Raw genomic sequence first — 144,179 nt, 5'->3', positions numbered from 1 at the left:
GTAGCTCGGACGCCAGCAGTGATCTGCTGTGGTGAGGGCCTTTCGGAAGGTGTGTGTTCCCACCAGCCTGCTCTCACCAGGCCGTTCCAATCAGAAGAAAGACAGTGAGAAAGGGTATGACAACTTGAAGCAGTTCATGGTTTGTTAACAAAAGCAGAGATATTGGGTGTGGTGAGATGTTGAAGAGTTATCAGCAGAAAAAGCATAGTTTTCTGGGAGTTATCATCTTCTTAACTCTCCACCCATGGCCATTGTTACCAATGTTGAGGGGCCAGTGAGTGTGTGTGGGTAATGATGAAGACTTGTGTTCATCAATTTATTGGTGAATCTTCCCTGCTCCTGTGGTTCCAAGACTGTTTTTTGACCCTGGTCATACAAATATAAACAACCATCTCACCCAGGGCCAGTAACATAATTTTCAGGGCCCAGTACAAAATGAAAATATCGAGCTCCTTGTTCAAAAACCAGAGGGAAATAAGGCCATTAAGGGTCACCAAAGCATAAAACTTTTTCTTTCTTCCACAATTTTTTTTTACTAGTCATGATGTTTTTAATTTGATATTTAATGTCATTTTAAGTAAAGAAAAATTTAAAATTTAATTATTAGTATGAATTTTACTATTCTTTATGTTGTGTAGTGTTAGTTGTAAATGAAAATAAGTGCATTTGACTCATACGTGGAATCATTGAAATTACACAGTTCATATTTCCTAGCTCTTACTTGCGTATATATTTTGTCCTTACCAGAGCAGCGGGAACACTGCACAAAACTAACTCAACTGTTTTAATTTTACTTCTTGATAACGTGCATGTTCCATCAATACTCTTGACCTTCAGCTTACTGATGAGTAAGGAAGGGCTGAAAGGAAAAGGAACTATGGGTTGTCCTGTCTTTCCCTTTCTTCTGTGTCATCATTTTCAGCGTAAGTGGTTGGTTAACACAGGGAAGAAATGAGTAAGAAGGATATGATAGGGTTCCTCACTTGTCCACATTCCTTAGAAAGCCATTGCTTTCTTTCTATGTGAAGCAAGCTCTGGTTCGAATGGAAGGCATGGCCTGTCGGGCTGTCAGCACCCCTGATTACTCAATTACATATGTAACACACTTAACCTTGCACCACTTTCAGTCTCCTGGAACTTCCACGCACTGTGGTTCCACCAGAATTCTGCATTTGTGGGACATGGCAAATGCTATATGTGAACAGGCCATCAAGGAACAACTGCATGAGTCCATCTGTTCCAGTCTGGTGTCCCCTTGCTTCTGCGCCTGTCCCTCTTCCTGGAGCATGTTGTTGGTTCTCATCTCTGGCTCCCTCCTCAACCTCTGCCTCACAGGACCCATCAGCTGGGTCAGCCTTCCCCTCACCTCAGACACACCACCTCCCAGGCAGGGCAGGAGAGCTCAAGCACCAGTGCTCAGCATTCAGTCAGAATACACACACACTGCCCACATGTACAGCGCACCCTACAAACACCCCATACACATTGCACTCTACACACACATCTCACTCTCCACACACACCGCATCCTACATACACACACACCCTGCACCCCCCACACCATGTACACATACACATATACCACAACACTGCACCCTACACACACATCACACACACACACACACAGCTCACACACCTCATATCCTACACACACACATCTCACTCTCCACACACACCTCATCCTAAACATACATATGCACATGCATCTCATGCCACACTCTCCACACATACATCCCCCCCCACACACACCACAACCTCCACACACACACACACACACCACGTGCCATTTGATTGTCCTCCCATTCTTACCACTTTACTGAAACTGCACTTTTAAAATCATATTATAAATCCAACAATTGTTTACATCTTATTCCTTGATCACCTTGACACAATTGCTACTGTTGGCTAGTCTTTTGCTCCTCAAAACCCTCTCCTTTGGCTTCCATTATACTGAACAATCCTTGTTCTCCCACGTCTGTAGGAGCATTTCTGAATGAATCTTAACTCCTCTGCTCCTGGCCATGGGTTTCTCTCAAGACTCAGGCCTTAACCATCAATTCCCTTCCCACCTTCTTAATTCACATCCTTCTCAGCCCTTGGCTGACAGCCCCCAGATCTGTGTCTTCCAGCTCAACTGCCTTCCAAAATCAGTCTATTAGCATCAAGCCGAAGCACTGTGCCTCTCTGGGTCTAGTTTCCTAACTGTGAAATGAAAGTTTGAACTGAATGGTCTCATGCTAGACCCCAAAATTAAACTCTTCCTTCTGATTGTCCTAATTCATTGGAACCTCAAGCTGAAAACACCAATATTCACCCAGTTCATTTTCATAGCTCTTGCTGTCCAGGAAAATTAAGTTGAGGCAGGCTTCTTTTACATTAGGATCTGGGCCCACAGTCTTCTATCTTGGGTCCTTGGCAAATTTTTTACTGTTTCTCCTCTTCAGAACAAGGAACACCTGACAATGAAAGGAAACCTCAGGTCACAACACACATTCTAGTAGGCAAATTACAGGTTTGTAGGTTAACCAATTTGTCTTGACTACAGCTTAAACAATGAGTCTATGTTTATATATTTGTTTGTTACCATTCTCATACATTTGTTCCCCAAGGATTAGCTGATTTACTCAGCCCCAGTCTTCAAAAGACTTAATTCTTCCCTGATGAGCACCACACTTCAGCCCAATAAGTCCTGTCTGCAGCCACCTGTCCCTCAGCCTGGGAATTCTCTGGCTTCCCCGCCCCCGCATCCAATTTCCCCAAGAATCTGTTTTCCAGAACTGTTCTGTGGTGCACTACATTTTCCTAAACCTGAATTAATCACCCGCTTTTTATCCGTCAGAACCTACAACAACCCAAACAGCTTTCCTGGTTTGTGGAGTTGTCAACAGGCTGACAAACCATCCAGATCATAAAACCAACAAGTAGGAATCTCAGCTTTTTATTTAATTACCACAAAATATTTTTTAATCTAGAGGAAAGGCAGGGGGAATGTGTTTGACATTTAGTTCTAAATTGGGGAGGGTAGTTTTTTGTTTTTGTTTTTTTTTCAAAATTATAGTCGGGTTCAAATTATGAATCATCAAGGTTTAATTAATTATCTCAATCCCTCTCTTTTACCTTCTGTATCCAGTTGGAAACACAGGCCTACCTGGTGACCCTCACTTCAAACTGTCTCTCATATATACCTCTTCTTTTCCATTCTCAGAGCATCCCACTGGGTCGCTGTCACAGTCCCCTGACTGGTCTCCTGTCTCTGTCCCTCCTCTGACTCATGGTGCAGACCCCTGCCAGACAATTTTCCTCAGACATTGCTTGCCTGGGGTCCCATCCCCATTCCAGCATCCTCACTGGTTGACTCCCCAGTTGTCCAGAATCTGAGTCTAGTCTCTGTCACTGGCCATAGTAGGGACAGAGTGAAGTGGCGGGGAAAGCATGAGTTTGGCATTTCTCAAGCTCCCACCTGCCAGTTATGTGACTTTGGAATACTTCAACTCCTGGAGTCTGTTTTCTAAATGAGAATCATGATATATAACCCCTAGGTCTAGGGGAGTCATTACACGGGATAATATACAGAATGTGTATATACATTAGTGCACAGTGCTTCTAAAGCGTTTAGTTGGAGTTCCACCAGTGTAAGTTCTTCCTGTTGTCTGCCTCTCCATGCTCTCATACTGATACTGGACGGTGATTTGCCTTGTATGGCTCTTAAAATCTTTCATATAGATGCACCTCATCTCTGCAGCCAGGATGGACTTTTGAAAGTTGGAACCATGATTCATAGTTCTTTGAAGTCTCTGTTAAAGTACACACCAGAAGTCCAACAAATAATCATGCAATCAAAACAAAGGCTGCAGTTGTGGTATCATTGCGTTGAGGCATGAGGGTGTGTCTGGGGAGCTTCCCTCTTTGGAAAATGTTTTTTTGAGGCTGGTGTTAGAATGAGTTTCCACTTCCTAAGTACTTTCTGACCAGCCTTGGGTGGCAGAAGCATGGGATGGGGCTGTGAGGAGGGAATGTGAGCCAAGGATGAAACACTAGTTACTTACTGCATCTCTGTTGTCTTTCTCTTGATTTCAGGGCCCTTGTCTGATTGGGAGATCCCAAACTGAGCCACATCTCTTTTTTGCTCCCTCCTCTCAGTTCCTCACCAACACCCAGGAAGCACTTTGGCCATGCATTGTTTGGGAAGAAGAGTCTATGCTCTACAACATGATATATGTTTAACAGGAACCCTGGAGTAATAGTAACCCTCCCATTCATAACCTACATACGTGCCTATCTTTCAGAAGGTGGTGTGGAATGGTAGAAGCATACTGACTACTAGTCAGGGCAACAGTTCTAATTCCCACTTTCACTGCATGGCTGGCTTCAAGTTTGATCCCACTTAGCTATTGTGTCAGGCCACTGTTGAAGAGATAAGATCCAATCAGTAAAAAACAGCATCCATGCCACAAGGTTCAAAAGAGGCAACTTATAGAGGAGTCAATATCACCGGTTGTAGAAGATCTGAAAGAGCAAATAGGAGGGTGAAGCAACTCCAAGACTAGCAACTCCAGGAAGCTGCTCCTAACTCTAGAGCTGGAGATAGAGGGAAGGGTGGTGTTTCTTTAGCCCTGGGCAATGCCACACAAGGGGAGCTGGAACCAAGGCAAAGATGGCCCAGTGTGGGCTGGGGCCACAGAAGAGACGCTCTTAAGATGCTGCTCCCTGGCTTCCCCAGTTCTCTTCATCTCCATTCTTCTTCCACTGCCTCTCATTCACCTAGAAGCCAGGGGAAAAGGGAGCCTGAGAAATGTCATTTTCAGGGATGATCCCTGGGATACAGAGCAAAGCAGGGGAAGGGCATTGAAAGATAAATACCAATGACTTGCACATCTGTACAAATCATTGGTGCTTGCTCACGTCCCACCCTATTATTTCCAGCAGACCCTACAAGCCACCCCAATAAGTAATCTAACTTTAAAGAATGCTTTCTGCTCAAGTTTATCGTTAAAACAAGTCTGCTAACTCCTTTTTCCAATCAAAGCGTCACCCTTAAGTTCCTCCATAGAAATTCTTGAGCTGGTGCCATCGCTGCCATCTCCAGCCTCACTCTACGGTCTATAAAGTAAGGAGGGCGGTGATGCCTCGGGATTGTGATTTGACCTCCTCCCCAGACTTCTGCTGGCTCAGCTGTCACAGCCTGGCTCTGACAAAGCCTCAGAACTCAATTGCCATGTGAAGCTGGACTTGGCCAGTCAATCATTTTTCTTGCAACTCTTGAAGGTCACAGAAGTTGGAGGTTTTCAATTATGAGCAGGATGGGTGTGAGGATACGCGGGAGCTGCCAGGAAATGACAAGTGGTTGGCACAGCCTTTCCAGGCTGGGGCACGTCCCAGTTGCAGTGATAAATGCACTCAGCCTCTTTGGTTGGCACCAACGTGTCAGCCCTTGATAAAGAGCTCACCAAACATTTTGCTAATATGAACAACGATAAACAGGATAGGATTTCAACTCCATTTAAAACACACGCCTGGGAGTAATCTGAACAGACAAGGTGAGAAGGGAGGCCCTGAAGGACTTGCATCGCCCATGTGTCCTTCCTGCTGTCTCATTTGAGTTTTCCCTCCTGTTCACTCAATTTCCCTAAAGTAATCAGTCCTATTTGTCTCAGGTAGAAGGGATTCCATAGGGAATGAATGACAGGGAGAAGACTGATGAATTTATTGTCCTCAAACCCAGAACAGACGCAAGGGAGTGATTCAACTGGAAACAGACTGTGGTAGTTTTGAAAGCCATTTGGAGAAGTTTGGGCAAGTTTCTGAGAAGAGAGGAGCCATTGGGTGCTTTTAAAGAGGGGAGTCACATAATAATAGTAGTAGTATATTAAGAAGAGAAACCTAGCGGCACTGTGTTACTGGGTAGACTGGAGGTGCTGGAGGTAGAGAGGGCAGAGGCAGAAGGACCCTCAGGAAGGCACTTTGGAAATCCATCCAGGTGGTGAGGAAGCACGGGATAGGGACGGGGTGGGGAGAAAATGTCTGATGGGAGGACTTGGTTGTTTTAGATTGATCATAAGCTCTTGGGAGATGCTCACACAAGGCACTAGACTAGAGTAAGAAGACTGTACTAAAGCAAGACTTGCTAGTCTCAAAAGGGACAGCTGATGTGATTAGCTTCTTAATGAAGGGATAATAGAGATATTAACCTGGTCCAGGACGCAGCAAGAGAGTAGGAAGTATTCCCATGCTCTGTAGTTCCCATGTTGATAACTTCAAGTTCTAAACGATCTCTAAAGATCATTTTCACCCCCAGTCTCTTCCGCTTTGCCATTCACCTCAAGATTTGAGCCAAACCAATACTTGGGACAGGCATTTTTGTTTATGGGGAGAGATACTGGACAGAGTGAGATACTCTACTTGCTCCTCGCAGGATTAAGAAGAGGATTCTCTTTGGAGCAGTCCACCTAACTGGCCAAGTGATTGAAGGGAGTAGGAAAGCCAGTTGCCTGAGAAGCCGCAAAGTAGAATGGACACCCATGAGGGTGACTTGCCCTCACGGCGTTTCTCTGAGGGGAGAGGGAGGTGCTGTGCAGGTGCTAACAGCCATGAGGGCGATGGCCACCAGGGCAACCAACTGCATCCTCCCTTTCCCCAGCTGAAATGTTGTGAGTCACTGGTCACATCTCTGAGTAATCTGAGATTTTAAGAATAAGAGAGAGAGAATTGTAATCTTATGGGAGAAGAAAAAATCAAACAGATTAAAACCCTAATCCCTCCAGAGGGAACAGCACGTAAAGGGATCAAACAGCACTTGAGACTCAAGGCTGCTGCGGCTCTTGGGCAGGGGAAAGGATCCACTCAAAACATTGGGTTTCATATTTCTATTTAGGGTGGTTTTCCATGTTATCACAGAGTGGATCACAGTGTGGATTTAGAGTGTACAGAAACAGGAGACCTTGCCAGGATTTTGTGGAAGAAAGGAGAACAGTGCTGATCTATTGGTACAGATGAGTGCTGCCCACACTAAGCAATCTGCAGACACCCCTGCCTGATCTGGCCTCTCTGTTTTTCTAGAATATCCTTCCCCTTCATTCTTTTTTCTCATGGGCCAATTCCCATTCATCATTCAGTATCCCTCTCTGGAGTCAGAATGCCTAATTTCAGACCCAAGCTCCATTTGTTTACATGTCTTGACTCCCAAGCCAGACTTCAAGCCCCTTAAAAGGAGAGAACTACATCATGTTCTTTAAATCCCTGTACCCAGCACAGGGCCTGACACCTAGGACTTTCTCAGGGAACACCTGATAAATGTGTAACTAGGAAGCTAACAGCGTTAATTCTGCAAATGAGCTGTACTGATCCTACCACATACTGACTGTGTGACCTTGGGCAACTTTCTTAACTTCTTCGTGCCTCAATTTCTTCATCTTGAAAAAGGGGATAATAACAACATGTCACATGGTTGATGTGAGGATGAAAGAAGTTCACATATATGTAATGTCTACAACATTACACATTGGCACAGAGATAGTACTCAATAAAAGTTAGCTATTATTATTATCAGCACTATCACTGGCACCTCAGATGAATTATTAGCCATCTTTTTTTAAAGAGCTACACATTAAACATAATGGGTTGGTTAATAATTCCTCTTCAGTGCTACGAATTGTGAGGAATGTGTGATTAAATGAATTAATGATAACACAAACAAATTATAATTCAGGATTTCCTGCACTAATTTGGCCTAGACATAAGATGAACCCTAGAGAGCCAAATTGGCTCATTTATCTCTGCTCTAAGAAGGCCCCATAGTGAAGGGGAATCATTCACCAAGAAGTGCCATCAACAAGAGAATTTGTTTTTAAACAACAATGATTGGGCTATTTTTCAACCTCAGCTTCAGGTGATACATTTTTATTTTGTCTCAGTCTGAAGAAAAGAAAGATTTTAGTAAAAAAAATCATGCAGGAAGTGGCAGAAAACAAACATTATAGGATATATGGAAAGTCAGTGCCCACTGGAACAGAGGGGTAAAGCACCAGACCTAGTTTATGGCCAAGTCACCACAACTAACAGTCTTTTGTTCTGGGAGTTTAGAGCCAAGGTTTCAAGGAAACCTCACTTACTCCAGAATAAGATAACCTGACCTATGCCAAGCTTCCAACTATGCACATGTATAAAAAGCATCTCAAGGTCAGGGAGTGGAATTTTAACTTCTCTGTGTCTTCTGTTGAAATAATAATAATAACTACCATTTATAGAGTGTTTAGGACATGCCAAACATTATGCTAAGCACTGAACATTGATTGCTTCATTTTCTCCTCACAAAAAAACATATAAGGAAGATTCCAAGCTCTGTTTTACAGATGAGCCAACAGATGCACAGTGACTTACCCTTGGACACACTGCCAATGAGGCTCTGAACTCAGAGAGTATACCCTATACAATAGTAGGCATGCTTACATCTTATATTTGATACCTTCTATAAAACATACTATATAAGCAACAGCATTTGCAAATTGCTCTGCTGGCTGGCTGGGTGAGTGGGTGGATGGATGGATGGATGGATGGGTGGACAAGGCTTCCATAGAAGAAAATCTGGAATTTATCCCTAGAATCTTTCCTCACTTGGATCTGGACTCCATGAAAAGCCACCTATAGTGAGACAAGTCTCTGCCTTTTCCAAGTCTTATTTTAGATGACTAAAACAGTACTTCAGCTTACAGAATCCTTGGGCCTGCCCTGGAATCTACCCCTGGGTTCACTAGCACAGGGATGGGGCACCCAGAAAGCCAGGTAAAAGCTGCTCGCCTGTCATCCAGAGTTTTTACAGTAACACCAGCTTTAGACTGTGTAAATCCATCTAGCAGTCATGGAGTCCTTCAAATTACAGGCTTCTGAGTCTCTTTTCTCATTGTTAATGCAGCTGTCATGTTTAAGAAAGCCACAGAACCTTTAGCTAGCTCTGAGAAGCTATGTTTTTCCTTTGCTTGCTGGGAACAAAAACAATGACTTTCAAATTCTTTCAAGCTAATCTTTAAAGACAGAATCATAGAGAGTCTGAGGGGACCAGATAGAAAGTGGGTCATTAGGACCCAGAAGCCTTGGCTGGAGCTGGCTGCACTGACAGATAACCTAATGAGCAAAAGCCATAGGATTCCTGATGAAAAATGAGGACTCACTCCAGTTCCCCTGCCTCCTGCATCATCAGCTGCTGCCAATGGCCCTGTGTGAGGGATGTCCCGCTCCCTTCCCCCTACTCATGGTGAATAAGCATTTGGTCCATCCACCGTATTGGAGAGGGGTGGGCAAGCCCCCATCTTGCACTGGAAATTCACCAGCTGAAGAATCACAGCTTTGTATCAGCCACATCTTCCAGCACTGGGCAGATCTGTTGCTGATTAGATTCCAGCAGCTGGGCACAATCTCTTTCCTCAACACTGAAAATGATTTTGGGGGAGTGTGGGGGGAATAAACAATGGAATTTGCCATGTTAATATTCTCTGCAGCCTGCCAGGCGTGGGATGCATACTAAGCACTGTGGAAAGCTCATCCACCCACAGTCAGGAGGTAAACTTGGGCTTCAAAGGGTGAGAGTGAGCTGGTCTAAAAGAGAAAGCCCCTCAGCTGACAGTCACTGAATCTCCTCCTTCCACTCTGGTTTCTGAAGCTGGCCTGAGAGGAGGAACATGTCTTTCCAGCTGGGGTCGGGTAGTGACTGAGCCCCAAACCTCAGACTGGGGCATAAGGCAATAGACCAGTGCCACAGAGGAAGGAGGCCGTTTTGGGCTTATTGAACAGTTTAGTAGTATTAACATTGGCTGTTTATTAAATACCTACTGTGCATCAGGGACTGTATTAAATCCTTCACAAATATTGTTTAATTTTAAATTTACACTGATTACAAAATAAATCCACGTTCATTATCTTAAAAGTAATATACATGAGAACAACATGAAAAAATAAATCCTCTGTAATCCCATCTCCCAAAGATAATCACCATTAACATTTTGGCATGTATATTATACAATACTCCCATGAAGTACAGATATTCTTGCTCATTTTGTGGCTGGGGAAATTCAGGCCTACAGAGGTCAAGCATCTAGATAAAAACCACTGAACTAGTAGAATCAGAATTTGAACTCTGGTTCTTTCATTTGATGACTGTTTATTGAGAAGGTAATAGATATTAGCATTGTTCTGAGAAATGGGATGGCAGGTCCTAAAGGAATAAGACAGATGAGGTTTTTGTCGCCATGAACCTTCAGTCTAGTGAGAAAGCCGATCAATACATAGGTAAGTGATCTCTGAAAGTGACAAGAGCCATGTAGAAAATAAAAATAAGTAAATGATCTCCAAAAATGAAAAGAACTATGTAGAAAATAAAAATAAGGCACTTGCATGTTAAGTGACTGTCACTGGGGAAGGTAGTAACTTGGAATGGGTCAGAGAAGGGTTATTTGAGGAAATAACATTTTCATTTCTTAAACACTTAAGTGGTGTTTACTGTATGCTGATCACTATTTTTTTAAACAACTGTTAATGTATTGAAACCTCAAAAAACCCTATGATGTAGGGATTGTTACCATTCTTATTACAGATGAGGAAACCGGGACTGAGTAACTTTTCTAAGAAGTGGTGAGGTGGTGAAACCCAAGATTTAGATCCAAGGCAGTTTGGCTCCCAAAGACGTGCTTGTGGCCATTACTCTCCACTGCCTCTGTTTGGGCTGAGATCTGAATGACAAGGTGCCATCCATGTAAAGATCGGCAGAGAATGCTCAAACAGAAGGGACAGCAGGGGCCAAACCTCAAGTTTGCTCAGCATGCCTGAGGATCAGAAGGAATGCCATTGGCTCTTCGAGCCAGCTTGCAGAGGGCCTTTGGATTTTATCTTAAGTGTAGTAGGAAGAAATTGGAGGTTTTCATCAGAAAAGTAACTCAATCAAATTTGCATTTTAAAGTGATCCCTTTGCCTATTGAATAGAGAATAGATTTAGGGGCACAAGTCAGAAAGGATCCATGGACCAGATAGGGGTTCAGATTGATAATGAAGGTGATTTGTGCTAGGACAGTAGCCAAGGAGATGGAAAGAAATGGAAAATAAAATTGATCTAAAGTTACACTTGTTCCATTTAAAGCTCACTACCTTAGAGAAAAGCATTTTGGTAAAAATTCTTTGCTAAGCAAGGCAAGATCACCTTGTGGGGTTGGGTGGGAGGCATAAAATGGATAGGGCTGGTCTTTTACAAGTCATGAGCTAGAATCAGTGAGAGAGTTTATCACAAAGGCACAGAAAGTAATAACATCAAATACTGAGTGAATAGCTAAGGTTTCCCTACCTCTCTTCTAAGCTCTTTGCATATACTAACTCCCGGAGTCCTCAAACAGTCCTATGAGTAAGGGGTTTTCATTAATCTCACTTTACAGACAGGTTGAGTAGTCAAGGCCATAAAGCTGTTAAGGGGCAGAGCTAAGCCTTCCACCCAGGCAGGCTGGCTCAAAACCATGGCTGTTAGCCACTATGCTGACCTGCTTTTGAGAGATGTCTACCAATCCAACCAACAGTCTAGACAGAAACCGGGTGGCTGGTAAACACATACCCAGCAATGGCAGCAAGGGCCTTTTATTGTTTTCTAACAAGAGTAATTTTTGTTTTAAAAAGAACAATAGGGTACAAACTGTCCTTTCAGAGCTGCATTTCACACACACACACAAAATCCCATTTGTGAAGCCACAGCTCACCTCATCAGTTCTACACCCGTTTCAACAATAAGCAGGGGATACCAGCTACATATCAAGGCTTCAAGGTTGTGTACCATGCCTAGGTACTTTGGATAGTTGGTCAACTTAAAATTTTTTAAAAACCTCCAGAAAACTCAATCTATGATTGCAGATGATGAAAATTATAACCCAACACATCACTTTGAGCTAAAGAATTACCTCCTCAAAGGTAGCATATTAATTGCATTCTGATGGAGAAGACATTTCTATCAGCAGATAAGAATTGAAAGTGAAAGTAAGAATTTAGTGAATAATAAGAAATATCTACAAGAAACACATTTTGGAGCAAGTATGCTTAACAACAGGCATCTTCTTATTTACATACTTGCTTTAGTTGCCAATGAAAGTTTTCATATCAGTGAGCTACTAGATTTCATGTTCATAACATAACATATATTTAATGTGTATATATTATGCCAGCCTATACTAGGGAAATGATATAGAGAAGATACAAGGAGATTTAAGATTTAATTCTTTCCCCCCAGAAGTCTATACTCTAACCATAAAAACAAACCATATACATTTACCTGTACAATTCGAGGGACTTTAATTCATGCTATAAATGTTAAAGAAAGGCCAAGGAGGGACTTATCATGCCTGCTGGGCTGATCAGGCAAAGCTTCTCAGAAAAAATGGCATTCTCATTGGGCCTTGAAGGATGCATGGGAATTTGATAAGGAGAGAGGAAGAGACTTTCTGGCTTCAAAAACACTAGGAATGTTCGTGGAATGGTGGCAGAACAGCCCAACTAGAGCAAGAAAATGGGTATTATGGGCTGAACTATGTGCCCCAAAATTCATAAGTTGAAGCCCTAACCCCAAAAACTTCAACATGTGCATTTGGAGACAGGGACTTTAAAGTGATGTTTAAGTTAAAATGAGGCCATTACAGTGGACCCTAATCTAATCTAACTGGTGTTCTTATAAAGAAGAGGACACAGAGACACCAGGGATGTGTGCACACAGAGGAAAGACCATGTGAAGATTTAGTGAGAAGGCAGTCATATTCAAGCCACAGAGAGAGGCCTCAGCTTTGCTGACACCTTGATCTTCAAATTCTAACCTCCATAAACTTCTGTGTTTAAGCTACCCACTCTATGGTGCTTTGTTATGGCAATCATAGCAGACTAATACATGGGTATAAGAAGGCAGAGGGAGGGGCTGGGCGCGGTGGCTCACGCCTGTAATCCCAGCACTTTGGGAGGTTGAGGTGGGCGGATCACGAGGTCAGCAGATCGAGACCATCCTGGCTAACACGGTGAAACCCCGTCTCTACTAAAAATATAAAAAAATTAGCTGGGCGTGGTGGCGGGTGCCCGCAGTCCCAGCTACTCAGGAGGCTGAGGCAGGAGAATGGCGTGAACCCAGGAGGCGGAGCTTGCAGTGAGCCGAGAGCATGCCACTGCACTCCAGCCTGGACGACAGAGGGAGACCCCGTCTCAGAAAAAAAACAAAACAAAACAAAACAAAACAAAACGGCAGAGGGAGAAAAAACTGGATTTGGAGTTTGGTGATTTGGGCAAGGTTGAGGGCCACCATCTCACCTTGCTCTTCACCCCAACTACATCGATGTCCTACCTAGGTGTGCTGCCGGTCACAAGATGGCACGTCAGAAGATGTGAGTGAATCAATATGATAATAAACTGGCAGGTATTCAACTGACTGCCCAGACTCTAGCATGTGGGAGTAGCTCTGTAAATGTTGATTGAAGTAATGAATAAATGCATGAAGTAGACTCCAGTCAAAAATGCAGATGGAAAGTGATATTTGACAAAGGCAGCCAGGGAACACGTTAACTCCTTGTTTCTCTAGATTCACTCTTTTATCCATTTACTCTTTTTTAGTTTTTTTTAATGTCCCTTATTCTTACTTAATTTTAGTAAATGTATTTGTCTTCCCCTACTAGAATTAAAGCTTGATTAGAATGGGCCTGGGCTTTCTTTTTTTTTTTTTTTTTCCACTCAGTGCCTATAACAATGACATAGAGGACCTTCAGTAAATATTTGTTGATTGAATTAGTAAAGGCATCATTTTCCTTTCATATTGAGTGTTTAAAGCTTTATGAACTTGGATTGAATTAACTCAGCACTCAGATTTCAGTAATATAAGAATATATGTTTTATAACTTATAATGAGTTTTTAAACGTATCATCTCATTTGCTTCTCACAACAATTTTGTAAGGTTCAAAAGGTTTAAGTGTTCTTAAGCTCACATGGGTACAACTGGGACTCAAACTCAGTTTTCTAAGAACTTATCTAATGCTCATTTCACTAAACTATGTTGTTTCCTTAATGGCTTTATTGAGTTATTATTTAATAATTCTATTGTGAATCAATAAAAGAAATAACAAAGATTATCTCTGTATTACCTGCTGAATTGCTGTTGAGGACATTATATACTAATAATCAGAGTTCCTTATATTAGGAATCAATAGGAATTTAGTGCTAGGAACAAGTCTAGGTCTCCTGAAAATTGATGTTTCCTCTTACCAGACAAAACCTGATAAATTATGGAATTTCATTTTTTGTCTTGCCTGTTAGGAAGCACAGAAGTTGAATTAGTGCCTACTTGCAGTAATAATCTAATTTATTGTCCAATTACAATCTTCCCCTCCTACACATGATTTCTGATCATCGTTTTCATTTTAACCAATTATGTATATGGATACACAGTTTTTATTATTATCTGTAGCAAACCATTCTCAGAAGTAGCTAGAGTAGAAAAGATAGAAAATAGGCAGTAATTAGCACTAGTCAAATGCTTATCATAGGCCAGGGGCCATATTTGTACCTTATATATATATATTACTTTATTTCATCATCAAAAAACCAAAATTGCATGTTACCAGAGAAACCAAATGCTACAATACAGCATGATGAAATTAATGTTCTGAATTATGAAAGCACATGACATGTGCCTTCTCCCTACTTCCTCAGCTATCACCCCGGTAGGAGCCTCCTTCACCTCTCACCTCCATTATTTCAATACTCTCCTAATTAGACTTCCTGCTTCCACCCTTGCCCTTTTAGTCTATTCCCCAGAGAGCAGCTAGACTTAGCTAGACAAGAGCCAGATTGTGTCACCCCTCTACTCAAAATTCTCCAATGACTTCTTATCTCACTCTGGGTAAAAGCCAAAGTCCTTCCAAAAAGCCACAAGGCCCTGCAAGATATGGCCCCTGCTGTGTCTTTGGCCTAATCTCCTGAGGCTCTCTCCCTCCTTCACTCTGCTCCTTGGCCACACTGATCTCTTGCTGTTCCCTGAATATTCCATTCACCTGTTTACCTCATGGTCTTTGCATTTGCTGTTCCCCAAAGCTGGAATATTCTTGCTTTAGATATGGCATGCTCTCTCATCACCTTCAAGGGTCAAATGTCACCTTCTCAGTGAGGGCTTCTTTGCTCTCCTTGCCAGCTCCTCCCTCAACACTCCCTGTTCTCCTTCTTAGTTTATTTCACCTGAGCACATTTAACTAACATACTATTTATTTATGTAGAGTTTATTTATATTGACTGTGTCTTACCCCACAATAAAGACTGCAAAGGCAGGCATTTTCTGTCCATCTTGTTCTTTGCTATGTCCCAATCAACTGGAAAAGTGTTTTGGGCCAGGTGTGGTGGCTTACACCTGTAATCCCAGCACTTTGTGAGGCCAAGGCAGGCAGATCACCTGAGGTCAGCAGTTTGAGGCCACCCTGGCCAACATGGTGAAACCCCATCTTTACTATAAGCACAAAAATTAGCCAGGTGTGGTGGCACATGCCTGTAATCCCAGCTATTTGGGAGGCTGAGGCATGAGAATCACTTAAACCTGGAAGGCAGAGGTTGCAGTGACCTGAGATCGTGCCACTGCACTCCAGCCTGGGCAACGGAGCAAGATTCTGTCTCCAAAAAAAATAAAATAAAACAGAAAAGTGTTTGGCATGAAAATATTTATTGGGCATAAAGTAGGTGCCCAATAAATATTTTCTGAATTAATGAGGCAATGTGGGGGGAGGAGAAAAACATACCACATTTTGCAAATATACAAATGTTCAAAATGCCTTTGTATATTTGCAGATACACAAAATGTTCAAAACAAACATATTTACTGTATTATTAAACTGGTCTTCCAAATGCCTTCCTTCTACCACATATGAAAACTATCAGGTAAATTAACTTGTGACTGGCTGCATAGAAAGTAATTATCTATGCAATTTTGGTATATGGATTTTTCAGATGTACAGGGCATCTTTGGCTAGGTGAGCTGAAGCCCCAACCATGCTACTATGGATAGTTCATTTCTTCCCAACACCCCATTCGCAACTCTTTTCCATTTATCAATATCCATGGGAACTTTTGTTTTATAACTAGAGAAGGTGAAATAATTGGGTTTGGAGGGATGGGAGCTAGAAGCAGAGAAGAGAAAAGGAGGCAGGGATCATTTCTATGTGTTCATTACTGCATCTCAGCTTCTGGAAAAGTACCAGGCACATACTAGGCAATCAACAAAGATTTGTTGGTTGAATTGTTCATATGGTCCTTTGGTCTGAATTTTTATGGTTGGAAAGATGAAGACCAGAGGTCAGAACCTTTTTTTAGGAGACTTTTGAGACACTGAGTAACACATTCTCCTCACCTTTGCCTAGAGGCCTGGCAGCTTTGGAAGCTTTGGGAGGTAGCACCCCTGGAGGGACACTGGCATGCCAGATGTGAGCAGTTCCAGCAGTGGTTCCTCTTCAAGGGGCTCTTGGGCACAAGAAATGGGAAGTCGAAGGCTCCTCACACTGGCTGTAGCTGAATGACTGGACTGGGGACACACATGAGACACCCATTTGGGACCTCCCAGAAATAAATAACAAGGATTTTGAGGATACGGGGTGTGTGACTCTATCAGCTGGTGATGTAGGTTTGAGTTTCATGTGACATCATAATTTAGATTTGGAAGGAGCTTTAGAATCATCTCAACTAACTAGATGTTTCATCCAGAAGTTTCTTTTGTCTTCATGGAAGAACAAACACATTAAGTACGATATCATTTATCCTTCCCTTTCTCTCACATGTGTGTCTTTGAGTTTATTGAGATTATTGTAAATCCATCTCACCCTCCACCCCTCAGCTATCTGTGTTGAGAACTGCTACCTGTCAAACTTTCTTGCTCTTGCTGGAGATAAGAGCATTTGTTCCTCTCCACTTCGTGTGTGCCTCACTGTTGAGACTCCTGCCAAGTTATCTTCTTGCAGTTTTAATTGCTAGTCTTAGTATGGGGCGGCTCTCCTTCTCCTTTAGAAGAAAAAAAGCATTCATTTAATTTCTAACCCAATTAAACCATGAGCTCATGAGCTCATGCTCTGTGGGCCACAGTGATGGGCTCTGGAGACATGAGCAGAATAGAAATTGCCAACATTAACATGACTGCCTTCCCAGGAACACATTCCCCATCCAGGAATGACTAACACAGGGTGAGATTATGTTTGTGCTCCAGTAGCTTTCTTCAATTAATTAATCAGCAGGTACACATTCAAAAACAAGCTTCTGAAAGTGTTGAGGACTTGCTGGCATTCTTGGGAATGCCAGGGCAATAACCCAGGAGTTTGAGAGGAGCTTAGTACTAACAGCCTAATGATTCTTAGGCTGACCCCTCCCAGCTCCCTGCCTTTAGAAGGAATTTTATTCCCCTTCTAAGAGAGTTACATGGATAATCAACTGGGCCTGGGAGTTGGATCAAAGTAGAAAATTCCTGTGTGATCTGCTCCTGGTAGAAATGGAAGAAGAACTCTTCCTAAGCCTGCCCCGGGTTTGGGGGAAAAAATGGCCAGTGGCTACAGGGGCAGCTATGAGTTGCAGAGGAACACTGGGCCAGGAGCCAAGAGATGGGGGCTATTTAAGTGCTTGTCACCTCTCAATTCTATGCTCTTCAGTTTCCTTTTCTATAAGACAAGATGGCTATGCCAGAGGATCTCAGAGGTCCTAGTGGTCTTGCTTCTCTCTGAATGTGGGCATCAAACAATGGCACTTAGACATTTGCTGGGTGCTTGGTCTTTCTCTTTCTCTAATCTGCCTCCCACCACCATTTTCTGCCAACATGGAACATTAATATTATGAATACATTTCTTTGAGTATGGCAGTTTATTGAGGCTTCTTGAGTCCAAGAGAAGGGATTAGGGATAGAGAAACAGATATGCCATATGGTGCAAGCGGGAAGAGAGAAGGGTGATGTGGGGGGAGTGAGGCAAGAGAACCAGAGACATCTAGACTTGGTGGAATGGGCAAAATTATATGACTGGAGGAAAATTTATCTCCCAAGCTGATCAAAGCTGGATTCTCTAACTACACTCCACATTCCCTGTAAGGAAAGGAACCAAAAGAAAAAACAATAACCCAACTGATATGGTTTGGCTCTGTGTCCCCACCCAAATCTCACCTTGAATTGCACTCCCATAATTCCCATGTGTTGAGGAAGAGACCCTCTGGGAGATAATTGAATCACAAGGGTGGTTTCCCCATAATGTTTTTGTGGTAATGGATAAGTCTTATGAGATCTGATGGTTTTATGAGGGGTTTCCACTTTTGGGGCTTCCTCATTCTCTCTTTGCCTGCTGCCATCCACATAAGATGGGACTTGCTCCTCCTTGCCTTCCACTATGATTGTGAGGCCTCCCCACCCCTGTGGAACTGTGGGTCCAATTAAACCTCTTTCTTTTGTAAATTGCCCAGTTTTGGGTATGTCTTTTTGTTGTTGTTGTTGTTGTTGTTTTGGGTATGTCTTTATCAGCAGCATGAAAACGGACTGACGCAGTAAATTGGTACCCGTAGAGTGGGGCATTGCTGAAAAGATACCCAAAAATTTGGAAGGAACTTTGGAACTGGGTAACAGGCGGAGGTTGGAACAGTTTGGAGGGCTCAGAAGAAGACAGAAAAATGTGGAAAAGTTCGGAACTTCCTAGAGACTTGTTGAATGGTTTGACAAAAATGCTGATAGCGATATGGACAATAAGGTCCAGGCTGAGGTGGTCTCAGATGGAGATAAGGAACTTGTTGGGAACTGGAGCAAAGGTGACTCTTGTTATGTTTTAGCAAAGAGACTGGTGGCATTTTTCCCCTGTCCTAGAGATTTGTGGAACTTTGAACTTGAGAGAGATGATTTAGGATATCTGGCGAAAGAAATTTCTAAGCAGCAACGCACTCAAGAGGTGACTTGAGTGATGTTAAAAGCATTCAGTTTTAAAACGGAGACAGAGCATAAAAGTTTGAAAAATTTGGACCCTGACCATGTGATAGAAAAGAAAATCCCATTTTTTGAGGAGATATTCAAGCTGGCTGTAGAAATTTGCATAACTAACAAGGAGCCAAATGTTAATCCTCAAGACAATGGGGAAAATGTCTCCAGGGCATGTCAGAGGTCTTCACAGCAGCCCCTCCTATCACAGGCCTAGGAGGAAAAAGTGGTTTTGTGGGCCGGGCCCAGGGTCCCCACCTGTGTGCAGCCTAGGGACTTGGTGCTCTGTGTCCAAGCAGCTCCAGCTATGGTGGAAAGGGGCTAACATAGAGTTCAGGCCATGGCTTCAGATGGTGCAAACCCCAAGCCTTGGCAGCTTCCACGTGGTGTTGGGCCTGTGGGTGCACAGAAATCAAGAATTTAGGTTAGGGAACCTCCGCCTAGATTTCAGAAGATGTAAGGAAACACCTGGATGCCCAGGCAGAAGTTTGCTGCAGGGGTGGGCCTCTCATACAGAACCTCTGCTAGGACAGTGTGGAAGGGAAATGTGGGGTCAGAGCCCCCACACAGAGTCCCTACTGGGGCACCACCTAGTGGAGCTGTGAGAAGAGGGCCACCGTCCTCCAGACTCCAGAATGGTAGATCCACAGACAGCTTGCACTGTGCACCTGGAAAAGCCGCAGACACTCAATGCCAGCCTGTGAAAGCAGCTGGGAGTGGGGCTATACCCTGCAAAACCACAGGAGCAGAGCTGCCCAAGACCATGGGAACCGACCTCTTGCATCAGTGTGACCTGTATGTGAGACATGGAGTTAAAGGAGATCATTTTGGAGCTTTAAGATTTGACTGCCCCAATGGATTGCAGAGTTGCATGGGCCCTGCAGCCCCTTTATTTTGGCCAATTTCTCCCATCTGGAATGGTTGTATTTACCCAATGTCTGTACCCCAATTGTATCTAGGAAATAACTAGCTTGCTTTTGATTTTATAGGCTCATAGGTGGAAGGGTCTTGCCTTGTCTCAGACGAGACTTTGGACTGTGGAATTTTGAGTTAATTCTGAAATAAGTTAAAACTTTGGGGACTGTTGGGAAAGCATGACTGGTTTTGAAATGTGAAAAAATGAGATTTGGCAGGGGCTAGGGGCAGAATAATATGGTTTGGCTCTGTGTCCCCACCCAAATCTCATCTTGAGTTGCACTCCCATAATTCCCATGCCTTGTAGAAGGGACCCGGTGGGAGATAATTGAATCATGAGGGTGGTTCCCTCATAATGTTCTCATGGTAGTGAATAAGTCTCACAAGAGTTGATGGTTTTATCAGGTGTTTCCACTTTTACAGCTTTCTCATTCTCTCTTTGCCTGCTGCCATTCATGTAAGACAGGACGTGCTCCTCCTTGCCTTCCACCATGATTGTGAGGCTTCCCCAGCCACGTAGAACTGTAAGTCCAATTAAACCTCTTTCTTTTGTAAATTGCCCAGACTCAGGTATGTCTTTATCAGCAGGGTGGAAACAGACTAATACATCAACCTTCAATAGGAAGGTGAAAATAGCATGGGATGCCAAAATATCCCTGGCCACAAGAATCAGGGCCCAGAAGATGGGCCATTGGCTAAAGAAAGAGATTGACCCCTGAAAGAACTCTCTAGTGGTGCAAACCTGTGACCAGATCCTTGTGTAATGTGAAGGCTTGTTTGTGACTTTCCACAACTGATTGCAGGGATCTCTTTAATCTCAATCTCTCTCATACTCTGTCTCTCTCCCCCACCCCTACCTCCCCCTATGCATTCCCACACAGCACCAATGAGATGTGTCCTTGAACCAATAACTACATGTACAGTTTTACAGTGGGTAATATGAGATGTGCTGATGGAGAAGGAAAAATGTGAGAGTGTATTGTTTAATAGTAAAATCTCCCCACATTTTACAATTGGCTGTTAAGAATAATAACCAAGGCAATAGTAGAACATATTGCAGAAATTCAATATGTATTTGAATAATGAAGAGGGTATTTTCATTCACTAATTAATTCAATTAATGAGAGAACTTAAAACTCATCTATTTTCATAGGCCCTGTCCTATGGTGGGACAGGTTCCCTGTTCTCTGATAGCATAGCTTACTATTTTTTTTCTGGGACATCTCTACAAATTCATTCCTTTTTGAATAAATCAAATAAGTGCCTCTCTAACATTTAGACCTTCATATGAAGGCCTCCTTATTTAGGCCTCCTTATGAAGGCCTTCCACCTAGGCCTTCGTAAGGAGGAGAAAGGCTTGGAAAAGTACTGTCTGAAGGCTATTTTACTCTGTATTGCCACCAGCCAGCCTAAAATGCTGAGAAACAAATGTTCTCAATCATTTGTATAGTTTGGTAGGCTTATTTTCTCACAGCTGTGTGAGATAAAAACAAGTCACTGATTTTTTCCTGAGTAAACCAAATTCTAATTGGAGAGTCTATATCAGAAAAGAATCTACTTAAATGCACATATTCTTGTTTAGTACTCTTTGACATGCACGAATGAAAGACAATATTCTGTTATTTTGTCTTGCTCTCTCTCCTAGTAACCATGACAGAAAGCTATCAGGGTGTGTGTGAACAACACCCATATAAAATTATGACAATGTATTGCTGAGCAAGGTTCTTTGAGTAAGTCAAGAAATGCAAAAATCAAAGTTCTCATAAGTACATTAACTTTTTGCATAAACATTTCCCACTCTAAACCTTATCATTGCAGGTTCCTGTATCTCATTTCCTGGATATCTAGGGATGATTCTCTGGGCTGAGAACAGGGTATCTTGAAGCACTACAGAAACGGTAGTTGTGCTCTCCTGAAAATACAGAATTTAGAAGGTTAGAAGGAAATAGATCACGTCAAAGCAGCCCCTCTCTGTAGATTACACACATCAGGTCAGAGGGATTGGACATACGTATCCCAAATAGAAGGAGGCAATGGGTGCCCACTCCCAGACCATTCCAGTAATGCATCTAGGTGTCTCAAGCTCTTCTATAGAGAGAACATACTTGGAGCACCAAGCAATAATAAACATCAAAATATCCTTAGCAAGGCAGTAAAATGTGGGAAATTTTATTTCCAGAATTATAATATTCTGTAAGTTCCTTGGGGATAAGGGAATGAGTCTCTCAAGACTGCTAACTGCCTTCTAAGTGATGGGTCCATTTAACTGCAGGCATTTTGCTTTGCAAGAACAACGGGCCCATTTGGGACAGGGCTAAATTTGTTTGGGACAATTGACAGTGTGTGCTATCTGCCACCAGCTGTTTTCTTTCTTTGCCGTTTTCCATGGAGCATCCATCCTCTCCTCTAAATAAATGATGAGCAAATATTTAATAAATACAGGTTTGAAGAACAGCCAGATTATTAGTCTGCAGCCTGGCTGACCCTGGCAGGCCACTAAGTGAAAAATCTTTTTGGTTTACTCTCCTCTATCTCACACTACCACACCTTTCTCTACAGTAGATTCCTGTGGTTCCAGATTTCATAACTGTTCACAGACATCCCCTCCTCTCAATTTGGTAATCTTTGTCCAGATAACCTATGAAAAAAAAAATTATAAAATCCTATAAGAAGACATAGCATGGCCCAAATCTTTGGTTCCAAGACCCCTGGCTCCCAAAATACTCTGGGTTGATGCCTAAACACCACATTCCATCTCAACAGGAAAATTAGACAGCAGAGTTCACAGCAGAGAATTAAATGCTGGAAATCAGAAGACTCAATTTCTAGTTCTAGTTAAGCCACTAAGTGGCTAAGTGACCCTAGTCATCAGGTCAGAGATAGTGCTCACCAAAAACTCATGTGTTCCTCTAACTTCCCCAGCCCCCCTGCAGTTGGGTTGGGATACAGTGACTAGAGTTTGCTGATGAAATGTGAACAGAAGTCATCTGTGTCACCTTCAGAACAAGGCAGTGAGGAGCCAGTGTGCCTCCTCAGTCTGTCTCTTGCCCTCCTCTGTGACCTTGGAGGCCTCATGTTCCAGATGGCATAGCTACAAGATGGAGAAAGACCACTGAGTCGCATCTAATTGTGACATGAAAAATACCGTTTTATTGTGTTAAGTCATTGATATATTGTGGTTTCTCTGGTGCAGCCAGCATTAAGTCACTAATACAGTCACTTAGCCTTTCTGTGACCCAGCTTTTTTATCCAGTCCCAATATACTGAACCACATTGAAAGAAGATGAAATGAAACCCCAGAGATAAAATTGCTTCAAAATAATAAGTTATTATTACATAAATGACCTCATGATCTCTTGGGTGCAAGAGCCACTCAATTCAAATGGCTTCTATTAAATGTGAAATATGCTTACCATTGTGAAAGAGTCTCTAATGCCATGGTGATGGAGGCTTTAAGGGGGTCTTCTCTCTTTGTGAACCCACATTTTCTGCAGAGTCTGGCTATGTGGGACACAACAGATATTGCTAAGTAACCAAATGGGGCTACCAGAGGTAAAAACTGGGTCTCCGCAGAGCACACCATCTTTCTGTGACTGGTCACCAAAAAGCTGACCAACAGATTCGGAGCAGTCCTGATGGAGAGTTTCCTTGTCAACCAATGGATGGTGACATTTTCAAATTGCCCTAAAGAAGCTGCTTGAAAATATATAACCATGAGATTTGGGGTTAGAAGAGTTTTTAGAGGCCATTAAATTGAGTTAAAATATAAAGTAAGTTGTTTTTTTTTTTACCGACAGATATAGTTAATTTTATGGATGTATATTTGGCAATTAAAAATTGTATATATTGAAGGTGTGTAGTTTGATAATTTTATATGTATATAAGCTAATTAACATGCTGTCTCCTCAGATAATTACCATTTTCTTTTTGGGGGAAATGAGGTGCAAGAACACTTGAGATCTATCCTCCTAGCAAATTTCAAGTATACAATAAAGTATTGTTAACTATAGTCCCTTTGTTGTATGTTAGATCTGAACTTATTCATCCTGCATAACCGAAACTTTTGACCAACATCTCCCCATTTCCTCTTCCCTCAGTCCCTGTGAGTTTGTCTTTCTGTGTCTGGCCTGTTTCATTTTGAATAATGTCCTCCAGGGTCATCCATGTTTTCACAAATGGCAGAATTTTCTTCTTTTGGGGCTAAATAATATTCCATTGTATATATAATACACCACATTTTCTTTAACTTTTCATCCACTGATGGGCATTTAGGTTGTTTACATATCTTGACTATTATGAACAATTCTGAAATGAACATGGGAAAACAGGTATCTCTTTGAAATCCTGATTTCATTTCTTTGGATATACACCCAAAAGTAGGATTGCTGGATCATAACATATTATTGTTTTAACTTTTTGTGGAACCTCCATACTGTTTTTGCATAATGACTGTAACCATTTACAATCCCACCAACTATGTACATGGGTTCCCTTTTCTCAGCATTCTTGCCAACACTGTTATCTCTTCTGTTAACAGCCATTCCAGCAGGTGAGAGGAGTGGTTTTGATATGCATTTTCCTGATGACTAGTGATGCTGAGCATCTTTTCATATATCTGTTGAGCATCTGTATGTCTTGTTTGGAGAAATGTTGATTCAGGTCTTTTGCCCATTTTTCCATCAGGTTTTTGGGGAGTTTTGCTACTGAGTTGCACAAACTCCTCATGTATTTTGAATATTAACCCCTTCTCTAATCTATGGTTTGTAAATATTTTCTCCTACTCTTTTTCACCCTGTTGATTGTTTCCTTTGCTTTGCTGAAGACTCTTAGTTCAGTGCAAATCCCATTTGTCCATTTTTGCTTTTGTTGTCTGTGATTTTAGTGTCAAATCCAAAAAATCATTGCCCAGACCAATATAAAGATTTTTCCCAGTGAAATTTCTTCTAGTAGTCTTATATTTAAGTCTTTAATCCATTTTGAGTTGACTTTTGTATAAGGTGTGAGTTTAAGGTTCCATGTTGTTCTTCTGGGTATGAATATCCAGTTTTCCTAACATCATTTATTAAAGAGACTATTTTCCCCCATTTTATGTTCTTGGCACTATTGTTGAAGATCAGTTGGCCATGAATGCATGGTTTTATTTCAGGCTCTATAGTCTGTTCCATTGGTCTATATGTCTGCTTTTATGCCAGTACTGTACTGTTTTGATTACTGTAGCTTGGTAATATATTTTGAAATCAGAAAATGTGAGGCCTCCAGCTTTGTTCTTGCTCAAGTTTGCTTTGGCTATTTGGGGTCTTTTGTGGTTTCATATGAATTATAAGATTGTTTTTCTATTTTTGTAAAAAATTATACAGAAAGTTTAACTCTTCCAATGATGGACTCATTTTCCTAATAGAAATTCCATTCCATTAGTGCAGCTATTTTATAAATCCCTTCTTTTATTTTACTTAAATAATTATCCTGCATCTTCAATCTACTGTTCAGGTGTTTGATGTTTAGAGCAATACAAATAAGTCTATTTTCTTTGCAACATGACAATTTTTCAGATACTTGAGAATAATTTTAACTCCCTCTTTAGGCTTCTATTCTGCATGTTAAATCTGTTCAATTTATTTTACAAGTTTGCACATTACATTTTATTTTATTTTATTCCCTGAAATTATTTGTGCTGAATCTCTTTCCAAAGTTTTAAAGTGACAAACAAAAGGATAAAGCAGATATACCAATTCAAGGGCTAATGCAGTTGCTGAATTTGAATTTCAAATATGAAACTGAGTTTCCTGGCAGCAAAGACAATAAGGAAAATAGAATGAGCTTACATAGCTCTGAGTACCAGGAAGAGGAAGCACCACAAAAATTATTTCTACTCTCTTTGTCATCCTTGACATCTTTCTCTAAAAGCCTTTAGCTTATCAGTGTCTTTCCTAAACTGCCATAAACAGAAATGAACACAATCCTTCAGATATCATTTGCCCAGAACAAGCTTCTGAAAGTAAATTAAAAGCTATTTCCTCTTTTTTTTTTTTTTTTTTTGGCAGGGTCTTACTCTGTCTCCCAGGCTGGAGTGCAGTGGCATGATCTCGGCTCACTGTGCCCGCCCCATCCAGGATTCAAGCAATTCTCCCTCCTCAGCCTCCCAAGTATCTGGGACTACAGGCATGCACACCACACCTGGCTAAATTTTGTATTTTTTGGTAGAGACAGGGTTTCCCTATATTGGCCAGGCTGGTCTCAAACTCCTGACCTTAAGTGATCCACTCGCCTTGGCCTCCCAGAGTGGTGCTGGAATTACAGGCATGAGCCACCGCACCCAGCCCTAACTATTTTTTGTGGACCAAGAATGTACAAGATGCTTAACATATATGATCTGTAATTCTCATATTAGCCTTGCAAAATAGATATGAATACCTCCATTTCACAAATAAGTAAAACAAGAAATTAAGTAACTTACCCAAAGTCACACAATTATTACAGATTCGGGTCTGTCTGGATTCAGATCTTGTATTCTTTTTATTATTCAATGACAAATTCTCAACCAAAAGGATTATATGATTTCTAAAGGTGTCTCACTAAAAACTACAGGCATGTTGAGTCAGAGGGAAAATATGGTTGAATGTTTTGGATCTGACATTTTCTTAAAAGCCAACACTGGTAACTGTTTTCATCTTCTTCCGGCATCTTAAGGAATCACAGAAACACATGTGAGTCGGGGGTGGTTTTGTTTTGTATACTGCAGCCATTACTCATTTTTTGGGACATACTCAATGCATACTGGATTTGGATCCACTGGGCTTTGTCAAACACAGGTGCTCATGCATTGATTCAAATTTGGGTTGGCAGAGTAAATATTCAATACGGAGGTTCACATCTCTAAAAGCGTATGGAAAGTATATTAAGAACTACAATACATAAGAGGGGAATGGGGAAATCTTCTCCCTATTGACTAGAGGCCTCTCAGATCAAGGCTTTTTTCTCCATTTCCAGGGTCACTGACTCAGGCCAGGCCCTTATTATCTCTCATCTTTAATGCTACAATAGCTTCCCAACTATCTGCTGTGCCTCAGGCCTCTACCCTAATCTATTCCATTTTCCACATCCTCCCCAGGGTTATGTCCTTAAAAATAGTTCTGTCATGTCTTTTTCCTGTTTATAAACCACTGCCAATTTCCATTGCTCAAAAGATCAAATTAAAATCCTGTCACATGGCATACAAAACACTTTACTATCTGGTATTAATTTCTCATTCTAGTCTCATCTCCTTTCCTTTCTCTGTAATACCCCAAGCTCCAGCCCCACCGAACTTCTCAACATTCCACACAATGCCTTTTCACTACTCTGTGTCTTTGCATGAGTTGTTTGCTCTTCCTAGAAATGCTCTCCCGCCTTCCCTCACCTGGAAAACTTCTACTCATTTAAGATTCAGCTTAAAAGTTGCCTCTTCTATTAAGACTTATTTTCCCAGTCAAAATTAGTCACTCCCTCTTCTAGGATCTCATAGTCCTATCTCTAATAAATTATTTATTATTTGTTTTACATTTCTTTATATCCCCACCTGACTCCTTTACAGCAGTAATATATATTGTTCAAACATACACCCTTAAAGTCTATAAGAGAAAGTCTGCAATAAATGTTTGTTGAGTGAATGTCCCCATCGCTGTGGTTAAATTGTATATGCACCACCAGAAGTTGAACAGACTCCAAAACTGAATTCAGATGGCTTCTGTGAATGAAGTTACTCTAGATAAAGGGGTAAGGGATGACAACCATCATTCATTCATAGAAATAACACAAACTCAAAACTACATTTGAGGGTCACCCAAAATATATTAATAGTCATGATGACTCACATATAATGTCAGGAAGAAAAATCTGAATTATGACTTTTATAATAATGCTTATTTGGCTTTTTCTTATGATAAAATTTATATATAATTATTATGATAAAATTAAAGTAGATATGTAGATAAATAAAAACAGAAAAAATCACTCATAATTAAACCATCCAGGCAAAATTACCATTAACATTTTGGTGTACCTCTTTTCACACATACAAAAATTTGTATGTGCTTTATCACATAACAATATATCGTGAGTATTTTCCATTTAATTACATTTTATTCTAAACCATGACTATATATCAGCCCGTTTTGTGTGTGCATATACAATAATGAATTTATCTACTTCTATTCTTGGACATAAAGGTTGCTTCCAACTTTTCAGTATTGTTAATAGTGCCAAAAATTATCCCTGTAGCTACCAATACTTCATATCAAAAGATTGTGCTAATTTCCCAGTAACAAGTCAAGTATGAGTGCCTGTTTATCTAAAACTCTTGCTAACTATGAGCATTTAGGCTGTGATCTTTAACTAGAAAAGAGCAAATCTAATCAACTATACGGTATTTTGTATCTAATAAAAATAATTATTTTCAGAATGGGGATGGGGGATAAGGCACCTGTAAACAGGATGGTCAAAGATAAAATCTGGTGATGCATCTGAGCCCATGAACACGAGTATTCTGTTTGTACAGCAGGAACCTTCTGAGGAAGATGAATGCCTCAGGGTCACCATGTTTGATGGTCCTGCCTCTCATGATCATCCACTTTCTCCACCTTTGGTCTCTGCTCACCTGGCTACATGCAGCCTCGGGGAAAAGCATAACCTTCTACCAACAAGAGCCCGATGGTCTTGTTAGGCTAACAACAAGGTAGTTCTCACTGTCAGTTGTCACTCTAATCCATGTATCAGTCACATGTCATAATTGTGTTAATGTGAGTCCATCTCCAGAAGACTTATTACCTCTGGCAAGGAATTTTCTGGACCAAAATTAGAGGTAAAACCTTAGATCGTTTCCAAACTTGCTGCCCAACAGTATCACTCAACCAAGGATATTTTGTTTTTTCATTATTTTTTTTTAATGTTGACTTCCAAGACCTGTCCCTGGAGATTCTAATTTGGGAGGTATGGGATAAGACCTAGGAATCTCTATTTTTTAAAGCTCCACAGCTGATTCTGATGTAAGCCAAAGACTGAGAACTATGGACCTAGACTGTGATGGCCTAACCAGGGTCCTTATCCTTCAAAGCTGGTCTAAGAGAGTAGCCAGCTTTCTCTAAGTAATAGCTTTTGTTTCTCTCTATGCCATTCTCAAATAGCAACAGGTTAAACCTAGGATAATAACGCCTAACGTGTCTTGTTCTTACTGTGTTCCTCACAATATTTCTGAGTCCTAAGGCTCAGTTTCCTCATCTGTAAAATGCAGTAACAACCTACATGTCAATACTTATGAAACAAAATAACTACTATGACAAGAAATATTATTTTAGTCAGAGCTTTCCTTTTCATCACAACTCTAAGCCTGGCTCTAAGCCTGAAACACAACATAGACAGAAAGTAGTAGTAGTAAGTGAACTTTTTTTTCAGTGGGCCAAACTCAAATGTTGAATTTGCAAAGCAGTTGTATGAGCTGTAGCAACTTTTGGAAAATGTCGTCTAAAACTCTTGTTGAAAATGGAGAAAATCTCACCTCTCCAGGACCTTTTCCTTTACTCTGCTTTGTCCCTGTAGGTCTCCTAGGGATTCTGCAAAAGCTGCTGTGGCTGTAACTCCCCGCTGGCTTCTCTAATGGCGAGAGTATGGCAACCTCTCTGAGGGTGGGACTTGGTTGGAGAATCTCCAAACCGGGCCAAAGCCAGCTGGGCTCTGCTGAAAATGAGGAAAGCCCAGTCAAGGCCTAATACCCAGCTACCACTCCAACTCCAAGCCCAAGTGCTCACAGCACCCGAAATGAAGAGAAAATTCAAAACAAATTCCTGCATTTTGTCCTAATCAGAATAGGAGTCCTTATGCCCTTGAAAAGATGAGGAGTTCAGAGAGAAAAGGGGGTGCTAGACAGCAATTCGGCAAGTAGAGAAAAGCAATGCATATGACTTTAGTTCTACAGAGTGGACCTATCTTCGATCTACTTTGTTATTGTAACTCAAATAACAAAAAGATGGTCTGATCATCTTATGATGGCCATCATTAGGCCTTGTGTTGGGACCCACTGCTCTTGCCTATACGATGGCAAGATCTTCTTTCACATTAGGGTGGAACCAGGACCACTTCATACATTCTAAAAGGCAGGCAGAGGATCCTAGGGACCAACCCAGTGCATACCCATATGCCAAACAAACCAGAGCACCCAAAGGCTCGAGATGGGGAGAACCAACCTACCATCCTGCACAACATGCTCATCCCCAGGACCAGACCAGGACTGGAGCAGGCCTGCCACCTGATCTCCTTCAGCTTTGCTCTTACCTCAGGCCTCACTCTGAAAGGTCTTAGCAGCAAAGGAGTTTCTAAGACTAAGAGCTGGGCACTGGAAGGCCCAGCACAAGTTCATGGAAAATACAACTCAAGCCTGAGGGAGAAGCCCTGCCTGCAGAGAACACAGTTATGCTGCATCTCACAACTACCCACCAAGTACTGGCCCTCCTATAATGATCCCATAGCAGTGGGTATCAGAAGGCTGCCTTTTCTTAGGGTCCTGGGTTCCTCCTTTGTCTTCCCACATCAGCCCCAGGAAGCCTGGGAATGCATGGGGATTAGAGTAGAGTCTGAAGAAGGAGAAGGGTGGGGAACCAATACTCAGCTGGGGAGAGACGAACTTTTACAGGTGAGCAAAAAATTGTCTGTGAAATATCTGCTCTCAGTGGGCCAAGGTGAGCATATTGCTGAGCTCTGTCTGTGACTAAGGATGGCTGGAAACATAAAATGCAGATAATTTTGAGTTTGTTTTTCTATTTCAATAAAGAAAAATATATATTTGGACTTTTTTTCTCCCTCTTTCTGGATGTAGCATTAGCTGGCTTCCTCCACAATAAGCCCCCAAATAGAACACATGCGTGAGAGGTGGGAGCATTGAGGACAGCCCAAAGACAAAATTAGAACCAAGTCCTGGGAGACAGCAGTATCCTAGACTTTTCACAAAATCTGCTTTCCAAATCCGGCTCCAATAACACTGCTCTTTTGCAAAACTGGCAACGGTTGCCACTGAGAATCTCAACAGTATATCATACTTGTCAATCTGGGTTCCTTGGCAATGATTCAACCTGTTGTGAACCCGGTATTTGCTTCTCTCCTCACCCCCACATTAGCTATCTCCCCTAGATCTCTTTGATTTCTTGTTTACTTCTCTCTTCTCTGTTTGTCTCATTGTTAGGAGGCCACAGCCAAATAACGGGAAAAGAAGGCAAGGCAGATGCTGCTTTTATTTTGTAGCTATTGATTATACGAAACACACCATCTCTGGGAAAAAAATGGGGCTAAATAACTGAAATAGGCAATTTGTAGAGACTAACCCTGTGTGGGCAGGGATACATTAGTTGAGCTCTAGTGTGCTCAGATCTCATTTCTGTGCTCAGTGATTCTCTTCATCTGGTTTGCTGATAAGTGAATCTCATCTTTCAAGACAGGCTATAAGTGTCAAATTATTTTTCTCTTCTTCTCCTGATAGGATACTTATCAGCAGCCAGCATCCTGTAAGTGAAGGTGACCTCAGATGGGATGAAAAGTTTTCCCTGTCAGTTCCAGCCCTGTAGATGGATCTTCATCCCAGGTGGAACTGGGTGCGAATGAACTTGTTTAGCTCAGCAAATCCAGGAAACTCAGCAGGCAGGAATGCTGCTATGGAAATTAACACAGTATAAGAATCTTAGTAGTGGACAAAGTGCTGTATGGGCACTTATTCATTGACTCAAATAAAAATAAACAGACCCAGAGCCAATCATTAATATACGGATGTCTCTGTCCAATGGCTATTTCTTCCATTCAAGTGAGAGGTGATGTTGAGCACCAATTTTTTACTTCCAGCAAACCCGAGCAAACACTTTTAGATTATGTCAAATTAAATATATACTAAGCACTGCTAAGTATTCAAAGTATTTTATTTCATTTAATTCTCACAGTCACCCTGTAAACTGATTATTGTCATCCACTTATCATAGATGAGGAAACTGAAGGCTCAGAGAGATTTAGGAACCCAGGGACCTAGAATTCAAACCTGTGTCTCCGGACTTGGAGTCTTGAGTTCTTCCTATTACCCCAAAGCTCCTCCAGACTTTGACCTGCACATACCCTGGGTGGATTTCAGACTACAAAAACTCGGAATTAGAGGGCAATCCAATGAAATAATCTGTAAACAAGTCAATGGCAAGGACATAAGCATTAACTAAGAGAACATACAATATTTTTCTGAAACATCATATTAGGCAAACTTGTGAATATGAAATTCTATATGTTTTGTTTTAAGCAATTTATGTTACTAAGTAAAATTAAAGAGTATGTTATGGGAATTAATGACGTACATTTTAAAGACTTATAGTTTCAGTATTTTTAAAAATAAAAAACTTTTATAAAAGGAAGACAGTTTTAAAGAGGAGACTTCAAAAAGTTCATAGAAAAATTGAATTAAAAGATAAAAATAAAAAAAATAAACTTTGTTTCTCAACATAAGCCCTTGTCAAGTTCAAGACACTTTTGTTAAGTGATGGTATCAGCCATTTAGTCCATCCCTAAAGAACTGAAGATCATGGGTTTTTTGACCATCCCAATGCAGTCTTTTTTACATTATATACTGAAGAAAAATAGGTGCCCTTTAAAGATTTTTTCAGATAAGGAAACAAAAGAAGTCAGAAGGAGCCAAATCAGAACTATAAGGTGGATGCCTAATGATTTTCCACTGACATTCATAAAATTGCACTTCTTTGTTAAGAAGAATGAGCAGGAGCATTGTCAGAGTGGAGAAGGACTCTCTGGTGAAGCTTTCCTGGGTGTTTTTTCTGCTAAAGTATTGGCTTTCTCAAAACACTCTCATAATAAGCAGATGTTATCACTTTTTGGTGCTCCAGAAAATCAACAAGCAAAATGACTGGAGCATTCCAAAAAACTATTGCCGTGACCTTTGCTCTTGGTGAGTCCGCTTTTGCTTTGATTGAACCACTTCCACCTCTTGGTAGTCATTGCTTTGACTGTGTTTTGTCTTCAGGATCATACTGGTAAAGCCATGTTTCATCTCCTGTTACAGTTCTTTGAAGAAATGCTTCAGGATCTTGATTCCACTTGTTTAAAATTTACATTGAAAGCTCTGCTCTTGTCTGGAGCTGATTTGGGTGCAACAGTTTCGGCACCCAGAGTGGAAAGTTGCTCAACTTTAATTTTTCAGCCAGAATTGTGTAAGCTGAGCCAATTGAGACATCTATGGTATTGGGTATTATTTCTGCTGTAATCATCTACACTCTTCAATTAGTGCATGAACAAGATTAATTTTTTCCTCACAAATCAATGTGGATGGTCTGGTACCATGGGCTTTATTTTCAACATCGTTTCATCACTTCTTAAAACAAGCTATCCATTTGTAAACTGATTTCTTTGGGGCCTTGTCTCCATACACTTTTCATAAAGTATCAATGACTTCACCATTCTTCCACCCAGGCTTCACCATAAACTTGGTATTTGTTCTTGCTTCAATTTTAGCAGAATTTATGTTGCTCTGATAGGGGCTCTTTTCAAATTGATGTCTTATCTTTCTTACTGCCCCAAACTAGTTCCTGTTCAGACATGTTATAACAAGTTAACACCAGGGTTTTTTTGTGCAGCAAAATTTTGAAATCCATGTATAGTGTTTTCATTTTCCATCAACTTTTTGAAGTCCCATTATCTATAATTGGGAGTGATGATGTTGTTGCTAAGACAGTTAAAATATAGGAATATTTTAGAAGGTACCCATGAAGAAATGTACTGGAGCATATGCAGATGTGTCCACCAGTCTAGACCATGCCACTCGATTAAAAAAAATCATGAAATGGAGTTTATTATACAGGAATTCTCCAGAGTAGAAATGTCACAAACATATATGCAGAAAAATAATTGTGGTGCTCTGGCAGAGGGGATATATCAAACATGAAAACTAAGAAACATCAAAGTAAAACCAGTTGTCTCTAGAACAGAGGTGGTTGACATACCCTTTTCAGTGCTTGGCAACCAAGGCTCTGCACTGCTCTGGGATCAGTTCAGAAGGTCAAACACTCTCATATCATTAGGAAAGGTTTATGCTAAAAATAGAATACCATAAATGTATTTGGCTAACAGGAATCTTGAAGCAAAATGACTTAAGAGCTCCAGAAAACTATAATTATTACTGCCACTATTAGAAATCATCTTTTTTAAAAGGCTCAAATATATACACATGCATATATTATATATAATTATATAGACATATTGGTAATCATCTTTTTTAAAAGAGCCAGTATTGTATAAAATACTTTAGTGCTTTATGTATGTTATCTCCAGTCCTTCACATTTAAACAACTGTTTAAGAATTTTATTAAACCAACTTCACTCCAAAAGTAGCTCTAATGTTCAGGTCAGTTTTCCCATTTACATGATAGAACCTCAATTTGTCTGAAAAAGCGAGTATCCTCATAAGCCATTACCACAACTTTTAAATGAAAAAAATATATAAAAACATAAAATGTACTTTTATGTTTTTATACATTTTATATGACATACAATGTACAATTAGTACTTTTTGCTAATTGCCCAATTGCCAAGAGGTATAATGAATAATACATTTTAAACAATCATTAATTAATTTAATTCATTTATTTACTTACTTATGGTATTGATTTTTGCTTTTGTAACAAATTACCTATTCTCACATTCTATTTTGATACATTATGCTAAATATTTGGTAGGTGCGTAATAGACACATAAATTGATCCCCATATAACTGGCCAAAATTATTTCTGACATCTCTTATACATAGCAGAACTCTCCAATAATCTGTGTTTGGAGTAGGAGACAACATTCAAGAAAATAAATCAGATAAATATTGCAATTTACAATGGTTCAGCATATTTACTGTGGATGTTGCTATTCTTAGCATTGATCACATTAATACTTTTAGGCTGTATGAATTTATATTAGTAAGAACTGGAAATATTTAATCGGGGATTTTTAAATCCCTTGTGCATCTTTAAAACATCATGCACAAATGTGATGATAATGAGCTTAAAAAACACTATCAGCAATGAGGATTATTATAATATTAATTGAAGTTGCATTCCTACAATTTAATGCAGTCCTAGAAGAAAAAAGAAATGACCAAAGTCAAACAAGAAGAAGAAAATAAATCACTACTCGGTAATATTATTTCATTAGCCAGATAAAGATAGGCTAAAAGCCTGTTTGGCCTGTTCACATCCTAATCTAAATTCTGTCTTTGACTGTATATGAAGGTTCCCATTAAGGGTCAGGTGATTCACAAAACCAATTGATGATGTAGCTGAGGACAAAATCAGTCCCATAATATGTTTGTGTGCTGCTAGTCTCTGGTTGATAAAGTGCAGTGACCCACAGGAGTTGCAGAGTCGTGCATCATCATCCCTCATGCTTTTCCTATGTCTTCTTATCGCTCAAGCAGAAGTGGCAGATAATGTTTTTCTAGCTGGTGTCATAGGTCCGGAAACCTCAGAATATTGCATCTTCAATGGGCAGTACACCAGGGACAGTATTGCAAATCAATTAGATATATTTCATATTTGAAATTAAGTTGTCTGATTCCCAACATGTCTTCTGTCTTCAAAGAATGATGCATTTATCTTCTTGCTTATTTGGCAGAAATTGGGCTGACTGGAGTTAAAGACTGTTTTCTGACTCAAGAATTAATCTATCTCAGCAACTGAAACTACTTTATATTCCAGCCTCAGAGCAGAAGGGTCCTGCTTGTCTCTGCCCTATATTATACAGGAGTGTTATGAATTTTATTGCATTTACACAAATCCGATACTATGTGAAAGATGCAACTAAATTAATAAATATCTTGCTAAAGCTGCTATGAGGCTTTGGGGAAGGATGGGTGGGGATAAAGCTGTAGGGAAAATGATTTAAAATATATATCAATCTGGCTTTATATAGTTGTCACATCGAAATATAAGTTTGAAATCCATGACTTTATTCTCATGAGGGTTATATTTGTGTGCAAAAGAAGCATTAACTTTGCACTTTATACTCTGCCTCAGAAACTTCATAGACCTGGGACATGATACAAATTACAAAAATGTTAAAATGGGAGGAAATGGCATAAATGGTTGCAAACTATGACCAAGACTGCATGCAGGCAGCAAAAAGTTATGTTAAAATTTATCAGTGCAATGGCTTCTTTGGTCATTATAGAAAATGAATAATTCATGAAATGCTCAATTAATAACTACAGAGACCTACTATGTACAAAGCACTATACAAGGCACTGAGGAAGGTAATCATGAAAAAAAATATGGCCCTGTTCTCATCATCTAAACAAAGAGATAATAAAACCAATCTATTTTGGAATTTCCTAAACATGTTGCTTTATTAAACCAAGAGATCATCATTCATCAGGTAATTAAAAAAAACCTGGCAAACTGAATGTTCTACATTTCATTGTCATGCAGTCAATTTTCTGTTGTTATGTTTATTATTTTAGGAAAATGATCTCAGAAAACCCCAGTTATAATAGATTTTATGTGGCATATAGTTGGAGTTTTTTTTGACCTCCAAAGTCTATTGGGATTTAGTAACATCTAACCACAAAGGAGTATTCCAGTATTCTAATCATCCTCAACATTTCCTCTGACTCAGGCACACAGCATTATAAAAAGTAAGAGCTGTTTGCTTATTAGTGTCTCAATATCCGGGGTTGATAATGTAGCTCAACCATTTATGAAGCACTGAAGTACTCAGATGCACTTAAAACACTCTCAGATTACATATTTCAATGTGAGCATCTGGAATATTCTCTTTAGTTGGCACCTTTGATTCCATTCTTCATGCTGAGGTGGGCCCAGAGCCCTTGTGTTTTACAATTAGAACTAATTAAGTTTCAGCCCATTTGTTTAGAAATCAACCTTGCAATGGGTGTCAGGAGTACTTAGCGATGCATTATCTCCCAAAACTATGCAGCCAGTGTTATCTGGGCACAAAAGGGCACTTATCTCCATTAATAATATGTATTACCACAAAACAGTCAGTTCCTACATCTCTTGGATATTGACATTTAGGGATTGAATCTCTCCTTCCAGATTTTGCCATTTTGTTCTACTCCATGCAGGAAAGTGATGTTCCCTGTACCCATCTCTGAAGCCAGTAGTCTTGTAGGGTCTAACCCAAAAGGGCATCTTCTCAACATGATAGCAGAGGAGGGGAGGTCAGCTACATCCATAGTGGGAAGAATGACCACTCCCATCCATACTGGGGTTGGTATAGCAGTAGAAATCAGGAAGCTTGACATTGGGTAGGCAATGGATCCCTGGTTTCAGGACTGCTGCCCTTGAAGAGCAGGATACAGACAGGAGTTGGTGACACAAGGAGTAGGGCTGATCTCCCAAGGAAGATCCCGGTAGGAGCTGGTAGGGAGGTAGTCCAGTTTAAACAAAAGGAAAATGAGGCAGAACTCGTCTTAAGAACTAGTGGAGTAGGACAAGAGGTGGGGTAGAAAATAACTTGCCAGACATGCAAATACCTTCATGCTTACATTGGCATATCGAAATTAAGACCTACTCCAGGTCTCATTCGGCTGGTGTGGCTGTGGCTTCTGCCGCAATTAGAATAATTTCAAGAATCACATACCATTGATCTTGTCAAGTGCAGACTCCACATGCAGAGGTTGAGGAAGGCAGTGGAGACATGCACTCTCCAGCAGGTGGCCACCTGCAAAGCCACCAAAAGGACAGAATTTCAAGCTGTGCCTAAGACCTCCCACTGCACCGGGACACCACAGTAGGATGTAGGGACCCAAAGGATAGGAGGTCTAGGTAGGAAATCCTGATTTATGGGCAGAGGATGACTAATAAATCAAGAGGTTGAAAAATGCTTGTAAGGGTAAAAAGGCTAGAAGAAAAGGAAGGCAACCGTAGATCTTGGCAGAGAAGTTAGCCAGTGCAGTCAGGTAGCCATAAGCAGGCAGGACTGGGGTGGGTTCAGAGAGGTCAGCTGAGGCAGGATGTCTCAGGCATGTATAAAAGTAGGAAACGTGTCTTGTTCATTTTAGATTCCCAGTGTGTAGCCAGCATAGGTATTGTGGAAAGGAAAGCAAGGAGAAATGGAGAGAGGGACAGAGAATGGGCACCACATCATGAGTGAAAAAGAAAAGAAAAATGTAGAAATAGAAGTCAATTTAACTTGGCTGGAAATTAGTAACATTAGGTTCTATCCTGACTCTGCTACTGATTAAATGCTGGACTTTGGATATAACTGACTTAATATTTTGAGACCGTACTTATGCCATCTGTAAAATAAATGTGTAGACTAGATAACCTAAAAGTAAAGTTTCCTGCAACAAATGTTTTTTGAATGCCTACTAACTGCTAAATACAAGTTTTGAAGAAACTGAGATAATAGGAGTAATAGGGCCAGGCCTGGTGGCTCACCCCTGTAATCCCAGCACTTTGGGAGGCCAAGGTGGGCAAATTGCCTGGGGTCAGGAGTTCGAAGACAGCCTGACCAACATGGCGAAACCCCATCTCTGCTAAAGTTAAAAAAAATTTAGCCAGGCATGGTGGTGGGCACCTGTAATCTTAGCTACTTGGGAGGCTGAGGCAGGAGAATTGCTGGAGCCAGAGAGGCAGAGGTTGCAGTGAGCCAAGACTGCGCCATTGCACTCCAGCCTAGGTGACAAAACTCCGTCTCAAAAAATAAAAATAAAAAAAAATGGGAGTAATAATCAGGAAAGGCCAGAGTTCTGATTCTAAAGCATGTACTTTGTTCTCTGACTAATTTTGTAAGCCCTGCTAAATGTAGGTGATTTTGGACTACGTATTAATTAAAGCCGTAAAGTTGTGTCCCTCTTCAAGACACAACAAAGATGAAGGATTTGCATTGCATATGGCCTTTTGCAATCAGAAGTATGAACATCCTAATGCATCTCACCCTCCCTGCATTATGCATCTATGTTGTATAGAAAATATAAGTGAGCAAGCAATTATTGAGCATCTATTGTATCTAAGGCAAGGAGTTGAATACTTCCACCTCTATAATCTCATTCAACACTCGTAGCATGTGGCTTAGATATTATTTTCTTCATTTTACATGTGAGAAATTAAGACAGAGAGAGGTAAAATGAATTTCTCAAGGGCATTTTAACTCCAGAAACAGTAGTCTCCCTTATCTGTGATCTTGCTTTCCATAATTTCAGTTACTCTCAGTCAATTGTGGTCTGAAAATATTAAATGAAAATGTATAGAAATAAACAATTCATAAGTTTTAAATTGCATGCTGTTCTGAGTAGCATGATGAAATCTCTTGCCCTCCCACTCCATCCCTCTTGGAAGGGGAATTCTCCCTTTGTCCTGTGTATCTACACTGTATATGCTATCCACTCCAGTCACTTAGCCCATGAGTCACTTAGTAGCCACTTGGTTATCAGGTCTACTGTTGTGGTATCACAGTGCTTGCGTTCGAGTTAACACTTATTTTACTTAATAGTAGCCTCAAAGAGCAAGAGTAGTGTTGCTGGAAATTTGGATATGCCAAAGAGAAGCTATGAAGTGTTTCCTTTAAAAGTCAAAAGGTGAAAGTCCTCAACTTAATAAGGAAAAAACATCTTATACTGAGTAAGAACAAACCTTCTGTCTGTGAAATTGTGAAGAGGGAAAAAGAAATTTGTACTAGTTTTGCTGTCATACCTCAAACTGCAAAAGTTATAGCCACAGTGCATGACAAGTGCTTAGTTAAGATGGAAAGGCATTAAATTTGTGGGTGGAAGACATGAACGGAAACATGTTATGATTGACAGCAATTATATTCAGTACTATCAGTGGTTTCAGACACCCACTGGGGGTCTTAGAACATACTACCCATGGATAAAAGGCAGAGGACTATAATTTGATTCCAAGGCTAGAACCCTTCTAGTACACTACAGCACATCTTTACATTAGCTTGTTCTGAATAACATAATGGATAAACATGCTCATACTGTAAGCTTTACCTGAAAGCTAATCTTCAACATAAAAGCATTTGGCAGAAAGTTCTGTTCACATGCATGTTAAGGCTGGCATGCTACAGGTGGATTCCTAAGTTTGATGGGGGTGGGAAATCAAGACAATTTATCCTTACAACTGATATATATCTCCATTTGTTCATTATATAATTCACTTAAATGACTATATAAACAATGAACCTCAGTGTAAGTTGGTTTAGTGTTTCTAACTGTGCATGCCAATATACATAACTCAGTCATGAGGCATGCTAGGACTTCAATAGGTTGGGAATGGTGAGATTTCATGCTAGGAGAATAAATTCAGCTTTAGGACAGGTCCCCAAGAAGGGTGGCCAGCTTCTCAAATTATAAAATCCTAGAGGGAAGGATAAAATTCGGATGCAAGTTGGGAAAGCCTCATCACTCATAAGGTCCAAACCAGTGGAGGATGCAAGCCACAGAATGGCCATGGCAATGGCAATACTGGTAATCAGGTGGGTGGTGGAAGCTGTGTAGCTCCAAGAGATTCACCTGGCATAAATAAGGACTCCAGCCCATGGCAAGGTTCAGCCTTTGAGGAGCCTACTAAGGGCTAAAAAGAAAAATGGAATCTCAAACAAGACAGTTGAGGTTTCAGGATAGGGCTTCAGTATCAACGGAGAAACTAAAGAGAACAGTAACAAGCTAAGACAGAGTATGTTTCTATTGTCATGCAAAAGATGGTGAAACCTCAGAACCAGGATGAACGTTTATAGGCAATAAGGGGCCCACTTCAGACACACTGAGCTTAGAGCAGCAAGAAAGATTCTAGATCTTCCACCAGGGATTGAGGTAAAGATCAGATTTTCTGATATATTTCCATAAGTTTGTTTAAAATTGGCTCTAGAATTAAATTGTCCTGAGCCTATAAATGAAAGCTTTCAATACTTGCAGCTGTGCCTGGGTCAGGCAAGGACGGATGTATCATAACATGTTGAATTTTATTTGCATCCATTTTATAACCAAGTAATGTATCCATTGCATCATATCTCAGGTATGATGAAATCCCCAAAGAATTCTATTCATATTCTTTTGTTATTATAATACTCAGTGTTAACTGGATCATTATGGGCCTTCATATACTTTCATTAACATTATTACAATTGTAATGAAAACTCAATAAAAGTGTAATGCTATTCTACAGACATGTTCTTGAATTGCTTTATCAACATAATTACAAAACCTAATGACAAAGTAATAACACTGTAATATGATGCCTGCAATAATAAGTTTTGGGTTTCACCAGATGGTAATACAAAAACCTCAATCAAAATGTATCCTTGACCTTACAGCGTTTCAATAATTTCCCATAGGTGTTTGCTTACAATGTCAATTTATGTTCAACAGTTCACATTAATGTCAACTCAATCATATAACTGAAATAATCCATTTTAGTTCTTGAAATTAATTTTATTGTGACTTACCACAGTCTCACAACAAAGTACCTCACAGAAGGAACATGAGGAAATAAATTAATTTTCAAGATATTTTTAAACATTCTTAGCCAAATCCACTTTGAGAAAAATCATAGTGAAAGTATTACTTGTAGTGTACATCTTGCTAAAAGAGAGGTAATATGTTTGCTAGTACTCTAAAGCCATTCAATTGTTTCTACAAATGTTGAGAAGATTCCCATCTGCAAATAAATAACTGGCATACATGGGCTTTAAGGCTTATCTCATCATTAACTGTATGTCTTATCTATGATTAGAGGTGTGACTGTGCCTGCTTTTTCAATAAATTAACTACAACCCGAAAAGGCTATGCAAGTGGCTCAGTGTCTGATTGCTGTCTCTTACATATAGAGGCTCAAGGGCTTATATTAATGCCCAGTCACACAATACTTTTAACTCTTTGGTTGGCATACTTGCTGAAAAGAGTTCCAATCTTCCCTGACTAAAAATGTTTTTCTTTTTCTTTTATTTTATTTTAGAGACAGAGTTTCGCTCTGTCACCCAGGCTGAAGTGCAGTGGCTCAATCTCAGCTCACTGCAACCTCTACCTCCCAGGTTCAAGTGATTCTCCTGCCTCAGCCTCTGGAGTAGCTGGGATTATAGGCACGCACCACCACGCCCAGCTAATTTTTTGTATTTTTCATGGATACAGGACTTCCCTATGTTGGCCAGGCTGGTCTCAAACTCCTGTCCTCAAGTGATCTGCCTGCCTTGGCTTCCCAAAGTTCTGGGATTACAGGCATGAGCCAATGCGCTCGGCTTAGAAATGTTTTTCTCAAAATCACTCTGCCATGTGAGAACAAGGACTTAGACTGCTGGGTCTTTCTGAGGATACGGCAACACTGGAGAGCCATGTTAGTCCCAGTCAGGACCTATATCTGCATCTACTTCTGGAATAACTTTCTCTTTATACCTTGCATCTTTCTTACTTCTTAAAAAAAATGGTACAGATTCAGGAAAGCCCATGTATAGCCCTTGCATTGAGGAACACGACTAATTCTTTCATCATGGTCTATCAGTTTTTTAGCAAATAGCTAGTATGCTTCGTAATCATTTTTCTTCTGTTATACTATATGAAAAGCATTTATCATATAGCAACACAATACCAGAGACTGGAAATACAAAGATGAATAAGATAAGGCCTCTAATCACCACAGAGGTAGCCTACAGTAGGGCTTAAGGATGTGAACTTCTTGGTTTGAATCCTAGTTCTACCATTTTCTAGTTATATAACCTTGCACAAGTGAATTCACCACCCTGCATTCAGTTTCTTTATCTGTGAAATATTACTACTGCTATTACAGTAGTAATATTATCTGCCTTACAGGGCTGTTGGAGGTTACTGCATATAAAGTGGTTAGCACCATGCCTGACTTAGCATAGTGTATTCACTGCTCAATATGTTAGCTATTAGTATTATGGAGTTCACATTCTCATAGGGAGACAGATCATATCAAACACACCTAAATATAGTACAATAAAGCCCTCTAATGGGGCTTTAAACAAAATACCGTAAGAGCTCTGATGAGAAAGAGTATCACTGAATTCATTTATCAGTTACATGGAATCTTCTTTGAAGTGGTAATTATGACTGACAAGAAGGTGGGGCTCTTAAAAGAAGTGGTCCCTAAGCTGGGACTTGAAGATTGAATTCACCAGTGGAAAAAGGTGAAAGGAGTATCCAGCAAGCTAGAGCATAAGCAGCTAGCATGAGCAATGGCTCAGCAGTGTGTAAGTGGATGACCTGTCCAAGGACCAGCAAGTAGTGTGGAGATGCGGCCAGAATGACAGGTCAGAGCCAGGGTTTGGCCATCATGGCAGCAGTGGAGAGCAATGTGATCCAACCTATGTTTTACAAAAATAACTCAGCTATATCCTGGAGGATAAAACACATAAAAGAGAGACTGCAAGCAGGGAGCCTGTTATGAAACTGTCATGGCAGCCTGAACTGGGACAGTGGCAGTGAGAATGGAGAGGTATGGACAGAATTGAGAAGGGCTTGGAGGGGGAATGGAAAGCACTTAGTGACTGAATAGATGTGAGAGCAGAGGAAGGATGCAGGGATGACTCCGTATTCTAGCACAAAAAAAAAAAAAAAAAAAAAAAACAGGAAGAGAAGCAAGTTTGGGGGAGAAGATAATGAGGTCAGTGTTATAAATATTAAGTTTGGGGAACTTCAGGAAGAATATCAAGTGGGGGAGTTTAAAGTATAATTCTGGAGTGCAGGACAGACCCCTTCAGGATGGTGGGAAGGGAAGGTGAAAAAAAAAGGGAAGAAGTGGCACTTAAAAAACAATCCTTGTATATATATGTGTATAGCCTAACTGGTTCTATGAACCAGAACTAGACAGATACGTCTTCAAAATAAACACTTGGCACACACACACACACACACACACACACACAGAGAGAGAGTACTGTCACATGTCTGTATGTTCATTCTGTACCTTTTCTTTCTTCCATTAAGCATCTACGATGTGCCTGGTACTCTTCCAGATCTGGAGCATACAGAAGTCAAAAAGCCCAAACCCTGCCTTCAAGGAGTTTATTTTTTAGTGCAGGTGACAGACAATAAGAAAGTAACAAAATAAATATAAAATATAATGTCAAGTAAATAAACGAAATGAAGAAAAATAAAGGAGATAAGAGACTAGAGAGTTACCAAACGGAGGCGGGGAAGGATTGCTATTTGAATTAGTGTGGTTGTGGTCAGGGAAGGCAACTTCCCTGAAGCTGACAGTTTTAATGGAGACCTAAAGTGATGGAGAGAGCCAAAAAAAAAAAAAAAAAACTGGAGGAAGAGTGTTGCAGGCAGAGGGAAGGGCAAGTATGAAGACCCTGAGAGCAGAACTCATTTAGTATAACTGAGAAACAGCCAGGCATCCAGCTTGGCTAGAATAGACAAAATAGTCACAAGTAACATTTCTAGTACTCTTGTCATGTATTGTTAATAAATAGCATTGTAAAAATTTTCATGGATTTATATCCTATCTTTTCAACAGCATGTAAGCCCAATGAGGGCATGATCTATGTTTAAACTTCATATCCCCACAGTATCTAGAACAATGCTGTGCACATACTAGGTGCTCTTTTTTCTATTATTATTATACTTTAAGTTCTAGGATACATGTGCAGAACATGCAGGTTACATAGGTATACATGTGCCATGGTGGTTTGCTGCACCCATCAACCCATCATCTACATTACATATTTCTCCTAATGCTATCCCTTCCCTACTCCCCCACCCCCTGACAGGCCCCAGTGTATGATGTTCCCCTCCTTGTGTCCATGTGTTCTCATTGTTCAATTCCTACTTATGAGTGAGAACATGTGGTGTTTGGTTTTCTGTCCCTGTGTTAGTTTGCTGAGAATGATGGTTTCCAGCATCATCCATGTCCCTGCAAAGGGCATGAACTCATCCTTTTTTATGGCTGCATAGTGTTCCATGGTGTATATGTGCCACATTTTCTTTATCCAGTCTATCATTGATGGGCATTTGGGTTGGTTCCAAATCTTTGCTATCGTAAATAGTGCTGCAATAAACATACATGTGCATGTGTCTTTGTAGTAGAATGATTTATAATCCATTGGGTATATACCCTGTAATGGTATTGCTGGGTCAAATGGTATTTCTGGTTCTAGATCCTTGAGGAATCGCCACACTGTCGTCCACAATGGCTGAACTAATTTGCATTCCATGCTCATGGATAGGAAGAATCAATATCGTGAAAATGGCCATACTGCCCAAAGTAATTTATAGATTCAATGCTATCCCCATCAAGCTACCCCTGACTTTCTTCACAGAATTATAAAAAACTACTTTAAATTTCATATGGAACCAAAAAAGAGCCCATATAGCCAAGACAATACTAAGCAAAAGAACAAAGCTGGAGGCATCACACTACCTGACCTCAAACTATACTACAAGGCTACAGTAACCAAAAGAGCATGGTACTGGTACCAAAACAGATATATAGACCAATGGAACAGAACAGAACAGAGGCCTCAGAAATAACACCACACATCTACAACCATCTGATCTTTGACAAACCTTACAAAAACAAGCAATAAGGAAAGACTCCCCTATTTAATAAATGGGAAAACTGGCTAGCCATATGCAGAAAACTGAAACTGGACCCCTTCCTTATACAGTATACAAAAATTAACTCAAGATGGATTAAAGACTTAAACGTAAAACCTAAAACCATAAAAACCCTAGAAGAAAACCTAGGCAATACCATTTAGGACATAGGCATGGGCAAAGACTGCATGAGTAAAAGCAATGCGAACAAAAGCCAAAATTGACAAATGGGGCCTAATTAAACTAAAGAGCTTCTGCACAGCAAAAGAAACTATCATCAGAGTGAACAGACAACCTACAGAATGGGAGAAAATTTTTGCCATCTATCCATCTGACAAAGGGTTAATATCCAGAATCTACAAGGAACTTAAACAAATTTACAAGAAAAAAACAATCCCATCAAAAAGCGGGTGAAGGATATGAACAGACACTTCTCAAAAGAAGACATTTATGCAGCCAACAAACATGAAAAAAAGCTCACCATCACTGGTCATTAGAGAAATGCAAATCAAAACCACAATGAGATACCATCTCATGCCAGTTAGAATGGCGATCATTAAAAAGTCAGAAAACAACAGATGCTGGAGAGGATGTGGAGAAATAGGAACGCTTTTACACTGTTACTAGGTGCTATTTCTCCATTCATTTATCTGTAATTGTGGATCAGGACCTCTAGCCCTGCCTTGTCCCACTCTCAAACACTTCTGAGCTAATCCTAAATGCTGCTTACCATCTGGCAAACAACTGGTGAACTATTTCTGGGATTGATGTGGTCAGTAGGAAACACAAACTATGCCTAGAGCAACACAGAAAGGCCAAACACCAAGATTTATTTACCCTTGCTGTTTGCAAACCTGACGGTTTTAGTCAGGCTCTAGTATTGCAGACTGAAATATGAGGAAATCCTGCACATGCTCAGAGAAGCTGTTGGCTTTGCCACAGTTCTACGCCTAAACGTTATAATAATATTATTATTATCCCACAGGGGTGTTATGAGGATTAATGAGACATTTTCAAATCACTTTGAGCTACTCTGTTGGGGGTACTAAATAAATGCTATGTTTTCCTCTTGAAATGCCATTTTTGGCATTGATTTGTTGTGATGGGTTCGGCTGTCCAACAGGGCTAGAATGAGCCCACCAACTCATTTTCTATAGACAACAGACGAGCCGTCAGAAGGAGTGGTTTTCAGTTAAGATAAATATGAATTGAAGTGAACTAGTCGGCAATCAGAAGCAAATAGGCTGCTGTTAGAAATCTAGTATATTAAGTACTCACAGTGATCAACACAAGCGTTGCACAGTGTGATACAGTAAAGCAAACACTGGATTTGGAAATGGTCCAAGATTTTAGGCCCAGCTCTGCTGCTAACTAGCTATGTGAGCTTAAGCAAATTGCTAAACTTCTCTGGGCCCCAAATACAAAGTAAGGACTTTATATGTGTCCTAAGAAGCACATAATCAAAGTCTTCCAGACAAGGCAAATACATGAAAGGGAATGGAAATAGTCACTTATGAAGGAAAGACATTTCACAGCTGGGAGAAGCTTGTGACCATTTGTCACAGGACTATCCTCTGCTCTGGTCTTCCTTGCCATTGATTAATATTAATTTCAGTACTAATTCCTGCAAAAGAAGGAATAAATCATTTTCTAAGTCAGACATAGAAGTACATGAAACATCTGGTCTTTAAAAATAGGGTCTTTGCCTTTCCATGAGCTATCATTGCAGCAAGCAGTCTGTCTCATTCTAAGATTTAAATATATGAATGATTGATTATACTGCTACTCTAATCACCAGCTCAAAATATATACGCAAAATAATGAGGTGGCTGTCACATTCCAGTGTTCTGGAGTTTTGTAAGAGAAAGAGTTTTACGTGGTTGCCCAGTTTTGCCATTCCACAACATAAGTGACTGCCTGCATTGTCTGGCACTGACCAGGAGGTGAAACGGAAGATGAAGGGACAATAAAAGGACATGGGTGCCTGTTGTGCCCAGGAGAGCCGGAGGTGGAAATCCTATGGAATAAATGAGCAGTGTTTTCTATGGTGAGCTCAGTTTTTCCTCACTCCTCATCCTAGGAATCACAGCAGCATCTTGGGCTCAAAAAGAAGAAATGTTGAAACTCCAGAGCAGATAGCAACGCAAAGAGACACTCCTTGGGGAATTCAATCTGACAAGTATGTACCAAGTCTCCACCATTTACAAGGCACTTTGGTAGTTGCTAGAAATATAAGTTGGCTAGGACCTACTCTGTGCCCTAGAGAACCCCATGGTTGGGAGTGGTGGTGGGAAGTATTGACCACAAATCACTTACTTAAAATTGAATTGTCAGCTAACTTTGGGTGGGTGAGGAGCTGTCTAGACAATAGTTCCTCTTCTGTAAATGATTTGAATGATACAATAAAAAACAGACTTTTTAAAGCCTAGGGTTGAGTTATATTAGATTGCTAAAATTTCTGGAAACAAATTGTGTTCAAAGTAACCACAATAATTTGGAAAAATAAGTTTAAAGAAGATACATGTAAGTTATCTCTGGGCCCAGATCAAGCAAGAGGTACAAGTTGCAGAATGAATGTCCTTCCAGTTTAACAACTAGAGCGCTGCAAATTCCCTACCACAAGGGCAGTGCCAAAATATTAAGTAAAAAGTCTAGGTACAGGTCCTGCTCTCATCCCTTCCACGACAGGCTTGAGTCATAAAGCTGGACTTTCTAACCACACAACTTCGACTTCGTGAATTTCCTTTCCCATTTTTCCTCTTATTTCCCCGCCAACAGGAAACCTGTGTAGTGGATAAAGACCAGGCTGTCACTGCTAATCCCAATCAGAAACTTGGTCCTTGATTCTTCCCAGTGGCCGACATCTCCGCTGCGAAAACGGGTGTGAACTATTCACTAAAGCAGCAGGGCCCGAACGCCTTTAACAATCCATTTCCTTCGGACTCCGTTTGCGAAGCCCATCAGCACCCATTACTCCCTTTGGCTTCGCATCCTAGCAGAAGCTAAATTGTTTAAACCCCCGCTCCTCCCCAGGGTTTGGCGGTCCTCGACCCTCAAGGGAACCTGGGATGCCGGCGCCAGGCTTGCCTCTGGCCCAGGGCGCCCGCCTGGCCTGCACTCCCTCCCTGGACACTGGGCCCGCCTGCCCTCCCCGGGCTGTACCTAGGGGTGTGGAGGCCAGGGGGCCGGCGCCCGCGGGGCCGCGGCGGGAGCTCTCCCGGCCCACGGGCCGAAAACCCTGGCGACTGGGACGCGGCCAGGCGGGCCGGGGGCGAGGGGCGCTGACCAGAAGCGGGCGGAGCCTAGGGGCCCGGGCCGGCAGCCTGACTCCCCGTGGGCCGGCTCTGCTGGGTGGGCATTCCCGCGGGGCGCCGAGGTACAACATGAGGGCTCTTTCGCTGACACCGAGGGGCCTTGAGGGCTGCAAGAAATGCAGGCCCGGCGGCTGCCCCCGAGAGCGGGACGCGCGCCCGCGCGGTGGGCGGGAATCCTAAGGGGACGCGGAGGCGGGCGCGCGCCCCGCAGGGGAGGGGGCGGAGAGCGCGAGAAGGAGGGAGGAGGCGTCCCCGTGCGGGAGCCCGGCTGACCGCGCCAGACCCAGACAGAGCATCGCGGCTTTGGCTGCAACAGGCGGTGGGCTCGGCTCGGGGGCGGAGGCGGCGAAAGGGCGGGGAGCGCGAGGAGGAGCGACCTGGCCTCACCGCTGCCGCCTCTTCCCCGCCGCATGGACGAGCGCCTCAGCCTTCTGCGCTCGCCGCCGCCGCCCTCAGCCCGCCACCGCGCCCACCCTCCTCAGCGCCCAGCGAGCAGCGGCGGTGCCCACACGCTGGTGAACCACGGCTACGCGGAGCCCGCCGCAGGCCGCGAGCTGCCGCCCGACATGACCGTGGTGCCCGGGGACCACCTGCTGGAGCCGGAGGTGGCCGATGGTGGAGGGGCCCCGCCTCAAGGCGGCTGTGGCGGCGGCGGCTGCGACCGCTACGAGCCGCTGCCGCCCTCACTGCCGGCCGCGGGCGAGCAGGACTGCTGCGGGGAGCGCGTGGTCATCAACATCTCCGGGCTGCGCTTCGAGACGCAGCTGAAGACCCTTTGCCAGTTCCCCGAGACGCTGCTGGGCGACCCCAAGCGGCGCATGAGGTACTTCGACCCGCTCCGCAACGAGTACTTCTTCGACCGCAACCGGCCCAGCTTCGACGCCATCCTCTACTACTATCAGTCCGGGGGCCGCATCCGCCGGCCGGTCAACGTGCCCATCGACATTTTCTCCGAGGAGATCCGCTTCTACCAGCTGGGCGAGGAGGCCATGGAGAAGTTCCGCGAGGACGAGGGCTTCCTGCGGGAGGAGGAGCGGCCCTTGCCCCGCCGCGACTTCCAGCGCCAGGTGTGGCTGCTCTTCGAGTACCCCGAGAGCTCCGGGCCGGCCCGGGGCATCGCCATCGTGTCCGTGCTGGTCATCCTCATCTCCATTGTCATCTTCTGCCTGGAGACGCTGCCGGAGTTCCGCGACGAGAAGGACTACCCCGCCTCGACGTCGCAGGACTCATTCGAAGCAGCCGGCAACAGCACGTCGGGGTCCCGCGCAGGAGCCTCCAGCTTCTCCGATCCCTTCTTCGTGGTGGAGACGCTGTGCATCATCTGGTTCTCCTTCGAACTGCTGGTGCGGTTCTTCGCTTGTCCTAGCAAAGCCACCTTCTCGCGAAACATCATGAACCTGATCGACATTGTGGCCATCATTCCTTATTTTATCACTCTGGGTACCGAGCTGGCCGAACGACAGGGCAATGGACAGCAGGCCATGTCTCTGGCCATCCTGAGGGTCATCCGCCTGGTAAGGGTCTTCCGCATCTTCAAGCTGTCGCGCCACTCCAAGGGGCTGCAGATCCTCGGGCAAACGCTGAAGGCGTCCATGCGGGAGCTGGGATTGCTCATCTTCTTCCTCTTTATTGGGGTCATCCTTTTCTCCAGCGCGGTCTACTTTGCCGAGGCAGACGACCCCACTTCAGGTTTCAGCAGCATCCCGGATGCCTTCTGGTGGGCAGTGGTAACCATGACAACAGTGGGTTACGGCGATATGCACCCAGTGACCATAGGGGGCAAGATTGTGGGATCTCTCTGTGCCATCGCCGGTGTCTTGACCATCGCATTGCCAGTTCCCGTGATTGTTTCCAACTTCAATTACTTCTACCACCGGGAGACAGAAGGGGAAGAGCAATCCCAGTACATGCACGTGGGAAGTTGCCAGCACCTCTCCTCTTCAGCCGAGGAGCTCCGAAAAGCAAGGAGTAACTCGACTCTGAGTAAGTCGGAGTATATGGTGATCGAAGAGGGGGGTATGAACCATAGCGCTTTCCCCCAGACCCCTTTCAAAACGGGCAATTCCACTGCCACCTGCACCACGAACAATAATCCCAACTCTTGTGTCAACATCAAAAAGATATTCACCGATGTTTAATATGTGATACAAGTGACATGCTGTGCTCAGTATTGTGTGGAACGTGCCCCCTTGGTCTGCCTATGCCCTTGTTTTATACATTTCCAGACCATTCATCAAGGAAAGGACCTGAAGAAGTGGAAAGCACACTTCATTCTCCCTCTCCCTGCTGCTTCATACTGAAACAGGTGCCTGTTTTGCAAGTGGGCTGCATTCTCTCAGCTCTCCTTTTCCCTCTTACCCTCTCTCTCTTAACATTGTAAACAACAGACTTACGTTAAACTTCATTTCTAGTACACGCCCTATTTAAAAAAGAGCAGTACATCCTGGGAGGAAATGAAACTAAAGAACAGTTAGAGTAACTGTTTAACCTCAGAATTTTAAAGGCAGTTGTTTCTTTCCTAAGCACATCAATTCGTAGTAAATGATGCTTCGGTTTGATGGACCTTTCAACGTTATTTATTGAATATGTATTTCGGTTGCCTACCCTGTAGATATGTGGATGAAGAGTCTAACTAGAATAATGACTTGTAAACCCACCATGAGTTATTTGGTTTTTGACTTAAATTCCTATTTGAATCCCCTTTCCCGGAATTTTAAGTGTCTCTACAACTTTGAATAAAGGGAAATGCCCAAGATGTCCTGATCTGACTAATTAGTTTAATTCTTTCGGGCTTGCTAAGCATTTCTAAAGCATTAGACTAACAGATTCCTGTGAAGTTCTGTGCATATGTCCCAGCCCCAACAACTATCAAAGTCTAGAAACAGATGTTTTCAGTGTTGCTGAGAGAAACAAAAAATTTCCTAATGCATCTGAGAGATAAGCTTCGGCAGTATCACAAGAAGATTAAAGTGGCAGACACCCCTTCCAGCGGAAGTTACTAATTCGGACCTGACTGATGCAGTTTCCATAGCAACCCATGTTTCCTGGGAAACCCGAAAAAGGTTGTCATGGCATCTCTTGCTCTCTAGCCCCACCTCCCAGCCCCTGCCGTTTCCACAGTAACCTTTCCAGATGGTTCCTACTTAAATGATTTCATAAGGAAAACCACTGTTTGAATAAGCCGCACAAAAAATAAAGTTAAGTCTGAGACTCTAAGGAGGTGAAATGAATCCCAAATGCATTTTTTAACTATGAAAATCATTATGTCATTCCATAATGACTGAATCAAGGAGGAAAATATGGTGTTTGGAATGTTAGATATTAACCACAATAAGGCATGATCTGGATTAAATGCCATTTATTAGGCAATAATTTTTAAAGATGCTTCTCTACAGTTTTCTTTCTCCAAGAACTTTCAAGCCAACAAATGAAATTTAAAAGCAAATGTAAAAGTGTTCTGTACATAAGCAAATGAGAGATTCGATCAGTGTGCCTGAAACCTTACTACAAGGGACCTTCAGGCTTTCTCTTTAAAAAAAAAAATACAGATCCCACAACAGCTCTGTCATCATCACAGCACTTGACAAGCTAAATAAACTTCAAATAAATAAAGGATGCACGTTTAAAACTGAGTGAATTGCAGACAATCAATTAAAAGGAGGGACAGGAAGTAACCAGATCTTGGGAGAACACCTGCAAGTTTCAGCCATATGCCAAGGGTTGCCAGAAGACAGACAGAATCAGGTGAGCACTCTGTGATCTACTGGGAGCAGTCCCTTTTGTTATCCAGAGCCAGGGAACTGTCATTCATGTATAGACTGATGGTATTTGCCAAACCAACAGTTTTATCTTAGTTACATGCTTGGTGTCTTTTTAAAAATAATTTACACCTTTCTCATTTGATTTCCATGTTGCTAACTGTCGTTTAGTTTCCATTGTTTATTACAAAAGGATGAAAAAACAGTCATTGCTCTTCAGAATAACCTTCACTCAAGCCAAACTGAAAATTATTCCGTTCCTTTTACTAACCCACTTGGCCTCCAAGCAACCTGTTTCCCTTTAAAAAGGATAAATGGCAGAATCTACTGCTGTTAGATTATTGGTCCAATTTTAATTTACATAATTATTTAATAGTATGCAGTGGTACAGTTCTTTGAAACAAAAAAGGGTTAAAAATAAGAGTAACATTTTATTTAAACATAATCATTCTGTTTCATATACATTATATAAATTATACATTATCTACAGTTGTTTTTTGGTTTTAATAGCATATAACTATTCTATCCTTCCAGAGTAAATGAGAGTAACCCTATTTTTAAAGCCCATGAAGTATTTTCAGTTAGGAGTACATTTATAATGCATGCATTGAAGAGAGAGGAAAATAGTGATTGAGACTATAAGAGAGAGCTGAGGAAGGAAAAGACCAAACAAATAGAGGCAAGAAATCTAAATATACCTGGTCATAGATTTGTTGTTTGTTTTTTATCATATATTTGTTTTTATCTATGTATATCTAAGTAGGACTTCATTATCTAGTTTTCTTTGCTTTTTGTTTGAGTTAACCTTTGACATTGATCTACCTCTTGACCAAACGTTTGGTACCCTTAATGACCAGAAATTATTTTTATGACACATTTTGATAATATGTTAGATACATTGTAACAATTACATTAAAATAATTTTTGTATCTGTTCTTAACATAGAGATGGAGGAAGTGCAATGACAATTTTATTCACATTTATTCAGGAGATGTAGAAACCTTGATTAGTTCTATAAGTAAATTATGGTTGTGCCATAATTCTTATGGTTATTAAATGGCAGTAATTTAAAGGGGGCCTTTGTTCTTTAATCCAGAGAAATATCCTGGCTTTTGACTCATAACTTTGAGGTAATATGATTGCTTGTAGTCACCACATTGTAAGTTCCCTAAAGGATATAAGCTCTGTGTCTTGAAGGTTTTAGGTACTAGTGCCTAGCACAGAATGTGGCACCTTTTATATTTGTTGAGTGAATGGCTGTTATCTTACATAAATGTTATTTCCAGGCTTTTAATAAAGTGGTTAAAAGCATAAGCTCTGCAGTCATATTTCCAGGATTTGAGTCCTGACTCTGGTATATGATCTTGAACAAATTACTTAACCTCTCTGTGCCTCAGTTTCTTTGTTTGTAAAATGAGGGTGATAAACAGTACCTCACAGGTTTATTGTGAATAGTAAATGTTAATACAGGTAGAACACTTAGAAAAAATAATTCCATGACACGGCATCAGAGATTTTGCTAAGAGATTATATTGTGATCATCACTCACAAGCACTGTATAATTAATACAATGTTTTGTGAATATGAAATACACAAGTAATCAGTGTCTTCCTATTTCCTTTCTATTATAAGAATAATAATTACCATTTATTAAGAGTCAACCATGTCCTGGACACTTGTCAACTCCGCAAGGTAAGTGCTATTAACCTCATTTTAGGAGGGCATAAAATAGATGCTTAAAGTTAAGTGATTTCCCTAAGACTTCACAGCTAGCAGGAGACTCAGTTATGATTTAAAGCCAGGTTATTCTGGCTCTGAAACCCATGCTACTTTTATTAGGTGACTTGAAAGACAAATCTCTTATGCTTTTAGACTTGGCTTCAGCCTATGTCACTAATTAATGAGTTCATGTAGATAACATATCTCCAGAAACCTATTTCATTTCAGTATACTGAAAATTAACCTGCTTAAAATAAGCAGGTATTTTAACCAAATATAAGCATCAAATATAAGTTATTTAAATAAGATGAAGAGATTGACTTTTCTAATAACAAAAGATTATTTTCTTATAGTTGGTTTATCTAGATTTAATCTTAGAAAGTATAACCAGTCATAGTAGTGTTTAGTGATAACTGCTATGACAATGGATATTTTTCAGTTTCAAGATTTTTCTGTTTTCATGTGTTTTAATCAACAATAGATGATAGCATTATGCAAATTAGTTTTCTATCTCCTTATGCTTTGCTTCATTTACTGAAGAACCATACCAGAAAGTCATGTAAATATTTTGACTCTCCCTTATTAAGAGGGAAGAAATTATTCAGAACAGAAGTATTAAAAGCAGAATGAGATTGCCAGTTCACTGAAACTTGTGACATTATTGCCTTACCTAACCACTCCATGGATCTTTAAGGGCATCTGTGCTCTAAAGAAATTAAAATAAAATTTTTCCTACATAATAGCTGCAGACCCTTCTCTCAGTTCTTAAATCATTTATGAAATGAAAATGGATAATGATTTGGGCTTAGAGCAAAATTCTAATGAGCCTACGTTTGCACATGCCAGCTGGCTTTGCCAAACTACAACCTTCACTGTTGAGCTCAGTTGCACGTCTTATGTGTTGAAGAAATATACGGATGTCTGTGTATAGCAAGAGATTCATGTGAGGAGGTGTGACTGGATCAGTGCACACCCATCAACACCCTGGGGAAAAATGTATATGCCTTACAGCTGATGAATCCAGATAGAAACATGGAAGTTAACATTGTTATTGTTTTATTTCTTTTATGATGTTTTAAAATGACATGATACACCAACTGTGGTGACATAACCACAGACACCTACGCATAGGAGGAAGCATTATGTCAGTTATTTCTAAACTTTGAAATAAAATTTCAGTATTGAAATTTAAATGCACAGTATGAAGACATTTAAAGTTATGGTTTGTTGGCATAAAACTTGTTATTTACCTTTTTGGCGTATAATATACTCAAGTATTTGTTTTGCTATAGTATATAAAGACAATGTATATAATATATACTAGTAGTCTGTTCCTTTGAGTACCATAACTATAACTTATTGACTTCTATACATTTAAAATTTCAACATTTTCTACAGCAGTTCCAAGTCCTTCCCACCTCTCAGCTGTGAATAGAAGTGATAACCCTTCCCACTAAGAAATGCAAAGAAGCACACGTGCCCCATAATCTGAAGACTTATGGAAACACTGTGAGATAGAGGTGAGGAGCATAAGAATGTGGAAGAGGATATTTAGGGCTGCATTTTTACAGTGGGAGCTTTTTCTTTGTGTTTTGTTTTAGGCCTTTTAAACTAAGGAGGATACAATTATTGGTTTTTGTACTATTCCGTATGGGTTTGGGGGCAATTCTATATATATTAATGAAATCACTTGTTTTTATATACCTTTAGGAAGTGGTTGATAACCTTTGAGAGAAAGTACATCAAAGGAGGCAGGAAAAAGGGAGTAGAAGCCAATCAGAGCCCAGACCTTACTATTGTGACTCAGCTCTTAGCTTTCTGCCAGAAAATGGCCATTGCTATATAGCATATGATAATAGTATTCTTTATGTACTCATATTCAGTTTGCAAGTATAATTTAAATGATTCAGACTGGTTAGAAAACTTTCAGATGTTTGTCTTGATTTTTAATGATGTCGTGAGCTAATTTTCAAAATTGTGAAGAAAATACATTTTAAAAAGAAACGTTTTCATGATTTTACTGGGTTCTTTTGTACCAGATGTGTGTTTTCTTCTGTTTTAAAATTTGCACCATTAGCCATCAAATGCATATTAAGAAGAGATCTGGGAAAGAGCCTCCATCATTTTCTTGGGATCCATGTTGTTATTGTTGTAACCTAAATAGAGTGAAATAGGAACTCTGCCCTGTAAAGTAAAGCCTGGAATTCTGGTTGCTAGCAATATAACACTTAAATGGAGAAAAAAATGATATTTCATCCTATCTAAAGAATGTTATGAATAAATTTGTTCATGCAAGACTCTGACTTTGCAGATACAGGGGTCATACCTTCCAGTATGGTGATAGTGATTGGGGAGAAGCTTTTTCTCTTACAGTGAGCTTCCAACCTCACACCCACTCCTAATATCATAGCACAAAGGCTCTTGGGAATCTCTATGGAGGCCCCTACCCACTTTTTAGAATGAAAGTTAGCATCATGCCTACATGTTTTATATCAGACAGCACTGTTATTTCATTTGTCTTCCATTACATTTATTTTAAACTTCTGTTCATTATAGAAGTCCCTCTGAATCCTAAGGTTCTTATTTTTATACATTTAAACATGTTCTTTACATTAAAACATAATTAATTTGGAAGAGAAGCAGTGGGGACAATTTATTACACACACACACACACCCCTCACCTGTTCATAGATTACTTCCTATCCTGCAGTACATTTACTTTCTGTCTATATTTCTAAATGGTGTCATTTTTTTCTGAAAATTAGTGAATTTCCAAAATATTGGTTTTCATTCTGTATGTGCAGCATAAATATTTACAAATCATTTTTCTTTTTTTCCAGCCTTACTTAAAATGCAGGTTTATTGCCTAGTGTTCTCAATGTATTTATTAATGAAATAACATTCACTGAAATAGTAAATATACTCAACCTATCACCAAATTTTGTCATTTAGCCTCCCAAATATCTCTAAAAACAGCCCACTTTACTGTGGCACTGCCAGGACCACTGTAATCCACACTGTCATCTCTATCCTACATTAAGTGTGAAGGTCTCTTAATGGCATCCTCACATTTCTTGTGGCCAGTCTGACCCTTTCTCTTCCTGGTAGCCAGAATGATCTTTTTGAGACCAAAATCCGATTATATAACCCACCCCTACTTAAAATTCTTTCAGGGTCTTCTTGTTTTTAGGATAGAGGCTCAAAGGCTTAGCATAGCTTTTATGGCCCCACATGATCTCATATCTAGCCTTACCTCCTCTTTGCTTATATTTCTCCCTTCCTTCTTTTGTGCTCCAGTCACCCTGGTCTTCTTCCAGTTACAGGATAAGCTCCCTTTCCACCTTAAGCTAATGGGGATCTTTGCAAATATTTCACTGCCAGCCTCCTCTTTCTCTCCTCACCTCTTGACTTCTATTTTTACTTCAATACTCCTCCAAGGCATCTCTCATGACTCTGGTTTTTTCAATTCCCCTATTATAGTATAGTAGTTCATTAAATTTAAGATGCCCTTGATTATAAGAAATACTATTACTTATGTGCTATTTTTTACAAGATTTCCAATTGTAAGGATAAAGTACCAGTGATTTTAAGGTGCATCCCAATTTCATAGATGCTCAAATCTAAAAATGTAGGTCTTAGAATGCATTAAATATAGTATGTTATCTTGACATAGCTGTAATTTTATATTTATTTGTGTTATATGATTAATTTCTGTTTCTTCCATGAGAGTGGGGACTATCTCTCCCTTTGTTCACCACTGAATCCCTTCCCACTCTCTCCTGAGTCTGCTCCAAAAGGCTCTCACCCCGCTATCATTCCACCAAAAGTGTACTTGGCAAGGTCACTGGTAACCTCATATAACGATACCCAGTGGTCATTTCTCAGTTCTCATTTCAATTTGACCTATCAGAAGCATTTGGTATGGTCAGCTACCTCTTCCTAAGAAGACTGTCTTCATTTGACTTCCAAGATACCACACTGTGGATTTTCTTTCTACCTCTCTGGCCTCTCCTTCTTAATCTTATTTACTGGTTCTTTCTCATCTCTTCGTTCTTCATTCTGTCTTATTCTCATAGCTTTAAATTATCTGTGTATGTAAATTTGTATCTCCCAGCTAGATCTCTCCCCTGAGCTCCTGACTGAATTTCCACCTGCCTACGTGACGTCTCCACTTGGATATCTAATAGACATCTCAAACCTAATATATCCAAAACTGAGCTTCCGTCCTTCTCCCCTCTCTAGCCCATCAAGCCTGTACTTCCTGCCCTCTTCCCCACCTCCACTACTGGCAGCTTCAATTTTCCAGTTGCTCAAAGTAAAATCCTTGGAATTATCCTTGATTCTTCTTTTTCTCTTACACCCCTTATTTAGTCCACTGTGTTGACACTTCTAAAATGTTTCAAACGCCTTACCACTTCATACCACTTCTACTGCTACCACTTGATCTAAACCATCGTTATCTTCACCTGAATTTTTACAGTAGCCTCCCGATTGGTCCTCCAGTTTCCATCCTTCCTCTTATTTGAGTCTATTCTCAACATAACCAGAGTGATTCTTTAAAAACATTTATCAAGTTATATTACATCTTTGTGTCAAGACCACCATTTGGCACCCCATTTCACACAGAGTACTAACTAAAGGCTTTTTTACAATGGCCTGCAAGGCCCTGTCTCATTTTGCCCTCCTTACCCTTTTGACCTAATTTCCAACTCCTCTCCCACTTGATCCTGTGCTGCAGCCACACTGGCCACCTTGATCTTCTTCAAATACACCAGGCATGCTCCACCTTGGGGTCTTTGTATTTATTGTTCTCCCTGCCTGGGATGTTCTGGCATCTGATAGCTGCGTGGCTGCCTCCATCACCTCCTTCAGGTGCAACTTTCACATTGAAGCCTTCCCTAGCCACACTATCTAAAATTGCAACCTCACAACACTCTCTATATCCTTTCTCTTCTTATTTTTCCCTCTAATGTATTAGGTATTTTATTTATTTTGTTTATTGTATGTTTTCCATTCCCTTCCATGAGGACAAGGAGTTTTGTCTGCTCAGTATGCTGTATCACCCAAGACCTGGCATAGTACCTGAAATACAGTTGGTGCCCAATAAATATCTATTGGAAGGAGAGATGAGAGGAAGGAAATTGCCTTCCAATTTGAGGTGTTTTAACCTATAAACAAAATTTTCATGTCATGCATCTATGCTTCATTTAATCACTATGTGGCTTACACTCCTCATCATGCTCTGAAGGACAAAATTCCTTGTAATCAGTTCACTGGAGAAGGCTTGCATTTGCGAAAACATGCTCCAGCAAGTTTTCCACAAGAAATATTACACCACCCAATTATGGGGATGCAATCCTTTAATGTAAGTAACTTAACTGTTACCTTATATGAGATATCATTGAGGGTACCTAGTCACTAAGGATACCTGGAAGTTAGAATGCTTCACAAAGACCATGTTTTTTCATACGTAATAGCTGATAGAGTGCTTTTAATCAATGATAACATAAACATGTTGACTAATTGACCAGGACAGCACAGCAAAATCAGAACGAACAAGTAATATCTACAAAAGGCTTATCTATCTAGCAGACATTCTAAGAAACTTCCCTATAAGTTCAGTCTCAGTTTCAGTTAATGATGAGTCCTGAAAATCCATGGAGTCTTCATTACTATGGAAGCTGATTGAATCAAACATTAGATTTCACTAGTGAATCACATTACAGAATTACATCACTGTAGATATGGCCTGACTATCTTTTGCAAAATGCAATTAACATTACATTTTAAAATTATGACATTTAAAAGTTAGCTATTTTTTAAAATAATAAAAATTAGCTATTTTTTGAAGTGATTGTTCATACATGAAAGCAGATGGGGACATTTAAATCAGTTAATGAAAAGTAAGAGCAGATTTGTAGAGTGACATTTATAAAACGGTCAAACTTAAACTACTTCTAAATAATAAAATGGAAGGTGAAGGCAATCCAGTAGCATTTGGTTCTTAGTATTGGGAGATTCCTAGCGGTATTGAAATACCAACACATATAGTATGGAATGACTGAAACTAACTAAAGCATTGATATGACCACTGCAGATAGTGCCATGATTTTATGTAATATTGTAACCAAGGCACTTTCCTCTGCAGTAGGAAATGAGGCTTCTCCTAATAAGAATAGAGAGGAACTTTCTCCACACCCCTTTTGAATTTTCTCCTTTCCCTGCATTTTCAGGCAAACCAGACCAGAGAATGACTTGACTGTTGCCTCTGCATATCGAAGTGGCACAATTTCCTTACCAAATGTGTCAACAAATTTGAAACTAACATATGTGCCTGAGTTTACATATGTAGACCAGCAGAAATTAGAAACTCTTTCTCCTTACGCCACTTTATGCAGTTAAGCTCACATGGGATAAAGATCATTTTTCTCTTCTGAGAAAAATGTTAGGGATTTTTAAAGAAATGACATAAAATATAGGATTGAAATCTATAGTTTTATTTTTTTCTGGTTTTGGGTGAAGGATTGTGACATTGTTTATTTTTATGATTTAACTCACTATGGGTTTTACTGGATTTTCTATTGTAACTTTGTTTAGTCAAGGTATTAGACATTTAAGAGGCAGCCTTATGTGCCATTACATTTTGTATTTACCTCGTGTCTGACTACAGGGCAATAAAATATCAGATAGTCATGAATACATTTCTTCTATAAGAAATTATTATGAAAAGCTTGTTAAACAAGAGTGACTATGTGTCAGACTTCTAAAGAGCAAAATTAACTGGGTAACCAAAAAGTACAGACAGAAATAACTACTCCAAGCAAGAACTGTTTGAATTGCTTTATACCTAGAGTCTGTAGATCTTTTCCCTGCAGACCTTTTAACTGATTTTAAAAGAGCATTTTATTGTGTGACCATATAAATTGAAGATATTTATTATTAGTAGACCTAAATACGGCTCAAAGTAGTATCAATTATACCTCACAGCTCATTTTCCCATGACTTTCTAGATTTTTTTAAAAGCTCACATCTTAACATATTACTGACTTTAATTACTGAGTGAGATTAAAGGTTTTTGCTTGCTGAGAGTACATAATTTTCAAGACCTCAATCAGAGAATTATATAGAATCGAGTAAGAAATCTTTCTAGTCCTTGAGCTTATTCATTACCATTTACTTGGTAGAACTGGTAAAACTTATTGGTGTGCAGCTAACACTAAGTAATTTAATAGATGTCAAAGTATATAGACACATGAAAACAAAGTTCCCATATAACTACATGCTATAGAATGACTTCAACTCTTTTCTCATCAAATGTAAGTTGATGAGACTAACAGTTAAGTAAGCTAGGTTTCTGTACTTCTTTCATTTAGGCCTTTTGGAGGTATTAATTACTTCTTCATAAATTTGATAATTATTGAAATTTGACTATTCTTATTCTCTTTTCTTGTTCTATATGTTGGAACATTTATTTGGTAAATTATCTTCAATTATAGGTCACTGTTTTCTATTGTACTTCCTTTCTCTCATTTTATAGAATCGATTTTGGGTCCATTCTTCTAAGCCTTTCAACCCACATCTTAACCACTAATATAGACATTCTGAATTTTTTTTTTTTTTTTTTTTTTTTGAGACGGAGTCTCGCTCTGTCACCCAGGCTGGAGTGCAGTGGCACCGTCTCGGCTCACTGCAAGTTTTGCCTCCCGGGTTCACGCAATTCTTCTGCCTCAGCCTCCCGGGTAGCTGTGACTACAGGCGCCCGCCACCACGCCTGGCTAATTTTTTTTTTTGTATTTTTAGTAGAGACGGGGTTTCACCCTGTTAGCCAAGATGGTCTCGATCTCCTGACCTCGTGATCCGCCCGCGTTGGCCTCCCAAAAGTGCTGGGATTATAGGCGTGAGCCACCGCGCCCGGCTGACATTATGATGATTATCCTGATATCACTTTTATTTTTGTTTCGTTGAATTACCACCCCCTCCACACCTATACTTTATTAGGATGCCATGCTTATACCATTCTTATTTAATAATCTCAAGAGCCTTGAGAGGCAGGTATTAATACATGAGGTTGTTTTTTAAGGCCCACCGTTTTATATAAAAAGAATGTAACAGCAGCAAGACAAGAATAGCTTAATGCAGACTTCTCAAGGTAAGCAAAGCTGCAGTAGCATTGAGCAGAACCTAGGCACTTAGGAAATAAAATGGATGCTAGGTCATTCATGTTACTTGTGATTTCTTATGATTAGTAGTCATTAATAACTATTAGACCATTATAACTTTAAAACTCTGATAGTGAAAATTAAGCATACTGTGAACGTACTCTTTCTTTTTGCCTAAAATCAGCGTTAAGACTTTTAAAATCACTGATGAGCAGTGATCTGTCTGCGAGATCAAGGTGACCGAGTGTATAATCCAGGCCAATAAGAAAAAAATTTCAATAGATAGTTAATTGATTGCCCAGCACACAGTAGGCATACAGTATTTAATTTAGCAAGTGAATGATTCTTCCATCAAAAGCACACTCAAATTCCAGATCACCATCTTTGGGCATTTACCACTGGTTTTGGGCGCCTGCTAAAACCAGGAGTATATATGGGAAATAGTCTTCTCTACATATTGTGATGGATGATATTCACATATTCAAACCCAGAGCTGGGTTTATAGCATCTGGGTTTATAGCTGGGTTTATTTTTGTCTTTATAATTTCTGTCTTTATATTATATAGTTAGTAAATTTCTAGAATACATAAATCTAATTTTTATATATCCATTTATGTATTCAACATGTATTTACTGAGTACCTCCTATGTGTCAGACACTACCCAGGGTGATAGAGATTTATTCATTAATTCAGCATATAAAGTGTCTACTATATGCCAAACACTATTCTAGATTCTGGATGTAGGAAGTGAATAAGTCTATTGTATTGCTTTATCCTCTTCTTAAGAAATATTTTGCTATCAGAATTTCTCAATAATTATTTTGGCAGTTAAGGAAGGGAAGCACCAAATCTTTAACCTTTATTTCTTGTCCTGGTCAAGTGGTTATTATTGTCTTAATTTGGGAAATTTTAAAATGGTACATAACTGTGCAGAGTTCATATTTTAAAGAATCAACAGACTTAAAAGTTATTTATAATGAAGAGATAAATGATAGGAATGTCATCCTATTAGCACATAGAACATGGTTTTCTCAGCACTTATTTGGTGTCTTGTCTCTCTCTCTCTCTCTCTTTTTCTCTCCATGACACTTAGCGTTGGATTTTTATTCACTTCAAGAGTTCTCATCATAGATTACCACAGTAAGATGGGCAGCCAGGAAAAAAAATCCTTGGAAATACACTGAGAAAATTAACACATACATTTTTCTAAAAATCAATAGGCACTCAGAACCTTTCGATGATTCTAAGGCTGAAGATAAATTTTGTGTCCAAAAGCAAACTATCACACTGGTTTGGACTAAATTTCAAGATCATTATTAGTAGAAAAATGTCTATAATTTCAGCATACTCCAAAACGTTTTCTAACTTACAAATTAAAAGAAATATGTAGTTAATACATTTAGACAATTAAATTGCTTGAGGTTTTCAGGGTAACAGTTTTTAAAAAGCAACATTTAAAAAATATATAATGAATGGAACATTTTCTGTTTTTTTAAAAAATTATACTTTAACTTCTAGGTTACATGTGCACAACATGCAGGTTTGATACATAGGTATACATGTGTCATGTTGGTTTGCTGCACCCATCAACTTGTCATTTACATTAGGTATTTCTCCTAACGCTATCCCTTCCCTAGCCCCCCAGCCCCCCACCCCCCAACAGGCAGATGTTCTCTGCCTTGTGTCCGAGTGATCTCATTGTTCAATTCCCACCTGTAAGTGAGAACATGCGGTGTTTGGTTTTCTGTCCTTGTGATAGTTTGCCGAGAATGATGGTTTCCAGCTTTATCCATGTCCCTCCAAAGGACATGAACTCATCCTTTTTTATGGCTGCATAGTATTCCATGGTGTATATATGCCACCTTTTCTTAATCCAGTCTATCATTGGGGACATTTGGGCTGGTTCATGAATGGAACATTTTCTATTGACATAAAGTCTATAGTTTTTTAAAAGTTAAATATACCAGTAAATTATTGTGTTTACTCTGTCTGACAGATCCCTGAAGAGCCCCCCATATAAAGAACTGTAGAGCTGCACTGACCAGTAGGATGCTCCATTTTAAATTGCCTGGATCAAGAATGCAGTAGCAGTTATATCACTGATGGGCAGTGATCCATCTGCCAGCACATATTTTTATTTCAGTTGACATTAAATAATATGTCTCTAACAAATGCTTTATATAAAGGGAACAACTCTGAAGTTGGAGGATTCGCTTCATAATGCGTGCATATAAAAGACATTTCATCAAGAGATGAAGAATGCTAAAAATATTAAGGTATCATTGCAACCTTTTGACATTTTGATGAAATCGAATCATCCAAAAACTATAATCAGTGCTGCAGAAAGAAAGCCTAAAATTTGTTTCTAGCAAGCCAACTATTACTGTTTTTTGTGTTTTTTTTTTCAATTAAGTAGTGGACTGTGTTTAATCATGAGATATAGTCGTGTTATATTCCATGTTCTGGGTTATGTGCAACTTTATTTGTGAAGGTGTGTTTTGTACCAAAGGCTCTCATACATAGATTAGCCCATTTACATATAAATAAGTGAAGTCTACACTGTGCCCAAATGAATGGTATTAAAGACAGACTTGCCTAAAAGAAATGTGCCTTGCTTGATTAAACATTCTTTTATTTTTTAATCAAAATGATAAATTTGCAAATTAGCCTTATAGGTTTTAGCTGAGCTGAACTTGACAAAAATGTGTTAGTACTTACTACATGTTTTAATATTCTATCTTAATTAAAATTGTAACATTTAGTTATACTTTCAACAGTTCATATATAATATATTCATTTAATTTTGTTTTCATGGGATGTTTGGTGTGGTGAGACAAAGCACATTCTTAAAGATATATATAATATTTCATCTAATGTTTATAGCTTTTCCTTCAAAATTATATATGTAAAAGTTTCCTTAACTCATTTTCTATTTTTATATTCTTTTAGAAATGGAACTCTTTTTCAATTAAAAAAAAGTTTTAGTTGGAAAAGAGATTTAGGAGGTCATGAAGATGGCTTCCCATTTGGGGACATTTCACTTCTGTGCCATTAATGTATTTACTGTGACATTTCAGCAGAATGGTAGCTATTTGTATATTATTTCATAAGCCTTATGGAAAGTCAAACTGTGAAAATTTATTATATAGAACCCTTTTTTATTTCCATATTTTAGTTTCAAAATATACCTGAACAAATGCATAAATAACCAATCCTCTGTTATTTAAATATATAACCATGCTATGTTATAATAAGAGCACTTGTAGAATTTTAGTAACTATAAAAATATTTCAGTAGCAAAGCCAAGATTATAAATGTTTTGATCCCCTACAGAATGGAGTAAAAGTGATGAATTGCATTGTATGAGAATCAGTAACTAAAACAATCTTATACCTGCAGCGAAACAGATAGATAAATAAGAGATACAATCTAGGTAACTTTCTTTGAGGCAAAGTCTACAATGAATGTCTCACAATCTGCTGGTAATTTCTTTGTGTCAAAATTTTGAGACTAGATCACTACAGGAAAAAATGAAAGTCTAACAGCTATCTCAGATTTGAGCTATGTGAACTTTTAGTCAAGATGATTTGTGATTAAAGTGAAAATTTAGCCACTGCCTTGTCTTTGTTCTATGTTAGCCCATTTAGTAGAGATATGGGCCTGGAGAATAGTCAGTCCATTGCAGCAAACATAATCCTTATAACTAATTATCACAGCCTGGGTAACAGTAAAGTAATGCACATTAGCTACTGGGATGATTGAAACAAACTGATCAACTGTGTTACAGGAGGTCTTAGATATTCAGATGTTTTAGTAAGGATCAGTAGGTGTTACAAAAATAGACACAAAAACTACCTTTATAAAACACGAATGAAACAACTGTATGCATTATAGTATATTTAATATCTGAATTATTATTACAGGTTACAGTTTCAAATAAAGACAAAACCTGGATTTTTGTGATAAAAGCACAGGATGGTGTCAGATGAGTAAACTGTTATACTGAATATGATTCACAGAAAGGATAGTAAAAATGCTACTGGTTTAGATAACAGTAGACCAGAATATTTATTCACTTTCTACCTGTGGGACCTTAGGTAAATCTGTTACATTACTAGGCTTCAGTTTGCAGGCTTGAATTGCAAGATGGGCGTGCTGGATTCAATGATCTCCAAAGCCCTTACCAGTCCCCAAATTCTCATTATACACATTTGAGAAATGCTTTGAAGAAAACAGGGCCGGGTGCGGTGGCTCATGCCTGTAATCCTAGCACTTTCGGAGGCCAAGGCAGGTGGATCACAAGGTGTCAGGAGTTCGAGACCAGCCTGGCCAACATAGTGAAACCCCAACTCCACTAAAAATACAAAAATTAGCTGGGCATGGTGATACATGCCTGTAGTCCCAGCTACTGCTGAGGCTGAGGCAGGAGAACCGCTTGAACCCAGGAGGTGGAGGTTGCGGTGAGCCAAGATCATGCCACTGCACTCCAGCTTGGGCAACAGAGTGAGACTTTCTCTCAAAAAAAAAAAAAAAAAAAGAAAACTTAAGTACCCAGATTTTCTTATGCAGGAAAGAAACATGAAGTAAGATTTAAGCCTTGAAAGTATCATAAATATATCATTCTTCAAATTGATTGTGATGAAAGGAAATAGGATTCTTTCTCCTTAGAATTTTCACTGATCTATAATGGGATCAAAAAAGTAGAAAAATCAGTCTGCAGAATGAAAACAGATTAATGAAATAGCTAGAAAGGAGGGGAGAGCATTTGTTTAGTTAAATGTTAAGGTAACTTGAAAATTGTCTATGAAATGCTAAAACTGTACCAGAGCCTTATTGCACACTCAACATTTTAAGCCTGGGAGCAGGGGAAGGTGGGAAAAGGTTGGAGTGATAGAAGTGTTTGCCTTATGATCTCTTGACTCCTTTTACACAAGAAGCAGATTGGTAGAGCTTAAGCAGGTGTCTGTGCTGTGGTGCTGGCTCTGCCAAAAACTCTCATATGCCCTAGGAAAGTTCCTTTAACTTCTCTGAGCCCGAGTTTATCTGTAAAGTGAAGACTTTTTAAATTTAGTAATCTGTATGTCTCATCTCTGAGAATTCTATAATGTTTTCACATTGTTATATGTGTATATGTACATGTTGCTCCCCTCTAGTCACTAAGATGCCACATATTTCTACTTGAGTGAACAGATTGCAAGTCCAAATGTTCTTGTTTCTAATACTAATAATTGATCTCAGCAAGACATAAAAAAGTAAAAAAAAAAGTAATCTTACCTTTTATTTTGACCTTGGCTTTAAATTATTATGATTTATCATTTCATCTTTGAATGCTGAGTGAATTACCTAAACAGAATGTCTGTTCCAGTTAATCTTCTCTTTAAATTTTTGTAGTTTAATAAACATGTAACAAATCAGAAGCAAGTATATCATGCTTATCGATGAACTGTAGCAGATTGTAATGGTGCATTTTTGTCACATTAAAAAGTTAATGTCCTTTTGGTCCCAGAAGCAATTACTATAATTTAAAATAATATTCACAAAATTTTGTGAATGTTTTTGAATACAAAGGAGGCCTAATACAGCCATATTGTAGTTCATTTTGCTCAGGAGTGAGAAACAAAATTCAGGGATAACCCAAACATGTCTGTTTGGCAATAGTGGATAGTTAGGTAAAGAAGGGTTATAGCTTTTGCACATCACAGATAAGAGGCGACTATACCTATTGAAAAACAGCAGTATATTCTGGTTCTTGGTTTTATGATGGAAAGATATTAGAATGATACTAAAATTTGGATGCTTGGGAAATTGAATAATACAGAAATATTTTGTCATACTGAGATTATTTGTCCAGAAGTTTAGTCTTATATCCCTTCCATTCAGAAAAGGGGGCAGTTTTTAAAGGCCTCTGTCATAAAAGGAAATGTATATTTTGACTAGTGGAGCAATTAGTTAAAACATTTAATCTGATCATTTTGGTTTTATGAATCTGAATTTTCACTTTAGGTGTAATTGAGTCGCTTATGTATTACTGTGATCTTTGTGAGAAGTGATTTCGTCCATTTTTTTAAATCTGATGAAACTTGATAAATGGTGATTCTAGCATATTGTGTTAATACTGTATCTTACAACAATTTGTGAACTGACCATCATAAACGAATCATAGTAGTATCTCTTCTGGTAAGTTGTTTCTATATGTGATCTCTTAATGCTGGGTTTGGGGGTGGGGATGGGGTTAAGTATTTAGTTTACTTTAAACTGTCAAAGTGTTTTTCTTAAATGCCATAAAATTGTATGACTATAAGCCAAATAAGAATATTCTCTTTTTTCACTTTTAAGGGCACTGTATAGACCATTTTTGAAACTATCCCACAGAATGGTATAATTTCAGTTTAAAAGCTCTTACACACATACACACACACAAATATAAATATATATATATACACATTCAAGGGAAAGCAAACAGTGTATGTAGTATTTCTAAGTGACATGCTACACGTTATAAGAATCTATTTTTGAAATCTTATACAGATTATGCAGAAGTCAGAATAACAAATACAACACCTCAATTTTTTTATAGAGTCTAGCGTTAGTTTACTATAAGATTTGCTTACATCATACTTGCAAAGATCATTCACATAATTTATTTAGCATTGAAAATCTTTATATGAAGTACTAATGTCATCTGAAGTTTAGAGATTAAACAACCAAGGTTTAGAAAGATCAAATGACTAGTCCAAGATAATATGGCCAATAAATGGCTCTAAACCTCCTATGTTCTTTATACTATTCACTTTTTGTCATGTTATTTTTATCCTGTCACTGCCATTATCTTTAAAACTTTGACAAAAATTTAATTTTAAAAGTTACATTGGGAATTTTCAGATTTTAGTGCAAAGACATTGTTGCTGTTCTTGTCAGACCTTTTCAGATACCTCCAGACTATAGCCCTTCCACAGGGTGATATTCAAACATTTTCCACCTAAACATATAAGTTTGCACACCCTGACCACAGACACTGAATTCACTTGATGTCAGAATGCTAGACTAAAAGTTGATCTTCTTGACTGACATTTCTAATCTCCCTTTTTAAAAATCCATCATAAGGACTGACTTCTGAACAGTTGAATAAAGCAGTAATCAATCCAAGAAACTGCATCCATTCTGATTCAGAGGAAAAAAAAATCCAACCTAGTGACCATTTTTCAGCATACTGTATTTCATCACATTTATTCTGTGATTAGTGGAGGACAGAGAAGAGGGACTGGGGAGAAAAACTGCCTTTATTTTAAGAAAGCTCATTTTCCTGTAACTATTCAAAAAGAATTGATTATCAAGTGTTAGATAACAATATTACTAACATTTATCATCATTCAAATATTTAGTAAAATTTCTCCATATATTTAAAATTTTACTTAAGAATTTTCCCAGTTAAAATATGACTGCTTAGTTTGAATAAGGAAGACATTCCTTTCAATTCATGACACAATAGTACATTTTTATTCTTTTCTCAGACAGCAGAGAGACACTGTTACTGCTTTCCCTTGTAAGTCAACAGTCTGTGATACATGCTGTACTTTTACTGATTAGCAATGCAATGTTACTGTGAATATTTAACTAGAACTTATTATATTGGAATTTAAAATTTTCTAACATTGAATTTAGTTCTCTTCATCAAATAAGCAAGCATTATTTTTATGAAATGAAATAATCATTCTTAAGCAGTGATGATAATGGAATTCTGAATACGATGTAAAATCAAACATTCTATTTTTTCTGTTTATCCTTTGACATTGAGTTGTTTTAATTTATTACATATTATTAAGTTGAAATAAGCTTTATACCATGTTCTCTGATGTTCTTGTCATAATAATTTTGGGTCTTTTGTTAAGTAAATATCAGAAAATATCTGTGAGTTTTGATTATGTGATATTTTCATCTGATTGATTTTTTAAATTTCTCATTGGATTTAAAGTGTTTTCTTTGCTAATGTTATATACAGAATTCAATAAAAGACCAAAAAAAATCCTGTTGCGCATATTACTAATTAGTTCCAAATGACTTCCTTCCCCTTCTTTCCTTTCTTCCTTCCTCCCTTCCTTTCTTTCCTTGTTTTCTTTTTGCAAAAGAGGAAACATCAAAAGCTGGGCTGTTGTCAGTAGCTCAAACATCAGCTGCCTTTGAGACCAGCTCTGCAGGCTCTTGTGTATTCTCCCACATGACTATAGTGAAGACTTCTGTGTATTACACTTAGCAGGCCTTTTGAATGCCAACATTCCCTAGGTTTCTTCCATTGCTCCCTGTCTTACACTGTTGGAGGCCCAGTAAAGTCTCAAGGAAGAAAAAACTTATTCACAATAGTCTGTGCCTTTATGCGTTGTGCTAGTTATATGAGTAAATTATGGCACAGCAAATGTACATTATTTCATTCACAAATAAGTATTGGACATCCATTGTGTGCATGACCCTGTTCACAGCACTGTCAGGGGGGTATGAATGTTAATATGTAGGTGACCCTGCTCTCAGATATATGCGTGCACATATATATATACATATGTATATATACACGTGTGTGTGTGTATATATGTGTGGAGATACACACACACACACACACACACACACACACACACACACACACACATATTCCCAAGCTAGTAGGTTAGGATCCTCTTTAGATCCAGAATGGTCAAATATTAAGAACATTTTGTTTTCAATATTTATTTTCCATGTATGCCCAGTGTTTTTGTATCATAAGAGGATAATTTCTAGCATTCACATTTTACATACCAATTGTTCTCATTTTGTGCTTAACAATATTGATCCTTACTCTTTTTCTTTTTCCTAATAATAGCTAGTTACTCAAACGTGTTTTTACTTTTGGAATGTCAACAAATGATACATCACCAAAACAGAGGCCCTCTCTCTTGGATAATTTCTAGCATTCACATTTTACATACCAATTGTTCTCATTTTGTGCTTAGCAATATTGATCCTTACTCTTTTTCTTTTTCCTAATAATAGCTAGTTACTCAAACGTGTTTTTACTTTTGGAATGTCAACAAATGATACATCACCAAAACAGAGGCCCTCTCTCTTGTTTCCATCTGGAATTTTACTTTGTCTAAAAAAACTAAGTGTAGATTTAGATGGCTTTACACATGTGGTGTTAGCTATTAGAGACAAGAACAAAACATATTTTTCTAATCCTCCAATTGATATGAGAAATGACTTTTTAAGCTTTCTTGTCATAGAATTTTGGTGGTGAACTCCATTAGTGACTATTTGTAAAGTTTTTGTTTTGTTTTGTTTTGTTTTGTTTTTTTCTTTTTGAGACAGAGTCTTGCTCTGTTGCCCAAGCTGGAGTGCAGTGGCATGATCTTGGCTCACTGCAACCTCCGTCTCCCATGATCAAGCGATTCTCCTTCCTCAGCCTCCGAGTAGCTGGGACTGCAGGCATGTGCCACCACACCCAGCTAATTTTTGTATATTTAGTAGAGATGGGATTTTACCATGTTGGCCAGGCTGGTCTCAATCTTCTGACCTCAGGTGATCCGCCCACCGGAGCCTCCCAAAGTGCTGGGATTACAGGCATGAGCCACCATGCCAGGCCTAAAGTATTTCATTTTAAGGGACCAAATCTTTAAGTCTTTTGGAAACAATCACAGAGTAAATTAAGAGATGCAGGTTGTTTCCAAGGGATTACCTATATCGTCTTTGAACCATGCCTCTATCCAAAAGAATTCACACCTTTCTGCTGGATTTCAACAGAGACAAATTAGTACACAATTACTGCTGCACACCTCCTATGAGTTAGGACCCACTCAATCGTCCATTCACTTTTCTGTACTTTGTACCAAAACCCTTATAAATCTTGTAACTTTCTCTCCCTTAGATCTACTGTTTATAGGTTTCATTAATCACAATCAAATTGGTTATTTTGTTTCAGAAAATCCTTTTTACATTTGGCGATATCTGGTAACTTGAGTCATAGAGGAGGAGACTATATCATTGAATTAGAAAAGCCAAATGAGGAGCTAAAATTCCAGGGACAATACTGTCTTAAAACGTAAGGTCAGTGAAGTAATTTTTTAGGAAATGGAGCCACAAGAGAAGGAACAAATAGAAATCTGATTTCAAAACACACAATTGACAAGGAAATGAATAAATGTGGCACAGTCCCTCACCCATGCCTGGTTTGATTTGGCATAATAAATGCTTCTAAATGAAGGTGAAGAACACAAATGGATTCATAGGCACTATTCATTAAATTTTACAATGTAGATGCCATGTATTACTAGTTTATACCCATTATGCCAGCCATGAAAACAGACAGTTGTTTCCATATAACCTGAATCTAAAAGTAATCAGAGACAGCATGATGTAAGTTAGTCAGAGGGCCTAATAGGAATCTGGAATCCTGAATAATCGATGATAAATATATCTTAAGTCTAGTTTTCATTTACCTCTATAGAGAAGCTGAGGAATTCTGCAGAGGAAAATGTTTGTGTTTTGTCTTAATTTGTGGCAATAGAGATGGAAATAAGAGAGAGGAAAGTGACATTCATAAATGTGGATGAAAATTTTTGAGGTAGAGTTAATTTTTGCCTTTATTCCTGGAGGCAATTTATAAGGCTATTTTAACTTTGTATGTCCTAGTCTCGAGAAAGTATTGAATTTGTGATTTTAATATGCTGCTCCCTGCAGGCACTTTCCACGCCAGTAGTAATCTCTGCACTATCAGGCCAAGCTCTCAGCATGTGTAATAGCCAAGAAAAAAACTAGCAAACAGAACTCCAGGGGCATGCCATACATGTATGTATAGTTAGACAAGATTAGACAGCTCTACAGGGCACCCCTCAGAGGCAACCCACATTCTCAGAATGTCTGGAATATACATTAATGGGGCATTATATCTGTACTGTGCTTTCTAATATTTACAATATTTTATGCATATATAGTTCAAAGCAACTCTATATACTTAAATATATAAAGTATATATATTCTCTGAAATAGGCAGAGAAGGTAGTATCACATGCTTTTTATAAAAGAAGAAACTGGATGCACAGTTATGCAATTTACCTAAGGTCATGTGGTCAGTAAATGTCAGAAAGTGACTAGAATACAAGGTTTTCTGCCTCCTCATCTGCAGTTCTTTTTGTATAGTCACATTTCCACCCCCCCATCACCCCACTTATCTCAAATTCTGACTTCCCTAAGAAGTGAAGAAACTGAGAGCATTATTATCAGAAAATCTTAAAGAAGAGCAGAAGAAAGCCCTTGTCGTTGTATTTGTCTTATACTTTGTTCACATTGGCGAGCCTAGTCCTGCCTCAGCAAGCCTCAAGATCCAATCCCCTTACCTTAAAGTGAGACACCAAGATAAATAAAAATCCAAGCTCTTCAGACTGAGTCAACCATCATTCCCTTTGTCTATTCATTTATTCTTTCAAAAATATTCGAGTATTTCTCCTTCTCACTTCAGTGGAAAAGTTTTCCCAATCTCTGGAGCTCCAGTCCATCCTGTTCAACCTCCTCCAGAACTTGACTGTATTAAATAACATCTGCCTTTTCCTTATCCTCAGTGTGTCCCCACCTCAGAATCTATGATCGGTGAATATGTTTCCTTGACCATTGTTAGCTCTATTTGCCCCCTTCCACTCAAAGCCAAACTTCTTAATAAGAAGTTGTCTCTACTTCCTGACCCCTCATTTATTTGACTTTCGGCTACAGTGTTATTCCTCTGTAATCTGGCTTTGGTCTCCACTTCTACACTGAACATTTCCTTAATACTAGTTTCTTTCTCATACATCAATTGTCAACCTCACCAACTCTGTAGAATTTGACACTGTTGATCCCTCCCTCCTTCTTGGCTTTTGTGACATTTTCTCTCAGTCACCTTCACTGACTTTTCTTTCTCTTATCACTTTTTAAATACTGCTGCTCCCCAAGATTCTGATCTCAAGCCTCACTTTTTCTGAGTCAACACTTTCCCTAGGTAATCTCATCCAATATCCTAGTTTTAACTACTTCCACAGATTTTTATCTCCAGCCCAGAGCTACAACCTGAGTGCTAGTCTTACCATATTTCAGGTACCAGTCACCTTCTCAGCCAATCATTTCTGCCCTGTTTACCTTTGAACCTGCCAACCCATAATCTAGAAGGGACAATCCTAAAACCCATGTCAGCCCATTCTCTGTCCACAGGTGGTCACCTAACTCAACTGGGCCAGGTGATTCTCTCTCCTTGGAATTTTGATTGAAACTTGGGGAGTTAGAAGTAGAAACAATTAGGCGAAGAGCTATGATGTTTTAGCAAGTTGAGCCAAAGTCAGCATCATAACAATCCTAAGTCCATGTAATTTATATTCTGGTGAAGTAGTAACTAAGCCTAGCAGAGAAGCAAGGAGAAGAATGAAACACAAAGCAAAACAATCACACTGCCCCAGTGAAAGATCAAAAGTAGCTACAGACTGTTTTCCAACACATGGGAGGCCCAACTCTACTCCCTGTCACTGGGTTCTATGAGATTCTTCTAAACCCTCCAACAAGCCATGATTGCATTAGCCAGCTTGATGGAGTCTTCTGACCCACACAGACAACTTATCTTTTGTGTACCAATCTCTTTGCCATAAATATCCTTTTGGATGGTCTCGAAACTATTCATGATACCTCAAACCCAACATGTCCAAGACAGAACAACTCATTTCCCACACTCAGCAATGTCATCCCAACTGTATTTCTTGTCTTTGGTAATCAAACCACCTCTCCTTAATGCTACTGTTTGGAAATCTGGGGACCAACTAATCTCAAACTTCTCCCTCACTCTTCACAGCTATTAAATTCTTGATGCAACTTTAGCTGCCTTCTTCACCTCTGAATTATTTTTGTATCTTATGATTTCTTGCCTATGTTACTAGAGTAGTCTTGTGAATTTTTCATACTGCAGACGAAGTGATCTCTGAGTCACAAATATGCTAATAACTCTCACAGCTAAAGTACTTCAATGACTCCTCCTTTATCCTTTTAGAATAAAGCCTAAACCTTTTAGTATGACATCCAAGGACCTTCACGGTCCAGCTTCTGTCTACCTTTCTAATTTCATCAATTATCACTCTCCAGTATGTCCTCCCTGCTCCAGTCACCCTGAATTACTGTGAATCCCTTATATACAGTATGCCCCCCCATATACCTTCACATTTGCTGATCTCTCTGCCCAGAAATATCATCACAACTTTATTTTTCTTCCCCACTTCACTCACCCACATTGTTCTTCTACTCAGCTGGATGATAGCTACTTATCTTCCAAGACTTACATTTTCTCCAGGAAGATTTCAGTTAAGTATCTATCTGATATTTTATATCAAGAGCCCTCCATCAAAGAACTTGACACAAAATATAACCATCTACTCTTTTGTTTCTTTTATAAAACTGTGAGTAACTTGAGAGCTGACTCTGTGTCCTTGTAATCTCTGTATTCACAGCGCTTGGTATATAGCGGATGCTCAATAAACATTTGTTGAATAAATAAGACACTGAGAAGATGTAACTTCTATCCTCAAATATCTCATAGAAATAGTGGGAAATGAGAACACCTATGATTATGGAACAGTGACAAGTTCTATACCAGGTAGGCTCAGGGAACTATGAGAAAGAAGGAAGATAAAATTAACTTAGCTCAGGGGCCTTCAGGAAATAAGAGAGGGATTTAGGCTTGATGACTAAGTAGGAAGGACTAAGCGAGGCCAATGAGATGGGGAAGGGTTTCTAGCTCCTTGTAGCCGGTGCCGGTCTACTTATCTTTTATAAGTTGCAAGAAATGTTGCACATTGATATACCACTGTTAAGAGGCTCTCAACACTAGATTGGTAAAACAAATGCAGTCTGAGGAAACTAGCTAATTGTCTCAGCAGTGGAAAACCCTTAAAAACGTTTCAAACTATTGCAGCACTTAAAACTATTTTGGGTTCAACATGACCTCAAATATGTCTCTCTCTTGGAAATTTTCCCTCTTAATTTTGAAACATGAGTAGTGTTGAGAAAATTAATCTGTACTTTCTAGTCAACCACACTTACCTCATCCAGTTGCCGTTTTAGAAGTGTTGTTTATTATTCCAGGAAACTTCAAGGTCCTTATTGTAAGCTTTTTGACTTAGAAACAGGAAATCAGATTTTATCTCAAGTGTAATTTTAAACCACAGTATTTAAACATTTCCAGTAGTTTCCAGACTTCATCAGAGGGCTACTTCAATCTCCAACCCTCTGAAGTATTCCACTCAGATAAGAACTCCTGTGTTTAAACTGTACTGGATTTGCCCATTTATATCTCTGTAGATCCCGGTCAGAATGTCTTCCAGTTCAAAAACATACACACATTCTCTCATTCTTACGGAATCTACTGGAAATTAACATACACAAGGCTGTGGGCATCAAACTTTAGATCATTATAATCATCAAGAACAATTGACTAACTTAGAGTAAGATTTTCATTGCTGATAATTCTAGGCAAAATTCTTACCAAAACTGAAAACATGAATTTTCCTAACTGCATTAATAGATAAAAATGTCAATTATTGGAAAGCAAACCACTAACTCCAAAGGTTGCAAATGGTCTCAATCCTTATTCATCATAATTCCTTTAGGTCTATTAAGGAGAAATTTAGGGAGCTAAAGAGTAAGATATAATTAATGTAACTTGGTGTTGGTGATTTATTCAGTGACAAATTATAAGGCTGCTACTATAACATGCTCCCATGAGCTTAAAAGGAACAAAGCTCTTCTGTTTTAAGGATAGGTTATGATAGCAATTCTCAGATAATTCTCATTTCATCTTTTCCCACTGGTTATCTGTCAACTGAGGAGCCTTTAATCTGGAATCCTATTGTGTAGTTGCTATTTGAAAAGTCTTTTAACATCTCCATGACCCCTAATGCTGCAGAAAAGCTTTGCATTTTGAAAGTGTATTCTTGTCCATCTTAGCCACACTCTCCCATCTCCCATCTGAGTTGTTACTGGTTGATTGAATTGGCATCTGCAAAGGCTGAAGGTGCCACTAAAAGGGCAATTCCCCCTCCACTGATGTCAACATATCTTGATCTGTGGGTCTTTTTGAGAGATGATACAGACCTTGCTTAATAATCTAATAGAAGTGACAATTTTTCAGTACTAGCCTAGAGATAATCCTGCCTGCAAAAAGAAGATGGATTACACGAATAGAAGTCTAAATCCAATTGTGATGGCCTTTCTAATAAAATGAGCATATACAGATGTCCTACCATGCTCTTTGAGTCATGGCTAATCCAGAATTTAAAGAGGAAGTCTACTTCACATTTCTTTCTCTAATTTCACATATTTCTTCACAGTTTGCCCAGTCCTCCAAAGAGAAGCTCACAGTCACTGAGATTTTTAAATCACATGACTCGTAATTGTGAGTCACTGGCTGATTAAGCCTATAAAGTAGCTAAACCTCTCATCTTCTAACATGAGCCTTTAATTCCTCCATTCGGAAGTGAGACTGCAGCTGTTGTATATCACCATTATTGTTAGTTCTTAAAAACATGTCAAAGGTTTTGTTTTGCTTTGTTTAAAAAAAAAGACTTAAATAAGATATTGACAGACATTTAGAGAGGGAAGCAATGCTTTCAAACAGGAGTTAAAATTTCAAGTTAATGTTTTAATAATTACGTCTTCTTTTGGCTCAGTTTCACTTGGATCTTAGTCCCACAATCATGTCTTCAAAATATTCTGAATAAATCACCACCCAAAAAAAAAAGCCTTAACTCTCATTCAGGAAAATGATGAGTTTTACTGGGTTCTAAAAATGTTTCAAGAACAAAATTAAGTGAGTAATCACATTTGACTTATAAAGCAAGAGTAGAGCCTGAATACAATGCAGTCAGGCACCTCTGAGCTTTCTGGCCAAAATAATAAAAATAAAAATAAAAAAAGTATATAGCCTTTCCTGACTTCTCTTGTTAAAATCTCAGAAAAAAGAAGTCTTCTGGCTTCCACTGGTGATTCTTAACCTCATTCTCTCATGAGGGCCCAGTTCTATTAGTATTGGGTAATTCCAATTGGGTAATAACTAAGAAATTGGAGAGCCCCTTCCACTCAACCCACACCTTTGTTTAAAAAGTGTCTTTAGGAAGAGCTGGCCCCAAAAACCTTAAACCTTGCTACTCAATGGTCCTCAGGGACCAGCAGCAGCAGCAGCATCTAAGAGCTTGATAGAAATGTAGAATCTCAGGCTCCACCCCCAACTCACTGAATTAGAATCTGAAGTGTAATAAACTTCCCAGGTGATTTATATGCACATGAAAGTTTAAGTAGCACTACTACCAGATCATTACTGTGTAACCTCACTCAGAGATTTTCCACCTGTGAGCCCTTTGAATGAATAAACAATGTAAGTTCAAATTAAGCTAAAATAATCTGCCTTGCTCCTATATAAAATTTGTTTTTAGAAAGTCCCAAAACATGATAAAGAATGAATATTTTCATTATTGAACACTAAGAATTTAAAAGCTACTCCTTCATTCTACTCTTCAATGTAGTCTAAATGTTTCATTCCATACAAAATAACCCCTCCTAACCTCCTCCACCGGGCCTATCCCTCAACAGCTATAAAACCTTGGTAAAACCTCACATTTGGAATAGTCTTCATGGATGTTAATAAGCTACTAAAATAATAATTCAAATGCCTATAACAAATGACGACAGACACTCTTTTAAGTCCTTGTCTATATTAATTTATTGGATCCTTAAAACAACCCTAAAAGATCAGTTCTATGTTTGTTTTTGTTTTTGAGACAGAATCTTGCTCTGTCACCCAGGCTCTTACTCTATCACCCAGGCTGGAGTGCAATGGAGCAATCTCAACTCACTGTACTCTCCGCCTCCCAGGCTCAAGCAATTCTCCTGCCTCAGCCTCCCAAGTAGCTGGGATTACAGGGACACGCCACTGCGCCCAGCTAAATTTTTTTGTATTTTTAGTAGAGATGGGGTTTCACCATGTTGCCCAGGCTGGTCTTGGACTCCTGACCTCAAGTGATCCACCCGCCTCAGCCTCCCAAAGTGCCCGGAATGCCATATTCAACATTTATATGGTATATTTTACAAGGATGGGGTTTCAGCCCTGTCAACTGAGGTTCTTCATATATGCAGGCCAAGCCCTTCATACATCTTAAACAATATCCTAAAGAACACATATGTCTCCCAAAGTGATTGCTCTGGAGGGCTTCCTCACTTCCTCACTGGAAAGCCATGTTTTAGTTATTAGTATTCTGGTCAGACAGAAAACCTCCCTTGCAGAGCTGCAGTGGAGGGGAATGCAGCTTTGTGCACTATAAATAGTAATTTTATTAAAATGTAGAAAAATTGTTGAGAAAGGAAAAAGAGGTGGGGGCAGAGGGTTGCCATGGCAACTCGACCATTCCTTCAGTTTTGAAAGCGTGGGGAAGACTACAGAATAGTAAATAAAGAAGAGGAAATAGAGGAAGTCGGAATGGCACATGATCACAAACGGAATGAGACAGCTCAGACAGCCTAGTCTCAAACTGAGTGCTGAGCTAAGAGGCAGAGGGTGGGCCTCCCAAGGGAAGAGGGGATGCCTTTCTTCAGAGAGCAAGAAGACTGGCAGAGTGAAATCTTTGTCATCAGCTTTACCTCATGGCTCAGCCACAGAGGCCACCAAACAACACAGCCCCCAACAAATGATTTATGGATAAATGAATATGGAAGCAAGAATCCTCCTGGTAGCCTCCCAAGAACTCCCTCCCTGCCCCCACCTCCATACATATTTTTAGATATTGGTTCTAGAATCTCCATTCTTCATCCCACTCCTCACTCCTGAATGTTGATTGACTCCAGGCAGATCGAGAAAGATCAGGACACACCAGAAATCCACCCATTTACAAGACATTAGATTAATTCACATGCTACAAATTCAAAATATATTATTAAAGGAAACTAGGATAAAAGGATAACCTTAATTCAGCACTTTACAGGTTACTGATCATTACACATTATCCCATGGGATGCATGGAACAGCCCCGGCAATCTGGGATTACTCCACCTTACAGTAGCCCAGGAAACTCTGTGCACAATTCAGACTGAAACAGAGCAACTAATATCTCCTGCATGCAAGAATTTTCCATCTCTCCTGGAGAATGGAATTACTATTGAAGGTTTAGAGGACTTTCAGTCTGTCTTGATCACACATTGTGACAGCTTAAACAATGCACTATCCCCATTAACACTTCAGTATTTGGGGGTGGGGGGTGAGGTGGGGTGGGAGGTGAGGGAGGAGGTGAGAGAGATCCATGTAAATACACATAAGCAGTTCTATGTCATTTCTGTTAATGGAGGGTAGATAAAGAAAAGATCATCCAGGAGTCATGTTTAAGGACTTTGTAATGCATCAAATATATTGGATTGTGTGGAGGCTACTCGCAGACATTTGGGGTAATTTTTAAAGCTTTAAAGGGATAGGAAGAGAAGCTAGTTAAAGAGAAAGCAGGCTGGGATTTAAAAATGTCCCATAGAACCTACAGATTACCGTGCCAGAGCAGCAACCATATTGCCTACATCTGGGAAACAGTGTTGACTCTAGTTCCCTCCCCCAGCTGGACAAACCTCATGCACAGGGCAGAGCTCAAGAACGCTCACATCATGGCTGATGGGATGGGCATTGCCAGAGAGAGAGCAGCTTCACTGGGCAGAGTCAGGGCCTCCTCAGACTGGGAGAAAATGAAAAATGAGATCAAAGGTTCTGGGTGAGGTTCTGGGTGAGGTTCTGGTGATCCACTTGATCACCAGATCCAGGGACGTTGTTCCTGAAGAGCATTCCCTGAAGCTGAACACTTGGGAAGTAAATTTAAAATGAATGAAAGGAGCTAAGTAGTCAGCATATGAAGTTTATTGCCCAAAATGTGTTACAGATTACAATGTAAACAGGTTCAAATCACCTTCAGGTGAATTCACATAGAACAAATCCAAAATAAAATATTAAAGAAAACTAGTATAAAAAGATAACCTCTGGCCGGGCACCATGGCTCACACCTGTAATCCCAGCACTTTGGGAGGCCAAGGCAAGTGAATCACCTGAGGTCAGGAGTTTAAGACCAGCTTGGTCATGGTGAAATTCCATCTCTACAAAAATACAAAAATTAGCCAGGCATGATGGTGGGTGCCTATAATCCCAGCTACTTGGGAGGCTGAGGCAGGAGAATCACTTGAACCCGGGAGGCAGAGGTTGCAGTGAGCCAACATAGTGCCATTGCACTCCAGCCTGGGTGACAGAGCGAGACTCCATCTCAAAAAAAAAAAAGATAACCTCTATTTAGCACATTCCAGGTTACCAAGTACTTAAATACATCTCCATAGACATTCAAAAAGGTAGACATTAGGCGATCATCACAGAGAAGAAAATTGAGACTTGGAGAAGACAGAACATGAATCCGAACTGTACACCAAATATTTTGGTCTGATATTCTCAGTATTCTTTGTGTTTACTGAGTTTGGGTGTGGGTAGGATAGAGAGTCCCTGATTAGGATGACTTAGCTACAAAGTCAAAATTAAAGAAATCTGTGGTTCTGGACTGTATATTTGCAGTTTTGACTGAAGGGTTTCATAAAGAGCACCAATGTTCACAACTGAGAATTGTGAAACCACAAGTTGCAGGGTTTCCTGTATTTAAGTCGACCATGCAGTGGTACCATGGAACCCATTTCTGCCAGTCATGAAATGCTGCCTTTCTCCTAGCATTATTACCATCTTCCCTCCCTACACACACACACACACACACACACACACACACACACACTCACAAATGCACTAAACCTCTCCTTTCTCTTCCCTTTTCTCTTTTGTTTAGTCACACACGATCTTTCACTTCTACTTCAGTTGCATTTATCCACTCAATGCAAGTATTTGAGCATCCATCCAGCTAAATCTCAGGGCCCAGAATGCCAAACTGTTCCCTCCAAGACTGCACTACCGACAGCCGAGAAAAGCTAATAGTGATGATAGTTAATACTTACTCAGCACCTACTCACAATGCACAAGGCACTGGGATAATAACTCCTTTGCATTCAGATTCCTCAATAGCTCACTCAGTCCTTACAACAATGCAAAAACCTTGAAAAGTGTTACTATCCCCATTATACGATGAGAATGTGAAGCAGAGGGGTCATAACTCACAGGAAGTCGTGTGGCTAGTGATGGTGCAGTTGGAGAAGTGCGTGCTTCTCCTCCTTCATAACCATTGCCTACCCAACATTTTAAATATATTTGATATTGTCTAAATTGTTTTCCTTAAGAATAAATGTTTTATATTGACATATTTTAACTGACTCATATTTGGTTCATAATCAGGCAATTCTATTTTATAAACAGTCTCAATCTTTGTTTTCTTACTGATCCATTTATATACACCCTCTCACACTCCGCATTTCTGCTACTAATACCAATTTCTTTTTTTCTTTTTTCTTTCTTTCTTTTTTTTTTTTTTTTTTTTTTTGAGACAGTATCTCGCCCTGTCACCCAGGCTGGAATGCAATGGCACCATCTTGGCACACTCCAACCTCCACCTCCCAGGTTCAAATGATTCTCCTGCCTCAGCCTCACGAGTAGCTGGGATTACAGGAGCCCGCCACCACGTCCAGCTAATTTTTGTATTTTTAGTAGAGACAGAGTTTCACCATGTTAGCCAGGCTGGTCTCCAACTCGTGAGTTTGTGATCTGCCCGCCTCGGCTTCCCAAAGTGCTGGGATTACAGGCGTGAGCCACCTCACCTGGACCAACTTCTTAATATTCTGGCTTCTCGCAGCCATCTAGCCTCTTTCTCTAGTTCTCTTTTCTGATCTTAATTCATGCATTAGGAAGATAGGCAGGACTGAATGCGCTTGGTATCTCATCTCTTCCCTTAATTCTACAAAGCCTCTCAGGTCTTCCCACAACCCTTTGCTCTACCATGCTCTCTCACTCTGCCCATCCCAGAACTCTATGCAGATGGCTCTTCCAGGTCACCAGCAGCCCAAAAGTAGCCTTTCCTTGGGTCTTACCTCCTTGACTTCTCCATCTTTTGGCATCCATCACACTGAACTGCCTTGCTTCTCCTCAGTAGCAATTATTCCTCTTCAGTCTTCTTCAAGGCTCCTCTCAGCTGCCTTTCCCCTCCATGTCCTGTCTCCCAGGCTCAGCCCTTAGTCCTTCTTACTTCTCCTATAATTTCTTCTCAGGCCATCATATACATTCCCATAGTTTAACTCTATTTGCCACTAACTCCCAAATCCATATCTCTATTCTTAGCCTCTCTCGCTTTAGCTCCTCCATTTCCAACAATCTGCCAGTCATTGCCACCAGGATGACTCACTGGAACTTCCCATCCAGACTGTCCAAGTAAAGCATTTTCTTTCTCCAGTGATTTGGCCCTTTCTTCTGACTTCCCTATCTCTAGCAGATACCATCATGCAGATAGTCACCCAGGCAAAACAAACAAACAAATGAACAAAAGTTGTCGTCTTTCATCCCTCCATCTTCCTCACTTACTGTAGTCTACTAGTTTTAAAATATAAAAAGATTCTACTCCTGTTCAGAAAGCCTTCAGTGGCCTTCCATTATCTGTTGATGAAGTGCCAACTCACCCTGCCTTTGCATCCCACACTTTCCAGTGATAGCCCAACACCCTTTCTCACCCAAGCTTCCTCCAACCAAAATAGACTCTGTCCTGTTCTCAAATATATGCCAAGCTTTTCTGCCTTTCTGTTCTGATGTATGCTGTCCCTGATATCTTCTTCTCCAACACTCAAAAGGACTTTCCTCTCTTCTTACAACTTAGGGTCTTCCTGAGTATTTGTGATATTTATCATGTTCTACTCCTTGTTTTTATCTGTCTGTTCCACCTCCTGAGGTAGAGGATGGGCTCCATACTTGAAGCACCTGTTTCCCCACCACACTTACATACCTTGTGCACAGCAGATCCTCATTATACTTTTGATGAATTGAATTCAGTTGGGGCTCAGCAGCTGTGTAAGAAGAACCAAGTTTCCAGGACCCTCTCCTCTCCTGAAACCAGGCAGATATTCTATTACTTGTCCCACTTTCTCATCTTAAAAATGGGCCTCTGTTTTTCCCTTATGGTCTGAACATCTACCGTTTACCTCTGCAAGCAGTGAAAAGTGGTCAGATCTTTGGAACAATAGTCATAGCTACTGAGCACTGCCCATGTGCCAGACACTGTTTGAAGCGCATACATGTTTTAACTTCTTTAAACCTCTCAGCAAACTTGTGAAATAGACACTGAAATTCCCATTTTACAGATGAGGAAACTGAAGCACAGACAGGTTAAGTGGCATGTCTAAGCATAAACAGCTAGTATGGAGGGAACCAGATTCTCAGGCAGGCCCCTGGCTCCAGGGCCTATGCTCCCACCATTTTGCTATAAGGAAATGCAGATTTGAAAAGAGGAGATTTTACTTGTAGGTCTTGATGACCCCAATCCCAAAACCCAGAGCCTGGTTTGGTCTTCACAGGTTTGACCTAATGTGTACATATGTGTATCTGATTGTGAGTGTATGTGCAGTGGAATTAGGGGAGAGCCACCTGTCTTTGCACTCTGCTCTTTAGCTGGTGTTGTTGTGTTTGACGTTATTTCCCCAACACAAGCTTCCTGGAAGAAGACGGTATCTTCCATGATTTTACTCTCCCACTGGAGTCTGATCTAGCGCTTGTCATCTAGCAAGCGACCCACAAGTTTAAGGCTGAATCACATTTTCACATATAAAGTCAGTGCCCAAGCCATGTCTCTCATTTGAAGCTTCTGTTGTCTGCCCCCACTTCTCCCAGCCTCCTGACACACACCCACTCTCTCACAGAGCAGGTGCACTTCAGCAGAATGTAAGCAAATCAGTGCTGAATGTCAAAACGGATTTTACTCAATTATTAAATTGCGAGAACCAGGAGAAGAGCAAATAAATATCCCAACAAAGTTATGCTATGAAATATGTGAAACCCACCCAGATCTAATATTTAATTTAGACTCAACTGTCTCAACAGCTTTCTACCATCCCAGATTCCAGCCAAAGGCCATCAGACATGGCTTGGGGTGAAAACTCGGTAGCTATACAGGCCTAATGCAAAGACCAAGGCTGAATGATGGGCCACCCCTCAGGGACAGGTGCCCACAGGCCAGAGGCTGAAAAGCTTCTCCAAAGATGCCAATTAGCTCAAGCACAAGAACCAAAGCCTGAGCTCTGACATCTGCATAAGTCAGGCTGCTGGGAGCTTTGCCTAATGATTCTGCAAGAAGAGGGGCTCTGAACCAGCATCTGCCTCCTGCTGCCCAGCTTCCTCAGCCAGCCAGAAGGGAGATACAAGCACCACCTAGTGCTGAGGTAAGGGGACCGGTCATTGACAGCTGCTCACTGGCTGTGATGATATTTTAAGTATCAAGGCTACAGTGAATGCCGAAGAGGAGAGGGGAGGGAGAATAGAGGAGTGGAGAAGCAGCAGGGGAAATAGATTCAGAGCATGAATTCCCAGCTCATTCAACTCACCCCACTGCACCCACCAGTCCTCAGCACTGGTGTCATAGCACCATCCTCAGAGGCCAGGAGGCTGGCTTCCTGCAGCCTCCAGGCCTGGTGAGCCCTCCCTCTCCCCCAAGCTTTTTCCCAGCCTGTCTGGCAGACATGCGGCATGTACTGCTGTGCTCACGGCCAGTAGACCCCTGCTTCCCCTCCTGTAGTGGCTCTCTGAGAATAAGGATGTGTCTGCCCTTGGCTCAGCATCTCAAGCACATAAAGCAGATTCTGCTTCCAGAACCAGAAAATACATGACAGTTCAAGACACAGAACTGACTCTCTCAGTCACTCCATGCCGCTCCAGCAGAGGGCTTCTCAGGGGCCAATGGAAACCAGCCACCAAAGGCTGTCTCATCAGGCTGAGTCCAGACCACCCGAAGGGAACCCATACCACCCAGGCCCCACCCAGGGGCAGACCCAGGACCCAGGCAGGTCCTGAAGTGCTGGACCACTCTGTCACAGAGCCAAAGTATGGGTATGGGTTTAGCTGTCTCCCATGGCTGCTCAGCCTGCAGAGCCTACTGAAGGGCCTATCCAGCTACCAAGGGAGGACATGCTGCCAGTGAGCTCCAAGGAGCCCTGCAGCAGAGCAGGAAGGGGCAGGGGAATGCTCCCACCCACCATCAGCTAGGGCTGGAACTCCAACTCACTCTGAGCACACTGCAGCCTCCCAAGTGGATGTAGGTTACTCTGGATGTAGGTTACTCCAGGTGACACATTCTTTTCTACAAAATTTCTTTCCAGATCAAATCTAATTTTATTTTATTTTTATTTTATTTTACTTATTTTTGAGACACAAAATATTTTACTTATTTTTGAGACAGTGTGTTGCCCACACTGGAGTGCAGAAGTGCCATCACGGTTCACTGCAGTCTCGACCTCCCTGGGCTCAGGTAATCCTCCCACCTCAGCCTCCCAAGAAGCTGGGAATACAGGCATGGACCACCATGCCTGGCTAATTTGGGGTTTTTTTGGTTGTTGTTTTTTTGGGGTTTTTTTTTGTTTGTTTGTTTGTTTTTTTGTGGAGACAGGGTTTTGCCATGTTGCACAAGCTGGTCTCAAACTCCTGGGCTCAAGCAATCTGCCTGCCTTGGTCTCCCAAAGCACTGGGATTACAGACATGAGCTACCACACCTGGCCTCAAATTTGATTTTAATGAGCATCAAGAGAAGCTCTACACCAACACCTTTGACTTGGTCATTGGGAAGGGCCCAAGGAGTACTGCTGCATGGCCCACTTATTTCAGAGTTCTTGGTGGCTGTCCCTCCTCTGTAGTCCTGGCTACCACCAGGTCATGCAGCCCCTCTGCAGGCCCAGCATTGGTGATAGAGCTCCCAAGGCTACCTCCTCCACTGTTGGACAGCATTTCACCAGCTAAGAGTTGGTGAGCGCTCATGGTGTGCTTCCCTCCTTGCCAGCCATTTTCCAGGAGTTCTTTAACTCATGGTAAGTATTATTATTATTCTCATATTCAGATAAGGAAACTGTGGCTTAGAGAAATTGACTCCTTTCTTTAAGGTCACAATAACTTAAAATTGGCAAAGCCAGGTTACAAACCCTGGGTTCTTAACTAGAAAAGGGTTGCAAACTACAATACCTGCAGACACCTGGGAATCAGCGAAACTGTGCAAATGTAAGAAAGGTGGAGGAAGTAGCACTTGTGAAAAACCACAGTGCATCTGCTTTATTCAGAAGAGGCAGCTGCCACCCACGTACCATTTATTGTTACATGAGAGAGTAGGAACTTGGGTGATCAGATCCTCCGATTTTTAAAAAGAGGCTATCCATATAGATTTGTAAGCATAATCTCCCAATTTGTGCTGATGACTGATGCAAGTTTTTTAAATCCCAGGGCAGAGCAGGCCAACACCAAGTGGGTTGCAGACCCACATCTGTGAGCAGGATTCAGGGTGGTGCCCATTGTGACTCTACTCTAGAGTCCAAGATCTTAACCATTAGACTTTACTGTCTTAAAATATCAGCTAGCTTTATCTCTGGTGAGTCACAATTTTTCTTCCTATTATCTCCATCTATTGGCCTCAGTTCTGTCATCTAGAGCAACAGGGATTCAAAAAACACTAGCCTCCTATGCCCTTTTCTAGGCTAAACATCCCCAGCCCCATAAGCATCCCCATTTTGGCTTGGTTGCAGGACCTTTACCATGCAGGCCCCATGATTCTAGGCACGCTCCAGACACACTCCCACCAGCTCACAGGACTCCCCACATCCACTGTGGAACTAAGTCCTACCCATCATGTCTGGTCTGTGTCAAGCAGAGCAAAGCAGGCTTCTAGCCCACTAGGACTCATCTGAGACTAGAACCCAAAGTCACCTGGCCTCCTTGGCAGCTAAGAATTTGCCTTAGTTTAATTGAAGAGATACTGACCCCCCAAACCCAGTGGGAGGCTTCTTGGCCTCTGCAGTGATTGTCAATTTGTGGGAAGTGACATCCCAAACACCAGCACTTTCCCATCATTGTCCTGATGGTCCACCCCTATCCTTGCAGGGACTGTTCCAGGGTCAGCCCTTTAACACCCATGGTTTTCAGGCCCACACCTGACCGATCTTCCCTTCTGAGAAGACAGCCATGACACCAAGAATCCCTCTTCTTATAAAACAAATCTCAAGCTCCTTCCAGTATCTCTGTCTCAATGTTGAGAGATTTTCCCACGATTCATCAGACCCACTCTAAGATTCACCCCCATTTCCTGATTCTCACTGTCCAGAAAATGCCATGTGCCAGACTATGAACCTGGCTGTAGCCACCTGTGGATCAGAAAAAAAAAAAAAAAAAGGGCGATGAGTCAAAGTAAGGATCCAGAGGGTCAGAGAAGTATCCCTGGTGGCTTAGCCAAAACCTCCACACCCAACAGCTATGGGCTTCACCATCTGAGTACCTCTTTTGATTCCAGTCCCACTCTCAACTTCCCTCATGAAATGAAGAACTGCAAATACGGTAACCTGCTATGGAAACTGAGAAAAGCAAAGCAGCCTATCTTTTATTCTCGCTCTGCCTTCTGGTCCTTCCCCGGGGCCACTGGGGCTGGAGCTGAGCCGAGCAGCTGGGTTTTCCCCTGAGCAGTGACTCACAGATGTAGTTTCTCTGGCACAAATCTTCAGAACAGTCCCAGCTGGGAAGTCTTCCTGGTGGCCAAGTGATCCCTCACAGCTGCCAGCCTGGCAACAAGGGATCCCAGCTGGTGCTAAGTGATGAAGAACAGGCCTGGGCTTTGTTCCTCAGCTAAAGAACCTGTCTGTTCCACTCACTGGATCCCAGATGTAATTCATCATCAAGGTCACTGAGGAGCACCCAAGCCCTTGGCCCATCAATACCACTTTAGTAAAGTCAGATTTCTGAGAGGCGTCACAACTACCACTAAAGAGCATCAGCTCATTGCCAAGTGCATTACAGAGGTCCTGGCACTACCCATGTTCCTGCCAAGTGCTTAGGCATTAAAATTGACTGGGGCAAGCAGAAGGGACACACTGCCAAGGATACACCCTCCAGTACAGGAAGGCAACAGGCTCACGCAGTGTCAGGGCTAGGCAAGATCATGATTTTTCACAGTTTTAGGCAGCAGAATCCTCTTTCCAAACAAAATCTCATGCAGAAGTCTAGAATTCTGGCAGATTCAAGGGTAGCTGCTCAGCTGGAGACCAAGGTGGGGCCAGGAACTGATCCCCTGCAGATTCCCTGTAATCTTCCCACCCCCCAGCTCTGCAACACCACCCAGGTACCTTTAGCCTCTTTCACTGAATCGCTGGGGTCCACCTGACAAGGCTGAAAACTTGCCACTCTGGTCAGCCTCTTGGCATTCAGAGGGGGAAACTGAGGCTGGTAGAATATGACATGCATTTCCCAAGGTCACATGGTGAATATGTACTACAAATTCAGGAGAATAAAAAGTCTTGTCAACCAAGCTTTTAGTGAACCAGAACATCTGTACAGACCGGCAGTCCATAAGGGTTGGAAGAGTAAGTGATTACAGACATAAAGTTAATTTTTATTTTGTCTCAGCCACTTTTTTGCTGCCTGTCCTCAGGCAAGTCACCCAAGTCCAGCTGGCCTAGGGCTGGATTACATCCAGTGGCCTTTTGAGGCATCCCCTGCTCATCTTTCATTATCTAGAACACGACAAGACCCCCTCTCAGAGCTGCCCACCCATTCCCTCCTCAGCCATCAAAGGCCTTGGCACCTGGCTCCCAGGCTTCCCCTCAAATTCAGTTATCACCCTGACATCCAGAATCCTGGGGACCAAAACCTTTGACCTTTTCCTCTCCAGGCTCCTACACCCTGACTCTGCTTGGGGACCCCACTCAAGGCCACATCCTGAACTTTGACGGGACTTGCACTCCTTGGGAATTTTAAACTCAAACATCCCACTCTCACCTCTCTGCCTTCAAGTTTCTTGCTTCTGAATCCCATATGCATGGTCTCTGGCATGTTTTTGATACCTTCCACCCTTGAGCACTGTCTTCTCTCCCCAGCCTATCAGTGTCCTGCTGTCAGCACTCCCACCAGTCCAGTAGCCCAGAACCCTTAGGCATTGCTTTAAGTACTTTCTTGCAAGATTTCCAACTCCAGCAACCCCCTTCCTGCTCCCTCACCAGCACAGTCCCACCCTGCATCAATAACATGGTGGCCTTTTCACTCCTTTACCCAGTCTAGGGGTCCCAATAGGGAAAATCCCATAGCCACAAGGAGAGGAAGTACTGCCACGTCCTTCCTTTTCACCAGGATCTGGGCAGAGTTCGGTCTGTCTTAGTGAAGACCTTTCAGTTCCAGGTGCCTGAGGACCCTAACCTCAGCCAGCCTCTGTACTCTCAGCCAAAGCCAATCCCAATCCATTCTCACCTCCTACCATCAAAGAAGTGTCCCAGGTCTGGGCCAGGCGAGGTGGCTGACACCTGTAATCCCAGCACTTTGGGAGGCCGAGGCAGGTGGCTCACCTGAGGTCAGGAGTCCAAGACCAGCCCGGCCAACATGGTGAAACCCCATCTCTACTAAAAATACAAAAATTAGTCTGGCATGATGGTGGGCTCCTGTAATCCCAGCTGCTTGGGAGGCTGAGATAGGAGAATCGCTTGAGCCTGGAAGGTGGAGGTTGCAGTGAGCCAAGATTGCACCATTGCGCTCCAGCCTGGGCAACGAGAGCAAAACTCCATCTCAAAAAATAAAATAAAAATAAAGAAGTGTCCCAGGTCTTATCTGAGCATGGCCCCTCCACCTGTGCTCTGAATCCCTTCTTACTTCTGCCCTCCAGGAATTCTCTCTCCTTATTTTCCTGCATCTTCAACTACTCATTTTGTATCTATTTCTCTCCATAAGTTTCTTCCATGTTAAAACAAATGAAAAACCTTAAACAAATAAAACCTTGTTTAATCCTACATTCCCTTCACCTACCACCTAATTTCATCATTTTATTTACAATCAAATGTCTTCAAAGAGTACCTATAAGCCCGTTCCTGCCTCCTCATTGCCCACTCACTCAACCCATGGAGCTCCGCCTCTGCCCAACATGGCTCCACTGAGACTGTGACCTCCGTGTTGCTTCCTCCAAATGACACATTCAGTCTCTTCTTGCCTGACCTCTCAGCTGCCTTTGAGCCAGCCTTCATCTGTGGCTTCCAAGACATCACTCTCCCCTGATTCCTCCTCTATCTATGGCTGTACCTTCTCCATTTCCTTTTCTGGCTCCTCCTTGTCTTTAGGCTTTTAAATGTTCCCACTTTTCTCTCTTCTCTTCTACATGCACCCCTACCCCCTGCATAATCTCATACATCTCAGAGGCCTCATCCGTACAGACTTCTAGATCCAGCCCAGGCCTATCTCCCAAGCTCCAGGCAGGAACATCCAAATCCCACTGCACTCCCCACTCAGGTATCCCATGGACCCCTCAGACTCAACAGGTCTACAGGGCTTGTTTAGCCTACTGACTCCATCCCTGCAGTATCTCTTTTCAGTTCATACCCACATCTTCTCTGTCTGGACCACTGCAACAGCTTCCCGGCAGGTGGTCTCCCTACCCCTGCAGTCATTGCCCCCTCAGCAGTCCATCCCCCACAGCAGCCAGAGTGATCTTCCTTAATAGAAAAATCCAGTCATGTCACCTCTCTGGCTTAAAATCCTTTAAGTTTCCCCTACCTCCAAAGTAAAGTCCAAATAACGTTGGCAGAGCCTTCTAGACCTTGTAAGATCTGGTCCCTGCTACCCTCTCCATACACTTCTCTTTTATTGCTTGCACACTGAGCTCCAGTCATAATGAATTACTTGTACGCAACTCCCTTCGCCTTCCCTGTTGTCTCCTGCCATGTTTTCCAAGTGCTGATTGCTCTTTCTAACTCTGCATGGCTAACCCACCCCTGCTAGTCTGCAGTGCTCAGTTTCTGTTTTAAGAGAAAAACCCGTTCTTGCACTCCCTGGCTGGGGTGACAGGAAACACCTGAAGATTGTTGATGAAGCATCATGCAACCAGGTCACCTAGAACCTGAAACCCTTTGAGCGCTGACCAAGAAAGGAAGTGGTGATGGGGCACATAGAAGAGTGAGCCATCATCTGGTTTCCAGCGCCAAGACTTCTGCAGGAGAGCCTCCGCTGGGCTTTCAAGTTGGTGAGAGAAGAGGAGGGGCAGCAAGGGTGAGCATGCATGTGTGGACATAACAGGCAGGGAATGATGTGAGCAAAGACAGAGAACAGGAGGTGACTGGTAGGCCATTGCTGGGGTGCAGCAAAGAGTGAGGCGAGCTGCGATGGGGAGACACCTCAAGGGCCAGACAAGGGATTTGACACCTTCATGAAAAGCAACCCGGGGATCAGTAATGGAATGGAGGCTAAAGGAAGGCACTCCAGGTACTCTGCGAAGGATTGTGAATGAGGACCTTGCAGGTGTGAAGTGACTCTAGGGTGAGGGGATGGGGTCTGAGGCTTGGAAGTGGAAAGGAAGGGACCAATCCCAAAGCATTAAGTGTAACTCCCAAACAGCCGACCAAGGCCAGACCTGTGCTTGAGACAGCAGCCCTCCTGCACGGGGCGTTGTCCATCCGTGGGCTTTGTGCTGCCATCTGGTGGTGGTGGAAAGGAAGACCAGGCTTAGTGGTTCCGGGGCTGGCTGCCTGGGGTGTGGCCAGGGGGACAGATGATTGTGAGTGAATACTGGAGTTTGCTGAGGCTCTTTGGGGAGTGAGCAGGGGGAGGCAGTGACAATGGGGTCCTCAAATCCATACAGCTTTTGAAAGATGCAATTTCTTGGCACTTTTGATTGTCCCTTTTTGCACAGCACTTAGCATAAGGTCTGTTTCAAAGTAGGTGCTTAGTGTCTGTTGTTTTTCTCAATTATAATAATGACTTAACAATTACTGAATGCCTACCATGCGCCCAGTGCTTATGTATTTTATCTAAGTTATTCTTCATAACAACTTTGAGATGAAGATGACATGATGATTTTGGGTAATAGGAGAAAGAACTGAAACCATGAATCCATTGAACAGCTTGGTAAATATTTACTGAGCACCCATTCTGTGTCATGCTGTGCTGGGCACTGGGGACACGGAGGTGAGTGCCACAAGTAGGTTCTGACTTTCTAGAACTTGGAAGAGAAAAGGGATGCTATGCAAATAATACATAGTAACTCATTTATTTTAATTGTAACTAAATATCCTAAAAAGGAGAAAAAGTACAGAGCACTGGCCGGGTGTGGTGGCTCACACCTGTAATCCCAGCACTTTGGGAGGCCGAGGTGGGCGGATCACCTGAGGTCAGGAGTTTGAGACCAGCCTGACCAACATGGAGAAACCCTGTCTCTACTAAAAAAAAATTACAAAAATTAGTCGGGCATGGTGGCGCATGCCTGTAATCCCAGCTACTTGGGAGGCTGAGGCAGGAGAATCGCTTGAACCCAGGAGACAGAGGTTGCGGTGAGCCAAGATGGCACCATTGCACTCCAGCCTGGACAACAAGAGCAAAACTCCGTCTCAAAAAAAAAAAAAAAAAAAAAAAGTACAGAGCACTTAGAGATGTTAACTCACTTTTGAGTCCATTTGATTTAAAAAAACGCTTCTTCCAGTCAAACCTACCCACCACTGCATTACATGAATTCAAATGATAAATGAATACCCTTTTCTTTCTTTTATTCTTCAGCTTTTACTTCCCTGTGTTTAATTCGGTCTCCTCGTTTTTCTCTCGTCTTAATTAACTCCTGTTTTCTGCCAATACCATACATTTCTGTCTGTTACTATCATCATTTGTTGAATGAGTATATAAATTAATGAGTGAATTCACTGACACATTTATGCCACAAACAGGTGTCTGTCATCCACCGAGGGTCAGACACCAGATGCTCAGTGTGCTTATAGATACACAGTTCCTGCCCTCAAGTTGCTCACAACTAGTGAGGAGAAAAACATAGCAACAAATAATTTAAAGTGCTGAATACACACAGGGGAAGGAGAGAGTAACTGTGCTGAGGAAGAGGTGCCTCACTGAGCTGCTTCTCAGGGTAGTCTACAAACGTTAACAGCATCTGGACAAATTCCAGCTATCACACCAGATCCTTTGATAAATGTTCTACAGTGGCACCTCCATTTATGTTGTGTCAGGGACATAGGTCTCATTATTAATTTTCTGATATATTGAGACTTATTCAATTTCTATAATAAAAATGCATTTCCAAAACCAGTAGTTCCCAAACTTTCATATCCATTGGGGATTGTCTGGAATGATGATCTTGGGGCCATTGGTGGGGACCTTAAAAATCACTCGCTGATTGGGGATCATTTGGTGATTTGGTGGTAATTGGGGATCACTAACAGCCACTAAACTCAGGCTCTCACCCCAAGACATTCTGATTTAATTTATCCAAAATGTGACCTCAGCACTAGAATTTTAAAGCTTCCCCAGGCAATTCTAATATGCAGCCAACATTTGGGAGCCATTCTTGAAGATCCTCAGGGATCTAGCCTGGGACATGAATGATATCAAATGCAAATTTGAGGAGAACACATCAGGTCTTGCTGCCAAGAAAGAGGTAAAACCAGGCATGGTGCAGCACCACCATGATTCCCAGGGGAATCAGCTCTGCTGAGCTCTAAAGCAATCTACAGGATTATGAAGCTGTGTCCATGTATTCAATAAACAATCATTTAGTATCTACTTTTAGCACAAGTCAGTCCATCTCTGCTCTGAAGGATCTGGTTGGGGGAGAGAGGCCTAAAATGTACAGACGAATTCTGTGGGATTGGTGATAATGTGTGGGAAGTCTAGAGTGTCAAAGAAGCACTGCAGTGGGGCATCTAATCTGACCTCCTGCCTTCTTTCAAGTCATCACCTCTTGTCCAGTCCTCTACAGAGACGCCTCAACCAACAAATATTTATGGGGCACCTGTTTAAGTCAGGCACCAGATGCCGGACACTGGACAAGGCCCCCATCAGGCAGTACAGAGATGGACACAATGGGTCTCTGCTCTCAAGGAGTTCCCAGTCTGGGGTGAGGGAGTTTTGCTCTCTCATTTCTCTTATGCAAAATAGCTTTGTGTGAGTACTGTCACCAAGTGGAAACCAGTGGAATACGGAGGATGGTCAGGCCCATTCTAACACCCAGGAGGCTTCTTCACAGTGAACCTAACAAGATGAATGGCGTTTCAGAGGGCGATCATGGAAGAAGGGGACAGCATTTCATTCCCCACCCACTTTGCTGCACTCTCCCACTGCTCCCTCTTTTTATAAAGTCCATGGATCAAAACTGGATGCAAACTCCCAGTCAAGATATACCCAGTGTGGAGGACAGAATGGAGAACTGCTTCCTGGCCTTTGCAGCACCCAGGACCATTAATGCTCAGGGCTAAATACTGTCTTTTCCCCCATCAGGGCACAAGAACAACTTGTGATCAGTTAAAAGCCCTTCAACCATCACCATCATCTCCAAACAATAAGACTAACTTGGGAGTTAACAGTGGCCTTTTAATCATCCATATCTTAGTGAATTCAAGAAATGAGGAAATTCAGTGTTGCCCAAGAGTAGTCCCTCTAAATATGTTTCCCGCATTGCATTGCACTACTTTCAGTACCCTCTTTTCCCACTTCCTATTCTTGCTATGTCACTTCCTGTCCACCTCATAGGAGTTTCTCCCTCTTCACTTTGTCCCCATCAAGCCTGGCATTATTATTATTTTTTTTTTTTTTGAGACAGGGTCTCACTGTTTTTCCAGGCTGGAGTGCAGTGGTGGGATCGTGGCTCACTGCAATCTCGAACTTCTGGGCTCAAGGGTTGTATTAACATTTTTTATAATTATGTTAGTCCTAGATGTCTCTTGTTTTATTTTAGATTCCTTCTTCCTTTTTGTTTTCCTTTCTTACCCACTTTCTTCAGACAAAATCAATAAACATTTATTGAGCATCTACTAAGTGCTGGGTCCAATGAGGGAGCACAGAGAGAAACCCAGGAGCTAGCCCTAGCCCTGGAAACCGTTATGATCTAACTGATGAAATAAAGACAAATGGAGATAGAGAAAGATAACATAGCATTGGCTGGCATGATGTTGTCCGTATAAACAAGAGGCTTGGGTGGTTAGGACTTCACACTTCAAGGGAGGGAGACTTCAACATGGGCAGTGGATAAAATCTGGTACTATAAGGACTTTGTGACTAGCCAATAATTGAACACTTACTATGTGCCAAGCGGTGTGCCGAGTGTTTTCTTTCCAGCGTCTCATTAATCCTGAACAACTCCATGAAATAAACATTTTAATTATTCCCATTTACTGATGATTAACTTAAAGCTTCCATAGATTATGTCACTTTCCAAGGTTACCGAGCCAGAAAGGAGCTGAGTTGGGAGTCTAGGCCAAGCCTGTCTGACCCTAGACACGAAGGTTTTGGTCGTGGTGCTGCACCATGTCTGGTTTTACCTCTTCTGTTTTCAGTTTCCTGTGTGTGTGAAACAGAGACAGCAATTCCTCCTTCACGTGGTTGACGGTAAGATTAAATGAGATGCAATAAAGCACTTAGTGCAATGCCTAGCAAAATAGGTGCCCAGTAAACAGAGGTATCATCATCATCGTCATCGTCATCACATTCTTCTTATACTAAGACTTCACTGGAGATGCAGGAAGAGGGCCTTGAAAGTTATTAACTGGTAGGGGTGGGAATTCCATGCAGGGAGGTGGAAAAAACAAAGACTCAGGTCCCAGAGCACATGGTGTTGTCACGGAACCAGAACCAGTCTGGTCTGGCTGGTGCCTGAGGCTTGTGTAGAGGTAAGGGCTGAGATAAAGCTGGGAAATTAAGACTCTTGAGGACAGGTGTAGGAGTTTATACTTGATTGTGTGGACTGTGGGAACAACACTTCAACATGGTTGTGTATATACGTTTTCTAACATGCATTAATGGTGAAATTTAAGAGATTTTTACTTTTTGCTTTGAATAGTAATATTTCACATAAATCAAAAAACCAAAATAATAAATTATAAAAGGTACACACTGAGATGTCTCATTCTCACTCCGCCCTGTCCACTCCATTCCATAATCCCTGTAGATAACCACCGAGATTCATTTCTTGTGTATCGTTCTAGTATTTTTTGTGCAGATATGAACAAATACAAATATATCTTTCCCTTCCTCTGATTTTTGTACTCAAAAGTAGCACACTAAATACACTGCTTTATCTTGCTTTTTTTTCACTTTATAATATATCCAGAGCTTTTTTCTGTATCAAAACATAGAAATACTCCTGCTTCATTTTTATAGTAGCATAGTAGTCCATGTATGGCTATAACACAGTTTATTTTACCAGTCCCCTAGTGATAGACACTTGGGCTGTTTCCAGTCTTTTACTATTACAGATCATGCAGCAATGAATGACCTTGTGTATATGTCATTTTAATATACTTAGGTGTATTCATAGAATAAATTCCTGGAAATGTGATTTCTGGGTCAAAGGGTAAATGTATTTGTAGTTTTGAAAACTGTTGCCAAATTGGCCTCCATGGGGCTGAACCAATTAACACTCCCACCAACAATATATGAATGAGAGGGCCTGTTTCTTCAGAGCACAGAAAATAAATATATGGCTAAACTTTTGAATTTTTGCCAAATCAATAGGTCAAAAAATATGATGTCTCAGTGTAGCCTTAATATGTATTTCTCTTAATTATGAATGAAGGAGTGTATCTTTTCACATATTAAGGAGCACATGCACTTCTTTGTCTGTGGACTGATTGTTCATTGCCATTTCCCACTCTTTTATTGTATTGCTTACCTTTTACCTTATTGACTTCTTTCAGCTCTTTATATATGAAGATTAGCCATTTGTCTGGATAATGAGTTACAGATATTTTTCCCACTTTATCATTTTTCTTTGAATTGTCTTACCATATTTTTTACTGTGCAAAAGTTTTGTTGTTGTTGTAATTGAATTTATCAATTTTTTGTTTTATGGCTTTAGTTTTATGAGTCATATATTGACAGATATTCTTTATGATTATAAAATATTTCCCTGAGATTTCTCCTAGTAATAGAATTTTACTTTTTACATTTGAATATTCAGTCTATTTGGAGTTTATACTGGCAGAGGGTGTGGTGTGGCTACTCAGTAGTCATTATACCATTTATTAAAAAGCCATCCCTACTCTCATTGTTATATGAGATGTCACCTTTATGTATACAAATTTATATATGTCCTCAGGCTATGTCTGAACTTCCCATTCAATTCCATTGGTCTGTATATTTATGTGCTGGGACCACCACACTCTTCTGATTATTGAGGTTTTACAGTACGGAATAAGTAGTGGGGCATTTCCCTACCCATTACAAATAATGTATTTACACTGCTCTGGGAAGATTGAAGGGGAAGCTGACTGAAGGTAGCAGACCCGTTAGAATGCTTCTGCAATGGGCCAAGGGCTGAGTGAGGGCTGTGTGGCCAGAATGGGCAGAAAGAAACCAAAGTATCCTGACTCTAAAGGAAGAGTTGCCAAGACTTGGAGATGAAGTCTTAAAAATGAAGGAGGAAGAAGTCAGGATGATGCCAAGGTTTTTCTATTGGCAGCCCCAGGCTTATTGATTTTATTACTTCTGAATGGCTGTAGGACCTATAAAGAATCTTCAAAATAAGAATGCCTTTCCAATCAGACTTTTCACCGATATCAACCTCCATCTCCAAGACTTGCCACTATTTATGGTCTTACAAAATAGTCCTGAATTCACTCTTGTTTAAGTTATTATATTTTTCATGATAAATGTAGTGCAGATTATTGAAAATGTAAGAAATAAAGAAAAAAATCCACTCGCAACACAATCTCAACATAACCATTTTTGGTATGTTGGCACATTTTTCCCATCATTTTTCCCAGCATGTGTAGTAGTTGTTGTTATTGTGTAGTTTTAACAGCTTTATCGAGGTATAACTTATACACTACAAAATGCATTCATTTTTAGACTAAGTATTAATGTTTTGGTAAATTTATAGATTTATATATCCATCACCCCCAAAAGTTCACTCCTGCCACTTGTCAGTCAATCCCTACTCCCGCCCCAAGCCCCAGGCTACCACTGTTCTGCTTTATTTCTCTATAGATGTGCCATTTCTGGCAATTTCACAGGAGTGGAGTCATATGATATGTGTTTCTTATGTCTGTCTTCTTTCACTTAGCATGTTTGAGGTGCATTCATGTTACAGCATATACCAGTAGTCTATTTCTTTTTTATTGCTGAATAGCATTCCATTGTATGGATATAGCACATTGTGTTAATCCAGCAGTTGGTGGACATTTGGATTCCTTTCTGTTTCTAGCTATATTGACTATTCCTGCTATAAGTATTCTCATATAAGTCTTTGTGTGGACATATGTTTTTATTTCTCTTGGATGGATACCTATAAATAAATTGCTAATATAGTAGGTATATGCTTAACTTTGTAAAGAAACTACAAATTATTTACCAAAGTAGATTCACCATTTTACATTTTCACCAACAATGAATGAGTGTTTCAATTTCTCCCTATTCTCACCAACAGATGTTATCCTCAGTCTTTTATATTACAGTTTTGTAGTGTGTAGTGATATCTTTTTGTGCTTCTCTTTTTTTTTTTTTGGCTTCACTGTTCTGATCATTATGCTTTAAATTTGTATTTCATAATGACTAATGATGGGAATATCTTTTCATGTGCTTATTATCCATTAGTATATGTTCTTTGGTGAGATGCCTATTCAGTTATCTTGCCCATTTTTAAATTTGTTTTTCTTTTTTACTGAGTTATAGAAATTCTTCATATATTCTGCATGTGAGTTCCTTGTTAGATGGAGTGAGAAGAGCAGAGAGGGCCAGGTGCAGTGGCTCATGCCTGTAATCCCAGGATTTTGGGAGTCCAAAGCGGGAGGATTGCTTGAGGCCAGGAGTTTGAAACCAGCTTATGCAACATGGTGAGACCTTGTCTCTACAAAAAGTAATTTTTTGTAGGATTTGCTAATATGTTTTCCTAGCTTGGATCTATGTTTTCATTTTCTTAATGGTGTCTTTGAAATGCAAACGTTTTTAATTCAGCGAGGTTTAATTTATCAATTTGTTCTTTTATACATCATGCTTCTTTAGCGTCATATCTAAGAAATCTTTGAGTAACCGAAGGTCACAAGGTCAAAACATTTTCTGTTTTTTCTAGAAATTATATAGTTTTAGCTCTTTTGGTTAGGTCTAATGATCCATTTTGAGCTGATTTTTGTTTATGACATTAGGAAAAGGTCTATGTACATGTGTTCATGTTGCATATAGCTGTTCAGTTGTTCGAGCGCCATTTGTTGAAAGACTTCTTTCTACCTTTGCATCTTTATCAAAAATCAATTGTCCATATACGTGTGAATCAATTTCTGGACTTTCTTTACTACTCCATTGATCTATTTGTCTATCTTGACACCAATACCACATTGTTTTTATTACTGCAGCCTTGTAGTAAGTCTTGAAATAATATAGTATTAGCCCTCTAATCTTGTTCTTTCTCAAAATTGCTTTGGTTATTCTAGGTTCCTTGCAGTATTGTATAGCTCAATTTGTCAATTTCTGTTAAAAATTCTGCCAAGATTTTTATTGAGATTCTATTGAATATGTGGATTAATTTAAGAAGAAGTGATGTCTTGACAATATTATCTTCTGACCTTGGAATGCAGTCTATTTTTCCAATTATTTAGGTCTTTCATTTCTACCATTAATGTTTCAGAATTTTCAGTGTATAGGTCTTTCACATCCTTTCTCAGATTTGTCCCTAAGTATCTTATATTTTAATGCTATTGTAAATGGGGTTTTTAAATCTCAATTTATAATTGTTTGTTGTATTTAGAAAAATGATTGATTTTTGTACATTGATCTTGTATTGTGACATCTCTCTAAACTCACTTATGAATTCTAGTAGCTCTTTTGGTAGATTCCATTGGATTTTCTACATAAATAACCATGCCACCTGTGAATAAAGATAATTTTGCTTCTTCCTTTACAATCTAGATGCCATTTATTTCTTTTCCTTACCTTATTGTGCTGGGTACAAGCTCCAATAGAATCTTAAATAGAAATGGTGAAAGCAGAAATCCTTGTCTTCTTGATTTTAGAAGGAAAGCATTCCGTCTTTCATCATTAAGTATAATGTTGGCTACAGGTTTTTTTATAGATGTATTTTATTAGGTCAAAAAAACTCCCTTTATTCCTAGTTTGCTGAAAGATGTTATCACAAGTGAATACTGAATATTTTCAAACATTTTTCTCTGTCTATTAAGATAATCATGTGGTTTTGCTTTTTCATATTTTTCATATGGTGAATTACATTGATTTCTTAAAGTTAAACCAACCTTGAATTTCTATGACAAACTCCATTTGGTCATGATGTATTATTCTTTTCTTATTATTTTGTATTTGATTTCATACGTCTTTATTCGGTTTGTACGTCTATGTTCATGAAGCATATTGTCCTGTAGTTTTCTTTACTGGTGATGTTTTTGTCTGGTTTTGGTATAAGTGTAATGCTGGCCTCACATAATGGATTGAAAAGTATTATCTTTTCCATTTTCTAAAAGAATTTGTGTAGAATTATTTCTTCCTTAAACATTTGGTAGCATTAGTCAGTTTAGCATCTGAACCTGGAATTTTCTTTGTTTTTAACCAAGAAAATTAGTTAAAACTAAGCAGGTTTTAAACTACATATTTATTTTTTAAATAACTATGGGGTACTGGGTTATTTGTTTCCTTTGTGTGAGGTTTGGTAGTTTATGTCTCTCACGGAATTTCTCCATTTCAACCAAGTTGTCCAATTTATTGTCATAGAGTTGTTTAGAATTTCCCTCATTGTCCTTTTGAGGTCTGTAGAGTTAATAATAGTAATGTCATCTCTCTCATTTCTGATATTGGTTATTTCTCTTTTTTTCTGGTTAGACTGGCTAGATACTTATCTATTTTATTAATCTTCTTAAAGTACCAGTTTTGATTTCATTGATTTTATCTATTGTTCTCTGTTTTATCAATTTCCATTCTAATCTTTATTATTTCCTTCCTTCTGCTCATTTTGGGTTTCACTTGCTCTCCTTTTTCTAGTTTCTTAAGTTGGAAACGAGGTCATTGATGTAAGATCTTCTTTTCTAATATAAGCATATAATTTTATCTTCACTCTGCCATGGCTAGAAATCCTACCCCTTGTTGTTGCTTTTTAATGAAGTTATAATCAGGCTGTATATACAATTTTATGTATTTTATTGGGCTAAGGCATTATGCCATGTGAAGCTATGGTTAAAATTAGCACACTAATCCATTTTTTATGGAAACCGTTAAAAATATTAGCTAATGAACACTTACCCACCCAGCAAACAAGGAGTGGGACTCTGCAGGACAGAGCAAGTCAGACACCAAAGCCAGTATCCGCACCCAGGAATCCCCAGAGATTGGTTGTCCAAGAGGGTCATATGGAGGCGCTTCAGTTATTTTAGAATTTCAAGAAGCCTGAGAGAAAGTCACACTATTACATGTGACAAGCCTGCCCAGGCAAAACAGAATGTCAAGTGACTCTACTTGGGGCTGAATTCTCACACTTTAGTGAGAGTGAGGCAGTCCACAGCCTCTCACGCCAGCCAGAAGCTATGTTGGTTGTTACAAATGTTCAGGTTGTTAACGGTGGATAGACGCACTCACTCATCATTACATAATAAGAGCAGTTTGTTTTGCAGGCAAGATGATCCAACACACGGGGCCGCTGGGGGTGTGTGGGAAGGATATTTTAAAAGGAACTTTCAGTGATAATGAACAAAACTCAGGAGCTATGTGGATGACAGGAGCACCTAGATGACCGACTTTACCCACTTCAAATGCTACCTTGACCCTAGCACTCTCTCCACCCTGCATCCTCACCTCAGACCATCTGTTGGTTAGGCCAACAGCTCACCATCAATTCATGCCCTGCCTAGACCAACAGCTCACTGTTCATGCCCTACCCTGCCCTGCCCAGCCCTCCTCTCTGGCCTTCTGCCAAGTGGGGTTCTTAACAGCACAGCCTTCACCTCCGAGAAGGCGCAATGGGAAAGACAGGTGAGACGATGGGCAGCCATGCCTGGGAGACAGAGTTTGCTGGCTACGGTGGGCAGACGTTCCCACCAATCACAGTAGACCACAAAACAACAGGAAGACCTGGGCTGTGGATGGGGCGGTGATCAGTGAGTTCCTGGAACCCGTGTTTGCCGGGTGCACCCAAGAAGAGTGAGGGGATCTCTAAGACACTGTCTACACTGAGAGCCTCCAAGGCTAACCTGCCTGACATGGTTCACACAGAGGGAAAGGAGAAGAGAGGGTCTGAAAGGAGAGGCCGGGATGTGTGAGGACAGGGGTATGTTAGGGATATCCAATTTGGTCTGGGGGCTGAGAAGTCTTACCCACCAAATTTCTCTCTCTCTCTCTCACTCACTCTCTCTCTCTCTCTCTCTCTCTCTCTCTCTCTCGCTCTCGCTCTCTCTCTCTCATTAAGCTGCTCTCAGGAAGCTCACACAATCGCAGTTCACAGCAGCATTTGCTACAGGGCACGTGAACAGGGAGAGGTGGTCTCCTAGGACGTTAAGTCGGCTTGGAGAGACTGGGAGCTGTCCAGGGGAGGGCTGAGGAGTTTGTCAGGCAGAGAGTGTATGTTACTTAACCACACTAAAGCTTCTGTTTCTGGGTTTTGTATTTTTAGAATGCGGAAGGGGAGGTGTTGTCAGAGAGGTGACCTCAGGTGACTGAAAGTGCTGGGGTTTAAGGGCTTAACAAATAGGTGGCGAAAAATATCAAACCCTCAAAATCTCCCCTGACCTTTTATCTCTTAGGACCCGGGATACGGGATGCGCAGGGAGCCAGGCGCGGCTGGTTAAGAAGCCCTGCCTGTGGCTGTCCACTCCCGGTCTCTCCCTGCTGCGTGGGCGTTGACGGCCGCAGCCCTCCCAGATTGCCGCATTGCCGCCCGAGCCACAGTGTGCAGATACCGCTGCATGTGGCGCCCCCTGGCGGCCAGTGGCAGCTCGTGCGTCTGTCTTTTCTGCAGAGCTGATTTCCACCTTGTATGTGTAGGAGGGGCCTCCTTTACAAAGAACCAGCCATACCCTTGGGAGTGGGAGCAGATTTCATAGCCGAGACAGGAGACCTTGTAAGAACTTCCTATGTGCCAGGCACAAGGTTAAAACCGGTATTATCATACATGCATTCATTCGTTTTCCTAGTGTGTGCCAGGCATCTCCTAGGAAGTAATGTGTAAGCAGAGGCCCCATAAAGGAATTACATAAAGTAATGTGTAAGCAGAGCAAGTCATGAGCATGTTTGGGGGTACAGTCTCCCAGGGAGTGGGGACAGCCAGGCCACAGGGATGCATTCTTTGGGTGTGGAGACCAGGAAGGAGGCAGCTGCAGAGGGTGGTTGGAAATGAAGTCAGAAAGGTGTCCAGGGGACAGACGGTACAGAGCCTTCTGGGCCATAGGACTTCAGGCTTAGTTCTGAGAGTAGTGAACAACTACTGGACTTTGAACAAAGGCATAAAACAACTCGATTTATGTTGTTTATAAAATCACTCTGGCTTCTGCGAGGGCATGAATAGGAACAGGGAGGCCTGTGAGGAGCCCAGGTGAGAGTAGAGCATCTGGGGCCAGGTTTGCTTCGCCTGCCGGAAGAGATAAGACATCTGGTTCAGAAGATGGTCTGAAGGCAGAGGCCATAGGAATCCCTGTTGGATTAGCCAAAGGCTGTGTCCCGGGGTTTGGGCCTGAGCAACTGGATGAGGGAGGAGTGGTGCTACTCAGAGGGATGGGGGTTCAGGTGTGGGGGCATGGGAAGGAAGCAAGAATTTGGTTTGGGATGTGCCATGTTTGAGCTGCCAATTAGACTCTAAGTCATGATGTTCGGTGCACCTGAGCAGGGCTCTCTACCCTCTCCATCCTCTCCTTATGTTCCTTTCGTGGCTCTCCTGGGTCTTTTTCCCATCTGAGGGCCACCCAAGCTGCCTCATCCTACCTCCGAAAGGAAAGGAAGCCCACACAGAGCAGCAATTCCACAGGGAAAGAACTGAGGGAAGGCAGCCACATTCCAGGGCCACACCCTAACTGGACGGCAAGGTCAGAGGCAGTCAGGGTTCTAGGCTCCACTCTCCAGAGAGGAATTAAAAGAGGATAAAATGCCTTTTCTCACACACTGACAGGTCACTCACATGTCAGCCAGGAGTGCAGTGGCACGATCATACCTCACTGTAACCTCGAACTCTTGGACTCAAGTGATCCTCCCACCTCAGGCTCCCAAGTAGCTAAGACTACAGGTGGGTGCCATCATGCCCAGATAATTTTTTTAAATTATTTTTTGTAGAGACAGGGTCTCACTATGTTGCACAAGCTGGTTTCAAACTCCTGGCCTCAAGCAATCCTCCTGCTTTGGCCTCCCAAAATGCTGGGATTACAGGCATGAGCCGCCGCACCCAGGCCCTCTCTGCTCTTCTCACTCCATCTACATTCTCATCCTGGGGGATCTCATTCTCACCCTTGGCTTCAATGACCCCTCCATGATGATGACTTTCAACTCTCCATTCCCTACCCTCTACCTCTCTCCTGAGCATCAGGCCAGCATTGCCATCTGCCCTGTTGACAAGGAACAGGCCCATCAGAGCAGCCCCACAAACCCCCATGTATGTCAGAACTGCCCACCATGTGAGCTCCATCCCTCGACACATGCATGAGTGCACACACACAGGTGCACATGCACTTCGCACACCACCTCTCTGAAGCCCTGTGGCGGCCCCTCCACACTCTCTCTCCCTCTCCCATCTCGCTGATCACTGAATCCTACACTCCCTGTAATGTCTCCCTTTTGGTGCTTTTCTCTTCATCACTGCCTTCATCCCTTCTACCGTTCACCTATTGAACAAATGGCCTGAGTCCAGACCCTTGACATCTCTGAGGGGAAGCAACCTCCTCCTTACCAGTTTCCTGCCTCTGCTCTTAGACCCATCCTTTCCACTATACTCCACATTTCCCAAGTTATCTTTCTGAAACATAGATTGGATCCTGTCTCTCCCACTCAGAACTCTCAATGGCTCCCTATCACCTACAGGACAACCTGAACTCCTCAGCATGACTTCAAGGCCTTTCTCAGTCTTCCCCCATCGACCTCTCATTTTACCATGTCCTCCCACACTGCTCGCTCCTGGCACTCCATCTGGCGCAGAGTCCCTGGCACAGGTGAGGCTGCTTCTCTGGTCTGTCCCTGTTGTGCCTTTTTCCTGGAATCCACTCACCCATTTGGGTATTTAGCTCACAAATATGTATTAAGCTCCCAGTGTGCTCCAGGCACTGGGGGTACAGGAGAGAACAAAATCCTCAAAATCCCTCCTCACACAGTGTGAGATAGGCTGTTGCAGAGAGCCCTTCTCCAGGGAGTGAATGAATGAAGCAGGCAGTGAGGCATGCAGATTGCCCATGAAGAATGCCCAAGCTTCACTTCAACACCTCTTTCGGGGTCTTTGGACATTCTGCTCCTCCGTAAAGACATCTCTCAATTTCCATCCTTGGTGAAGGCTTTCCTCTTCTTAGGTGCTTTTGTACTTTATTCTTCAATTTAAGCCAATTCATTCTGCCTTGGGTTAGAGTCAATTGTTGACAATTCTGCTTCCTTATCCATCCTTCTAGGGAAGGAACTAGTATTTATCAAGCACCTCCTCTGTGCCACGCTCTGTGTGTCCCCCACAGTGCTTGGCTCGATGCCTGGTTTAGAGCCGGGGCTAGAGGACAGACCATGACTCAGCTCCTGCCTTTTGCACCCAGCTGCTGGCTATGTGGCTACAGGCAAGCCACTCAGCCTCACCAAGCTTGTTTCTGTAACTGTTGAATGGGAGTGAACATAGCACCTGCCTCTGTTAGGAATTATCCTTCTCACATAGCCTGGAGAGTTTCAGTTAGACCCTGGCTCGGTTGTTCCCAGGCTCTGTTGTTTTTTCCTTAGGAACCATGCTGGCTTATTTATGATCTAACTCTGGGGTCCCATGTTTCTTAAAGAAAGAACTTTTTCTTATTTCCTGAAAGCTCCTGGACTTTGGAAAGGTGCAGCTGGAAGAGAAGGGAAGTGATGCGCAGCCCCCTATGAAGTCACTCCACATTCTGACTTCCACCCTCTACCCCGCTGTCCCACAGAGCTGACCTGACAACTGCCACGGCCCCTGACCCTGACTAGATGAACCTGGGTGGTGGGGGTGGGGGTGGGGCTGCATTGCCAGCCCCTCATCATCTCAGGAAGTGAAGCCTGGGCCAGGGGCTACAGATGCCCCATCTCTCCAGGCTGACTTGGGGATCTGCAGGTTACAGAGTCCCTGATTTAACCCAGCAGATTCTAATGGCCAGAGTTCAGAGAAGAGAGGAATTCCTTTGAGGCATGCAGAACCCTTAAAGCATGGCTCTGCCCAGGTCCAAAGACCCCTGGAGAGCCCTATACCACATCCTCAAGGCAGAAAGAAACTCAGGTCTCTCTTTTTCTGAATTGGTGAGGCTCTTTTCTCCTCCCATCTGGTTTCCACTTCCTTAGGCACGTCCCTGCACCCATGTGGCCATTGGGTGGCACTGTTGGATGAGCCTAGAATTTCAGGTGAACAGCAAGCATCCCAAGACTCCTGGTTGCGAGTGTGAGAGGGACAGGAAACCACAGAGGTTCTCCTCCCCAGGCGCCCCGACCCTCTGTCCCTCCTCCTAGCTGTCGTTTGTGCCCCAGGCTCTCTTCCACTCCTAAGTCATCTTCCCTGTACTCTTCTAGATACACGTTGGTTCTGCAACACCAGGAATGCCAGGATGATTTAGCCACCTCCTCACTTGTCTACCTTTCCCTCCCCTGCTTCAAAGACTTGGGTCGATCGAAGCACCAAAGCATCACTGTTGCTGACACTAACAAGTAGTGCCAAGGGATTGCCTTTAAGGAAGATCAGGAGCGGAACATCTGGTGGCAAAGAAAATCTTTCTAATAGCCCCATTCTAGTGACCACCTTCAACCTCCTCATAGCAGGAGAGTTTGGGAGTAGGGGACTTAGGATGTTTTGTTCTTTTAATCAATTCAGAAAATATGTATGTTTGAAATAAAAATAAAAATACTTGAGCCAGAGAGGCTGAGTCACTCCAGAGCCTCAGATTTGAGTTCCCAGGGCAAGCCCCACTGCCTGTCCACACAAGAGTTTACTCCATTCAACAAACACGTTTTTTTATCCAACTGTTTTCTACCTAGTCTTTCATGCCTCTAATTCTACTTCCTTAGCATTCAGGTAAGGCCCTAGGTAAGTGGTGTGTGGCAGGCGGGCCCTGCTGTGATCTTACAGGTCGCCTTTGGGTGCCTTAGGCCATGAAACTTCCAGTAGGGCCAGTCATTTTCCTCAGGTTGAACTTCAGGAAACTCCTCACTGCAATTTCAGCCCCTTTCTGCAAGGCCTCAGAGTCAAAGATTCCCTGTGTTCCCTTTGTAATGACCCTTCTTGGACTCAGAGAACATCATTAAGATGCACTGAGCATCAGGTTTGCACTGTTTGGAATGTTTGCAGGATTCGTTTTCAAAATGATTTGGCATCTTTGAAAGTCCTTTCTCCCTTTTAAACAGGCAGTGACATGTGTTGGGGTAACGGTTGATGTGGGGATCAGCAAAGTCTGGGCTGGAATCCCAGCTCTGCCACTTACTAGAGCCATGCAACCTTGAGCAGGTCCTATGACCTCTGAGCCTTGATGTCCTCTCAGCAAAATAGTGACAGTAGGAGGACCCATGGTGCCAGTGGAGATAAAGGAGGTATATGCATTCATCTGCTTAAGGCTCCCATTCCTCAGCCAGGTAAAGTTGAAGAACGAATCATAGAATAAGAAGTAGCCCAGCTTTCCCATTTTACAGATGAAGAAACTGGGGCCCAAAGAGGGGAAGTGACTTACAAGGTCACCTGGTAATAAAGTCAGGACAGAAACTGGCAGGCCAAGGGCCTTTCCATGATATCAACTTGCTTCTTGTTTTTCTGTTCTATTCCTCTTCTCTATTGACCAAAGGCCATAAAAGGGAGAGAAGAAGGACGTGGGGCTTAGAGTAACCTTCAGGCCCAGCTAATTCAGCCACATAACGCAGACACTAGGGAGTCAACCTGTGTTAGGCTACTTTTATGAAGCAAAAACAGTGATACTGTCTGCACTTCTGGGATAACTGGGCCACACTAGGGTCAAAGTGTTCTCCTCTGGAGACTTTGATACATGGCCCACTTTGAAGTTAGAAAACTTCCGAGGATGGCCAGGGTAGTGCAAGACCTCAAGCCACAGCATATAAGGAAGAGTTGAGGACCTGGGAATAATGACCTCAAAGAAGAGAAGCCATGGAGCTCCTCGCCACTGTTTTCAACTTTGTAAAGTGCTGATCTCTGCAAGGTGCAGGGGAGGGGAGGAAGAATTGCTCTCTATGGCCACAGGTGGGACGCCTGAGTGAAAGCTTCAAGAAGGATAATTCCAGGTCCACAAAAGGCAATTGAAAAGTTAGCTCTGTCCAAAGTTGGAATGATCCTTGGTAGGAGGCAATAAGCACGTGTGAGCAGAAGCTGGAAGACCACGGGTCCTTAGGAGAGCTTAAAGCACAGAGTGACTAGTGGACAGGACGAGGTCCAGCCCACAGTATACCCACTCTATGAGAACAGCACAGCAGGATGGATAGGAGCATGAATTCTGGAGCCACAGTGCCTGAGTTCAAACCGTGGTTCTTGCCTGGACTGGCTGGGTGACCCTGAACAAGATGCTTAAGCTCTCTATAAAATAGAGAGGGAGCCACCAGCTCTGGGAAACCCTCCTCCCTGCCCTGCTATCCTCTGATACAGGGGTTGCCTGGTGCATCCTCCTCCTGGTAGTAGTGACTGGTGCAAGGCTGGTCTTCCCTCTTGACCCCTCTCAGCCTCTTGGGCAGGAGTCAGAAATAGCCCCTGGCTGGCCCTGTGGCAACTCAAGTTTCTTCAGAAGTGAGGGCCCTCTAAGGACACCAAGTCTAGGGCTGAAAGGCAAGGAGAGGCAGTTAAGCTGTGGGCACCATAGAGGCTGTGCATCTGCTGGTGTTTGCTGGTTCACAAACACTGCCAGGGCAGCTTCTTTGTGCCCAGCCTGGAGCAGATACCAGTATGCAAGGGCAGAAGAGACATGGCCCTGCCCTCAGGGTGCTTCCACCTAGTGGAAGACTGCGTGCAGATGGACACAGGCCCCTCAGGACCTGGTGTGACAGGTCTGTGTCCGGAGCATATTGTTGGTGGGTGGAGACCAGGAAGAGGGTTAAGAAAGGCTTCGTGGAGGATGTGACATAAGTTGAGTGTCAGAAGAAGTCATTGAAGTGACAGGGAAGGAGGAAGGTAGGGCATTCTGGCCAGGGGGCTGCTGGAGTCAAAGCAGAAACACCTGGAGCCATCTGGAAGCTCACGTTTCTTGACACCTTCCTGGAAGTCACTGAGATAAATACCTTGTGCCCACTATCTCATTTAATCCTCAGAGCAAGCATTGGGCATTATTAATCCCATTTTACAGATTGGAACCTGAGACTCAGAGAGGAAAAACACCCCACCTAAGGTCATGTGAATGGCAAGCAGTGGAGGAGGGGCTCCACCCCAGGCCTGTCTGACTTCAAGTCTTAACCTGACCTGTCTGTTTTAAGCCAGTTAGAGCTTTCGAGGCAGTTTAATGTGATGCCAGTGTGGACTTCCAGGATGGAGGTTTAGAGGGAAGACAGGGGAACATCAGATCATGAAAGGCTTTGCTCGCTTTTTAGGAAATGCAGGTTGATCCTAGCAATAGGGCACCAATGAGTAGTTGAAGAGGTGATAGATCCTACCTGCACTTTAGTGGGGTCTCTATAGCAACTGTGGGGAGAAGAGACCAGAGGGGAACAAGTCTGAAGACAGGACCAACAGGGGTTGCAGTGACCCAGACTGTGCCTGCTGGTGGCTTGAACCAGGGCGGCGTGGGGAGGGAGAGGGAATCAGAGAGAAGCAAACAGACACCAAGGCCAAGTGATTGGCTGCATGTGGAGTGTGTCGGGTGAAGGAGGAAGAAGACAGTTGATAAGGACATCCAGGCTTCTGGTTTGGGCAACTGGGTGAATGTTGTTACCAGTGTGTTACAATCACCTACACTATTCAGCACAGTAACATGCTGTACAGGTTTGTAGCCTAGGGCAAAAGGCTCTACCATACAGCCTGGGTGTGTGGCAGGCTATGCCATCTACGTTTGTGTAAGTACACTCTACGATGTTTGCACAACGATGAGATCACCTGACACATTTCTCAGGATGTGTCTCCATCGTTAGGTGACGCGTGACTGTACTTCCACCACCTTGCTGTACTGCCTTTGAGTATTAGCAGCAGGGGGCCTCATGGTAAGACAACGAGCACACTGCTTGAACCAGAGCAGCAGCTCCAAACCATGAGGGAGGGACTACCCTCATTAGCCATTCCTTAACATGTTCTTTTATTTTATTTATTTATTTATTTGAGACAGGTTCTCACCCTGTCACCCAGACTGTCGTGCAGTGGTGCAATCTCAGCTCACTGCAACCTCCACCGCGCTGGGGCTCAGCTGATCCGCCTACCTAAGCCTCCTGAGTAGCTGGGTCTACAGGCATGCACCACCGTGCTGGCTAATTTTTGTATTTTTTGTAGAGATGGAGTTTCACCGTGTTGCCCAGGCTGTTCTCAAATTCCTGGGCTCAAACAATCCACTTTCCTCAACCTCCCAGAGTGTTAGAATTACAGGCATGGACCACTATACCCAGCCTTTTTTTTTTTTTTCAAGACAGGATCTTGCTCTGTCTGCCAGGCTGGAGTGCAGTGGCACAATCATGGCTCACTGCAGCCTCAAACTCCTGGGCTCAAATGATCCTCTCAACTTAGCCTCCCGAGTAGCTGGAACTACAGGGACATGCTATTATGCCCAGCTAATTAAAAAAAAAATTTTAGAGGTGGAGCCTTATGTTGCCTAGGCTGATATTGAATTCCTGGCCTCAAGCAATCCTCCCACCTCAGCCTCCCAAATTACTGGGATTATAGGCATGAGCCACCTTGTAATAAAAGAACATATTCTTTTATTTAGCCAGTATTGCGGTGGGATGAGTGTGTAGCAGCTCATTCAAGACAGGAGCCAAGGCCCAGGCCTCCATGAAGGGGCCCCTTAGAGGCAGCTGAAGTTAATCTGAGAAGCCTTCCTGCAGGAGGCTGACCTTGACTTTGGAGGTAAGTAGTGGGCTGGAGTGGAGGCCCATGCCACTTCCAAGGGAAGTTCTCAAATGTCAGGCAGATGCACAACACAACATCAGCAACAACAGTGACATTAACAGAGTCCTGTTCCACACTGACCAGGCTTTGCTTCTCCATGCACCTCCATGGGTATTATCCTCTGTAGTCCTAACCAATGAGATGTTAACACACACTAACAATGAAGGTCCCTTTCCTTCCTTCCTTCCTTCCTTCCTTCCTTCCTTCCTTCCTTCCTTCCTTCCTCATTCTGTCTTTAAGCCCTATGAAGCAAGGGGGTGGGCGGGGCTAGTGTCCTACCTATTTTATAAGTAAACTGCTACTCAGAAAGGTCAAGTGAGTGAGCTTGGGTCGCACAGACCACGGCCCTGGTCAGATGCCTTGCCTTGTCCTCCCCTTTGGGAGCCTTTGGGTCCTGACTCTTGCACCACCACTGCCTCAAGTCCCTCAGTTAAGGTATGAACAGTTAATCACCAGCACCAACTCCCTTCTAAACCAGATTGCCTGTGAGGTCAGGTTGCCTCCAGGAGAGACGACCCCTGGGGAATCTCTGTTCCTGAGACCAGAAATTGAGCCCAGAGGCCTGGCACTGAGCTAACAGTAAAAGTGGGCAGTAGAATGGCATGGTGACTTATAAAGTCACACAGTCTTGATCTGTTCCAGCCTCACTACTAACCAGCTAAATTACCTTGGTCCTCTCTGAGCTTCAGTATCTTCATCTGTAAAACAGAGACAATGATATCTTTCCCACTGGCTGGTTGCAAGGATTAAATCAAATGATCTCTGGAGGGCTGTCAGCCCAGTGTCCTCCTGCCCTGCCTACCTGTGAGTGAGTGGGGACTGTGCCAGCACATGGGTGGATGGGCTGGTGGGGAGCATCAAGCAGAGGCAGCAGTCATGCCAGGAAGGGGAGCTGGTTCCCTGGGAGTGACACCTGAGAAGATTCACAAATGGGAAGAACTAAGAGATTCTCCCTCCAGTCCCTCTGTGTGGGTGTGGGTGTGTATGCATACACAGTCATAAACTCTTCTTTTAAGATGACTGTAGTCACCAGTCACTCACTGTGACAGCCACCACAGCCCTTCCCTCTGCTGAAGGCAGGGCCTGGCTCTCAAGCAGGAAACCAAACCAAAGGGAAGGGAGTGGTCTTTGGGGATTTTCACCATGCCCCAGGGAAAGGATCAAAGGACACTCTGGCTGCTATTGTGTGGCCAAAAATAAGAAATGGAGCCCACCATAGAACTGGAAAGGGGGCTCAGTTAAGTTAGCTGGCTGTCCATTCTTTATAGCTAATTTTGTCCTTACTACCCTGTAAAGTAGCTTTGCTCTCCCATTCGACCAACTAGGAAACGAACAGTAGGAGGCTCAGAGAGTGTCAGTAACTTGCTCAAGTTCATACAGCTAGCAAGTGTTAGTGCCGGGAATACGGCCTGTGTTCTTTTCCTATACAGCACTGCCAAACCAAGGTACTGACAGACACTTTTCAGGGCAGAAGCCCTGAAATGTGCCTAAACAACTGTTATGATGGTTCTTTTTTTTCCCCCTTCTTTAGTTAATTTCTTTTTTTGTCATTGTTCACATTTAAGTTTAAAGGATAGAGACAGGACAACATACCCCTGAGGCCAAGTCACAAAATAGAAGCAGAGGTCAGAGGAAGATCTCAAAGAGGGAAATGAAATTCAAGAGCTGCTCATTCCACCTGCACAGTGTGGTGTGGGGGCTAAGGGCACATGTCCTAGAATCACAAAGACCTAATTCCAGTCCTAGAGTCACCATTTATTAACCTCAGGCAGGTGATTTCACCTCTCACTGCCTCCATTTCCTTTCCAATGAAATGGTACTAATGTATACATTGACTTCTAGGGCTGTGAGAATTAAATGTTGCCCTGGGTAAGAAGTGCTTAGCACAGGGTCTGACACATGGTAAGCCCATGTCACCAATTATGACGATTGATTTTCCTTCAAGGGCTTTTCTCTGTCCACAGCTTCTGTTTTCAAGAAGGAAGGCAAAGGAAATGTATACATATGATCAGATGGATAGAGTATCTGACTTTGGCCACACAGGATTATCTGACTTTAAATGACACGAGAACCCAGTGTGCCAAATAGGAGAAACAGAGCCCCTTGGTGCTGGTCAGGGGAGGCTTTCAGAAGGAGTATATAGGGAAGGGAACTGGAGGTCAATTTGGTAGAGGGGTGGGAATGGTGAGATCTCAAGGAAAGTAAAGGGCGGGGCAATCTGGGAAGCAGAGGGAATGGGGCAACAAGGACCTGGTGATTGGGAGCCTAGAGAAACACCCCAGAGCTAAGCTGGAAGCTAAGAGCTATGAGGAGAGTTTCACAAGGAAGCAGAGCAGCGAAATCATCATGCATTCAGTGTCTGCTGGATGCTAAACTCATTCAACAATTAAAACCTCACCACACCCTTAGGGGCATCCTGATTTTTCAGAGGAGGGCACTGGTGCCCAGAGAAGTGAAATAACTTATCTAGTAACTGTTAGGGAGTTACGTTTCCATCTGACTGCCTCCAAAACACCCAAGCCGTTCACTGACTGGGACACTAACAGGCCAGGTTCAAGGTGCTCTAAACCATACCAGCCCTTCTCTATAGTCATCTGTCATCCTTTGGGCCCACGGAGGTCACTGCCCTCCCAGACCACCCCCTGCAGCTCTAGGCAGGCTCCCAGTCTTCAACCACACCTCACAGACTACCACGATGAAACGCCAGAATCCGGAGTCCCGCTTCATGGGCTTTCAGGGCTCTCCCCACGAGGTACACGCATAGAGAGGAGGGTTTCCCGGCCGGAGGGTAGGGGGGAGGGCCCAGTGGGGACTTCCTGGTGCTAGAGCCCATCTGAATCCAGAGCTCCGTGTCTACCGCAGTCTTATCTCAAGGAACCACCACTGTTTGGCACACCTGTCTAGGTGACCCTGACAGGGACCTGGAGAACAGAACTAGCAGGGGCTTGAGGCTGTCGTCTGCCTCCCAAAAGCACCCTGGACCTTCTCGGATGCCCTATCTAGGCAGAAAGTAGGCTGTGCCTCCCACACACATTTCCCGAAAGCAAAGGGCATCCTCGTCTGCCCACCTAGGGTGCTGTAAGCTGCACTCCTAAGTTCAGAGCCCTGTGGGCCACCTGGCTTTGCAAGTTCTGCCAGAGGGCCCGTTTTGTGAGTAGCTGACCATTCCCAAGGGCAGCGGCGTGTCCCCCAGCCTTCCCTGCCCGGGCCCTGGGGGAGGGAGTCGGGGAGTGGAGAGGGCCAGCCCTGCAGTGCTGCCTGTTCCTGCGGCTCCTCTCGGTGGGGGCGAACACAGCAGAAGAGTTTCTGCCACACTGCGGACCGCACCTGCTGCATTTCCCTGCGAAGCCAAATCTTTGCTGGGTAACAGGGAGGTGGGAAGCCGATCTGGAGAAGGGGTCGCGCTGGCGGGAGAAAGGGCAAGAAAGGGGTCTGCAGATCCTGTCTGGAGGCACCACAATAATAGCAACACGTCTCTCCCGGGGCTGGATCCCGCTGTGGGCCTGGGGTAGCTGCTATTGATTATCTCCTCCTTGCCTACTTCATTACGTTGGCAGGAGCCTCTCACCAGTGCCCCTCAACTTCTGCCCTCCCCCATCTCCCCGGCCCGGCAGCACCCAGCTGAGCTCTCCTGGAGGTTCTGGTTAGTAAGTCGGGCTCTGCCAAAGAATGTTTTCCTCGCGGGGCGGGGGCTGAGGCCCGGGGGCCCAACGAGGTGACGAGCTCGGTGGCGGCGGAGGGCAGCTTGTCGCCCCGGCCCCGGCCCCGGCCCCCGCCGGCCCCTTTAATTCGAGTTCGCCGTCGAGCCAGGTGCGGCGCTGCGTGGCGCGGTGCGGCTGCGGGCGGCGGCCGGGAGCTCCGTACGCGCCGCCCGCGGGACTGCAGAGCCGGCTCCCGGCTGGCCGCCCGCACCCCGCCGCCGCCCGCTGCCGGGGTTCTGCCGGCGCTGGCCGTAACCTAGGAACATGGAGGCCCCGGTGCCCATCCGGAAGGGTAAATCCGTGTCGGGGCGTTGCGCGGCGCGTGCTGCCTTCCCTGCCCGGCTGCGGCGCCCAGAGGGGCTGCGGGGCACCCGGCGGCGCAGCCTGCAGCGCAGCAGGCTTGGGCTGAGTCCGCGGCGGCAAGCCCTTGCCGACCACTGCCGTCTGCTCGGCAGGTCCCAGACCGGGGAGATCAAGGGGAACTTGCACCCTGCTCAAGAAGAGTGCACAGAATGGGCTCGGGACCCTCTGGGGTTTGCGTGGCGCGGGGCGGAGGGCACGGAGAGGAGCTGGTGGGTGGTGGGAAGTGCAGCTGGCAGCATAACCATGTCTGGTAAATAGCGCGGGTTGGTAGGACCTGAACCACTTGGGACGGCCGGGCTGCATTCGCCTCTTCGGCACAGAATAACAAACGGCTTTGCTGCAGAGAGGGCTTTCCCCTTCGCTGGGGCCGTGGGCTGCCGCCGAGCCCCCGCGCTTAAAAGGAAGCTGAGATCTGGGGCGGCAGCCTGGCGCAGGCTACTCCCCACCCCCAGAGATCAGGTTCCGGGATTTTGGGTTGGACACTGAGCCTCGGCGGTCCCTCGGCTGGACGCCGGGGGCTTAAGAGCTGAACTGCGCTTGGGCCCGCAGCAGGAGCCGACCGCGCGGGCAGGAGGGGGTTAAGGTGGCGCTAGCGGCCGCGGCCAGCGGGAGGGTCTGGTCCTCTGCGCGGAGGCGAGCGCTGAGTGCGCCGAACGGAATCCCGGCCGGAGCCCGGGGCGATGGGGAGAGGGCCCAGACCCCTCCCCGCCCTGGGGCCGGCGGGATTGGGTCGGCAGGGGGCCAGTCCGGAAGCCGGCTTCCTCCAGGCTCCCCCTCTCGCTGCTGCCAAGCCGCCTCGCAGCTAGGCAGGCGGAGCGTTTATTCTGTGCTCCCTGCCGAGGAGATGTGAGGGATTTTCTCTTGGGGGAGAAATCAGTGGTCGAGCGCCTGCCCAGCTCAAATGCCACCCGGCTCAGAGGGAGGCCTGCGGCCCAGGGATCCCGGAGGGAGAGTAAGTTCATCCAGTTTTCGTACAGTGCAGACTTTGTTGTGTGGGGTCTCCCTAGATGCGCTCTGAAGGAGTGTGTGTGCTGGGGGGTGGGGTGCTTCTTTTCCAGGACTGGCTGAGGTCAGAGCTTGTAGACAGGCTGCAGTGAGCTAAGCCCTCCTCTTGGGAGCTGCTGTGTCCTGACATGTGGGGGTAGGAGTGCTTCTTCCAGAGTCCTTCCTGAGAGCAGCTGGGGACTAGCAACCTGGATCAACCCAGGGAGGCCCCTGGAGAAGGCAGGCCCAGCCAAGCCTGAGTCTTGCTCCCTGGGAGAAAATGCTTCAAGCTGATGGGAAGCCTGCCCAGAAGAGGCAAGGAGGCTGAGGGATAGTCCTCAGGCCTGGCATCAGAATAGAGGATGGGCATGGGGGCCTGTTACCTCCCATGAGGGAAGCTGCCAGACCCTCCTAAATCTTGGCACCAGCTGGTTCAAATGCCCTGGTTCCACCTTGCTGCTGTTTTTTTCCAGGCAACGTCACACCTCCTGAGGACAGCCAGGACTCCAGCTTTTGCTGAGCTTTGCATCTTGCCTCCTTCCTTCAAAAGGCTCCAGGCCCATGCTCGGCTGTCTTCAAGTCCCGCATGCCCCTGGCCAGGCACCTCACCGCCCCTCCAGCCCAGCCCAATCCTAGAGCTCACCTCCAGGACCCAGAGTCTGCCCTTCTGCCCAGAATGACTCACCATTATTTCTAGCTCGAGTGAGAAGACGTGATGAGGAGTTGGGCTGCCTGTTGGTGCATCTCAGATTCCTGCAGCATCTGATCAGCTCTGCAAGGAAGAGAGCTTCACGTCTCTGGTCAGGTAAATCAATCTATCATTTAATAACAGCCTTGTGTAGAATCACTGGGGTGGAGGCCAATGAGAAAGACCCAGGCCCAAGCTCCCCAACCATGAATACCTCCCTGGGTATGAGTATCTGAGACATTAGTGCAGCACCTGGGAGAGGGTCCACTTTTAACCTATTAGCATGGGGTTATGCTCCATGAAGCCTGTGTGCTACAAGCGGGCCTGTACCAGCCACCTTCCCCCAATGCAGGGCATTCCAGAGGTTCCTGGAGAGATTGCTACCTGCTCCCCCTGATCCCCAGACAAGTTACAAGGTGAAAGTAAATTTTGCTTTGTCGTTGTGGTGGTGGTGATCATGTGTCTGAACTCTTGGCTGAGAGATGGGAGACAAAAAGTGGCAACCCAGGTCAGGCTGCCAATGCTGAGTAGCCTCATGTCAATAACTGCCTCTGTCTTTCAGCCAAGCGAGGCTGTCTCTCCAGCTCTCAGAGAGCTCTCGGGGCTCTCCTGCAGGAGACCAGGCCAATGCTCCTGTGCTTCCTGGGGCCAGTAGCAGCACCCTGAGCTCCCTGCCACCAGGCAGCTGAAAGGCATAGCGTGAGGTGCTTCTCTCAGTCCCAATTATGACAGTGGCCACCGGAGACCCAGCAGACGAGGCTGCTGCCCTCCCTGGGCACCCACAGGACACCTATGACCCAGAGGCAGACCACGAGTGCTGTGAGAGGGTGGTGATCAACATCTCAGGGCTGCGGTTTGAGACCCAGCTAAAGACCTTAGCCCAGTTTCCAGAGACCCTCTTAGGGGACCCAAAGAAACGAATGAGGTACTTTGACCCCCTCCGAAATGAGTACTTTTTCGATCGGAACCGCCCTAGCTTTGATGCCATTTTGTACTACTACCAGTCAGGGGGCCGATTGAGGCGACCTGTGAATGTGCCCTTAGATATATTCTCTGAAGAAATTCGGTTTTATGAGCTGGGAGAAGAAGCGATGGAGATGTTTCGGGAAGATGAAGGCTACATCAAGGAGGAAGAGCGTCCTCTGCCTGAAAATGAGTTTCAGAGACAAGTGTGGCTTCTCTTTGAATACCCAGAGAGCTCAGGGCCTGCCAGGATTATAGCTATTGTGTCTGTCATGGTGATTCTGATCTCAATTGTCAGCTTCTGTCTGGAAACATTGCCCATCTTCCGGGATGAGAATGAAGACATGCATGGTAGTGGGGTGACCTTCCACACCTATTCCAACAGCACCATCGGGTACCAGCAGTCCACTTCCTTCACAGACCCTTTCTTCATTGTAGAGACACTCTGCATCATCTGGTTCTCCTTTGAATTCTTGGTGAGGTTCTTTGCCTGTCCCAGCAAAGCCGGCTTCTTCACCAACATCATGAACATCATTGACATTGTGGCCATCATCCCCTACTTCATCACCCTGGGGACAGAGTTGGCTGAGAAGCCAGAGGACGCTCAGCAAGGCCAGCAGGCCATGTCACTGGCCATCCTCCGTGTCATCCGGTTGGTAAGAGTCTTTAGGATTTTCAAGTTGTCCAGACACTCCAAAGGTCTCCAGATTCTAGGTCAGACCCTCAAAGCCAGCATGAGAGAATTGGGCCTCCTGATATTCTTTCTCTTCATAGGGGTCATCCTTTTCTCTAGTGCTGTGTATTTTGCAGAGGCCGATGAGCGAGAGTCCCAGTTCCCCAGCATCCCAGATGCCTTCTGGTGGGCAGTCGTCTCCATGACAACTGTAGGCTATGGAGACATGGTTCCGACTACCATTGGGGGAAAGATAGTGGGTTCCCTATGTGCGATTGCAGGTGTGTTAACTATTGCCTTACCGGTCCCTGTCATTGTGTCCAATTTCAACTACTTCTACCACCGGGAGACAGAGGGAGAGGAACAGGCCCAATACTTGCAAGTGACAAGCTGTCCAAAGATCCCATCCTCCCCTGACCTAAAGAAAAGTAGAAGTGCCTCTACCATTAGTAAGTCTGATTACATGGAGATCCAGGAGGGTGTAAATAACAGTAATGAGGACTTTAGAGAGGAAAACTTGAAAACAGCCAACTGTACCTTGGCTAACACAAACTATGTGAATATTACCAAAATGTTAACTGATGTCTGATTGAAACCTATTACCGTACTCACAGCTCAATGGAACTAATGCAGATGTTGCATAATAGCCTGCATTGTAGTCAGTGTGTTCTACAGTGTGTATCTGGTTCTGCATGGAAAGCAATAGTTGTGCAAGTGACTTTTGATCTTTTGACTTTTGATTTAGAACACAGAATATCTATCATGGCTTTCATGCACATCCTCATCACCGGCTTATGAACTTCCAAAGACGGGAGTCACCTATCAAGCTAGGATTTCAGATAGACACGTTGAGGCCACCTCATATCCCATACACAGTGCACCATATCAGTGCCATCATTCCTTCCTAATGAAATGCACACAACATCCAAGAGATGCACTCCCCTCCCCACCATCCCACCACCTTATTTGAGCCCACCTGCCCTTTCACAGAGGAACACAATCATGGCTTAGCTTTAAATAGCTGGTGTTTGTTCAAAAGGTCATACTCATTTTTGCATTGAAAAGAACACACAGTCCTGTGTGTTGGAATTACTTTCTGTGTCACAGGCTGGAGTTTGTGAATTGCAGTTGCCAAGTAGATGCTCTGGAGGCTTGTGTTTCATAACGGAAAATGCTGCATTCTGCTTTTTCTCTGCAGTGTCGATGTGAGGGAAGCCCGGGGGAGGGACAGTTAGTATGACCGAATATGAGTTGTCAAGTTTCACATTTGTTCCCTTAGGCCTATGGGGAGAAGCTAACAAACCAACAGACCTCTAAGCCTCTGATTTCACCATTTTTGCAGGCTCCAGGGTCACAAAAACATGTCTGGTTTCTTACTGGAGTTTGCAGACATCTGCTTTCCCACTGATGTGGCCCAGCTACACTGACACTGCAGTGAAATTTACCAGTGATGCAATAGAGCTGCATGGGTGTTTGTTGCATGAATCTCAATATTTAAAACACAGGAGATAACCTATTTTCCTAGTAGCCTACACAGTGTTAATATTTAGAGTATTAATAGGCTTGGAATGGTCTTGAACTAGGGGTTTTTTTCCCATCAGAAGGCAAAAATCCCTCCATCAGGGGAAAAAAAATAGACTATTTGGAATGGAACTAAAACTTCTGGCCCCCCAGCCTACCTATCCCTGTTCTTCTAAACAGGAACGCAGACCTCTGCAAAGCCAGAAGAGTAAGCGGGGAAGGCAGCATCTGAACACCTCACATGACTGCACCTTAGGAATTAACCTAGTCGCGGGCATGACTGTACAGTGGACCAGGGCATCTGGTCCTGATGACAGGCAGGTCTGTGGATCCAGTGTATATAAATATATATCGAGTATCTCTCTTTCACGCGTTCCTCTACCTAGCTAGTGATAGAAAAGAAATTGCATTTGAACATTGTACAAGCTTATGCAATATTTTTGACAAAGGGCAATTTATGCATGTGTTTGACTATGTGCACTAGGGTGTATATATATACATACATATGTGTGTATATGTATACACACACACACACACACACACACACACACACACATATATATATATATATATTCATTTTCTGGAGTTCAGGTTCAGGAGCAAATCCACTGCTTGGTGGGTTGGCTGTCTAAGAGGCCTAATGGGTTAATTTGTCTCATTGGTAACCCCACTGGGCCTGGGTTTGCTGCCATTGCCTCAGACACTCCGGTATCCATGGATTCCTAGACGTTAGAATTGTCTTTCTGCCCTCCATGTGCTGCAGCTTCAGTTCCCATGGCTGAAGCTTGTCTTACTGAGTGCACAAGGGCCCTGTGGCCCTCACAGTTCCAGCTGTCCTGGGCCAGACCCACCCCGGGCCTCCTCTCTACAGTTCATCCTGTTCATCATCTCCATTTTCACCTCTTCCCTTGCCACTTGGATCTTATTATCATTTGGCTCTGCATCCGTCACTTTCACAAACCTTTCGCTAAAGAGCCAGAATGGATCCCCTGCTTTGAAACCAAGGACACCAAGGAGTAGGACTCCCTGGGACCAAATTCCACTGATCTGGACCTAAAGGGAGCCTCCTCTATGTGGAAATGTCTGAAGTCCGGGACTAAGTGATGGAGTCCCTAGATGATCCAAAGGCATCATTTTGATCTCCAGACCCAAACTCTCTCCCCATTAAACTGGCAACCAGAGCTGCTTTTTAAAAAGAACCAAAGGATGGGTAAAGAATCATTTCCCACCCCCCAGAAGAAGTAGAGTGCAAATGAGCACTGCACAGCCTAAAGGTAGACAGTAGGTTGACCCTGAAATGGCTTCAGGTAGGGGGCTTTTAACTCACCAGACTGGGCGTCTTTGCCTTTTGACGGAGTAGCTTAATTTTCCCAAACAGTGAATTGCAGGGGTCGGGCTATGCAGGGGTGGCTCCAGCCCAGGCCTCACTGCTGCCTAGTTAGCACCTACAGTTGTCTTGGGGCATGGGGCACCAGCTCAGGGTGCTAGGCCCAGGGTGCTCATTAGTGCCTGGTCACCCACATCCCCAGGTATCTGCAGGGCATCCCATGCCCAGCACAAAGCCTCTGTGCTTCTCTTCCTCTCCTTCATGGGAGGTGGTGCTGAATTTCCAAGGCATGGGGTGGGAGGGACACAGATCTTTGGAAAATAGAAGGTAAAGCAACCCATATCTGAGGCCTAGGTCAGGGATAGATATCTTATCACAGTGTCCTTGGCCCAGGACTCTAAAATGTTCACATACAGTCATGCACATTCACCACAAAATAGGTACACTGTTGTCACACACAAACATAAAACATGTAACGTGCAAAATACAGACAGACCAGGTTAACATAAAAGCAAACACAGAAGATATATGGTTATAATTGTATATAAAATGCACACTCTGCACAGATATAGAATTTACACAGAACATACACAAAAGACAAACATACACCACATACAAATATACAACCTGAAACTCAGATGCAAAATACATAAAAAACTACATGGACAAAATGCATATGCATATAAGATACACAAAGGCTACTTTACCATTGTTTCTACACATAAAATACACACAAACTCAGTATATACACACGATGCATTAACTTATAATAGGCATACAAGATACATAGCACACATGCCCAAAAATATCGCACAATACACATGAAATGCAGACATATACTCAGACCCATTGCCCTGCCCCCAGAGCTATGAATTAACAGGCACAAACAAAAGATCAGATGTAATCACCTTTGCCTGGCCTGTGTCTATATCCCCCAGGATCTTTCAAGGAATCTCTTTCTCTATTCTTTTCTCTCACTACCAGATTTCACTCCTGAGAAGTAACTCCTAGGTTTCAAGCAGGAGGATGGGCCACCACATCAAGCAGATATCTGACTAAGACCAGGAATTGCATGGGGTCTCTACCAATTCACCTTCCTCCCACCAGAAACCTGGGTGCAGGGTGTGAAAGTACCTGGGACAGCTGGTAGCCTAATATAGGCCTCCTTGCCATGACCCTTCCTTCCTTCCAGCAAATCCGCACAGACAACCCAATAGCCCAGGCTCCCCTTCTCCCAGCACCTGGGATCTCCAGATTCAGCCCTATTCTCTTAAAAGCAGTAATGGCTCAAGAAACTGCAGGATCTTGAGCCCAGGACCAGGGTAAAGATGTCCCCAACATTCTCTAAGCCCACAGATTTTATTGCCCTTCCATCCTTTGCAGCTTTGTTGGGGGCACGGTCAGGAAGTTGAGACCCTATAGAGACCTGTCTCTTAAAATGAGCCACCTTTACTTGCTTGTGGCATTTCACTTGCTCTTGTGCATAAGCCCAAAGGGGCCAACTCCTGATTCCCCTCTGGGTGTGTTCAATCCCGGGCACGCTCTTCCTTTTCCTCTTGTTGGGCTCCCCTGGATGCCCTGCCTCCCATCCAATTGCTATGCAACCCAGTTCAGCTTAAGTAAAAAGTGATTAAGAACATACATCTAAGGCTAAGCAAGCTAACACTTTTTAGAGGGCCTGACTTTATCCTATATTCTAAGGCCATATTTAAATACTTTCTAAGATTACCCACCATTTTGGATTACTCTTGGAGCTGGTTCTTCCCCTAAGTAGGACTAGCTGAGAGCTGAGTGCATTTTAGCAAAGGCTTCACCTACATCGGAAGTAAAGAGTTGCAGTCAGGCTTTGGATCAGGCCTCACTCCTGATTTCTGCTCCTGCAGCCATCCCGTTGTGTCTCACTCTCCCTTCCAGTGATGGTCGCAGCTCCCAGTCTCTACAGAAAAGGTAACAACAGTAGGGAGTGGACATATGGGTCCAAAACGTGTGCTTTGCTGGAAACTTGTGTTTCCAGGTCAAGGTACCATTCCTGTTGGCTTCATCAAGTGCCTCTGTGGATTCATTTTCAAGAAACTTGGAGTTTTCAGGAGACCGAAAAGGAATAGGCCCAGGAAAGGTGGAGAGATTGTCAGGAAGAGAGAGTGGCTGAGTGGGTCAAATTTCAGAGTAAACTTTTTAGGAGCCAACATTTAATTAAGAAAATAATTAAGGCTCTGTGCTTTCTGAAACTTCAGTAATATTTGACATGCTCTCTTCCTTCTTCTCTGCTTGCCTCTGTCCCTCTCACCTGTGTTTCTGAGGCTAGTGTTGGCATGTCACCATGAGGTTAGCCTTTTAAAAGGGGCCCCACGGGAGTGTGCCTCTAGATTGCGTTAGCCTAGTATGGAAAGGGCTCCCATGGAAGCTATGATGGCCTGAGACCCCAGCCTGGGTGTTCATGTTGCTGCTCCGTGTTGGGAGGGCCCAGGACTAGCTTGTTCTACCTATTCTTCCTGGATCTCTCACTATATTATAGTGAGGACTCTATCAGTATCAACCCATGTGGAGAGAGGACAGCACCCTCTGAAGCTCCTCAGGCTGGGGATTCAGCACTGCCCACAGTAGTAGAGTCACAGAGGCTGACTCCCCCCTAAGGAAACTATAGAACAGTGTGCAAATTGCATATGAAGGTGGCACCACTACCCCTATGTCAGGCAGGGGAGCACAGTGCTTTGACTTGTTTACTCAAGAGAGGGGATGATGGTGCTGAGCTCTGCTCCCCAGAGCTTTCCTGGGGCCCATTGTCATAATAACTTGTATGTGGGTGATGGCCGCCTCATCTGCGAGGGCTATAATATCCATGGTGCTCCTTGGTTGCACAATGGAGGTTCCCCTAGCCTTGGCAAGGTATCCATTGCCGGGTTTGAACTCATGACCTTAACCTCATTAACATCATCAGTCACCTGAGCCAACGCGCAGAGAGGGGGATGCTGGGAGCTCTCTCAGTAGCTATTGTGACCATCATCTATATCTTCAGACTTAGCCCTTGTTGAGTCCAACCCTGTTCCCCTATCAAAGCAACCAGCAGGGACAGATGGAGGTAGGGGCTCCCCTACATGCAGGAAGGTTCTCTTCCTCAAACTAACCTAGTTTACTTTTCCTTTTTTTCTGCTTCCCTTCCCACCAAATCTCAGCTTCATCTCTCATAGTTTGTGTTTGAATATTTTTAAAGAGGAAAAGTGCAATAAAATAAATAGTGACTGTTTTCTTTAGCAATAGCTCTTTCAAAATCTTGCTCTCAGGACTGAAAAGTGATAGATAGTACCTGGATTATCAGATAATGCCCTTGACTTCTGGGGGCTCATTCACAGTCTCTGTAGTTTCTTCTTCTTCCCACGTGTTCACATGACTCCTGTCCTCTTGAGATCTGACCTCCTTCTGGAATGGACACATATGCTAAGATGCAGTGTATGCACAAGGAAGGCCTGTGAGAGGGCTTTGTCACTTTGTCTCCTTCCTGTGTGCACCTCTCTGTCTCCATGTGTGTCTCTGTCCCCTCTCCCTCTGTCTCCCCATTTCTGCCTGCTGTCATACAGCATCCTTACAACCTCTAGGCATGAAAATCCTAAGTTTGTGTGACCTTTTCAGCCCATTTTGTTGACTTTCCCTCAGTCTGGCAGATGTAATGGAAGCCTACACGAAAGCACTTCCCAATAGATAAGAATAAAGCATCCTGAGCCATTACAGAAGATCATTTCCATGCACTAAAAGCCATTACTTGATCCTTTTGCTTCCCCTTCTCCCTTCCCCAGGGAGACGGATGCTGAGGGAATGTGGCCTGGAGGTTTGCACTTGGGATCAGTAGCCTGGGCAGATTTGGGAATTGCCCTCTGACTCTCTTTCAAAATAAGCTGACTTGCTCAACCAAAGGGACTCCGTGAGAGCTGCAGAAGGAAGCAGGTTCTTGTGGGTTTCAGTAGAAGTCTACAGGGATAGAAGTTTGGGTGGTTAGGGCATGACATTAGTGAAATAAAGACTCTACCACCCGCTAGAGTGTGCAGCTGCACAAATATTTGCACACATAGCCAGGGGCTTCAGAAGAGTCCCCTTTCCTAACATCTGTGAGCTTAAATGTTCAGACTGGACAATCAGGGAAGGCTGGCAACCCCAGGGTCCCATTCCATCCTTTTTTGATCTACCTTGCTCTATACACATATGTACAGCAAAACCTCAGTTAACTGATGGGGAAACCTCAGGGACAGGAACATCCTGATTGCTTTGCAATTTTGGTTATTTGAGTGGGAATGGGAAAGCATGTCTGGTTCAACCTTTGTTATTGAGAAAAATATTTCCTAAGTAGGTTAGCATAACTTTCCTGCCTTAGTTAAGTAGAGTGTTTGAAGATAACAGGGACCTTGCCTTGCTCAGGGTCAACATTGTAAACCTCAATGCTTATTGTACAGTAGTGGACATAGGTAGAGAAGACCAAAGAGACAGGCTGAATGGCTGCTGGCTACAAGACAGGCCTGGAAATGGGCCACTGGGGCACATCCTGGCTCATCGGAGCCCTTGCTGTCATTTGCCTCTTTCTACTGAAAGGATAGTAAGAAAACATAATTCTTGTCAATCGAGGTTTTGGTTAATTGGTCCTGAGTTTTTAGAGGTTTTCCATATATACATATATTTATGTGTGTATATATATATATATAGTATATGTATATATGTATACTATTTTTAAATTATAGAATTATACATTGACCAATCTCCTTAGTTTCACTTATGTGGAATAAATTTGGCAATCCAAGGAATAAACTGCATTTATGTGCATTTTTTGAATGACCTCCTTTGCATTCTTTTCACCTCTCCAGTTCTACTCTTTTTTTTTCTGCTTAGGGACCTCTCTAGAAGGCAGATCTTTCATAAAAAAAGAACAGGCTACAGGATCACCTCTTTCCTTTCCCTCCCAGGTGGCTGCCTGACTCAGGGATAAAAGGGAAGTCTGATCTAACAGCCAGGTGCTTTAGCCTTTCTTCTGTCTGCCCTGGTTGGCTATAACCTCATCACTGAGGATCAGAAAAGTTATTCCAAACTTTGTACTCGAGGGGAGTGGAAAGCTTGAAGACCTGGCAAAGGATTTATCTATTTAGCATTCTCTTTGTCATTGGTGGTGCCCTAGGTTTGAGGTTTGTGAGATCTGAAAGTAACATTCCAATGAAGAACTAAAGCACATCTCTGCCACACAGAAGGTGAGGTTTGTGGCAATCAATGGAACTAACAAATCCATTCTGTTTTTTATTATGACTAAACCTAAGTTGAGGGTGTGGGTATTAGAGCAGCTGAAATTCAGTTGCCTCTTTGGGGGTAAGCTGTACACATCACTCAAGAAACAGCTGGATGCAAGCTAAAACCTGCTCTCATTCTCCCTCTTGCCTGCTAGTGTGTTAGATCCATGGAAGACAGTTTCTCTCAGCCTCACCTCTTGCATTTGACTGTTGCTTTCTACCTAGATGGGAGTGGGAGGGATTTTTCACTGTATCTGGAGCAATTGAAGTGGTGCAGGGGTGTCTGCCATCTCCCCACACCCACAGAAGCCCTCCAGTCTGGCTATGTTAGTTGTGATCAGGCAGCAGAAGCCCATAACCCAGACTTGACATGACCAGCTGGTGCACTGAGGCAGTTGAGGTGGCCTGTCTGGATGGCTACTTCTTGTACTTCATGAACCTCAGCATGGAAATGGATATAACTTTCTGTGCTCCTCTGCACTCCTAAAATAGTCTAATATGTTCCAGATGAGTTTGCAGCTGAGAACTCCCTGCATCATTCCACTGATGGATGCACAGGGCATGATTATGTAATAATGTGGACAGCTACTGCAACATCTAGATCATTGAGGGCAGTGTAGATGTGGCTGTGTGCTAGGACCCTTGGTAGCTATCCAGAGGACTCAGTCTGGTGTCTTTCTGAGTCTCTGTGAGAGGCCTCTAAGCCCTGCTTCTCCTTGAAAATGATTCCCTAGACACCGAATGCCTTGTTTGTATGAGTGAATAAATGCTCTGGGCTGCTAGAGAAAGCAATAGGAGGAGCTGGGAGGAAGAGAATATTCAGGGGCGCACTTTGCTACCAAACAATTTCCATGTCAGCTGCTAACATTACTGCCTTTTTAGCCTATGAAGTGTAGGGCAAGGACTTTGACCTGCCAGGTGGGGCTGGAAAGGAGCACATCAGCTCCAGGCTAAGAAATGGGATAGAAAAGCAAGAAGAGAGGCCTGGCTGGCTTTGGCGGGGGTGAGTCTCAGCTCCTGAGGGTTTGAACATGCTCTGTGCTTGCCCCAGTTCTGCCTTCACGTGGGATCCAGCGACCCAGTTTCCTTTTGTTGTCGTGCTTGGATGGTTCCTTCATTTGAAGGGCCCCAGGAAGCTGGAAAGTCCCATGATCAAGCTCTAGCCTGCTGAGCAAACAATACCCCAGCCAAATTGGCCTCTTCCTGGTTTTCTGCATCCCTGCACCCCTCTCTCCACTAAGGATAATCTTGGAACAGTTGCGATTAATGGTGCCAGCAATCAAGGAAGATTCTCTAGTTTTCATCAGGGACATAGCTGTAAAGCTCATGAGTGGAGGATGCTATTTCCTTTTCCAGACCTGTGTGCTTATGTGCTTATATAGGCTGCCTCTGGAGACTTTATATTGTGTGTGATGTGTGTGTATATATATATACACACACATATATATATATATGTATATATATATATAGAGAGAGAGAGAGAGAGGAAATGGCCGCCACTCACTTAGGCTCATGCAGCACAGACTCCAGTTAGGGTTTGCACTGGCTTCCTTGCTGCTTGTGCATGAATCTTCAGCTGCCCTCCCATGTCCTGTCTCTAATAATTGCTGAAAACTCAAAGAGGTAGATAAATAAGCCTCCTTGGGATCAATAGCAGAAGGAACTCCAAGGCTGATGGTAAAGCTTCGTAAGGATGATGCCGAAAGGGAACTGGGGTCTCCATGGTGATAAGAGGCTGGGGACCAATGAGAGCTGAAGGCGGAGCAGGACTTGCGGGGAAGACTCATGGGAGTTGGGAGTCATTTAACTATTTGTTTGCTTCTTGAAAATTTAGACACCAGCTGTAACTACATTGCACAGGATGTATTGATATTATCATTCTTGCTGACATATTCTGGAAGCTTTCAGCCCCACCAACACTGCCCCACCCAGGACTTCTGCAGCTGAGAGTTCCTGTGTCAGTAGGGTCTGATATTTGTACATAGGTTATACATATATGTGTACATATGTGCCTCAATGAACATTGCCTGTCCACCTGATCATGGGTGTACATAGACTTCATAGAGCTCCACAGTCTTTTGTAAATATTGACACAAGTAAATAAGTATATAAATATATATTACTGGGGATTTATTTTAACATCATTCTGTGTGATATGAAAAAAATAAAATTTTTGACAGACACTGATGGTTTTCACTTGTTTCTTGCCTGCTGGGATTATCATCCCTACAACATGCAAGTGTGCTTGCCTCACTCTCAGCCTAGTTTCTGTGGCCATGAGGGTCCAGGCAGAGACCAGGCAGGATGGGAGAGGGTCCTCCTGGATGCATTGGGTATCATCTTGGTGTGTGCCTGCCTGCCCTTGACTGGGAGCCCTGCGCAGACGAGGCAGAGTATGTGGATGGGAGGGTGGGTGGGTGCGTTTGAGATCTCCCCAATTACATCAACACTTCCTGTATCTTCCATGGAGCTGGAGGATGTGTGGGGGCGGGGTACCCAGTTTGAAGACCAAACACAGTCTGGGAATCATTTAAATGCAGCCGCACCCACATTTGCAGGCCTTGTCCTCAAACCCACCCCCACCTCTGCCCATTACTGCTGGCCCAGGGGTCTGGACCAACCGTGCTGTCCACTCTCAAGTGAGGAGAATGTCTATCTTGGCCTCCTGAGATGGAGACACAGCAGCACCTTCGTGGAGAAGGTCCTAACACACACACACACACACACACACACACACACACAGACACTGCTGAGGCACATCTATGTGATTTCCTCTGAGGGCTAATCTAGTCCTGAACTCCTGCAAATTTAGAAGGCTCAAAAGAGGCCATGGTGTGGAGTATGAGCACAGGGAAGTCGGTGCCTCAGCCACTAGCAGGCACATCCCACCCCTGACCACCCCCCTACTCCAAACACCCAAATACCCAGGTATCTTATTAAAGATATTTAGTTTTACCCCTTCACAATCTACCATGCTCTGCCCCTAGGAAAACTGACCAGCCAAAGCAGCTGGGCTCCCCACCCTCACCTCACCTTCAGAAGGATGTGTTTCTGGGTGCAGGTACTGAGGTGACAAGGGAGAGGGTGGCAAAGAGACAAGAAACATTTGGGGCAGCTGCTGCTATGGGCACCTTCATATTGGGCATTTCCCCCACCATAGTGGGGCTCTAGACCTCTGCGGAACAGCCTCAGGCTGACTAATGGAGTGGGGCTCCCTACTCCAAAGAAATGGGAAACTGAGTCAGGCTCCCAGGCCTGGTCCCTCCTGCTGGGACTGCGCGAGGAATTCCTGCCTCCAAGAAGCTGGGATGCTGGGAAGATGGGAGCTGGGAAGAATTTTGTCTAAACAGTCCCTGACTGTTTAGATCTTGTTAGGTAAACTGTTAACTTAGCTCTTGTTAGGTAAAAGCAAGGAGGAAAGGGAGGGAAAGGGAACAGGGACGTGTGGAAGCTACAACATCAAGATCCGCATTCTTCTCTCCACTTTGGTGAGGAGAGCTCAGCTAGTTCAAGTGTAGTCCACCCATGCCACCTATGCACACCGAACCCTCCCCACCTGACCTGAGGCACCTGCCCTGTACACACTCGACCACCCTGGGCTCACCCCAACCAGTAGCTCCCGCTTAAGAGGGGCACTTGATGGGGTGGGGTATAAGTGGGGAGCTCTCCTAGTCCAGGGGGCCAATGTGGTGGACAGGGGGAGCAAAGCTGATTGGCACAACTGAGAAACAATATTAACCCTGGAGAAAGAGAACAGCTCTGGAGCCAAAGGCTTGGGTTTTGAATCCCAACTCTGTCACTCACCGGCTCTGCAACCCTGGGGCACACTCTCTTTGAGCCTCAGTTTCCTCACTTCTATAAAGGGAATCATGACTCCTGCCTTATCTTGTGAAGACCAAATGAGCACCTGGCGCATAGTGGGAGCCAATAAAAATATATGAGTGTGCCCTTTCTCTTGGATTCCCATGTCCTAAAGATCCATGTGGGGCAGGATACTCAGAAATCTGAAAGTTGAAGGATTTTCAACCTTTTCTGGCCCAAGGGTTTCTAATCTGGAACAAGGGGTACAACGATCAACTCCAAAGGGTCTAAAAGCCCCTGAAATGATGTATGACATGTTGTGGTATGGTTATTTTTCTTGACGTGTCCACAGCCCCCAAAATTTAAAACTATTGGTCAAAAGTAGACACCTTATCTTCTCCTCTATATCCAGGAAGGAACAGTGATTTGTCCACAGTGATTTTCATATATTTAAAAACATTCCTTTATTCAGAAAAATGTTTTTGCATTTGATGCTTAGGATATTCTGCCCTTGTGGGTTTTCCAGACAGGAGAAGAAGATGGGAATTTACCCGCACCTGAGTTAGTGGCCGGCACAGAGCTAGACCCGGCTCCTGCTCCAGGACTTCTCTTTCTATTAATCTATCCCATGTGCAGTAGCTGTGCTTGAGTCTCAGGCCCTGGAATCAAGACCTGAAATATCCCCAGGCTGGTTTAGCACAGCAGTGGGGGAAGAACCACATATTTTGAAGTGATTAATGCTAGTTAAATGACATGCAAATGAGGCAGGTCTGCATCTTTTTAATCCATCAACTGGGGCATTTCTCAATCTATCAGCTCTGGTTATCCTGTCCTTTTGTTTTCTTAGGCTACCTCCTCACACAGACTCACACACCCTAACTTAGGTCAGTAAACAACACACTCACAAATCACTGGCTTATCAAGAAATGGTCAAGGCTCTTTGGCCTTGTACCTATTCCAACCTGAACACTAGCCAGGACTTGTAGTCACAATGGTGCCCAAAATATCTATGTCTTAGAAAAGCAGAGAAATGGCCTTGTTCTAGGACCCCTCACCTTGTATCTTTCTCTGGCCCTAGAAGAGACCTCTCATCTCAACTTCTTGGGTCAGACTGGCCTTTAGGTGCAGCCACTGCGAGTCACCTGAGTTAAATGGCCTGTGGTCAAGGTGCCACACATCTCCTAATGCCCTGTCCCACAGGTCCCATCGAGATTGCCCTCCAGAGCCTGCCCAACACCACATCAGCCCTAGGACCAAACCCCTCCTCAATTCCAAGAGACTAGAGCTCCAAAGAGTTCCTACAGGCTTCCCAGATTCTAAGGATGGTGAGACTTGTTGCCTTAGGAAATGCTGGGCCTTGGAGTCAGGGTTGGGTTCCATCTCTGGCTCTACGGTATAGGCTATTATCTATGTGACCCTAACAAGGGAGTTAACATTCTAAACTTCAGTTTTCTTGTCTCAACTTAAGATTAAAATGCCTACCTTACAGGGTCAGCATGAAGATTTTAAAAGGCATTAATATCTATATAAACACAAAGTACCATACGTGTTATAAGAGCTTACTTTGTGCCAGACTGCAAAGTATATGACATGCATCATCCCATTTGGTTATCATTTGGTTATTTGTCCCCACCCAAATCTCATGTTAAAATGTGATCCCCAATGTTGGAGGTGGGGCCCGGTGGGAGGTGTTTGAGTCATAGGCACAGATCCCTCATGAATGTCTTGGGTCATCCCCTTGGTGATAAGTGAGTTCTCACTCTTAAGTTCACACGAGGTTCTGGTCATTTAAAAGTGTGAAGCACCCACCCCCCTCCCTCTTGCTCCTGCTCTTGCCAAGTGAAGTGCCTGCACCAGGCACCATGAGTAAAAGCTCTCTGAGGCCTCCCCAGAAGCAGATCCAGGTGTTATGCTTCTGGTGCAGCCCACAGAACCGTGAGCCAATTAAACCTCTTTTCAATACAAATTACCCAGTCCTGGCTACTTATAGCAATGCAAGAATGGCCTAATACAGTAGGTGTTATATCTATATTTTAATCAGATTAAGAAACTGAACTTCAAAGAGGTTGCATAGATAGCCCAAGGTCACACAGCTAAATAACTGGCACAGCCTTTGCGAGGTCCAAGCCCATACTCTTTATGAGTATTACAATCAATAGATATTAGTCCTTCTGTCATCATTGGCTTCTTCCCCCAGGTGATTGAGGGTACATAGATATTTCTTTTTTTTTTTTTTTTTTTTTTTTGAGGCGGAGTTTTGCTCTTTTTGGCCAGGCTGGAGTGCAATGGCACAATCTCGGCTCACTGCAACCTCCGCCTCCTGGGTTCAAGCAATTCTCCTGCCTCAACCTCCTGAGTAGCTGGGATTACAGGCGCCCGCCACCATGCCCGGCTAATTTCTTGTATTTTTAGTTGAGACAGGGTTTCACCATATTGGCCAGGCTGATCGCAAACATAGATATGTCTTAAAAGAAGGCAAGCAAAAGAACCTCATCTGCCCTAAGGAGGCTTAATATAATCAAAATAGTCCACCTAGCCTAGGGAATGGCTTTGATCTTGGCTCTAAGCTCCATCTTGCTGAGCCCTGGTAAGTGGCATCTGAGATCTGTGGGATGGAGAAAGGCGCCAACCCAGGGAAGAACTGTCTCACTCTTCTTGTGGTGGAGGAAGCCAGGCCAAGCAGAAAGCCACTGTTCTAACCCCAACCCCAGAGGTGTTAAGTGAGTAGCCTCCTCCCACACGCTGGCGGACCCCAGCCAAGCCCCACCCTGTTCCTAGAGCCAATGCCCCATTTGTACCTCTAGTCACCTAAGTGTCCAAGGTTACAGTTATCAGGCACCTTGCCAACTCATTCCACAACCCATCCATCTAGACCTTGGTGTGCCCAGCATCTTTGCTCCAAGTGGGACCAGACCTTTTAGCAACTCTGTCCCACCTCCCTCCACACCCCTCCACCAGCTCTTAGTGCCCCTTCACACCCAACGTGCTTCAGATGGTGGCTGTGGCTGAATGGAGTTCTCCTCCTCCTCCCTCAGAGAGTAAAGGGGGAATAGACCTATCTTGGGAAAGACACACACACACACACAGAAGCACAGTCAGAGAAATATAAAGTCCAGGACCTGATTTCATCATTCTTAGCCTAACCTTGCAAGCTACTAAATCAAAAGTAAGATATTTCTTATACAAAGGAGGTATTCAGTAAATACAATGGCTAAATAAATGTTTCAAATTCAACTAAGAGATAAGGACCATAAACCATGTGCAGGCATTGCACTGGGCAGTTTGCCTGTATTATCTCTCTTAACTCTTGCAACAACTCCATGATATCATTGTCATTATCTCAATTTTCAGATGAGAAAATTGAGGCTCAGGGAGGCAAAGTAATTGCCTGTCCTCAAACAGCTAATAAAAAGCAAATCTAGGACTGAGCTCCAAGACAGCACGAAGCCATCTGTGATGGTTGCTATTAAGTGTCAACTTGACTGGATTGAGGGATGCCTTGATGGCTAGTGAAGCACTTTTTCTGGGTAGTCTGTGAGCGTCTGTCAGTTTCCAGAAAAGATTGATGTAAGTCAGCGGACTGAGAGAGGAAGACCCGACCTCAGTGTGGGCAGGCACCATCCAGTGGGCTGGTGGCCCAGCTAGGACAAAGAGGGCAGAAGAAGGGGCTATGCTTGGGTCTCACTCCCCATTTCCTCCCATCCCACTCCCTCTCTGCCTCTTTCGCTCTTTCTCTCGCTCTCTCTCTCTTCTGGAGTAAGAGGCCTTTGTTTCCTCTTGCCTTTGGACATCAGACTCCAGATTCTTGGGCTTTTGGATTTGGGACTTGCACCAGAGGCCTCCCAGGGGCTTTCGGGCCTTTGGCCTCAGACTGGGGGCTGCACTCTTTGCTCTCCTTGTTCTGAGGCTTTCAGAGTTGAACTGAGACACGCTGCCAGCCTCTCTGGGAGCCACACTACTGGCTTCTGTCATCTTCCAGCTTGCAGAAAACCTATCTTGGGACTTCACCTTAGCAACTATGTGAGCCAATTCCCCCTAATAAATTCCCTTTCATATTTATCCCAGTGTTCCACCCCTCTGGAGAGCCCTGACTAATACACTGTCAAAGCCTTTGGCGTGAAACCAGAGCCACCATCCTGGTGGGGTCAACACTCAGCTGAGCCTTACAGGGACACTTCAGCAAAAATCGCCAAGGACTCTGACTCTGTTTCCCCAACCTCTTACCCCTGAAACTCCAGGAAAATATAGGAACAAGGCATTCTGGGGAAGATAAGGAAGTCTAGGGATTATGAGGTACAATGGAATGGGATCACCCTCCTCGGGTATTTTTGTCAATGGGATTCATGAGGCTGCAAGGTGTGAATGAGCAATTGCTATATTAAACGTTCCTGAAAAAGCTGTCTTCCTTTGGGCGTCAGCTCCTGACAGACAGAGAAAGCCTAGCGGGGGGTCTGAACTTCTTCCCCAGCCTCCTTCTTCATTCCTCCCCATCAGAAAGGAAAGGTGTAGAAAAAAATTAATTGGGAGAGGGGAGGAAATGAACCCTGAACCAATAGTAGCCCATAAATAGGCAGGAGCCTTTAATAAATGATTGCAAAATAAATGAGTAATTCTAGGAATGAATAATAAAAGAAAACGCTTATATATGGCACATACTCTATGCCAGGCCCTGTTCTAAATAAGTTTATCAATCCTTACAACCATCCTATGTCTAAGGCCCTAATTAGCCCCACATTATACTCAGGAGAACAGAGGCACAGAGAAGCTTACCTGACTTGCGAGGAAGTTGTACATAACTTCCAAAGGCAGGATTTGAACCCAGGTTATCTGGCCGCAAAGCCCGTGCTACTAACTCTCCCTCTTATTCATGACCCAGACTCCAAAGCAGTTTCTTATCCACTGACCTTCACAGTAAATCTGTGTGGCAGCCGTCGGGTCAGGCATTACAACACTCAGTTTATAGACAAGAAAACCAAGGTGCTGAGAGGATGGAAACTTGCCAAGGACACATAGCTGGAAGTGAAGAAAAGAACTCGGGTCTCTTGTCACCTGGTCCATGCTTCCTTATGTGACAGTTGCCTCCCAAGAATAAGGCAAGGGGTGAGGAAGTTGGGAGCAATAGAATCCTGGCTAGTCCAGTCTGGAAAGGGTCTTGGAGATCAACTAGACCAATTGCCTTATTTTGTAGGTGAGAAGATTGAGGTCCAGAGGAGGCCAGCGGCTTGCTTAAGGCCACAAGTGAATTGGCAACTAAAATGCCAGTCTGCCGACTGCCAATCAAGCCAACTGCACCATGCTCTTCTTCCAAAGAAGTCAAGGGTCACAGCATTTGGCAAGGGAGAGATGCACTAAGTCAGGCACCATGAATTAAGCTCCTATTATGTTCCAGCACCTCATGCAAATGCATAGAATGCAAAGAATTGTATCCCCTTCCTTGCTATTGGGGAATATATATCTGTAAACAAAACAGTCAGAGCTCCTGCTTTCATGGACTTGACTTTCTGGTGGGGGATAAGTGAGAAAGAAAATACTATTAATAAAATCAAAGCAAGATTGGGAGATGAAGAGTGACAGTAGGCGGTGCACTTTTATGCAGGGTGGGCAGGGAAGGTCTCTTGGATAAGGTGACATCTAAGCAGAGACCTTTAGGAAGTCAGAGAGTTGGCCATACAGATTCATGTGAGAAGATCATTCCATGCTCAGGGAGTGCAAGGGCACAGTCAGTGAGGCGAGGTGGAAGAGGGCATGCATTGAGGCCAGTGCTGCAGGAGCAGAAGAAGCAAGGGGGAAGACAATGGGAAATTAAAGAGTAAGGTTGGGAAGGGGACTTGCAGATTGTATAGGACCTTGTAGGACTCTGGACTCTGCTCTGGGTAAGGTGGGAAGCCATAGGAGGCTTTTCAGCATAGGAGAAACTTAACTGGACATATTGTTTTCAGATCACCTCAGCTGCTGTTTTGAACAGACTCTAGGGGGCAAGGATAGAGTCTGGGGCCCAGTGAGAAGGAGACTGCAATCATTCAAGCAAGGAGCACGGAGGCTGGGATGGTTGCAGCAGAGAAGTTGGGGAGAAGCAGTTGGACTTTGGATACACACTAAAGGCAGAAGCAATGGGATTTGCTGGTGAACTGAGTATGCAATGTAAGAAAGACAAAGGCATCCAGCATGACTCCAAGTTTTAGGTCTGAGCCCCACCCAAGCATAAACCCTCTGCCCTCAGCAACAAATTCTGGCCCGTCCTGGGAGCCAAGGGCAAGGGCCCAAGTAGGCAGGCCTGGCCCTGACTTAATTACAAGATCAATCCAACCAGCTGCCCTGCCAGAAGGAGTGCCCCTGGGCCTCAGCTTGGCCAGCCCCTGGGGTGTAGCTCCTGGGCTTGTCAGAGGGAGTTGGCCTCACACCATGCCCTGGGTCCCATCCAGCAGGCCTGGCTGGCCCTGTCACTGGCTACCTGGAGCCCAAGAAAAGTCCAAAAGTCCAGTCCAGACTAGGCCTAGGCTATAAGATTTGGGGCACTGAGCCTACTGGGACTTGAATATCTAGGGCTCCTGGGAAGGATGAAGAACTGTGAATAGCTGACCTGACTCTTGAGGAGCTGACCGAGCTGCTGGGCTGGGGTGGGGGAACACTGAGTGCTGATCCATAGACTCAAGCCGATGCTCATTACCCAAACTAGAGAAACATGGTGGGCACTCCAGAGAAGGCTGATTCCAGAATGCCAGGCTCATTCCCAGCATGATAGACTGGAAACACTGCTCAGGGACTAGGTTGGGTCAAACCTGCAGAGTGCAGAACCTCAGCTCTCCCCACAAGGATCAGGGTGGAAGAGGAGGGGACCAATGACTGCGGTTTGTATGATGAGGAGCCTGCCTTGAGTTCCTCCCTGAGCTCCCCGCTGCTATTGTCCAAATGAGCTTACTGGGACATGGCATCTTTCCCCAGATCTAAAATGGGACCATACATAGTTCACAGGGCCTTCCCAGGGTTAGATGTCATGCAGATTTTCCAGGCAGAGCGTCTCCACTAGGCCCACAGCTGCCTCCCTCCAGAACTCCCCCAAAGATAATTCACATCCCCTGTGTCTCCCCAGTTGTAAAACTGCTTCAGGGCTTAGGTGAGCTCTTGGGGCTTAGGGGAGTTGGCCCGGCTTCAGAAATAGAACATCAGGAGCAGGTAGGGACCTTAGAAAGCATCTGATGCATTATACAGATGGGAAGGCCGAGGCCCAAAATGGAAAGGAACTTGTCCAAGAGCACAAAGTAAGTAGGTGATAAAGCCAAGAGCCCAGGGACTGGAATCCCAGTCAGGGCTGTCTCCATGATCCGTCATTCATCACCAGAGCCACGTGACCTCCCCTCACCTCCAACATTTCTCCCAATTCCGATAGCCTCATGGAGCTGAGGAGCTTCTCAGTGCTACCCGCCTGCCAGCAGTTCCCTCAAGCTTCCCACGATCTTCTGAAATGGAGCCATCCTATTTACAAAACGGTGTGGGGATTCGCCTACACGCAGCAGGGACCCCGAAAGTGTGATCGCCCCATGTTCTTTCCAGTTCTACAGATGCAGGTAGAAACCCGAGTTCAGGTTTCCTCAGGATGAATGATCCAGACACGGACTTCAGCAAGAGTCATTTGGCTCCACTGAGTGCACCTTTGGAGAAGCAGCTCGAGAGGTCCCCACCCTCACCTTGGGAGTGGCACCAGTCTTAGCCCATGGCCAGCGTGTCTTCACTCTGGGCCCTGGTATTCCCCACTGGTTCTCAGAAAACAAGCTGTTTTGGGATACCTCTCCTCTGCCGGCTGGTGGAAGGTGGGGATGAGGGCCATCCCTGGCCCAGGAACACAACCTTCATTTCTGCCCCCACTTTGCAGCACTTGGAGTACTCCCACATTCGAAATCTCATCTGAGCCTCACAATGACAGAGAGGTATGTATTGTTATTCCCTCTTGGCAGATGATGAAACTGGGCCAAGAGACACAAAAAGACTTTCTGGGGCCATGCAGCTGGTTGGACGGAGTACTGGGTCTAAGCAGAGTTATGGAAAGCAGTTTTTTATGCCCTGATGTGTCACAGCCATCCTGGAAGACAGAATGACCAAGTGGAAGAATCACCAAGAACCCTTATATTCCCTGACCTGCCAAGGTCACTGAGCATGAGGTAGCAGGGCGAAGATTGGAACCAGGACCCTGGTTCCCAGCCTGGTGCCTGCTCTATCTTACCAGCCTTGGTGATCTTTGCGGTTAGCCACAGAGGATCGTATCTACCATGCAGCCTCATTATGAAAAGTAATGTAGGCCCTAGGCCTGGATCAGAAAACACAGTGACAATAACCATAACAGGGGACATCTGTTACCTGCCAGGCATTGCACTGGGTACTTTGTATGCCCTGTTAACAATCCTCGCACCACCGTCTCAAGGGAGATATTATTAGCTCCATTGCACAGATGAGGAGACCAAAGCTCAGAAAGAATTAGTGACTTGCTCAAGGTGACACAGTTAACAGGTGCTGAGTCCGGGACCCAGAGCTGCTGGATCAACCTTCGTCACTGACAGCATTCTGTTCTCAGCTTAGACATCACCATCTCAGGGGGGGTCTTACCTAAACAGCTCCCATCTAAGTGGCATCTGCCCTCTCTTCGTTTTCTTCAGAGCATGTGTCACAATCTGCAATTCATTTCATCTACTAATTCACCTGTTTATCTTCTGTCTCTCCCACTAGAATGTAAGCCCCAAGAGGGCCAAGACCTTGTCTGTCTTGATTACTGCAGAATGCCTAGAACAAAACCTAGCACACCATAGCACTCACCAGGTATTTACTGAATGAACAAACGAAGACTCTCAATGTTGGCCAACAAGAGCATGCCCAAACAGCAGTGAGTCTGGCAGTGCCTGGGTGTGTAGAGGAAACTGCAGGCCTAGTGGTGGAGAGAGCATGAATTTTGAAGTCAGCCTAACCTCAACATTTAGTGGTTGTGTGGCCTTGGGCAAGCTCGAGGCCTTGGTCTTCTCATTGGTTAAAAGGCAACAGTAATACTTGCTTTCAAGGACTGCTGTGAGGATTAAATAAGATAATAGAAAGCAAGCACCCAGAAAGGATCCTGACGTATCCAGGCTCTAGTACAGAGCAGCTCTCATCCTCTTCCCTGCTAACAATGAATTTCAGGACTCCAAGCTGAGAAAGGTCTGGGACCCCACTTGCATTAGAGGCGGCGGCTGCTGGCCCAGCCTCAGAGCCTGTCACTGCTCCCCCACCCTGTGCATGCAGCAGCCAATTTCAAACTATGTAAATATGCCAGGCTGCCTCCTCAGCAAGGGAACAGCTATACTTAGTGCAATTTGCATGTATTTTAAGCTGACTTGTTCCAGGCAAAGAAGCCGATTCATGAATTTAATAACATTCACAGAGTCCCAGAATGTCAGCACTGGAAGAGACGTCAGAGACCATCTAGCCCAGCCCCTCCTTTGGCAGAAGAGGATGCTGAGGGCAGTGGCATGGTCCAAGGTCATGCAGCTGGCAGGGAACAGGGCCAGCATCAGACCCCTGGCTTCTGATTCCATGTCCAGGGTTCTTTTCAGGGCCATCTGTATTTCGCTCTATCCCCTCCCAGCACTCATTTAAGCAAGGATTGAATGTTCAGCCCTCAGATCCTCATGCTTCCTGGACCACCTTAGCTCAAGGGGAGAAGTCTGGCCTCCAAGGCTACCTTGAAGGTGGGAGTGAGACTGTGGGTGTGGTCTGGAGGCAAGCTGGGGACTGGCCGTGTGCAAAGGACAAAACAGATCAATGGAGATCCAGTCCATGAATCCTTCCCTGGCTGGGCACTGAGTGACCGACAGAATGAAATCTTGCAAGCATCCTCACTCCCCACAACAGCCCATTAAGATGCATTAGGTCATCCAGGGATTTACTTAGAGCATATTTTTAACTCTAGTTGACAGCTATTGCAATCTGCCTGCCCGGCGAGCCTTCTCTCTTCTTCTGGTAACAGCACACTTCTTTGTTTTATGGGAACAGTCCCCCTGCATTGATTCCAATGGAGCTGTCAATCAAAGGGCCCTAAGACCTTGCTGCAGGGCTGGGCACGTGACCTGCATGGAATCTGGTTGGAGGTTCAGGGGTAGTCATGTCATCCAAACAGTCCTTTTAGGAGAGTGAGATGCATGCCCAGGGGGAAAGGGTGTTGTTCTTTTCTCTAAAGCAGCTGTGGAATGATGCAAGCTGGTGCAGACAGTGGCTAGCTTTGCCACCACGAGGAGAAAGCCTGGCTGAGAAAGAAGTTGGCACAGTGGAAAAGAGAGCTTGACATGAAGAGACCGTGTACTGATGCCATTATTGAAACGTCTGGATCCAATCGTGCCTGAAGCCCATCTGCACTCCCTTAGGTTTCCCTATTTTCTCAAGCTGGTCTAGGTTGGATTTATTCCCTTGCAACTGAAACACTCCTGGGGAAGGCACTAATCAAGATTATCTCCTGAGGTGATCCATCCCATGAAGTGGCTCCCTGCCACAAAAATCATACTTCTTTGCAGGAAGGGTCCTAAGCTGTCCTTCTTAAGCTTTATAGGAGTCTCTTCATTTTAACTGAGTGTATTTGGGGCCTACACTGTGCCAGGTGCTAAATGTTTAGTTACCCCACCAATCTTCTGACAAATATTGTTATTGACCCTATTTTAGAGGTTAGGAAACTGATGCTCATAATGGTCAAATAACCTCACCAGGGTCACATAATAACTAAATGTTTGAAGTAGTCTCAAATGTAAGTATTTTGACTCCCAGTGCATTAATTAAAGTATCAAACAATGATGATGATGATGATGATGAAGCTCATTGCTACAATTATTGAGCACGTATTGGGTGCCAGACAGTATGTTAAACACTTCTCATATGTCAACCACTTCTCCCAAAAACCTTAAAACTTTACAGCAGAGGAAACTGAGGCTTGGAGTGTTTATGTAACTTGCCCAGCTAGTAAAGGGGAGCTGGGGCTGGCCCTCACCAGAGCCCTGCTGCCTCTCATTGCAGGATCCTAGATGATAACCTCAGGGCCAAGTGTGTTCATGCTGCTCAGACCCTTCCTGAATTCACTGACTGGATTCTCACTTCCTCTCCCCTCAGCTTCTGTCTCTTTAGGCTAAGGAGAGACCCTATTGTTGTAGGGATGGCTCCAGTTCCTCTGTGTTGTCCGGCATCCCCCCAAGTCAGGCCTGGGCTGGCCAGGCTCCCTGAGACACTGTCATCTGGATCCTCACCCTCAGGAGCCAAGGCCAAGCCAAGGGCACATTTATAGCCCCTCTTTTTATTGCTGCTCTCAGGGAAGGGTGGACAAAGGACCAAACAAGGGTGGCAGAACCCTTGCCAGGGGCTACCTGAGGTTGGTATGAGTAGGCTCCAGGTTCTCCACCTCTCTGGCCCTTGTGGCTCTGCTTCCACCTCCCTGGGAGCCCCGCTTGGAAGCATACTGGACTGCTGGTCCCCTGGGGACAGAGGCAGTGGCTCCACTGCATTTATTTACAGAGCAAAAATGGTGCCTGCCTGGAACACTGGCACACTGCCTACCTTCCATGAATAGCTCTATGACCTAGGCCAAAGAGTCCCCTTATTTGGGAGAGGGAAAAAGATCTTTACACAGAACAGCAGAATGGTGCAGAATTGTTATCTTTTGTCAAGACCACCTCTCCCAGACTCTAGGCCCCATTCTCTTAGGACAGGCACTTCCTGCCCACTGCCAGACCCTGTAGATATTCCTCAGTGTGACAGATAGTCCAGATAGTCAATGATGGGCGGGGCTTCTGTGGGCTGTGCCCCACCTGAGACACCAAGGGGAGACATGGGTACCCGCCTAGGTGGGAAGGAACTTGTCTTTTGGTCACCTAGTCAGCCAGATAGCTTCCCAGGCTGGGACTGGCCTAAAAATGCCAAGTCAGCCTTGGGAGGAAACACCTAGGACAGCAGGCACACATGGCTCCATCAGGGCTGTATCCCTGAGGTTCTCCTTCAGTGTCCACTGGGGCCATTTTGTCCAGTCCTCTGCTCTTGATTCTTCCATAAGTGAGAAGTTACATACACTGTTTCATAAAGCATCACAGGGAGAACAATTCCAAGGATTCTCCCAGCCCCTCATCCAAGAGGTGATTGCCCTTCGGCCTCATAGGAGCCTGTCT

General features: G+C 43.0%; 2 protein-coding genes and 1 long non-coding RNA gene across 10 annotated transcripts, besides 7 other annotated features; 2 read left to right on the top strand and 1 right to left on the bottom strand.

Moving 5' to 3' along the window:
- Positions 1–31,112: 31,112 nt before the first annotated feature.
- On the bottom strand, positions 31,113–38,321 carry LOC107985174 (uncharacterized). Its single transcript, XR_001738185.2, has 2 exons — positions 37,526–38,321; positions 31,113–31,546 (listed from the first exon to the last, which is right to left on the bottom strand). It is a non-coding gene; the product is annotated as an uncharacterized LOC107985174 (long non-coding RNA).
- Positions 37,601–37,690: a silencer, noted in NCBI's record as "silent region_1179". NCBI's record gives its function as "represses an Ori minimal core promoter by ATAC-STARR-seq in GM12878 lymphoblastoid cells {active_cell/tissue: GM12878}" and the evidence as "EXISTENCE:reporter gene assay evidence [ECO:0000049][PMID:35858748]".
- Positions 48,915–48,974: a silencer, noted in NCBI's record as "silent region_1178". NCBI's record gives its function as "represses an Ori minimal core promoter by ATAC-STARR-seq in GM12878 lymphoblastoid cells {active_cell/tissue: GM12878}" and the evidence as "EXISTENCE:reporter gene assay evidence [ECO:0000049][PMID:35858748]".
- Positions 49,040–70,420, top strand: KCNA3 (potassium voltage-gated channel subfamily A member 3). 3 transcript variants are annotated; one of them, NR_109845.2, is made up of 3 exons: positions 50,526–50,743; positions 55,636–55,757; positions 64,394–70,408. NR_109845.2 is itself a non-coding variant. In NM_002232.5 (1 exon), exon 1 carries the CDS (start codon positions 49,171–49,173, stop codon positions 50,896–50,898), a length of 1,728 nt encoding a protein of 575 aa, NP_002223.3. In that variant the 5' UTR covers positions 49,040–49,170; the 3' UTR covers positions 50,899–51,515. The 3 variants fall into 3 exon arrangements, 1 of the variants encoding a protein (NP_002223.3); NR_109846.1 differs by lacking the exon at positions 50,526–50,743 and adding an exon at positions 52,205–52,504 and having other exon boundaries at positions 55,639–55,757; positions 64,394–70,420; NM_002232.5 differs by lacking the exons at positions 55,636–55,757; positions 64,394–70,408 and having other exon boundaries at positions 49,040–51,515.
- Positions 49,045–49,094: a silencer, noted in NCBI's record as "silent region_1177". NCBI's record gives its function as "represses an Ori minimal core promoter by ATAC-STARR-seq in GM12878 lymphoblastoid cells {active_cell/tissue: GM12878}" and the evidence as "EXISTENCE:reporter gene assay evidence [ECO:0000049][PMID:35858748]".
- Positions 49,205–49,304: a silencer, noted in NCBI's record as "silent region_1176". NCBI's record gives its function as "represses an Ori minimal core promoter by ATAC-STARR-seq in GM12878 lymphoblastoid cells {active_cell/tissue: GM12878}" and the evidence as "EXISTENCE:reporter gene assay evidence [ECO:0000049][PMID:35858748]".
- Positions 89,058–89,247: an enhancer, noted in NCBI's record as "active region_1474". NCBI's record gives its function as "activates an Ori minimal core promoter by ATAC-STARR-seq in GM12878 lymphoblastoid cells {active_cell/tissue: GM12878}" and the evidence as "EXISTENCE:reporter gene assay evidence [ECO:0000049][PMID:35858748]".
- Positions 92,109–92,158: an enhancer, noted in NCBI's record as "active region_1473". NCBI's record gives its function as "activates an Ori minimal core promoter by ATAC-STARR-seq in GM12878 lymphoblastoid cells {active_cell/tissue: GM12878}" and the evidence as "EXISTENCE:reporter gene assay evidence [ECO:0000049][PMID:35858748]".
- Positions 92,539–92,678: an enhancer, noted in NCBI's record as "active region_1472". NCBI's record gives its function as "activates an Ori minimal core promoter by ATAC-STARR-seq in GM12878 lymphoblastoid cells {active_cell/tissue: GM12878}" and the evidence as "EXISTENCE:reporter gene assay evidence [ECO:0000049][PMID:35858748]".
- Positions 92,540–130,400, top strand: KCNA2 (potassium voltage-gated channel subfamily A member 2). 6 transcript variants are annotated; one of them, NM_001204269.2, is made up of 5 exons: positions 92,540–92,585; positions 118,258–118,589; positions 119,035–120,091; positions 121,810–121,950; positions 130,052–130,400. In NM_001204269.2, the coding sequence occupies exons 3-5, from the start codon at positions 119,198–119,200 to the stop codon at positions 130,085–130,087; spliced, it is 1,071 nt and encodes a 356-aa protein (NP_001191198.1). In that variant the 5' UTR covers positions 92,540–92,585; positions 118,258–118,589; positions 119,035–119,197; the 3' UTR covers positions 130,088–130,400. The 6 variants fall into 6 exon arrangements, with proteins under 6 accessions (NP_001191198.1, XP_011539700.1, XP_011539702.1 ...); XM_011541398.3 differs by having other exon boundaries at positions 92,540–92,611; positions 119,035–130,400; XM_011541400.3 differs by lacking the exon at positions 92,540–92,585 and adding an exon at positions 116,033–116,099 and having other exon boundaries at positions 119,035–130,400.

Source organism: Homo sapiens, chromosome 1 (assembly GCF_000001405.40).
Source record: "Homo sapiens chromosome 1, GRCh38.p14 Primary Assembly".
Taxonomy (NCBI): domain Eukaryota; kingdom Metazoa; phylum Chordata; class Mammalia; order Primates; family Hominidae; genus Homo; species Homo sapiens.
Note: the sequence above shows the minus strand (reverse complement) of the source record. Positions and strands in the feature narration are given on the sequence as shown.

Coding starts and splice junctions, on each gene's coding strand:
- KCNA3 (NM_002232.5), top strand. CDS start 49,171: ATGGACGAGCGCCTCAGCCTTCTGCGCTCGCCGCCGCCGCCCTCAGCC.
- KCNA2 (XM_011541398.3), top strand. CDS start 119,198: ATGACAGTGGCCACCGGAGACCCAGCAGACGAGGCTGCTGCCCTCCCT.